This window comes from Carassius auratus, chromosome 5, assembly GCF_003368295.1.
Source record: "Carassius auratus strain Wakin chromosome 5, ASM336829v1, whole genome shotgun sequence".
NCBI lineage: Eukaryota > Metazoa > Chordata > Actinopteri > Cypriniformes > Cyprinidae > Carassius > Carassius auratus.
This window is the reverse complement of record NC_039247.1, coordinates 13,902,764-14,035,789: the sequence shown is the minus strand read 5'-3', so window position 1 is coordinate 14,035,789 and position 133,026 is coordinate 13,902,764. Positions and strand designations below refer to the sequence as shown.

The window sequence follows — 133,026 nt, the reverse complement described above, 5'->3', positions numbered from 1 at the left end:
TAGCTATTGACAAAATTTATAGTCACATTAGAAGTACTAAAATTAGTACTATTATTAAAAATGTAATAATTACTGAAAATTCAAAACAGTACTAGTCACTTGGATAACTAGGTATTAATTACAAAAAAAACAAAACAACAACAACACCGTTAAATTGGCTTGCCATAGCTGACTGCAGAGAGCTAGCCAGTGAAAAAGATGCTCAGAGCTCAGATAAGAGTTTAATGACCTACCACACAGAAGAAATATAAAACACAAGTATGATTCTCCTGAACTTTAAAGAATATCACTTCTGTTCCTCAGTATTGTATAATGGTGAAGAATTCCCCACTGATGTCCATTATGAGAGACAGGTCTTTTCAAAACATCTCTAGCTAGGCGGCGCAAGCAGGGCACAAACTCCACCGCAGGGCTCTTTACCCACTGCCGTGACAGCACATGTCAAAGAGGAGACAGAGAGGAAAAGAAAGAGCTACCACATTCATTCCTGTGATTATGTCCATCTTCATTTAAAGCGCTGACAAAAAAGTCAGAGTAGATGTCCTTTAACTTATTCAATCGTGTTCTGGATGTGATACAGTTTTTTAAAACATGACCAAGTGCGCCTCACTCAGTTTTTTTTCAACCCCTCCACCATGTATCTCTCCTTACCCCTCTCTCTCTCTCTCTCTCTCTGTCTCTCTCTCCCTGTCTGTGAGATGTGTCTGGCATGTGGTGGATTTATTAAGTGTGGTACCTCAGTCCCCTTGTGTTTTCTTTTGGGGCCAATTTAAATTGATTTTCCATTTAAATAAGATGCTATCAACAAGCAATAAATATTATAATAAACTATCATTCAAAAATGTGTGGTCATTAATTTTTTTAAGAAACTATAACTTTTATTCAGCAAGGATGCATTAAATTATTAGATATGACAGGTGGTTAACATGCGCGATAAGTAATATCATCCAGCCATAATTTATGTAACTGAAGACAGAGTCATCAGCCTTTATAAATATCTATCTGCTCAAAACTGATCTGTGACCATATTTTGATCGGTTTAAGAATGAGTCTGGCACTTATCTATACTCATGCTACAATACAAACTGGATTATGTATATGATAACACAGGGGATAACAACAAACATACACAGCAAACTGTTTAAATGTTTACACAAGGCCTGCTATGGATCCTGTTATAATAGAAATCGAGAGATCATCAGAGGCCATCTGTGAGTTAATTCTAGTTTCTCCATCTTTTGTTCATGTGTATATAACCAGACAGCAGATGTAATGCGTTTAGCCAAAGTAAATCACACCACAATGATCAAACGGCAAGAGAGATAAAACGCATTTTAAAAGGACATACAGCACCTCTAGCTGTAAGCCTGCAGCCCAGAACAGATGCGTCACTGTCTGAAATGATAAACTACACAGTGAATTTGTTAACAGAAGCCTTCATTAGGAGTTAATCAGCGAAGGAACACTAACAGATACAACAGCAAATTATCCACTCACTAAAATAAAAATCAATGTTTTTCTTAAGCTTACTTCTGACTCACCCACACCATCCTCTCCAGCTACTATGGATTCTCCATTAAGGTATTACAGATAATGGCGACCGATTAGCAAGGGTAAACGACACAGAGAAGCTAAGCATAATATCCCAGTGTGTCTTCATGTGCTTCTTATTTAGAACTGGTTCTAGAAAATATGGTATCTGCATTGTGACCTCATCAAAAGTCACTCAAATCCGAGTGTCACACCGAGAGTCAAAAAAAGCATAAACAGACAAATCAATATTCCTCCTGACTATATATCGTGGTTGTAGGAACATATATGCCGGTATATTATAGTCGCTGTCAGGAATGTCCTGTTGTGCTTGTAGACCTCGAGCAGCGAACTCTTTGATTTTGGTTCATCTAGATCACTAAAAAGAACCAGTACAAAAGAATTATTCATTTGCAAACCGGACATCACTCCTGACTGTTTGCCTGAGGCTATGAGTTACAGATAATATTGTTGTAAATACAGTTTGTTTTCTTGTAGACCGATCATTCACTTCATAAGACCTTAATATTTAGATTTACATTTATGCATTTAGCAGACGCTTCTATCCAACATCTTGGATGGCCTGAGGGTGAGTAAATTAACAGCAAAATATTTTTTGGGGGGTTAACTATCCATTTAAGCAGTCCTGTGTATGATAGTTTGAGACAGATGTGAAGTTCTAGAGTTGAAAATGTACCGAGAGGTTCAGAGAGTAGCAAACAGACAAACACACACACACACACACACCAGTAATAACATTTACTGGGCACAGATGGTGCTTGATGAACTGAACAATCAGCGTGACATTCTGTAATAGTCACACCTCAGACTACCTTCATTTCTGCTTTTCCTTATACTTCACTCATCATTTTCTCATGTGAAAATGCTAATGTTCTTCATCCTATTACATTCAACACTCTCACTGCCCTCCTTACCCCTTAATCACTCTATTAATACGTTTCTATGAATAGCCACGGCTCACCCTCACCACACATTTAGCACTTAATTAAGTGGGTGAGGACAGAGGGGTGTGTGTATTTAAGAGAGACAGAGAGCGATGCTAAACTTCACCGTCTCTGCCATTGTGTCGTTCGTGTACTCAAATGACAGCATTGTACAGTGGTAAATGTGGCACTAATGCAGCACACCCTCTCTGTTGTGTAAAGCTGTTCCTGTTCTGCAGCTCTCGTAGCTCACCTGCACAGCCTGAAGCCAAACATTATAATGAATTTAGCAGGTGCATCGCTCAATATGTCATGTGTGGCAAGCAGCTGTGTAAATACGTGGAAAAACTTGCTTGGAAATAAAGATGATCATTTAAAAAATTATTGCACAATCAGTCCAGGATCTATGAAAAAAGACTGCACGATTACTTGAATACTAAAGGAAATATTTTTAAATTTATAAATTAAATTAATTAATGCATTTAGCAGGCGCTTTTATCCAAAGCGACTTACAATGCATTCAGGCTAACTTTTTTTACCTAACGTGTTCCCTGGGAATATGAAATATTATATATATATATATATATATATATATATATATATATATATATATATATATATATATATATATATATATATATATATATTAGTGGTGGGCATAGATTAATTTTTTTAATCTAGATTAATCTCACTGTGATCTTGAAATTAATCTAGATTAAAATGGCTCATTCGAATTCTGCCGAAGTCATTCAGAATATGTGTGTTACCCAATATGTGTGTAAGTCTTTGAGAAGGGATTTATCAAGCTAGGTGGCGCATTAAAAAAGGGGCTCATCTCCTGTTTCCAAAATGCAACACAAAGTGCTTGAAAAAGTGGGCCCTGTTTTAAATTGTTTAATTTGTATGTTCGTTTATTTATTTTATTTGTGCTATTTACACAAATTATGTTTACGTTTTTTTCAAGTTTGTAGGTGTCAAGGTTTTTTTTTTACATTTTAATCTGGACTACATCATGCTCTAGATATTGTTTGAAGTGTTTTTATTCTTTATTGTTTGCTCACACTTTACATTAGGGCTTCATTAGTTAAAATTAGTAAATTAATCAGTTAAATTACCAATGAAAAATTCTTCTGAACATTCATTACTTAGGTATTCCAATATTTAATAACATGTTGTTAAATTCTAAAGATGAAATTGTGTTATTTAATGAGCTAACATGAAATAAGACTTATTTTTTTTAACAAGAATTAATAACTTCTGTAGCAAATGTAGCTATTGCTCATTGTGAATTCTAACGCATTAATTAAGGTTACCTAATGAGGTCTTATTGTAAAGTGATACCTATTGGTTTTTATAGATCTTTTGCAATTTAATTTGTGTACACCTTTTAACTTTATATATTTTTCTGTATTTCTTAATTGTATTTAAATGTTCAGTTATTTTTGTTATAAGAAAACTTACCGTGATAAAAAACACGAGCAATTAATCACAACATGAAAATTGGATACTGGCATATCCCTAATCAGGACAATGACCCAAATCACTCAAGGACTTTATCAGGGCAAATAAATGTAAAGTCTTCCCAAATCAATCTCCAGATTTAAATCTGATTGAACATTAATTTCACCAGCTGAAGTGGAGACTAAAAGACAGATCCTCACCAAAAAAGCAACAGTTGAAATTGGCTGCATTAAAGGCTGGGCCAAAGTATTTCAAAGCATAAGACCAAGAGTCTGGAGATGTCTATGGGTTGCAGACTCACTGCTCTTTTTATTTGGTAAAACATGTATGTGTCGAAAGACCTAATAATAAAATGTTACATTCTGTAGTTTTGTTGCATATCCATCTTTTAATCATACTTGCAAATGTCTTGACTCCGCAGCAGAGAAAGCAATTTTGTCTTTACGGTTCCAATACGTGTGGAGGGCACTATGTATTTTAATAATATATATATTATCATACAAACATATTTCCCTGGAAAAAGAGCAGGGCTTCCTTGACAGCTTGAATTGGCAAAGCAGAGGTAATTGCCACGAAAGTGCTTTTAAATGTTGAATCACAAATCATACTGGTCACTCTGAACAGATATGTGCTACACACTCAGTGAGTTTCAATAACCGTGTGGGCTCAAACAGCGAACATTTCAAAGAACATGCTGCTCTCAGTGAGAACAAGAGGCTGAATAAAAACAAGGGCAACATTTCTACTGAAGCTCGACATACATCACAATAGGTAGCCAGCGTCTATCCAAGCTAATAGAAAATGGGTTTTTGACATAACATGGACATCAACCTTTATATTCAACAAACATTTAAGGATAAAATTGAAATTTAATGTTAAGAAAAGGTCTACACTTTAAGTGCTGGTCTCTGCAGCCATAAACACTTATATTTACACATAATACTATTTAAAATGTAAGGGTCAATAATATTTTAAGACCTACTAGAGCTACGGAGTCTTTTTGGCAAATCTTAAAAAAAAAAAATTACACAATTAATCCGCATTTGTCATTTTCAAAGCATTTTAGGAGTAGCAGCACAGAGACAGAGTGAGAGAGAGGAAAGAGTGAAGATGATAATTGGCCATTGCATTCATGTGTTCAACAAACTTGACTCTGATTGGGTACAGTGCTCACCAGGGCAAAGAGACTCACTTGATTAAGCATTTGAGAAAGGGCAGGAGGGACAAAAAAAAACAAGGAAGACGAAAAATAATGAGTGATGGGTGAAATAAGTTAATGGATGAAAAGTGTCAGCAAGTGATGACATGGCTTAAGATGGAAGAGGGTGAAAAAATTATGGAAAGCTCACAGATAATATTCTTATGTGAATCCCCATGATCGTACTGAACTTTAAGATCCTAAAATAGTCTTTAAACCACTACACCCTTTAAAAATAAAGGTTCCAGTAAATGGCATAGAATAACCATTTTTGGTTCCATTTAGCTCAGTTTGAAGAACATTTTAAAAATGTAATGAACCTTATTTCGCTATTAAGAACCTTTTGTGGAATGAGGTTCCATGGAAAATAAAAGTACTTCTTGGAACAATAGATGCCAATGATGAATCTTTATTTTTAAGAGTGTAAGGGATAAATGGGTAAATCAAGCAACAACCAATTACTTGGCATAGTTTTTAGGACTGAAAGTGTTGAAGCTACTTGAAATCAGCTTTAACAGAAACTACAGGAAACTGTTGCTATGGCAACCTCGACACTTACGCAACAGATGGTTGAGGGTCCAAAACAGCATAAAGACAAGATCAGAGCAACAGCAGTGTGTGTGTGAAACAGTTACAAAACCGTTTTGGGGAAAGTTTTTTTTTTTAAGTAATGCATTACAACATTGGTTTAAGCCTGATTTATATTTCTGCATAGAACCTACGCCATACCTATGCCGAAGGCTATGTGTAGTACGCCGTAGCCTAATGTGCACCTCTCCAAAAATCTAACAGAACCTCAATTCTACGCGGATGGCAAGCACCGAGATTGGTCTGCTAGATTCCCTCCCTCGTATGTACTTAAGTTTTGTGTATGTTTATGTGCACTTAAATGTATTTTAATGTTACACCTTCTTATATAAAATAAAACAAATGAAAAGAACAAGTGTCTTATTTATTACACTACACAGCATTATACATCATTAGTTGTCCGTGACAAACAATGTTGATCTGCCGTGATAAAAGTCTTTGTGAAGATCTTCTCTTCTTCTTCTTCAGCTTTTGACGTGGTACTGCAGGTCACACCAGCGACATGTCCGTGGACTCTGCAGACTAATGGTTTGAGTGTGTTCTGCACTTCGACGCGGACAACGATCCATTAGTATAAATGAAAACTGACACTTAAGCTACGGCGTCAAGGCTACGGCATAGGTCAAATGCAGAAATATAAATCAGCCTTTACTCCCTAAAAAAGTAACTAATTACATTACTTTGTTACTTTTTATGGAAAGTAATGTGTCACGTTACTTTGGCATTACTTTTTTAAATATGAGCAGGGCTTTGTTTTTAATATGAGAAGTTCTATTTATAGCAAATGTAAAAGCCCTTTCACACCAAAAAGTGTAACGAATAAATCTCAGGCTGATAGAAAAGTAAATTCACGTCTGTACAGTAGAAAGCAGGAGAACATATATAACATAATATATTTGTGGAAACCTTGGCGCATTTTTTCAAGATTCTTTGATTAATAGATGGTTTGAAATAAACCGCATTTCTTTTAAAACAATTCTTTTGTAACAATGTAAATATATTTACTGTTACTTTAGATCAATATAATGCATCCTTGATGAATGAAAACAACTGATACTAAATGCTACTTTAATATTTTGTTCTATAATTTCAGACTGTAATGTCTGAAATGTGGCTTAAGTGACCAAATACTTTTGGGGCCACTGTATATACACCTTAAAAAGAACCATAAGAGAGCCTGTTAGCTGGCTAAAGGTCATCCAGATCATTCCTCAAACAGAACACAGAAATAGCCCTGTCAGTACTGTCCTACACACCAGCTGACTGAATCTTAGTCCGATGATCTCAAGGGTCTGAGTCATCACAAACCCACATGCCCACACGCTCAGCCCTTATGTGCCAACTTGGCATGTAAAGACAAAACGAGAGTAGTGCGTCTAACATTTCAGCAAGTCGACTCCGATCGAATGGAATTCACAGTCGCCTTTGTTTTTCTGCTGAACAATATAAAAGAAGCCCTCAGCCAACATGCTGCACTCACCTCAGGGCCTTTGCTGTTTAATAGAGTGTTTAGTGTTTATAGTTATCTGAGCTCATGCTGTAATTCTGCTGTGATTTACACACCACAGGAATGACTGTAGAGTGCAGAGAACACAAATCTCAATCATCTGCCTGTCGCGACACACACTTATATCATCTGTGTGAGCAAGAAGCAGGTGTGTATGACAGCATGGCGTTAGTGAGAGAGTGCAAAAAATATAGGGGGAAAAAAAAAATCCACCACACCCACATTTCACTTTGTACGGGAGTTTCTCTCTTGTCCTGAAGTGTCCATTTTCAAGAGCGTTTATGGCAATCATTTTCTATAGCTGTTAGCCACAGAGAAAATCTGATTGCAAATGGGTGTAACAACACATTAAACAACAAAGACACAGTACAGTATCCATAATACAACAAAAAAGTGTACACTGAAAGCAGCAGCTTGAGCATATTTGCCCTCTCTCAGCCTCACTCATCACAACACTAGTCTGTGACAAACCCATTAGATATGTGTCCCAATAACATTACGGTAATAAAAGACAAATCAACTGCAGAGATACATCCAAAAACAAGATACTGTGCATTTGCTGAAGCATGTGGCTTTTGCTGAAGCATATGGCTTTCTGAAGGCCATATTGATGTTTTACTAACATCAAAATTCCAAATACATGTCAGAAAATGGTGCAGGGATAATGTATTTTTATAGGTTATATGGTCAACCCATAAGTTTAGCATCACCATGGTTCCATTGATAAAAATGCATTAGCTTTTTGGATTATTGCAGAAAATAAGTTCCGTGACCAGCAAGATATTTAGATTTTTACATGCTTTAGAAGCCCAAAAATTCTAAATCATTTACTCCTGCTGCACTCTACGGAATATAAAAAAAAAACTGAATATGCAAAATGAATCATAGGCAGAGAGTGTTTCTGATTTATGGAAACCTGTTTTTGCCTCAGAATAAAAGTGTTATATTAAAATTACAATAAGTAATAGTAATCAAACCAACTGAAGAGCAGAGTGATGTATAATTGATGAATATGGTAGCGTTTAAAAAAAAAATTCCAGTCATCAGTCATCTGTGATGACTGTATAATGTAAACACACACAGCCGGACAAATGTCCCATTTTTAATGATGTCCTCCATGATGTCAGCTCACATGAGACGGAGGTGTATGTGTGAGAGAGTGAAGCTTCAGAGCATGTGTGTGTAACCTGTTCATGACAGAAACAGATGCACAAAGCAAACCAAGAGGACGGTGTCCAGACAGGGGAGAAGGTAAATGAGAATGCATGTGTCTCTGCACATGGACAACGTACAGAGAATGTGTAGTATATGTATATGTGTGCAGAAAAAAAAGAGATGACATACATTGCACAGTACCTGTCGTGTAGTCCCATGGACATGGTGTCTCCTCTATGCACAGGGTGGTCCATGCCCAGGCACAAATCCCCAGAACACCTTCAAATATCAGCAGAAAGACAGAAGCATCATGAGTCCTGGAAATAATCAAGGTAAGTCTAAAATCTCATTTAATCTATTTATTTTCAGTGGGTTAAATCCAGTGGTTGACCAAGGCCGATATCGCAAAGGCAAATGTTTACTGTCGTCGTTAACAGTTCTATCTAATACGGATAGAAGTCTGTCTAATAATAATATAGAACAGTTAAACAAAGGAATTAATGTATACAGAAAGTATTATAGCGATTGCTTCTAGAATATTGGTAGTTCTTGGAAAATATTCTAATACTTTCTCATTTGCAGTCAGCATTAAGCAAATCCATATTTATATAATTTAAACTAATCTTTGAATAACTAATGCACATTTAATATCACAAATCTTGCAAACTTAGTGGAATCCAGCGGTGAGATCTTGTGAAGTGTGTATCCAGCGTGATCGCGTGTTCTCTGTGTGACGGTCGGTCCGTGCGAATTGAATGCTTTAAACTTTAAACTTATGATTTCAAATTATGCTGTGCATTATGCATTTGCCCACTGCCATATTCATGTCATTTTTTTCTCTTTGTGCTGAATGTAAAATGAGTGTTACTCTGGCTGTATTTGAAAAATATGATTCCCAATGTGCACAAACTTCCCAGAAAACAGTGTCGTGTTGGTTACAGAGTTTACTTCCTTTTTAATTATATTTTTTATTAAATATATATTTATTTGTGAAAAATACTTTGTCATCTAAAGTATGGTTTTTTTTTTACACATTTGTTTTTTAATGCAATGTCAAATTATTTCAAATTTCTTAAATATGAATTAAAATGTTTAAAAAATGTAATCTGCTGCTTAAGACACTCGTACACAGCTGTCAGTGCGAAAAAAATGTAAAAGTATAAAAATTTCATTATCCTTGCTGAATAAAAGTAATAATTTCCTTTAAAAATGTTAATATTACTGACCCTTGCTTTTGCTAGTAGGCAGCACGGCTAACCAAATTCACTTTTAGCTGCAATAAGCATTTCATATTTACAGTATGACAAAAAAAATTAAAAATACAAATATCACATCCTGCAAGACACAGATTTTTGTCCACTCAAAATGAGTCAGAACAAACAGTCAGAAAGCAAGCAGTCAGATCGGCCGATCGTCATGCGCATCTCGTCAGCATGGAATTTACCGCTGATTAGAGAACCGGCTTTACTGATGAAATGCGCATGACAATCGGCTGATCGTGATTGGAGAACCCTACATTTTTCCTAGAGATGCACAATATATCGGCTGATATTAGAGATTTTATGAGTATTTAATTATTCATGCTCATTTCCTCTATTTTTACATACAGGTTACCTGTGGCATCATCTTATGATCACTTAAACAATAAAATACTAATCATTTAACACTGATAAATGCAATCTTTTTTTTTTTTTTCAGCAAACATTAACATTATTTTTTTTTACATGATAGCCATTCACCACTGCCTCTGTCCCTAAATATTTACAACAGTACAGCTTATGGCATTTCTATTAATATTTAGCTGCTCATATTTTGGGGCGTTGTCTACCCCCCTCCCTTCCTCTCTCCGATCTGATCAGGAGGCAGAAAAGAAAATCATCACAGGATATACATCATCATCGGTTACTTTACATAGCCCTCTCTCACAGATAAAGAAAAAAAGCAGAGCAGCAGACACTGAATGTCACCTCTGTACAGACAATCTCACTAAAACTGTGACCATCACAATGACCAGCTGGAGAGTTTAACAGCTTCTTCTACAAGAGGGTGCAGCTCAAAGATTAAAAACGCTAACTGCTGTAAGAATTATGTGTGGTCAGACTAAATGCAGCAGAAGAGCGAACATGGGCTCATCCTTGCTATGCTTCTGAATGGCCATCACAAAGAATGAATGAACAACTCCAATCAAGAAGTCAAAACCAATTAAATACACTTTTTGAACATGCAATACTCTTCCAAAAAACAAAAAAAACAAACAACAACAGCCTGTAACCGCTAAAATACTGATGACAACCTGTAGCCTACCTAGGAAATACACAGCTATACAACACCGCTCACAGAAGGGTAACAAATCACTTTCTATATGCCAGACTAGCTCTACAAACCTCAAAAGTCGAGAGCTTGAAAAATAAACACTAAAGAACAAAAGAAGCAGCAAAACCATGTCTTGCTTTTTTTCACTTGACTCTGGTAGTGTTTGCTCAATTCATGTTTTGAGTTCCTGATTGCATGAAGACGACTCGGTCCAGGACATGAAGTGGGGCACTTCTGAAAGCATGGCACCATGGGAAGAGTTTCAGCACTTCAGTGGCTTGTACAATTCTTCCCCATTGCCGTGGCAACCACTGTGTCTTAGCAACAGACAAGAGGTCAGAAAAGAAGCTAAACAACCCCAACCTCACTACATCACAAGAGGTTCAGGTTTAGTCTCCTCATAGACTTGATGCCACACGCATGCTTTTAAAACAGCCAGAGCTGGACAGAATAGAACCGCCAATGTCAATTAAGTCCACAGTCACTCTGTCTATTTAATAAACCTTTTCTAACATTCTAAATATGAAACATTCTGTCTATTGAAAAATAGACACAGCTGTCAAAATCACAGTCATTATAATTTTGCTTATATATATATATATATATATATATATATATATATATATATATATATATATATATATATATATATATTAGTCTGTTTTACATTTTAAGTTTGGTCAAAGTTTTAGTAATTTAGTTGTGTGTCCTCTCTCCCCATTTTTTTGTTTTTAAGTATGTCTATATAATCAGTTTAAGCTTTAGTATTTTTAGTACTTAAAATGAGAAATGATGCCTTGGCAACTAGTGAAAATAACGTTTCTAATAAGGCGTTTAAGATCAGTACATTTTATTTCAATTAAAGTTCATTTTAATTCAAGTCACTTTGGTTTTCATTTTAGTTAACAAGCCTGCTGTGCGTTTCATTATCCCTTCTCTCTGATTAGAGGCTATTCTTCATCTGAAACGTGATACAGTGTTGTTCATGCCATCACTCAGAACTGAATGTGAGGTTGGAAATAAATGCTGGATTAAACACAGCAACGGCAGCATCAAACCCCTTATAACCCCTGTCAAACTCAATATGTACGATCTATACCAGTCAGTGCATAACAAGCTGTCGTTTTAGCCATTGACCAAGTTTTCACATGACTGAACTATTCCTATAAATGAAGCATACAACCTTGAATAGGTCATACAACTATTGAAACAGGACAAATGTATGGTGAATCATCTTGTAAAGCACTATAAGAGTGTGTGTCACCAAAATGTGTGTTTCGGACACATTCCTACACTATATGAGTGCTAAACCACATATCAGTGTCATCTTAAGACAGACAAGAGATTTCAGGTATAATCTTCTTGGTGAACAATAAAAAATAGACATCCAAGTATCATTTCAGTAACAAAAAGGCAGCATGGTGGTTTAATAAATGTAATAAATAAATAAATAAAAATAGTAATTATATCAAGGAATTTGTGTTGCAACTTTATCTTCTCCCCCTTCAAGCAAAGAGGAACTGTAGTCACAGGACCCATAAAAGAGTATTCATAGCTCTGTTACTGGCTATATGTTCTCGTCTAAGGCAAATATAAACAACATACCCCATTGAATCGCTTTAGTTTAAGAAAAACAAATCCCAAGTGCTTTTAGTCATGTGTTTGCTTAATAAAAAACATAGGCGTAGCAACAAATGACATGATCAGGACAACACAGGACTAAATTAAGGTTTTAGCCAGAAGCCCCTGGTAGAAGAGCTTGTTTTTAGCCATTAGTGTTATGTTACTGTTGTCATGGCATATGAGCACATGGTGGCCCTTACAGCTCCCAGCTGCTCTGAATCATGCTCTTAATAATGGAGCTCTGCTTCTGTCACACTCTGACAGCCGGAGCAAGTGCCCGATGTCTGGAGCTCCTAAAATGTATTTAGAAATGATCAAAAGCTGTTTGATAACATGTTCAACAGCTAAGTACTAACTGGTTTAGTAACCGGACATTCCTCAAGTTTTAGGTTGACTAATCTGATGCAGACACCAAAAATATATCAAACTGAGTGACCAATAATTTACTGAATCAATCAGATCCTATCTAAAGCAAAGTGACAATTCTGAACCAACATTTTCCTTTACTTTTACCGAGTTAATTTATTACAACAGCACAATGAAAACTGATATGCATCTTGGAAAGTGAAGCCAAACACAAACAAAAGGAAACAGCTCTCAATCACTAACAGAACAGCAGGGGTCCGGCTAAAGCAACTTAAGAGCTAATCAGAGTAGCCTTAAATTAACAGAAACAAGGCATCTTTTTGTTAGTTGCACTTCTTTGTTTTTGTAGTACTCGTTGTTAGTTCAGACACAGAGTTTGGGGTTGTGGAAGAGACTCTTGGCGAAATGTCTGCTCCTCTTTATGTGTGAACAAACACCGTAAGTACACACGGAGCCCGCGCGGACACCGGTGTAACGCCAGAACCGGGGCTGTGATTACAGCCGTGCTCCTGGATATGTCCGTTCTTGAAAGCTCAGCTCTACTCGCTTGAAGAAAGGACCAAACCTGAAGCATGGCTCCCCATTTGCAGCTCTGCTTCAGCTGCTGCTACATTTAGCTTCAGCTGACAACAAGCTACTTTTCGTACTGAATGATGTGTATCTTTACGTATGTGCCACTGATATGTCAGTTTGCCAGATAGAATAATAAACAAATAAACTTTTAAAAGCCGTTTCGACTTACCACAGCCTCTGGAAATTACCCTTGTTTTCTTCTTAAACCCCCAAATCCTCTCTACTCATGGACCTCACAAAGCCCCTCCTTTCTTGTTTTTCATTGGCTGTAACCTCAAGGGAATACGTGCCGTACGTCTTGCTGATTGGTCTACGATCATGTCAATCCATTCCTGACACTAAAAACTTCCGTTACCAAAAGAAGTTCATGGCGCGGGATACGCGCAGCGATTGGTTGATTCGTCCTTAGTTAGGATGTAATTGGACGGTACTGTATAAATATCAGTGTATATGAAGCGCTGTTCGGGATAACATTACTGTATTGTTTACTAATATACTCTGAATAGTAGATGGTACTACAGTTGGACTGAGGGATCTATAAAAGCATTATCATCATACACTTGCTATTAGCAATTCAAGATGTGATAATGTCACAATTAAGGCAACATTATAGCAAATTTGCTGACTGTAGTTAGGTGTATTTGTCCAAATTGTGATAATTTAAATGAATTGTGCACTGCAAGCTATTATAATGTGATAAATGAAAATACAATAAAAGTAATGGACTATATATATATATATATATATATATACACACACACACACACACACACACACACACACACACACACACACACACACACACATATATATATATATATATATATATATATATATATATATATATATATATATATATATATATATATATATATATTGGTTTTTTTTATTCGTTTTTATCCCAAAGAGTTACAAATGTAACATAGTGGTAAGAAATGCATAGCCTGAATGCACTGTAAGTCGCTTAACCCCTCTTTCTCTGATCAAGGATTCATAGGAACAACCTCAGATCGGGCGTTTATGCTTCACAAAAATAGATAGCACAGATCAGCTGTGCCTCCAAACACCGCGAGATGTTGCGAGATTTTGGTGGACGCGAGAAGACCTGTCGCCGTTTCTCTTCCTCCTCTCGGTTTGTTTTCGATCATAAATCCCGGGAGAGGATCTTCCCGATATGCAAGGGTCACTGACAGTCCGCATGGAAAGCTTCGGGCGCATCTTCACATTGCACTACCGCCTGATCAGATCGACATAACCGGGTGATTTTGCTTTAACATAAATAAATAAATAAACAAAGCTCAGCCCCGCTGTCAGGTCTTGTAGTCTAGGCCGTGTGTCTGCGTGCGTTATCGTGCATTCAGGTGAGCGGAGCGGCCTCCCAGCACTCATGCCACAGACGCGCGGGAGACCTTAAATACACATTCATACGTGTATTTTCTCGTTTTCTGGTTCACAAGATCTGGGACTTTTTCATCGTTTGCTGGAACCTCAACAGTGGCGGCGGCCTTTGTATGCAGCCCGGGCTCAATGGCGTCGGACACCAGCGACACGGAGGAGTTTTACGATGCGGCGGAGGATGTCAACTTCACTCCCTCACCTCATGCGTGAGTCTCATATTCAATTTAACAAAATACAGATTACTTTTATTACGCCAGTTTGATGTCTGATGTCCGTTATGAGACTGGAGAATAGAATCTGCACCTGTCAAAGCTGTCAACAGTTGCCCCGTTTCTAGATTATAGATTTACTGCTTCTGTACAGCCATATGACGTTTATTATGTGGATATATAAAGTCATATGACTCTTACAGTAGTGAGCTGTCTACCTAGACAGTATTTTTTGGACGTTCGAGTCAGCTGAGTGGTTTTGAACAGCCTCAATCTCGCTTTGACACGTAGCGTTCAGCTGATGTTGCCATTATGTTGTCATTATGTTGTTTTGGAGTTATGACTCGAGCCAAAGATTTTAAATGCATTGAAATCCCAAAAATTTTCATTTCAGCTTGCCAAACCTTTCTTAGTGTGTTCCATTGATGATGGAAAGTCATTCAGATTGAGGTTTGGAATAATATGAGGATATGTAATGTTACCTGATCTTATGAGAACTGTCCCTTCAGAAATGCAGTCCAGTTTGCATTGTCCCACTGTATCCATGTATCGTTCACTACTAATTTAGACATTTTATAAAATTACAGTATGTCCTTTGGTAAATCATGTATTTAGACTGAGGCTTTAGGTTTTAGTCACAAACATGACTGCTATTTTCAGAAAAGGAGCCGAATGACTCAGAGACCCAGTGATTCTCAATGTGAACAAAGATTTGAGGTTCAGAAAAATAATTGCTCTTTTGTGAAGAACGAGTCTCCATGTTGTCAAGTATAGAAAAGCATGGCTGGGGCCAAAGGTGTGTGTGAGAAGAGCTGTGATGTGTTGGAGGAATGTTTTGACAATGTCATCATCAGAGATTGCTGAAGGCTTATTTAAAGGTTTGTGCTCATGTTAAAAGATTAGTTCGCTTTCAGAATATATATTTCCTGATAATTTACTCACCCCCCGTCATCCAAGATGTTCATGTCTTTCTTTCTTCAGTGAAAAAGAAATGAAGGATTATGATGAAAAAATTCCAGGATTTTTCTCCATATAACGGATTTCAATGGCAGCCAAAGTGCTGAAGGTCCAAACTGCAGTTTCAATGCAGCTTCAAAGAGCTCTACACAAACCCAAACGAGGAATAAGGGTCTTATCTAGCAAAACGATCGGTCAGTTAAAAAAAAAAAAAAAGAAAGAAATGGAAAATTATACACTTTTTAACCACAAATGCTCATCTAGCACTAGCTGGAAAGGTCAGGTACAGTTTGTTCTTCGTCTGTCTGTGTACTCCGGTTCAAAAAAGGTAGAGTAGGGCGTAAAACTCCATCTCATTTTCTCCTCCAATTTCAAAATTATTCGACATCCTTGTTATACCTTTTTTGTAAAGGTTATTTGACTTTCTTTGCATGCTCGCTTTGTAAACACTGGGTTGGAACTTCTGCCTACATCATACGTGACCTTTCCAATGTGACTACGTTACATTATCGGTGAAGTTGAGCTAGTGCTAGACGAGCCTTTGTGGTATATGGAGAAAATACAAGGAGAAAAATCCTGGAATGTTTTCCTTAAAAAAAACAATTTCTTTGTAACTGAAGACAAAAAGGCATGAGCATCAGTACATTTTCAGGACATTTCTATTCCTTTTCGAGTAGCTGGTTAAAGGGTGTGTTATGAATGAGACTGAGGGGCTTGTCTGTTCATGAAAGCTGGCTCAGCTAGGCCACACTAGCTAGTTTTAATTAGGCTCAGACCTCTTTATGTGAACTCAGTGCTGGGAGGAGCCCTCACACCCGCTCTCTGTTTGTGTACACACACAACTTGATTGACGTTTACTAATTAGTCTTATCTTGACCTAATACAGTGCTGAAGCAAATGAAGGCTTTCCTTACATGAAATTCCTTACATGTTTTGAACAAGTATGTGAGCACAAGTGTCAAACTGGAGCTGTGTGTGATTCATGATATGAGTATATTAATCTTGGCACTGTTGACCTGTGTTATTAATTATTTGTTCTTTGACTCTTTATAGGTCCCCTGCAAAGTTTGAACTTCCTCCACTTGGGGTAAGCGTTTGCTTTAATTTTCACAAACGTTCTTTTTGGTGAAAATGTTATTAAAGAGAATTTACTGAGAATTTACTGAGCAAATAGAAAGGAATTTAGCAGCATTTGCCTTCGGGTGCTACCAGACAGAATCTGCAGACCTTGATTACATTGATAAATTGTGTTAAGTGGAACTGAAGGCACATCACCCTTATTTTATAGCTGAAGATAATAACGTTAGCAAAAACATATCATTAAATGAACATGCGAGGGGCAGGGGTATCGTAGAGTCAGATTGTGTGTTGGCCAGTGTATGGGTTTGTTGGAGTCATAAGTCTTAGTCGAGTGATGTTCTAACCTGTTAGTGAAGTGCATTAGTCACATGAGTGCAGGATGGAAAGATGATCTGAGGTTTATAGTAGAGTTTGAGGCTCTGCTCTAGTTCTGTTTAATCATTTAAATAAAACCGATCCTGCCTAACAAGTATTTTCAAATAACTTTTTGAGAATTCTGGAACTCTGTTTGAATCTGTAAGGACCTTTTACATTTGACATTTTTTAGAAAATATAAATTCTGTAAAAAAAAAAAAAAAAAAAACCTGACATGAAGGATTTGTATTTGAGAATTGGGTGGTTTTTCATTTGTTGCTTTTGATTGCCTGTAGGGTCCTGCAGAGAATGTGGTCCAGGTAGTCGCCGCTGGATTGGCTCAGCCTGAATCCCGCCATGATGATTCTCTTCAGGTTTGGCCATGATAAAGCTTCGCAGTTCTTACATGCCACTATTTATACCTTATATCTTTATTATTTATTGTTTCATTTTCTCTTTGTTTCACTTATAAGTAATTATAACAGAAGGAGGCTGTGTTCTCTAGTGTATGTTTGCTATTGGATGTCTGCACAAAAAGCAAGTCATTTCTCTTAAGTGGTCTATGTAAACAAAAATCAGATGCTGGGTATATGTGTTTGAAACTCTCTTGATAATTCTGCTCCTCCGGGGTATGTATTGCAAGTGGGCTGGATGCCAAACTCTTCTTGATCAATAAATGTGGACCCTGAGCCCTCTTTAGACAGAAGTCATTATTGATGTTGTAGGTAGTGGTCGACCGATATTGTTTTTTTGACTGCCGATGCTGATATCTTGAAAGCAGGGGGGCCAATAGCTGATATAAAGCCAATGTAAAATGTTTTTTATTATTATTTAAGAAATGTTTAATCATTTGACAATGGATTAAAAAAAAAAGTATTCTGGGAAGTTTGTGCACATTGGGAATCATATTTTTTTAAAATAAAGACAGGGTAACACTCATTTTACATACAGCACAAAGAGAAAAAAATGACGTGAATATGGCAGTGGGCAAATGCATAAAGCACAGCATAATTTGAAATCAAAAGTTTAAAGTTTAAAGCATTCAATTCACACGGACCGGCCGTGTTTAAATTATATAAATATGGATTTGCTTAATGCTGATGGCAAATGAGAAAGTATTTATATATTTGTAAAATCAATCGTTATAATACTTTCTGTATACATTAATTCCTTTGTTTAACAGTTCTATCTGATTATTAGACAGACTTCTATCCGTATTAGACAGAACTGTTAACGATGACAGTAAACAAGAGGGAGAGTGTGAGCACTGTGTGTTCAGGTGCTGCCGCTCTCAGAGACGTCAAAATAAAAGTCCCACCTGCCAAGCCGAAAAAAGTATCGGCCGATTCCAATATTTGAAAAATTGCAAATATCGTCTGATATATCGGACAACCGCTTGTTGTAGGGAAACACTATGAGATTAGATGCCTAGTGTAAACAAAGCTTTATTCATGAATAAAGCACAATTCTCTGACTGTCCCTCTTTCTGATTGTTCTTTTCAGATCATTGATAGTATTATAGAGGAGAGTCAGAAAAGTGGAGTGGAAGATGAGTTGTTGAGAGGAGAGGAGGCCTGTCCAGCCACATCTGAAGGGGAGAAGGCAGGAGCAGAAGGCTGCAGTGTTAAAGAAAACCTGGTTCTTGAAGGCGGCCTGGTGCCTCCAGAGGATCCTGATGTGATGCCACATGACTCTGGTCGCTCTGAGCAGCTGCCTGACGTTAGGCCGAAGGAAGTGAGATCACAGGACTTTCAGGACAGAGCACCGGATGTGGCTGGTCCCGCCCAAGCAGGTCAGGACCAGGCTATGCCACCCCCTCCTGACATCACAAGCACTTTGGGTCAGCCATCACAACCTGCCTCCCTGCCGTGTTCAGAAACAGCTGATATTCTAGAGCAAGTCCCTATGACTGATGCAGATGGCCCTGGCCCTTCCAAACCCCCCAGACAGTTTACAGTGGAGCCAGACATTGTAGCTAGCACCAAGAAGCAGCCGCCTTCAAGGCCACCTCCGCCCACTGGGGCTCCACCTCCAAGACCACCTCCCCCCTCACGCCCCAGCTTTTCAGCTAAAAAATCCCAGGAAGTGATGCTACCAGCAGGGCTAGAAGGTAAGTTTATTATTAAAGTTCTATTATTAAAATATTGCTGGCTTAACAAGTAAAAATGCAACTCTATCTATTGTGATGGACATTTATTATTGGTATAATATGAAATATGACCTAATTAACGGCTATAGCGATAATATTGTGTATGATTGGTCAGTCTCTGTAGAGCCAGCAGACGAGCCGTGTGGATTGGTCAGCCCAAACGCCACAGTCCAATGTATTACTAAAGAAATCCAGCACTCACTGGACCTCGCTAGCGCCACTAGCGGTGATAAAGTGGTCACTGCACAGGTTTGAATTTAATTACAGCCATTTCAAATAATAGAAATATTCAGATTTCACACTGAATATTGGACATCATACATTTATATCTGGTCTTTTGTATAAGCAGGAAAACGATGAGCAGACATCAAGTTCTAGTGGAAGCGAGACCGCTGGACCGCAAAGACCAAGATCTAACTCAGGCAGAGAGCTAACAGATGAGGTAGTGTGTGTGTGTGTGTGTGTGCGCATACTTGCATTCATATGAACCTATATTGTTGCAGGGTTGATGTAATTTTGTGGGCCAACCTGGAGGTTAGCATCACACTGGTTCCCTCAATAAAAACCCAATAGGATTTTTGCATTAGCTTTCGGATTGTTGCAGAAAATAAGCTCTGTGACTAGCAAAGGGTTAACATTCTAGTAAGTTTTGTTCATCAAGATAATCTTCACCAGTGAAAACAGCTTTTCTCAATTTTAAAGTCTAAATTCATTCGTCAGCAGTGAGACGTTTTAAATGAATTGCACAACAGTCAAATAACAGCACCACTAAGTTTCCAACAGCTCTTTCAGTCTTTATTTAAAATCTGCATGTTGGACAGTATGAGTTATGATAGTTTGCATTTGCAAGAGTGTAGATATAAATAAAACAAGAAAAGACTGTAAAAGACTGTAATGACATTTAATGTTCCATTTAGCCACTTGTTAGTAACCAGTAAGATTCATAAGTAAAAAAAAATCTCAAGTGTGATTGTAACGGATATATTTTACGTTGTAGAATAAACTTTTTTCATTTTTATATGGGGATGATGGATCCAGGACTTGCTTCCAGGTTTAGAACACATTCCTGCAGCACTCACAAGTGTGAGGGACACATTCTAAACTTTATTAGCATGACTGTATCAATACGGTTAGTTCACACAGTAATCGTAACTGATTAGCTGAAACGCAGCTACGTGGGTGAGAACCAGATTAGGAGGGGGGCTGTGTCCTCATTCGTTCATTTGGGGATGGCTTTTGATTGGTTGTATTTTACACGGCCTGGTGTAATGCATCTCTTATAATGATTATTACTCAAGCCGGTAATCTGAGTGGTGTTGTTGTTGTTGTGCAGGAGATTCTTGCGAGTGTGATGATCAAGAATCTGGACACTGGTGAGGAGATCCCGTTGATTCAGGCAGAAGAGAAACTACCGAATGGAATCAACCCACTCACACTGCACATCATGAGGAGAACCAAAGAGTATATCTCGTAAGAGAGCTGCATTTCCCATAATGCACCACCAACAGTTATCTTAAATCTAAGTTATTTAGTTGGGCTCCATGGAAAAATGTGACAAATTTTCAAGATGCCTCAAATGCCCTACTGTATCCTATAATACACAATCCATCACATAGTTTTGGAAATCTTCTGAGCTGATTTTACATTTCATGTGTACTTTCAAAGATCATTTTCCTTCTTTGACACTCTGCTTGTGCTGATGTAGTGGTGCCCTCAGGAAGTAGAATCGAATCCTTTCAGTAATCCGATTTGCTACACCCTCATCTGCCCTCGTTTTATCAGCCAGAATGAAACCTACAGACTTTTTGAAGGGAGACGGCATGTAATCCCTGTTTCTCTTCTGATTTGAAAGCACTTAAACACAAGTGGAACATTTTGGCAAGAAGTGTTTCATAATGCTGAGCTGATATCAGTTTTGTAGTTTCTGTTAGTGTTTTTAATCTGAAACAGTTGGGTAGTTGGATCTGGTCCTGGATCAGTGTTTCTTCTCATCTTCTCATTTTACATCAGGATTATATGCAACCTAATTTAAAAAAAGCCAGCAGCTCTGAACACTTTAGGTTGGGATCTCACACTTTCTTTTTTTTTTTTCTTGGCAGAAATGATGCAGCACAGTCGGATGATGATGAAAAGTCCCAGCCTGCACTAACAGACACCGATGGAGGGAAATTGAAACAGAGAACGTAAGAGATGGATGTCGATTTAAAACTGTAGTCACAGTCTTGAGTAAAAATACACAATGCACATGTACTTAAACCTTTAAAAGTTTAAGTACATGTGTGCGGACGATAAGATTTTTGTTTTTGAAAGAAGTTTCTTCTTATGCTCACCAAGGTTGCATTTATATGATAAAAAAAGTTATTCATTTCAGTATATTTTATAATGCTATTTATTACTGTAATGGCAAAAGTACATTTTCAGCACCATTACTCCAGTCTTCAGTGTAACATGATCCTTCAGAAATCATTCTCATATGCTGCTTTTTGTGCTAGAGCAACATTTTATTATTATCAATGTTACCTACAGTTGTGCTGTTTAATATGTTCATGGAAACCATGATACGTTTATTTCCAGGATTCTTTGATGAATAGAAAGTTCAAAAGAACAGCATTGATTTGAAATAAAAATCTGTGTAACTTTATAATTGTCTTTACAGTCACTTTTGATCAATTAAATGCATTGATTTGTTTTTAAAACCCTCAAACGTTAGAATAGTAGTTTAATTCTAACCAAATAAAAAAACCTATATCTTGAAGGACCGCTGAGGATGATTCTGTCTGTTCTTCTTCTTTCACTCAGTACACAGCTGAAGAAGTTTCTGGGTAAGTCTGTGAAGAGAGCCAAGCACTTGGCGGAGGAATATGGGGAGAAAGCCGTCAATAAAGTCAAAAGCGTTCGGGATGAGGTGTTCCACACAGACCAGGACGACCCATCCTCCAGTGATGATGAGGGGATGCCGTACACCCGGCCGGTCAAGTTTAAAGCTGCTCACAGCTTCAAAGGGCCCTTTGACTTTGACCAAATCAAAGTAGTGCAGGACCTGAGTGGAGAACACATGGTGAGGAGAGCGTGTGGGACCTTTAATGTCAAATTTAGCACATTTTGTGATCTGTAATGTGGATAGTTAATTATTTAGTGATGTGACCACTCCTCCTTCCCCTCTTTCTTTCTCAGGGTGCCGTCTGGACAATGAAATTCTCTCATTGTGGCCGGCTGTTGGCTACAGCAGGGCAGGATAATGTGGTTCGTATCTGGGTCCTTAAAAACGCCTATGACTATTTCAACAACATGAGAATAAAATACAACACAGAAGGTAACCACACACACACGGTCTTGTATGTAAAGACTGTTATTTCTATTTAAAACATCTTGTACATAGTTCATATACAGTGGCCCCAAAACGTATTTGAACACTTTCTGGTTGTCAAATGAAAGGACCTGGCATAATGAAGTGAATTTCTAGATCTAGATTTAGGTTTAAAAGATGAATCCCCACTTACTGTGTAGTTTAGCCAGAGGTTAAGCGAAGTACACAGGGAAATCAGTGAAAGCCACTGACATGCAAAACAGCGCTATTGCGTTGCTGCCCATGTAGAGTTTATGCAGAACAGTTAGCTGTTGTATGCAAAAAAACAACAACTAGTGAACTGTTAGGCTTCTTAGCCATCTCAAGCTTCCTACGTGGGCAGCTTGCCACACAAGTAGATCTTTGCGTGCATGGACGACAGAGTTAGGTGTTAGCTTGTTGCTAAGCTAAAGAAGTGAATCTTTAATAATCACACACAAATATTGTGTAAAATATCTGAAATTGCTTCTTTTTTTTTTTTTAAAGCCTCTTTGGTCTCTCTTATTCTCTCTCAGGACGTGTGTCCCCATCTCCCTCTCAGGAGAGTCTGTGTTCCTCGAAATCGGATACTGAAGGAGGGGTAAGGCAACCCACCCCCCAGCTCTTTTTGTATTTCACGCTGATGAATGACTATTTAAAACTCTAAGATAACCGCTTTTCTTCCTTTCGCTTGCTCAGTTTGGTGCTGCAGTGGAAGATGCAGACACTGAGGACAGAAACCTGCCATTCCGCCAAGTTCCCTTCTGCAAGTATAAGGGTCACACTGCTGACCTGCTGGATCTGTCCTGGTCGAAGGTGAGCGATTACCATCGTCATTGCACCGCTGAACCACTTACGTCTGGAAAACGTTCGAAATTCGAAAGAGCAATTGGACATAATTATGTGGCTTCTTTTCTGAGTAGAACTACTTCCTGCTGTCATCATCGATGGATAAGACGGTTCGTTTGTGGCACATCTCCAGGAGGGAGTGTCTCTGCTGTTTTCAGCACATAGACTTCGTTACAGCCATTGCATTTCATCCCAGGGTACGTATGCCTCTTGTGTACTCTAGTATACACTAGTTTCTAATGCTCGCCAAGGCTGCATATATTTAATTATAAATACAGAAAAAAAAGACTTATAGTTAAATATGATTCAAAAAAGGATTTTAAAATGTTATTTATTCCTGTGATGCAAAGCTGAATTTTCAGCATCATTACTCCAGTCTTTAGTTTCACATGATCCTTCAGAATTCATTTGATTTGGTGCTCAGGAAACATTTCTTATTCTTATCAATGTTGAAAATCATGTATTTCTTCAGGATTCTTTGATAAATAGACAGTTCAGAAAGATTTGAAACATTATAAATGTCTTTTACTTTCACTTTGAAGTGGCCTTGCTTTGATGGCTGTGTTTTTCTCTCAGGACGACAGGTATTTTTTGAGCGGTTCTTTGGACGGGAAGCTGCGGTTATGGAATATCCCAGATAAGAAAGTGGCACTGTGGAATGAGGTGGACGGACAGACGCGCCTGATAACAGCAGCTAACTTCTGCCAGAATGGAAAATATGCAGTTATTGGGACCTACGATGGACGCTGCATCTTCTACGACACGGAGGTGAGTGTTCTTTCTTATAAGCTTTAGATAGAAACCATGATTTTCATCTAAGAGAGAGGAGTCCCAAAAACAGAATGGACATCACATTGATTAAGGAATTGTTGATTATTAATCACTTACTGCTTCTTTCACCATATTCTGCTCAGCGCCTTAAATATCACACCCAAATCCATGTTCGCTCCACGAGAGGCAGGAACCGTGTGGGCCGCAAAATCACAGGCATTGAGCCTCTGCCAGGAGAGAACAAGGTAACACAGATGTGTTAGACTGCAAAGAGAAAAAGCCTGCAGTTAGACTTAAAACTCTTCTTGTTTACTGAAGTATAACACAAATAATGATGCTTTTATTCAAATCAAGGTGAAAAAACTTGACGTCTCCGTTAATGCGTGTCTCCTCTTCCTCTGCAGATCTTGGTGACGTCGAACGACTCTCGCATTCGTCTGTATGACCTCAGAGATTTGTCTCTGTCTATGAAGTACAAAGGCTACGTGAACAGCAGCAGTCAGATCAAAGCCAGCTTCAGGTGAGAGGACGAGTCTGACAGACATGTCCATCTCTGATCCTACACTTCTACGGAGAGTTGAAGTCAATCTCAAGGATCTCATCTTGTTCTTGCAGTCACGACTACTCTTTCATTGTGAGCGGCTCAGAGGACAAGTATGTGTACATCTGGAGCACATACCATGACCTGAGCAAATTCACCTCTGTACGGAGAGACCGCAATGACTTCTGGGAAGGGATCAAAGGTAATACGAAGGAACAAAAATGAATCGGATTCTGAGAGCAGAAGCAGTTACACAGATATTCCAGGAAGAAAACTATAATACTAATATTTCTTACTTTTTATCATTTGAATTTCTTTCATTTTATTTAATTATTATTAGTGCTGATGTTACTAGTATTATTTTACAGTCATATTGATAAATCATCACACATTTTTTGGCCCTTCCAACAAGCACAGCAAACCTGTAGGTTTTTAATTTTTTTAAATAACAATTAAAAAAAATTTCCCCAGTAGTGCAGTTCTAACAACAATTATTGTATGTACTTTAAGGGCCTTAAATGACATGTGCCTTCTGCTTTGTAGCCCATAATGCCGTAGTTACTTCAGCCATTTTTGCTCCGCATCCGGATCTCATCGTGCCTCAGGAGCCAGGGACAGAGAAGCCCGACTCGGACCGTAAGAGTGATAGCACGGACGACTCTGAGACCATCCCATCAGGTACTGACTGGAACCTTGCCAAATAGCATTGTGAGATCACACCAGTGCACGGAACAAAAGTAACCCATTCTTCTTCTTTTCCTCAGGGGCCCTGAAAACAGACCACACTGAAGTGTTGCTCTCTGCGGATTTCACTGGAGCCATTAAAGTTTTTGTCAATGTTAAAAAATACTGAGTTCTTGTGCTGAAAATGACACCCAGCAAGTATATAGAATTAATTTAAAGGCTCCTAAAACAAAATCAGTGTCACTTTACACCTAACTGAGCCCCCATTCATTGACCAATCAGCTGCTGGTGAGTGCTCTGAAAGGTGGAGATTATAAGCCCCGCCTTATTTGCAGAGAACAGGGACCCAGGAAGTTGGAAGGCGGGGACAGTTGAGGAGCAGGACAGATGTCATTACAGCTAACAGCATCTTTCTTTACCTTCCTTTCTTTTAAATTTGATATTGTTTGGAGAGGTATTATTGTATTGTTACTGTGTGTACTAAAAGGGCTTTAATTTGCATAGAGCAATGATGCCATTTTAATGGATGAGTGAAACTGCAAGCCTGTATGGAGGCAGAATGGATGTGAGAGACACAGGTAGTCAGCCCTTCAAACACACACACACACACAGACTTGAATTCCCCCCTGCGTACTTCACCCCCAAAATCAGTGTTTCTGAAAAACACAAGCTCTCACATTTCCAACATGAGCACTAACTAAACTCATTTCAATTTAAGAATCTTTGTCGGTGTTATTTTATGTTGTGAGAATAAATGAACCTGATTTTTTTATGTGTATGATTCCAGAAATAATAACAATAAAAAAAAATCTATAAAGGTTGTTTTTTTTCTGTATGTATGCAATAAAATGCACATGCACTGGTGGAACAGTCTTTTAGACACTGTTCTGCCATCGCTTAAACAAGTGTAATCTATCACAAGTTCCAGTAACTTTAACATTAAAGGGACCTTTCTACTGACCAGAAGGAAGATGCCCAGGGTTCCTGCTCAGCTGTGTGAACATGCCGTAGTCCTGCTGCAGAAAGGTATAGGAGCGATAAATAAGGCATATAATTTTTACCTGGAACTTTATTTAGTTCCTGCGGTGGAAACGCGGCTTTGTAGTGGCAAACCATGTGTTCCCAAAAATATTCACAAATGTTAATAAATTGGTTAAAACAAAAGCAGTTGAGGTTTTAGTTTGAGTTTAATTTATTATATCACTCTTACACTGTGTAAATAGGTCTTTGTGAAAATATATAACTTCCTTTATATTTGAAGAATGTATTTGCTGCTCTCCGTTACGAGTTTGATTTTGTGTTGTTGCGCATTTCAGTGTAAAACAAGCGAGGTTTTCTAAATGAATGAGCACATTTATAAACACGGACATGGACAATTTGTTTTCTTTTTGTAAACCTGCAGAAGACTTGTCATTTTTAATTGCCCTATATCAAATTAATTCTGGTCTGGCCTAACATTTGATATAGCAATGTTACACAAATGTAAAAAAAAAAAAAAAGCAAACTTTTAAATAGTATTCCATCTTTCGTTTTATTAAAACTGAATTAGAAGCACTAGTTAAATCACAATGATTTATAAAGAACCAAAAACCCTGAGATTTGTTTTTCCATATTATGAAATATTTAAAGCGAATCCCAGTAATGATGTTTATATTATATTTCCTTGACATATCCCTTTGCAATTTAAGTTGTTTATTGTATATATTTTATATAATGTAACATAATAGCAATTGTTATTTTTTTTTTTCTCCTTTCTTATCGTCATTATTCCAATCTAATTTCTTTTGGTAGTAACTATTCTTGAAGTAATTGTAAAAGATGTTGAATGTGAAAACCATTCATAGTGAAAACCATTCATAGAAATCACTAGAAAGCATTCAAATATATTCAACATTTGCTTTATGAAAATCACTAAGCCCGTACATAATATTCAAAGAGACACAGATTTCCTTCCACAATAGTTTTTATTGTAAAGTTTAGAGGCGGTTTGGAGGGTTAATCTTGCAGCATTTTTTGAACACTCGATTTAAAACAAGAGGAAAACAAAACTGTTTACAAAACAAAAAGATCTGTACAAGTTCACGGTTCATCTTAGAAAAACTCAGCCAAGCCCAGGGTTGTGATCGCAGCAGCCACACTGAGGACCGTTCCGGAAACAAATGAGCAGCTGGAAGTCTATAATCAAAGAACTGTGGAACAGAGACATGTTGATGTGCATGACAAAAGCAGTCCATCCACAGGCTCCATCAGGCTGTGTTACGAGATGACTGTGGAGGTAACAGGGATCCAAGGGTCACAGTTCAATGTTTGCTCTTCTTGGTCTTTTTGTGCGAGCGATGTGGTGATCGGGACGATGACCTCCAGGATTTGTGCTGCGGTGATGGTGATTTAGAGCGTTTTGACTTCCGTGGTGATCGAGATCTTGTTCTTCAGGGAATAAATAGTGACAGTGGACAAATCGAGAGGTAAATGGTGGGTCAAATCCACACAAATACTTCATATGGTAACATGACCGAGAACAACAAGTTGATTTGTAGTCAGATGTTTTTCTCTTTCTATAGTGCTGGGTAACCTCACAAACAGTGAAGTCTCACTTATCCTACAGCCCACTTGTATACTGTTTGTCAAAAACAACCATTCAAAAGTTTGAAGGCAGTAATATATATAGATAATAATAAATCAATACTTTTTATTCAGCAAGGACGCATTAGTCAACGATGACTAAGAATGATGGAAAAGACATTTCGAATGTTACAAAAGATTTCAATGAAATGCTGTTTCTTAACTTTCTATTCATCAAAGAATTCAGAAACCTTACCAACCTCAAACTTTTGCACTGTTTTGAAACAAATGACTTGTCACTTAAATCTTGTGCCGGGTCAGGATATTGTGAATACATGTTTTTGAATAATAATAAATAGCTAATCATCATAATTAGACCCAGGGTCTGGAGAGGCGGTGTCCTGCAGAGTTTAATTCCAACTTGCCTTAACCCATCTCTCCCTGGAAATTGCTAGTATGCCTAGTAAGAGCTTAATTAACTTGTTCAGGTGTGTTTAATTAGGGTTGGAGCTAAACCAGAGATTCACTGTGTCCGAAACAGCTCCCTATCCACTATATAGTGCACTATATGGGGTGTCAGACATTTTGTAGTGCTGTCCGAATTCCGAGTGAACTACTTCATTCCCTACATTTGTCCACTACTTTTTACCCACAATTCATTCTGATTTCGAGTGTACAACCGATGTACACTCACTGAAGCATATTTCCCACAATCCAATGCGGAGTAGCGTCGAGCTGGAAGCGGCAGCGGGAGCGAGCGAGTCTGACTGAGAGATGAAGTTTACATCTTTATTATTTCTGTTTTAACGTTTTTCCTACATTATATCAAAATATGTTATGTAGGCAATAACCCAGTTTAATATTTGACTAATTTACTGAGGTGGCATCGTTAACTTACAAAAATGATGATAATTTGGTGGATAATTTAATTTTTGTTCGTTAATAACAGGTAGTGTACTCTAACGTTACAACGATCTCATCTGAGCTCAAAACGCTGCTTGAGCAAGTGTCAAGATACTAAAAATAATAAATACATAATAATGAACGTGTTTATGTGTGTTTGTTTTTGTTCTCAGTAACTTTACGTTATTTTAATAGCATTTAATGATTATGAACATAAAAGCATTACAAAAAAATAAAATAATTATATTACGTTACCATCGATGAAACCACAAAGCTGACGCGGACGTATGTATAACTGCAATATAAAGTAATTTTGAGTATTATTGCTATTAGTATTATTTTCTAAAATTAGGTACATGTAATATAAAAGTACACAGGGCAATGTTTTTGCAAAAGCTCCAAGTCTCACGCGCAGTGTAGGCTATACATCACTGTCCGAATCCGTTCACTTATTTTTTTGTTCACTCCTTCCTGATACAGTGAACTCAACTGCCATATACTATATAGGGATTAGTGAATGAGTGAGCGATTTCAGACACAGCAATTGTCTTACTACTGGGAGATGAGAGGGTCTGTATAACTTACTATTGGAGAAGACATAACGGTCAACTTGGATCACGTGTGCCTTAATAACCAATCACATTACAGCCGTGAGTTGTGCGAGACTTAGAGGGCTTTTACACTGGGCTCGTTTGCTGCAGTCCGAGCGCCGCCCGAAGCGCTATTCTGCTTTCACACTCAGTAATTGTATCAAACACAGGTGCGTTTGCAGTCACCTTACATCATTGCAAACGCACGGAGAACACAACGCGACTGAGCATAGTTTTAATTTTTATTTTGGTGCTATTATGCACAGTATTAATAATTAATTTCATTTAATTAATTTCATTTTGACTTTTAGGAGTGTGTGGAATCAACCTCGGCTCTCTCGTGTGTTGAGGAAACAATGATATCAACAGTGTTACGCATGCGCGGGATACTTTACTTCCTGAACAAGTGCACACCCGAGTTTTGCTTGCACATTCACGCGAACCGCACCACAGTTCGGGAGCAACACGGGTTCGGTACCCCAGTGCACACCAGGGTCCGATGACAGCATTCACATCAGCGATTTTTCATGCGAACCATGCCCCATTTCGCACTAAACTTCCAGTGTGAAAGCCCCCTTAATTGTCGTTTACGAATACCATAGGAATAAATTAGTGCCGTAAGATGAATCCCACCCGTCACAAAAAGTCAGTGACTTCTCTTACAAAATGTCATTTTTTACAGCATACACTCTAAAAATTGTTTAATCCAAAAGTATTGTTCAGTGTAAAGCGTAGAAAATTAGCCAATAGGCACTCGATTAATTAAATGATAAGCTGTTTATTAATTGTTGTAAAGCCTCTGCTCCATCGAAATCCATAAAAAATAAAAAAACAGCCTCTGGTCTCCTTTCCCACGTGCTGCCAAAGTGTTAGCATTAACTGTTATGCTTTTTTGGCTAAAGGTTGAAAGCTTGCCTTCTAGTGGCTTTGGCTAAACACTGCAGAACAACAGCACTCCAGGACTGAGTTTGGAGAACCCTGAATTAGACAAAAACTGTGTGGTGTGTGTGTGTGTGAGATGAGTGCATACCTCTCTCTCCTCTCTTCTTTGTCTCGACTCCGTCCTCTACTCTTTTCTCTGTCCTCACTCTTTCTATTTTTTTCTTTATCCCTTGTTTTACTCCTATCCTCCCCTTTATCTCTCCGCTCATCTTTTTTGGACCGGTCTTTCTGTTTTTGTGAATATTTATCTTTCTTCTCCTGGTCGTCCTTGTCAAACTCCTAAAGAAGTCACAGAAAGCAAATTAAAGAAATGTGTTTATTGATTTGCCAGACGTTACAAATTTTGTATCAGAATTCTGTGATTATGCAGACACCAGACATCCACAATATATTATAAATACTGTATATATACTTTGCTGATACCAAGGTAAAATGAGAAAATGTACCAGTGAAAACAATTTTTTTTTAAATTTGTATCATTTAGCAAAACTGGAACGCTTCATCAGCATCCAGAACCACCATTATCGGTAATAAAATTCTTGAATAAAACCTAGTATTATGCAGAATTGGTGTTTACCTTCTGTAGCAGTCGGTTTCTGTAGTGCTGAACTTGCTGTTGAAGAGTCATACTAGACTTCATCTGTCTCTTACCTGACTCCAACTCATCCTGGAAATTCATCACCTTCACCTGCAATATGCATAAGCACACTTTTATGGTGCCTGCCTGGCAACACAGTCCGCTTCAGTGCTATAGTGAGACATAAAATACTGAGTGAGTGACTAACCTCCAGTTCTCGGAGGCGTGTTCTTTTGCTTTCGGACAGCTCAAAGTTCCTCAGAGAACTCTTAAACTCCGCCCCCTCATACCTGCTGGGGCTGTCAGCTTCTTCACTGCTCGTACCAGAGTCACCATCATTTACCTTCAGGCCACTGCATGACAAAGACAGGGCAGGAAACAATGAGGTAACCAAAACTAAAGAGTGGTGTATTTTCTATTCTGGTTTTTTTATATATATATACAATTTCCCCTGCTCATAATTTCATGTTTTCCATTGTAATCCAACTTTGCCAACAAACAATACAAAATGTTTAGTGGAAGTTTAGTGGACAGTCCTCATAAAGAAGGTAATAAAAGAAAGCATGTGACTTGATGAGGCTGTTGAAATGCTCCAGTGATATATCATGTGATTAAACTGAATCATCCACTCATCGCAGAGAACAATAAATAAAATGAACCTTACCTTGAATTCACCTCAGTGTCAGAGTCATTCTTGGCTGAAAGGATAATGAGAACAGGTTAAGGTTTAAAAGGATGCATATATATATATATATATATATATATGAGTGAGTGAGTGAGTGAGTGAGTGAGTGAGTGAGTGAGAGAGAGAGAGAGAGAGAGAGAGAGAGAGAGAGAGAGAGAGAGAGAGAGAGAAAGGTGGACTGGATAGTCTAGGAAAAGCAAATAGCCATGTATTCCTACTAGTGTTGTGACTGTACCTGAGGATTCTGAATCGTCCACCTTCTCCCATTTAGACAGTGCAATAGTGGGTAAAGTTTTATCTGAGCCTTCATCAACTGGGTCAGACACACCAAAATAAGTACAAAGAGAAATATGGGTAACTTAAATAAAAATCATTATAACACAATCAATGTTGTATGTGTCTTAACTCTCACACTGTGTTCAGATTAGGAAATAGGCTACAACTAGCAGTACCATTACAGAAAAAAAACAGTTAGTAAATCACTGAATTGTAATGAACAAGATACACTCCCAATAACTGCAATGTCCTTCTACCTACATGGCACACCATCAATATCATCTATTGAGTTTCCTAGGGGGACACCGTCTAGGTCATCAACCGGTACACCATCTATAGAGGATGGATCCCAGGTCAAAGGTGATCCATCAAGGTCATCAAGGGGTGTACCGTCAATTTCACCTCTCTCCAGAGGAATGCCATCCAATGGCACCCCATCCAGATCAGGAGATTTGGGCTAGAGAACAGGTAGGCAAATTAATATTACACATATAAATCATATGCATTTTATTTCGTTTTTATCTTTTTTCCAAAGCTCACCTCTTCTCTTTCAATGACTTCCTCTCCAGGTTTAATAAGCCCCAGGAATATATTCTGCAGTTGGATCAGGAAGGAGTCTGGATAAACTGCCCAGTCTTCCCACGCACGAAAACATCCCATGACTCTTTGCTGCAGAAAGGGAGAGATGAAAGAGAGAAATGTAGAGGGGGAGTGGAATCACAGATCTCTGCAGGGGAGGAGCTTGAGGCAGATGACACGCTGGAGCAAACTTTTCCCACCTTAAACTGCTCTGCCTGGAGTCGGGCTTGGATGTTCCGATACGCTTCACTAATGTCTCCAAATATCTGCGGCAGCTTTGTTTCAAAACTATTAGACAGCAAGACAGAAAGAAAACTCTTAAGAAGTCAGAGACAACATTGAAGTTTTTGGAGTTTTGATGTAACTGCAGTAACGACAGATCTTTTTTTCTGTATTGTGGTATACATCAGAGTGAAAAAGATTATTTATTTACGGTTATTGATTGGATAGAGACAGATCTGAATGCAAGCTTGCAGTTGATCATTTATATATATAAAAAAAAAATTGAACATTTGAACCTGCATGGATGAATCATTCAAAATTAGATCAATATCATGCATTTTGAATTTCCATTACATTTTTTTTTTTTCAGAATAATAATAAAAAAAATGAATCATTTAAATGCTGTAGGTTTGAAACAAATTACCTGGAAAAAAATTCAAAGACACTGGAAAAAAATGAAAGAAATGCAATCAAGAAAAATATGTTGCACAAGAAACTCACAATTTGCGGTAATAAGACGCATTGGCCACTTTGGCGCAGGAGTTGTAGAGGATGTCGGATATCAGGTAAAGTCTGGCAATCTGCAGTATACACACACAAGACATCAGACAAAAATCGCCAAAAGAGTGAAGAAGGGCTAGGCAACTGTACTACTGTAAATGTGTGGGTACCTTCTTCTGCAGTGGTGTGTGTGCGATAGACAGAGATTCAGTGATGCAGGAGACGACCTCCTCAGCAGCCTCCGCTCTCTCCAGGCAGAACAGCATTGCATCTCCAATCTCATCCCTGCAAGGAGTCAGCCCTCTCAGCAAGGCCTCCAGCTTCTCTCTGTGCCTGAGACACAACAAACATTCAATATGCACATGCATTATGGAACCAAAGGGACGTGGGCACCTATACATCACAGGCCTGTGTGCAGTTTATTTCTAAGAAACAGGCGGCCTACAACATCTATTTGTGTTGGAGAGGAACACGTGTTTACTCTGCCTTCAGGTGCCCTTTCTTTGGCTCTTCCTCTTGAGAAGGGAAGGAGCTCTCTTCTGGTTCCTCATCACCATGGAGATACGGGTTAAGGAGAGGTGGCTTCCACAGAGAACCGCCCCTAAACATTCTGAAAGGTGACGTCCTCCATTTATTTGGGTTCTCTCCCTGAGAGGAGGACACAGACACAGGGAAATGTTTACCACCTTTCACTCAGATATGAAGATGTGACATCTATTTCTGAGAGTAGGACTGTGACTAGCCATGAAAGGCAGTGGCTCATTTACCTGTAGAATGGAGTAGAGTTTCCATCTGTAGTACACATGCTCCTGACTCTTATTATCAAACAAAAACCTGCAACATTAACCAGACATCAAATACATAACGAGTTACATATGACATGCAGAATTCTTAAGAAAAAAATTTGGCCAAATATTTCCTCACCCCCATGTTCTAAACCCGTTTAATTGTCTTTCTTCCGTGAAACACAAAAAGTGAAATTTAGCAGCATGCTGACTTTTTTATTTACATACCACAGACTGGTGGGTGACATCAATGATGCCAAATGCCATTGGTTCTCATAAAAGTGAAATGTGTTTGTTCCTGAGCCTTGATATCATGTGGTTTTGGAAGACTTGAATATATAGGGAAAATGTGTTATCTCGGTGACCATTCACATTGTATGAATAAAAGAGAAATGTGAACAAACTGCCTAATGTCTCCTTTTGTGATGTACAGTCAAAAGAAAACCACACTGGAATAGAAATGAGGGTGAGTAAAGGACAGAAGTTTCATTTTTAGGTGACCTTTTAAAGTTGGTATGCGATGAAACATTTCCCTTCTTTTTATCGAGAGTAAATTTTTTTTAAACATTGTTTGGTGCTTATAAAGTCACAATGTAACAATTGTGAAGTACAGTATTGTGTATACATTTTGGGTTTTTTTCCATACTGTACAGCACTCTGGGTTGTTTCACAAGAATGTTACGACATCAATCATAAGAAAAAAAAAAAAAAACCATGAATTATTCACAACATAACCAATAACACGATTTTAGAATTTTCATTTGATGTTGAGCAAGCGATCTAAGAATATTAATGGTTCAAATATCCTGTAAGTCTCACACACCTGAAGTCAGGGTTGTCCTTTTCCCGGCTCATGATGATGGCCTCAAACATGGGACCCTCTCTCACCACAAACTCAATCATTCTGTGTATCAAGCCCAGCAGGTTCCTATCAGCCACAAAAGAGATGGATGAGAGAATGAACAAGGGCCCTCTTTTCTTCTCTCATCACTCCATACTGTCCTTACAGCCTTACCATGTCAGTTCTATCTTTTTCTTCTTTCATTTTCACTGTCTTTTGCTCTGAATTTTCTGTCCACTCCAAATAAGATTGCTTTCTGAAGTTACCGTGGCCCTATGAGACCGTTAAGGGAGTGTGTTTTAGTACAATGTTAGCTCCTAACGTTCAGAAAAGGGCCACTGTGTGGTGTTTTACACATTTTCACAGTACCAATTACTGGGTATGAAATGGTTTATATCATTTAATACGCAATTGTATTAACAGACAAGAGAAGTTGCTGATGTTGCTAAAGATCTGAGATGTGTCTGTGAGCGTGTGAGTGATTGTCTAGGCTCCGATCTAAGATCAATGACGTCTTACAGTATCTTTGTGATGAACTAACCACTGTGCTTTAGGCGTCAGACTACAGGTGAGTGTGTTTGTGTGTGTGATTCAGTGGCAATGGTGTTTTAATAAATGGACAGAGAATGTGTACCTTTCTGGGGGGATTACCACTGTCACTACGGCCTCGGACAGAGTCTGTTCGTGACGTCAAACCAAATGATGAAGATACAAAAATACAGTGAGTTTATATTTAAACAAACTGCAGAATATTCATGATTAATATCAGCAGCTAAACCTCTGGAAACATGCTCGCAAACAGACAAGTTCATCTCACCGCTGCTGCTTGCTCTGTCTGAGGGACATTCTGTGGATTCAGACACTTTGCTTTCTCCAACCTGTCTGGCTTCAGTAAGGCCATGGGCTCTTTTTAACTCCAGCTTAAAGTTTATCAAGCTAAACCACAAAACAGCTTACATAAACATGAATGACTTCTCTTAGACATACCAATCAAAAAGTGATATGTTGAGACCAGCCAATTACTCTTTACAGAACAGGTTGGTGGGAATGAAATGTCTCATTACACAGGATGCCCCCCAGGCTAATAAACATTACTGAAGGTTACTGCAGCGTTTTTGTACAGTTCCCTGGTTTAATCTGCTTGTGATTCTTTATCTAGTACAACATGCACATATAAGTTGAATCAACTGACTCAATAGTTTCATGTGTTCTCACGACAAAGTGAGTTCTCACGGAGTTGATTTTGAAACTTCTCAAACAATGAAATAATAAAATCATTTCTCAAAGAGTGCAGCTAAAGGTTGGCTTCATCACATTTCTTAACATTTAATATACACTATCATTCAAAAGGCTGGGGTTTTTTAAGAGAAACTGACTATTTTGTTCAGCAAGGAAGCATTCAATTGACCAGATGAGATACTAGAATACATTTATAATATTACAAAAGATTTCCATTTTAAATAAATTTGTTCTTTTTATACTGTATATTTATCAAAGAATGCTAAAAATGAAGAATCCGAGAAATGCTGGTAACATTTTATTTTAAGGACCAATCCTCACTGTTAACTAGTTGCTTATTTGCATGCATATTAATAGCATATTGACATTTTAATAGTATTAGCATATTAATGCCTTATTTCTGGATGACCATATTTTAGATTCCTTAATCCTACCCCATTCCTAAAATTAACAACTTATTAACTATTAATAAGCAGCAATTTCCAAGTTTGTTCAGGGAATATACTTAGTTAACAGTGAATGTGTGTTCCCTATTCTAATGTGTTACCAAAATGCTTTTTATTATGCCATTACAGCAATTAAATTATATTTTGAAATAGAAAATATTTAAACTGTAATAATATTGTTTTTACTGTATTTTTTATCAAATAAATGCAACCTTACTGAGTATAAAAGACTTCTCTCAAAAACATTTAAAAACCTTGCCAACCCTAAACTTTTGAGGTGTAAAGAAAAGGAAAATATTTGATCTAAAATGAAAAACTTTGATTCCATTCCGATTCCAAAACCTTAATTCTCAGCCATGATCTTTTGTATCAACCTAAAACCACCTAGCAGTAATCTTTATTCCTTTAATTTTCCTACTTTTTATTTATTAGGGGGAAAAAAGTCACCTTTTGTTTCCTCAGTGATGCTTCATGCTCACAGAACGCCTTGGCAGCAGAAAATCTTTTAGAAATACCTTGACTTCAGCATACCACACTCTACAACAAGCATGTGGTTACCTTGTAAATGTCCTCCTGTGAGCGGCTGCGCGGTTTGGTGAAGTCATTTCTGAAGCGGTCTCTGGGTTGGGCGTTGAATGGCAGTCCAGAAGGTGGAGGAGGGGCAGTGGTCTTCAGAACCCCGATGGGGGTGTACAGAGGTTGCGGAGGAATACGTACTGCCTTCCCCCAACCTAGCTTCATCTCAAAACCCATTACTGTTTTACCTGCAAAACACAGACACCAGAGCTCAAAAGTCAAAACTGTCCAACTAACAAGTGCGTCTTTTGACAGACAGCAGTCTAAGGTTTCATTTCCACGGGTTTGAAGATTGAGGACGCCTCACCGTCCAGCGCAGCCAGAGCACGCTCTGCATCTTTCCGCGTCATGAAAGCAACAAAACCGCGGTTGGTGACTCTTGTTCGCTCTTCTTCAGTGCGAGGCCACATGATCTTCACACTGGCCAGAGGGCCGTATTTCCCAAACTCCTTACACAGCATCTCCTCTGTCATCTAACGAGGCAGACGAAGCTTCATAAATAAGAGTCTAAACATACTGTGTAGCACACCTCTGTAATACTAATAGTGCAACATGGTCACTATTACGCAGTGTGTTAAAGAAAAACCACATGACTTTTTGGGTTGGCCAGATCTTTCCAGATACCATGTTCCCTTCTCACCTTGGGGTTGATGCAGCCGATGTACAGGTTTGTTGTGTTTGGCACTGCAGGATCATCATCAAATACTACAAACACAAAACATAAAAAGATTTTTAAGGCTTCCACCTGGTTTCCAAAGTGAAATGTGTGGCACAGGTTTGTCAGCGTTACTTGATCGCCGTGTCAGGGGTAAATCCGGATCTGGGTGTACTCCTCCAGAGTCACCTTTCTTCCTTTTGTATCGTTCCTCTCTTTCCTCCTGGATTCTGAATGACAGATTCAATAAAGACAGAACACTTTTTTAGCTACCCTTTTGTAACACTTGTTAAAGTCGTGATGAAATGGAGAGCAGATCTTTTTTTTTCTGTATTGTGACAAACATCTGACTGAAACATATTAACAAAAAACTACATATATAGGCTGGGGAGTTGTTGACTGCTGAACATAGGGAGGAATCGATCACAATAAAATCACTAACATGCATTTAGAAAATAAGATGAATAGAATGAATTTTGAGAGGAACACTGACTGTTTTAATTCCTCTTTAAAAAGCTCCAGATTACTCTTCTTCTTCTTCTCCTCCACTTTCTTTTTAATGACCTAGAATGGAAAAACGACAAAAATGTTAGACTAATTATTGTATTTTGTGATTCACAGCAAAATGGATTGCGCCACCTATGCTGATTACAGTGCTCATCACATTCCTTCTGACCCGGTCTTACCTCTTCAGAGCATATTAAGCTCATCTGACTACAGAAGACAGAAGGTCACTTACAGTTTTCTTAACTTCTGCAGGTTGAACAGGCGAGGCATTCTGAGGTGGAGAAGTGAATTTAGAGGCGGGTCTGTAGAGTTTGCTCTTCTTCACTTCGGCGGCTTCTTCCTCTGAAAAATGAACAATGAAAACATAACTCGCCCCTTCTTTTATTTGAACTTACAGCTTGGATTTAGAGTTTTAGTAGCCCACAATTCAAATTCTAAGCTTTGTAATGGAAGCAACATATAAGCATTCCAGTAAAACACAAAGTCCGTTTGAGAGCGATTCGACAAATCAGTTGATCAGAGTTACAGAGATCTAGAGAGACACATGCTTAAAAACCCAAACAAGCAACATTGAGTAGGGAACATATTTTATAATTCACTTTTGTTATTGTAACTGAAACTACAACTGAAACCATTTAAAAAAAATTATTTAATTGAAATAAGGTGACAATACAATATTAAAATTAGATAAAAATGGCATTGCAAGTTACAAAATTGCTGAAAACTAAAATTAAAACTTGATACAATAAAGGCTAATTCAAAATATTAATATATACACTATAATAATAATATATAAATAATACTAAAGAGGAAGCCTGTATAAGAAATGCACTACATCTCACCTTTAGTTGCATTTACAATGCCTCCTCGTACAAATGTCTTCACTCCAGTTTTTTCATTAGTGTCAAAAGAAGCTACAAATTCCTCAAAGACTTCAGCGGCTTTCTCCTGCTCCTGTAAACACCGAGACATAGAAATGCTGTACAAGTCAACAATATAAAAATGGGTATATTTTTGAATAAAAATACCTTATATCCCCCCCGTCCTTATCTTAAAAGTTGTGGAAAGTCACTCTTAATTTGCAGCCACACTATCTATTATTTCTTCTGCATGTGCTGAATGTTCATTGAATCTATCAAACACACTTTGCAGACAAAAACGTACCTTTTTCTTCATTTCCTCTTGCTCTTTTTTTGTTAGTGTCCTCTTCACCGCCACAGATTTCCCTTTTTTGTCTGCCATATCAACTTTCTAAAACACAACAGAAATGTACTGTAACTTAGTTTATCCAATTATGTAAGCATATAATTCAGGACTGGGGAACTACATATAAATTTAAGAAACAACTAACGTTACTCAAAACCCTGCATACCTGATAAATATCTCAAAGTACTTCACTTAATGACAAGACTTCTGAGAATAAGAGTGCAAATAACAACGCAAATTTCCCAGCACAATGTGACAGTCATACAAAAGCCATGTTGCACTCCGACCTCTCGATTGAGGACAGCAGGACGAGGGACTCTGAAGATGCTGGATTACAACACCAGCCCTGTTATAAGTTATAAAATTATCTTCCAATAGTCATATTTCTGCTGCTCGTGGTTTCTCTACAATTCAATCTCAGACTGTTTTCCAACCTAGTGAGCTGCCTACCTAGAAAGCTTTGGTGGGCATCAGGGTCGCCGACAGACCCCCAGAAAGCTGTTTTGTATGTGTTTGCAGCTCACCAGGTTGAGACAGACAGCCTACGTGTGTACGTTAGCGTGCAGGCTAACTGCTCTAGATCTCCTGGCCTCGTTCAAACCTCAGACAACCTTCTGCTGCCAACTGCTTCAACGCCACTGGAGGACGCAAGGAAAACATATCTGATGCTTAACCAGCTGTACATCTGTAGACAATCTATACAGCGACTTACAGGTCTTGCGTTGCAAAAAACGAAACCGTGCGTTTGTTGCTAATCCGCCATTTTGGAATGACTAGAAATGGAAATAGCGGAAAAGTGACGTCACGTGACAAACACCAATCAGAACTCAAAACGCCTCGCTCTGCGACTGCAGCAGATGTTTGAGAGAGGCTCCAGACTCGCGTCTTTAACATTACGATCGCTTCTGTACGTTTTAAAAAAATGTATAAGCCTGAGTAATTAAATAAAGCATTGATATAAAAATATACTAGCGTTATACAGTTACGGTTGTATTAATTATGAATTGATTATTTATTTATACAATGGCAATAAAATGAACAGTATTCAAGAACTCTCACCTGAGCTTCTGCAAGGCTGTCAACCAACCAGATGTTCCTTTTAATAACATCATACATCTTTTTCTATATTTTCATTACATATGAATGATTCTCGCTGTATTGTTCTGATGTCTGACATGATAATATTATTAATAATAATAATAATAATATTATTATTATTGATAATATTATTAATAATAATTATTATTATTATTATTATTATTATTTACTAATTTATACATTTTTGGATAACATAATGTAAAACAACTATTATGACAGAACACAAAATTAATCCATTCCACAATTGCTCATGTTCGCAAAAAAACTTAGTATTTTGTCTTGTTTCTAGTCAAAATATCTAAACATTTTTAAATCAAGATACATTTACAAGATAAACAAAAAGGCATGAGATATTTAGTAATGTTTCCTGGGGGACGAAATCTACATGAGGTGAATTTTGCTTAAAACAAGTAGAATCCTCTTAAAACAAGATTATTTTTCTCACCCCTGGCAGATAATTTTACTTATTTTAAGCAACATGCACTTAATTTAGATTCATTAAATTATTACTTTTTTTAGACTATACTAGACAAGACTAAATATGTTTTGCTTATTTAATAAATGCATCTTGATTTAAGAATTTGTAGATATTTTAACTAGGAACAAGACAAAAAAATTAAGATCATGCTTTTTTGCTGTTGTATTTTTATTTTTTTTTTGCAGTGCAGCTGGTAAGTCATTTGAAATGTAGCTATATTGTCAAACCATGCGTTTTCAAAGAGCGCACTGATCTGCTTAGTGAGAGCACAGAATGGCTTCTTCTCAGTCTGTACCCCATGTGATTCGGTGTGGACATTATACATTCACTTGATTTCTAAAGGGCGGTGTTGTCACTGCATATGGTTTATTGGAGGTGTTTTTGAATGCAAATGACCATGAACATGAACGAGCATGGTGCATTAAGAACATGTGGGATCTATTGTGCGTATAGTGTGCGTAAGAACCACGTATGCACGTTTGATAAATATTGACTTTTTTTGTACTTACATTCCAAATTTCATTCGTAGGACAAAATATAGAAATTTTTCTACCCATTTTTCATAAATGAGGCCCCTGGACTGTGTGTTTTAAAATAAATGGCCATTTTTTATATATAAAAAAAATTGTGAATAGTATTTGGATTTACGGCATAAAATGTCTTAATATCCACTCAAATAGCCAAAGAACCAAACTCTCAGTGATGTTTGCATAAAGAGATGCATAAAAATGAAAATCTGGACATCGTTTACTCACTCACAGACGCTGTGCTTTTTGAATTTAATTGAATTTGTCCATACAATGTAAATCGTTGTCAACCAGAATTGTTCACAGAAGAAAATAAAAAAAATCATAGAGATTTGGATCCATCATCCCCTTCTATTTTCCATATACATGTTGACCCTTGGTAATATTATTATAAAATACGGGATTAGTTTCCACTTTTATGCTGATGATACTCAGCTATATATCTCAACGAGACCAGATTAAACTTCTAAATTATCTAAGCTAACAGAGTGTGTTAAAAATTTTAATGATTGGATGACCAATCATTTTGTCTTCAGATTAATTCAGATAAGACAGAGATATTAATTATTGGACCAAAAAAACGGTACAGAGAATCTTGTAGATTACAATTTGCAACTAGACGGATATACCTTTACTTCCTCTACAGGCAAAAATCTGGGTGTTATATTAGACAGCAACTTTTGAAAACCGTATTTCCCATGTTACAAAAACTGCATTCTTCCATCTTAGAAACATTGCCAAGCTACGAAACAGGTTATGTTTTTCTGATGCAGAAAAGCTAGTTCATGCATTCATGACCTCTAGACTGAACTATTGTAATGCACTTCTAGGTGGTTGTCCTGCTTCGTCAATAAACAAGCTACAGGTAGTCCAAAATACAGCAGCTAGAGTCCTTACGAGGTCAAGAAAATATGATCATATTACCCCAATTTTACAGTCTCTGCACTGGCTACCTATTAAAGGGACACTAAGCAGGAATTACTCCCATCTAGTGGTGAAATTGTATTTTGCATTCAAACTAATTTTGCTCGCCAGCGCCTCGCTTTTTCAAATGCGCGTTGCATCTACGGTAGGCGATATGTACCAAAAAGCTTTGACAGGATGTCTTCTAATAGCACTTCGTCGAGTTTTCCTTCAGGTGAACAGGTGTGTTATTTCAAACAAACTGCAACATGACAACTAACAAACGAATGTTACAGTATGAATTACTGACTGTGGAAAACATGAAATATTGTAATTAGTAGTTATGTCTAATTTATTCGTTATATTTTCTGAATTATATGCATTGTTAGATATAAAAAAAATATTATAATATAGACTGTAACACTGACTTACCTGTCGAGAAGAAAACTGGCCACTTCAGCGTCTCTTTTGAAATCTTTATCAAGCATTAGCTCTTTCCACCTAGAAAAAGCTTCCCCGACATTAACTCTTGTTTTCTGTAATCTACGGTCACGTTTCCTTTTACGTTCTATTTTTGACTGTTTTGGCGACGATGTTTTCTTCTCCTGTGGCGTGGCATATGTATGGTCCATAATAAGAATGCAATCCAGACTTTTAAACTTGCCGGTGCAGTTTCAAGCGCCTCTCACTGCTCTGCACCTGCGTTTCTGGCTCTGACCGAAAACGTGCTGTGGAAACGCGTTGGCTTAGTACTTTTTGTCCCTCTCTGCTATTATAGTTTTGCAAGATGGCGGAACTACATGGAAGCCTCCGTCGACCTACCCGTCCCATGTATATAAAATAATAAATTCTTCATTTACAAGGATTAGTTTAAACATTGGCATAGGTATTTGTACACCATTGAGGGCATATTTATTAGTGATGTGTCGTTCTTGAACGATTCGTTCATTTTGAACGAATCTTTAATGTGACTCGGGAAGAACGAGTCGTCTCGGGGAGTGATTCGTTCAGTCGCGCATGCGCATTATTCTATGGGTTCTGTTCTAGTAGTAGTAATTCACCTGTCAGTCAATGCAGTCTTGAGCCGGAAAGAGAATTGATTAGTTCATCTCATGAGTCTTCGGGTCGAGTCGTTCCTCGATCACGTGACAGCCCAATACGTTAAACCCAATGCAGCATGAGCCGGAAAGAGAATTGATTAGTTCATCTCATGAGTCTTCGGGTCGAGTCGTTCCTCAATCACGTGACAGCCCAATACGTTAAACCCAATGCAGCATGAGCCGGAAAGAGAATTGATTAGTTCATAGTTCGAGTCTATCGGGTTTTTGACTCGTTCCTCAATCACGTGACAGCCCAATACGTTAAACCCAATGCAATATGAGCCGGAAAGAGAATTGATTAGTTCATCTCATGAGTCTTCGGGTCGAGTCGTTCCTTAATCACGTGACAGACCCATACGCTAAAACCATAGACACTGACAGTAAAAGAATGCAGAGAATTGAATAGTTCATCTTTCGGTTCTTCGGGTTTTTCGTTCTTTTGTACTGTGATGTGACAATATTGGCTAGAGTAATTCGTTAATTTACAACTTTCCTTACAAAATGGGTGCGTACTTATTTATTATTAGTATTACTTACTCTTACAGTAACGTGATGCATTTCTGGTTTCAAATTGTTGTTTTTAATTTCTGTCATGGTGGTACTTTTCCATAACACTGAATCTGGAAATAAAGAGTTGGTTATGCTTAAAATGTTGATCTTTTTTTCTGTCTGTTTGTTTGTTTTTGTTTAGTTGTGCAGTTATTAAATCAGATTGTCTGTGTAAACCATACTTTTGTAACATATGACACTTTATAAACATTAAAAACGCTACATACTTTTGAATAGTTGTTTATTGTTTATTACAGAAAAGCTTTGTAACAAAGAGGACAACTATTCCAAAATAAATTAAAATAATAAAAATGTAAATAACTAAAAATGAAATTAAAATTAAAAGATAATAAAGCCACAGGGTCTAATAACCTTAACAAATGAACTTTAAAAGTACAATATAAAAAAAAAGAAAAACTAAATATTGCACAACAAGCTATTCCCAAAATAATTTTAAACCATTTGAATAAAAAATAAATGAAAATTAAGAGATACTAAAGCTACGGAGCCTTATAACAATAACAAATTACCTTTTAAAACCACAACAACAAAAATATTGCACAACAAGCTGGTCTTTTTCTAAATAAATAAAAATAAATAAGCTTTAAAATAAATAACACACTATGGCTATATTTTTAGGACTTGCTTTAAGGCATGTTTACATTATTAAAAAAAAACAAGCTCCCTGACCTTGGATGGGCTGAGTCTGTGAGTTCTTCTGTCTGAGATAATCTGCCCAGTTTTAGAAAAAAAAAATTCAGATGGCACGGATGTGGCCACAATGCAAAGTCTTGTCTTTGTGATTTCAGAAAGGCTTGTGTATACTGGTGAACATCTCCTCCACCAGGCCAGAGGGTCTGATGTGCGGGGTAAGAGTGGCTCTGCAAGGTTGGCCATCATAGCATCTGAGGTCTTAGAAGAGGTAGCAGAAGGCCTCAAACTTGCTACCCTCTCGTCAAAGTCTTCCCAAAACATGGCCCCTGCATTGGCAGCGCACCAGGATCTAAAACTCCTCACTCTGAGCTGGGTTAAAACTGTTAAAGCTGAACTTATCATAACCTTAATGTCTTTAACATTAATCATTCAAATTCAAAATGTTATTTGCTTTTAATGTATGTCATTATGTCCTTTTTTGAGCAATCTTCTTATACATATATTACACCAATATGTCAAGTCTGCCTAGGAAAAGCAATTATTATACCAGCAAACTCAAAATTGGAGTAAAAATGAACAAACTAGTCTATAAATACTTTTTATTGTAAGCTTGGATCATTATATTATTATATAGCCTAGTGTTTATTTACCGATAGAAAGTCAAGAAGACAAATTAATCAAAATTTTATTTATACCAGGGTTTTATTTATTTATAAAATAATAACAAACCACAGATCCTCAACAAACAGTAACAAAAACACAGTGACAGAAATGTCAGAAATAGCGTATGGGGCTGTCACGTGATTAAGGAACGAGTCAAACTCGACCCGAAAGACTCATGAGATGAACTAATCAATTCTCTTTCCGGCTCGAGACCGCGTTAGTTTTGCGTATGGGGCTGTCACGCGATTAAGGAATGACTTAGACCCGAAGACTTCTTGTCAGATAAGAGGTGAGATGAGCTAATCACAGACTGAAGACCCAGGTAAAGAATGAGTATTTTTTTCTTTATCTCATAGCATTTTAGTTTTGTATTGTTTTTAGTGTGATCAACGTTTGCGTAAGTACTAGATGTGTTGGGGAGGTAGCACTTAATATTTTAATAACATTTTGCTAAAATGAACGAAATGAACGAAATGACTCGAAAAAAGATTCGTTCATTTTGCTGAACGAGACTCAAAAGTCCGAGTCGGTAAAATGATCCGAACTTCCCATCACTAATATTTATGAATAAAAACATTGATTTTAGATAATAAAATACCTAAAAAGTTACTTATTGTCCCTTTAAGTTCCGTATCAGTTACAAATTATCATTACTTACCTATAAGGCCCTAAATAGTTTAGCTCCAGCGTACCTAACTAGCCTTCTACCACGCTACAACCCATCACGCACCCTAAGGTCACAAAACGCTGGACTTTTGGTAGTCCCTAGGATAGCAAAGTCCACTAAAGGAGGTAGAGCTTTCTCACATTTGGCTCCCAAACTCTGGAATAGCCTTCCTGATAATGTTCGGGGTTCAGACACACTCTCTCTGTTTAAATCTAGATTAAAAACACATCTCTTTCGCCAAGCATACAAATAATGTATCTCTTAAATTGTGAGTGTAGTTGCATCTGATCAAATGTGCATTTTTATTCATTAGCTTGGGTTGAACTAATTAATTTTACTTTGTTGGAACAGCAGCTATGCTAATGATGTCTCTATTTGTTTCTCTGTTTTGTAACTAGGATTTACACAAGCTCCAGTCTGGATCCAGAACACCTGAGAAGAGATGATGCTGACCCTCAGAGGACCCCAGGTGATGATAACCCTGAATCAACAACAGAACTAACAAATATTGCTACAAGTGTGACTGCATCATATAATAATTTGCGGTTAATAATGTTCATCGTCTGGCTGACTACGTCTTGTATTATTTTTTTCTGGAAAATCCTGTCATACGTGCACAAACTGACAGTCACCACTTATAAGCTACTACTAAATATTGTAGAAACTTAATTTTCAGTAAAGTTGCTTTGTAAGGATTTGTTTTGTAAAAAGCGCTATACAAATAAACTTGAATTGAATATATTTGGAATGACATGGAGTTCATTGTTTGGTGTTTATTGACATGATGATATAAAATGTAAACAACTTTCATTTTATTACCCTCTGAGGTACCATTCATAATTATATTTTTCCATAACCTAAAACTATAAAAACCTTCATCATATAACAATCAAATAATTTACTTCAAAAAGGAAAATTTTTGTTTGTACACTGACAGAAATCTTTTAAATATTTAGTTGAACGACATCATTACAGCAAAAAGAGATGCACCCAAATTATATATATATATATATATATATATATATATATATATATATATATTTTTTTTTTATTATTAGCAAAACTAAACAATTACCTGAAAACTGAAGCTTAAAAAAAGTTGTGTCAGTTAAATTTTGGTAAATGGACTGTTACCAGCTGTAGTTAAACGTCACTGATTTCGGGCCTCCAAAACTATTTCAGATTAAACTGATTTCTTTTTTTCTGTTTCGCCCCAATATTATTGGTTGTGGAAATTTCAGTGCAGCACAAACAGTAAACACTACTACTTCATAAAACTGAATGGTTGTAATTGTAATCACTGAAGAGTTACTGTTCGATCGCCTCCTCTTGATCCTCCCCTCCCTCTTCTCAAGCCTCTTCCTCCTCTTGTCACACCAAACCCACCCCTTCCTCTGCCTCTGCCACCACCCATAATGTTTCCTTGTCCTCTTCCTCGTCCACCACCAACGATATTTCCTCTTCCGCTGCCTCGTCCACCACCTATAATGTTTCCTTGTCCTCTACCTCGTCCACCACCAATGATATTTCCTCTTCCTCTGCCTCTTCCACCTCCTCCAAGAGCTCCTCTTCCTCTTCCCCAGCCCCGTCCTCGCCCTCTTAACCTCAGGTCAGTGAAACGGTCATTAAGGTATACGGCAGTCTGCAAAACAAGATAAAAACAGAGGCTCTACAAGCTGAAAAACAGTTTAATCATGCATTTTTTATAAAATGTATTGTCTTTACACTAGTGTTGTCATGGTACCAAAATTTCAGTATTCGGTACCAATACCATTGAAAATCCATGGTTCTCTGTACCAATTTCGGTACCAAAGCAAAACACAAAAATAGGCTAATTAAAAAAAACTAAAAAACTTTTATCACTAAAAATAAAACCAGTGGCATTCTTTATACTTATTTACAATTGTGCTTAGCAAGTTTTTCTACAAGTACTATAATTATGAAAAACAGTAAACAAATTTAATTTGTCTTTTAATTAATGAAATTGAAACATATTTATTTTATGGTAAATAAAGAGGATTTGCTATTAAAATTAAAACATGGAAGAAATATTGTGTGATTTGTTTCTTTAAAAAATAAAGTTTTATTAATTTTTTCAACAGTAGTAGAAGTATCACATACTTTCCACTAAATAATAGTAATATTTCTAGCACAATGCCTTTATGTAAAAATGAACTTATTTTGACTGGTTGCCGTGAATACATTTAAATTGACACTGGTTTTACTCAAATTAAATGGTAAAATGCTTGTGAAGTGACTCAGAACAGTTCTGGTGATGTTGTTTATGTATTTATGTCCTCATTGAGACAGCTGATGCTGAAATGACTGCAAGTGTCACGCGCTTCAGTCTATGTAGTAAACAAACCATTCATTCATTCATTCAGACAGAGACATCCAAAACATGCAGGATTCAGATTTCAACCTACTTTTGCAGCTTAACATTTACAGATACTAGTCCATATGGATATATACTTTGATTAATTAACTTTGACAAATTCAATGACTGTCCATATTAATATGTTAGTTTAATTTTCATGACCGGATTCTGAGATTCCGTCTGCGTTTTCTGCTTTGCAGAATTCATAGCTCTGTATGAGTCCTCGGTACCACCGGTACTTAAATAAACCTGCTACCGTCACATTTTTTTTTTTTTTGGTACAGAAGTACCGGGTCTTTTGAAAACACTACTTTACAAAGATAATAAAATGCAATAAATGTCTGACCCTCCCACTTAACTGGGTATACAGGCTGTGCCGGACTGTTAAACTCACCTGGTTAGTGGCTGCTTTGTAGTTAAACTGCAGAGGAATCCCCTTAGGTGAAGAAGTACCAGCACCTCCAGATGATCTGCCCCTTAACACTGCCCCACCCCTCCTAGCCTGATTAGATGTATTCCTGATGGAGTGAAAAGAGTGTGAGAGAGACAAAGAAAAGATAAACAAAGAGAAATGTACAACCAGTGAATGAGACAGAAGTGAGAAGGTCATTTACTCGACAGGTGCAGATTTAGCATTTGGCAGAGAAACTGTGAGCATGGAGCCAGATGGTGCTGTTCTTCGACTTCAGTGTGTGTGTGTGCATGTGGGTGTGACAGACACAGAGAGAGAAAAAAAGAGCAGAGACAATTAGTTTACACGCCTTGAGAATAGTTTTTGGAATATAGAGTCATATTCTCATTTAATTCAAACTCACCTTCTTATCGTCTGATACCTTTGTAATTTCTCAGCTCTGTTTGTAGCAGTAAACTGAAGTAACAAAGACAGAAATGTAGGTCTAAAATATATTAACACGAAGGTCAATCCATGTATAAGTTGTGTATAATGTGAATGTTTTTTTAATTGTCCTTCTTACCCCTCTGTCTAATAGAAATGGTCTTCCACCCCTCTGTCCTCTTGCTGACAATGCACCCCTACAACAACAACAGCAATCAAACACTATATATATTAAACTGCAGACTGTTCTAAGGTGAGTTTATAGCTCTTTTTTCTTAAAGTTAATTGCTACTTCTAAAAAGATTTCCATATTTTTTGCCACAACCCATAAAATACTGAGAGTTTACCAGATGTCACCCAATACATCTTTCTCCCCATTTATTGTTGTTGTATTTTACCTATATACGTATTAAAAGTCTCATGCTCACTAAGGCTGCATTAATTTGCTCAAAAATACAGTAAAAGCAGTAATATTATCAAAAATTATATGATTTAAAATATCAGTTTTCTATTTTATTACATTTTAAAAATTTATTTATTCCTATGATGCCAAATCTGAAATAAAGCAGTTATTAATCCAGTCTTAAGTGTCAAATTATCCTTTAGAAATCATTCTAATATGCTGATTTGGAGCATAATAAAGCAATAAGCCCCAAGAAGCTGTGGTGAATTTAGAAAAGCTAAGTGGCGTTGTTAGGCATGATGATAAATTCACTGTAAGCCACTGCTTCTTGGGGCTTATTGCTTTTATAGAACAGTTATTCCATAAACGTAGTAAGGTTTCACAGAATAAAACAGAGCAAATAAAGTGCAATGATATACGTAAATAAAAACAGTTTTCTTCCACCAAACAATGTAGTTCCTCAGAAACAGTTGTGGTTGCCAATCAATGCACAGAAGCAAACAAAGGTGTATGTTTGTAGTGTCATTTACAAAAGCTTTGAACACGGCTCAACCAATCAGAATCAAGGAATGAACCTTTTTGTTTGTGGATTTGTTTTTTTCAGGATTCTTTAATGAATAGAAATCCTTTGTAAAATGTGACCCTGGACCACAAAACTTGAGATTTCAGAAATCAGCTTTCAATTGATGTATGGTTTGTTATGATCGGACAATATCTGGCCGAGATACAGCTATTTGAACATCTGGAATCTGATGGTGCAAATAAATCGAAATACTGATACATTTTTTCCAAATGAATTCTAAGCAATGCATGTTACTAATCAAAAATTAAGTTTTAATATATTTACAGTAGGAAATTTACAAAATATCTTCATGGAACATGATCTGTACTTAATATCTTAATGATTTTTGGCATAAAAGAAAAATAGATAATTTTGACCCCTACAATGTATTTATTTATTTTTTTGGCTATTGCTCAAATATACCCCAGCGACATAAGACTGGTTTTGTGCTCCAGGGTCACATATTATAAATCTTTACTATGACTTTGATCAAGCATATTTGCTCCTTGCCGAACAGAACTAATAATTTCATAATACTTAATTTAAAAAACTCTACTGTCTCCAAACTCTTGAACGGTAGTGTATATCTCTGCCTTTGTGTGTCTTCAAGGTTAGAATTCTTAGAGATGATAAAGTGCAGCTGCATCATCATAAGCTTCTCTCTGAAGCAACACTGACCATTTCAGGCTGGGCTGCATGGAAATATTGTCTATTACTTTTCTTTCTGCAACTGTGACTTTCAGTGTTTATGTTTATGCAGACATTATGGCTTCAAACAGAAACTTCAAATAGATTTGGCTATACATTGGAAGACTACTTCCCATGAAAACCAGTTCTCATGAGTTCCTGTGTCAACCTTCACCTCTTCTGTTGACACATATATCATAATATCATATTGTCCTGCTCACAGTTCAGTTGTTGAGTATATAATAAATGCTTAATAATATAACAATAGGTACTTTAGACTGAGATTCTTGAATTTTACTGGTGAGTAAAGTTTGTTTGTATAAAAAATATCTATATTCATATGTTGTTCCATCTTTAATAATTAAGCATGATAACGTAATATTAGTATTATAGTATATTTTATCATTCAAATTTTGTTTAGATATTAAAGGAAAAAAACAAAACATAACATCATATTCCAGTTTTATGAGTGATCATGTTTGAATGAATGAAGAGTGTAGAACCTGCTCAGTCCGCCTCCTCTTCCTCTCCCTCTTCCTCTTCCTCTGAATGTCCCCCTTGATGTGAATGTGGTCTGATCAAACAGTTCACCACTCTATGATACACAGTTAAAAAAAAAATTGAAAAAAAAGTTAGCGTATTAACATAGGACACAGGGTATTCGATTGAAAACGACCGGTGTCAATTATTTAACCTTATTTTAGGACCAGAAACAATACAATGACTTATACCGTGACAGTGGCAGCAGCTATATTTAATGAACCCCTTCTTGACATCATGTCCCTCCCGGATCCCATTTGTCTCCTCAAACCTCTCGCCCTGCCATGCCCTGTGAGACAAACCTCTGTGAGAAACTTACAAGTGCTTATACAGGTCACCTGAAGCATTTTTAAAACAGATCAGGCCAGGCAAAAGTCCAAGCAGTCCAAATGTGTCAGCTGTCATAAACGTAAGAGATAAGAGAGTCTTAAATATCAGATGCTTGCCTCGGTACTGCTGTGCTCCTCGTCTGAGTCCCCTCTGCTGCTGGGGAACCTGGTTGAGTTTCTTCAAGACGTTGTTCCTGTTAGCAGCTCGTTTAGTTTTAGCTCGGCTCGCATTCAGTTCCTTCTTATTCAACTTTATAATGTCATCTGTGAAATCAAAATGAACAAAGGGTTTCACCTCTGTGTTATTTTTAAAAGAGGGTCTAAAATAGAAAACTATTTCAATTGAAAGATTAATCATATGAATTACATATCGGATAATATTTGTGTAGCCTATATATCTTGTTTGAGCTAAATACTGTGGCTACTGTACAGATGGATGAGGTTTTTATTATACATTTACTATAACTTGCTTCACTGTAGTCATTAACAATCCCACATCTTTTCGTTCATTTATTATCACGCTAAACTCAAGGTAAATGACGTGTGTGCGCGAGCAGGATGGTGTGACAGCTGTTGAATGTATGTGACAGCTGACTGCTGTTGCTCTCTCTCCACGTCAACACAGAAGCGAAACCATGAGCGAAACCTACGGATCCTGCCAACTCACCCAAATCACAAACACTTTAAGTTAATGTCTCGCCTCACAGTTACCAACCTAATGACAAGTCGATTTTGTTGTCCGAGCTTGAAGCGTGAGGCTCCTGCATTTGCTCAGTACTCTCCATCTGAACATCAGTATCCCCCATTTCGTCCCCAAATGTCGTTAGGCAGGCAAAAGTTTCAAAAGCGTCGCGTGAATCGAAAAAGCCAAAGTATTTACACTCGATAGCTTCCGAAGGTGTCCAAACAGAAACGCTAATGACGAGACGAACTATGAAAACGTTTTAAATCGAGCCGGTTTTAAGGCGCTTTTCTTTGTGTCGATCAGGTGAATGGTGAGTGCTAGCAGTGTGACCCGCCCAACGGCGATGAGTCGAGTAACCCCAGAGTGCAGTCTGGACGATGGGGCGGGGCGACACTTCGAGGCGGAGCGACACGTGTCGCCCCGCCCATATTTGTTTTCCCCGCCTTTGACATGTTCCTCCGAGCCAGCAGGGGGCAGTTTGCGTTGAAACAAACAGAACGGTGGCAACTACAGCAGCAGAGTAATAACGCTATTCCGTTGATTGCTTGAGGTGAGTAAAAGCATAGACATCATGTCTATGAGTAAAAGTGGTTGTGTAAACATCTTATAATATGAAACGTGATGTTCGATCATTTATTTATCCATGGTACGTTCAATTTGAATAGTTATTGTTAATAATTGTTATAAATTGCTCATTTTATTGTTCTTTGTGGATAGTAACAGTACACTCTGTACATGGCTTTAGTTCATAGGTTCGATTTTACAGAGGTATGGCATCACATTTGTCAAGTTATTTGAACAGACATGCATGATTTTTGTGTGTATACTATTATTCTTATTATTTTTCAGGATGACAGGATCAGGAGGTGGTGGTGTTCTGTTCTCCTGGACAGCTTTACTCTGCAAATGTATGTAGCTGTTTGAATGTTGCTACATGAAACATTACTCTGTACTATATCTAGCAATATACCTACCTCTTGACATTTGTTCTTTTAGAGCTCAACCTCTGAGGGGAGGAACTTCACCATTCACCATGTCTTCAGGCAGAGTCCAGCAAAGCAGGTTATTTGTGCACATACATTCATTAAGAACTAATAATTACAAATGTGTGTACATGCAGAGGTATTTTAGTTATTACAGCTACATAGTTGTTCAGATGTGAAATTGGTATTATGTACAAGTACTATATTGGTCAGCACTGTGGATTATTTCATATATAGCTATCAGTTAACATCAGCATCAAATTCATTTAAAAACATTTCAGCTTAATTCATTTTCAGCAAGTTTTTTAAATAACTTCTGTTTGCGATCTAATGTGGTTTTGTTCACCATATAAGACAGAAATATTTATATTCAATGTAAAAGATCTTCATGTGGATCATGCATACAAATATATCTCACTGGATTATTACAATTAATGGCAAAATGAATGTGTGGAAATGTAAACTAATATATCCTACTGACACACAACAGCAAAATATATAAATAATTGTCTTAAAACAGTTTTTTTTTCAATGTGAAAATACTAACATGCCTAATACTTCTGCACAGTACTGTATATATTAACATTTTATTAGTGTTATTATAAAAGAATGAGTATGCAGTTGTGACAACAATCTATAGAGTTTTTAATGAGAGTTTTAAAGCAAGGTTGTCTGTATTCAGTGTTTATATAATGTTTAATAACTTTTATATACATGTATAAATAAACCTATGTATGTTTTTGATTCAACAGCTTCCACTGGAAATCCTCAGGGAAGTTATTTTGTCGGCGGGTGACTCTGCATATTTGACACTTACTCTGGTTTGCAGATGGTTTAGGGATGTGCTCCGAAGTTTTTCGGAAAGCGGCACAGTTTGCCTGGCTAGACAGTAAGATTTCCCCGTTTAATTTTGTAGTAGAAGGCTGTTAAACTTTTTTTGTATTATTATTATTATCTTTCATGTATTTTGTCTTTACACTATAAGTTGTGGCCAACTGGAAGAATTGTCCTCCTGTCTCCTGACCGGAACGAGTTCAGACGGATGTACAGCATCAGGGAACGCTTGCAGTGCAGAGCGTTTTTCAAGTTTAACCCACCAGGGTACAGAGAAGAGGCCGGCTTGGTGATCTTCTGGGCTTTTGTTTACACAGGATTTTGTTCCAAGGACTGTTTTTTTTTTTTTTTTTAGTTTTTTTTTTAGTTTTTTGTGGCATGAAACACATTTGTGTGTTAAGTTCATTGAAGGGAAATAGAGAATGGACTGAGATCAACTGGTTTTGATGTATTAATTGATGTCATTTAAAGTTAAACTTTGCAATGTATAATGTTTTAATAAAAAAGCTATGGAAAACACGTGCATGACAACAGATTTCAGTCATTTACATCAGTCTATCATTCTTTAAGGTTTCTCATATTTGATGATAACATCATTTGCTATGCATTGCTCATAATGGATTCTTAATTTAGTTGTGACAGGATTGTGAGGATTAATGAGGTTTTCAGTAGTGCAGTTCAGAAAACAAATAACAGAAAGTAACAAGTGTTTTTGGGCAAGTTCTTTAGAACCTGTATAGTTCCTATAGTTCCTAACCATGGATGTATTGTAGTAAAAATATTTGTTGGCATATTAATTACTGTGAGCTGTAATTATAAAAACACCATAGTTTTACTATAGTTACTGTAGCAGAACCATGGTAAATTTTCGTAGGGGCCAAGGGAATGTTCAGAATATTATTGGTGACGTTCAGAGACTGGTGACAATTTGTTACACACACACACACACACACACACACACACACATATATATATATATATATATATATATATATATATATATATATAGATATATATGTATGTATGTATATATAATTTGAATATATAAATCAAGGTACTCCATGACTATCTACATAATCATACTTCGCATAATATTGCCGTGTCATTTTCAAACCAGCGAGTAATGCCGAGGTAGCGTCTACACTACAGCCATTGAGGGAGTAGACCATTTATTTTTATTCTGTTCGTCGTAATCCAAAACACTTTGTATTTATAAGGGATGTTGTGGAAATGCAACAATAAATGCAAAAACACAACATTTATATTCACTTTTTAACTTATATTAAAAGTTTATTCATCTGAGTGTCTACTTCCGCATTCCAATCCTGCTAATAGCGTCATAATTCTCTATACCAATAAGCTGTAAAATCGTCACTCATCTGTACACCAATAAGCTCATCTTAATCATAAACCAATAACCGCTGAGGTGGGCGGGGTGACACGTGTCGCTCCGCCCCAACGTGTCGCCCCGCCCCATCGTCCAGACTGCACTCTGGGATACTTGGATGAGTCTGACGAGAGCCCGATATAGCGCTGTCTAATCCGGCTGGGCAGGTCTTTCAAGGCGCTTTACAACACAACTAGCGGCAGGAATTCAGTTCTTAACTTTCCCTCAGTTATTTTGTTATCATAATCATAGACAAAACATGTTTTTTAGGGTTAATCCAACCTGTTAATGGACTTTGTATTAAAACACTTTTGAAATGAATAATACAACTGTAGAAAAGCCGTTGTTTTGTTTACATTTAAAGATGGGGGGGGGGTTAAATGTAAATAAAACAACGACTTTTCCTCAGTTGTATTCATTTCAAAAGTGTTTTAATAACATAATGTATGTCCATTAACATAGTTTTTTCGTACAATACCCAAATTCTAAACACAATTCTAAAACCTACTCAGAGTTTATTTAGTATTTATTGCTGATTTGTATTATTAGTGGCGAGTATTTTCTCCATTCAGCCGCCAGGGCTCGCCTCTGAGCTCAGTGCACACGGCCAGGTTTTCTGTGCCACACTAACCACAACTGAAACACCCGCCGGGCACCAGACGAAAGAAGATAAGACACGCCCTAAAATGAAAGTAAGTCAACCACCTTTCAACCTCATTTCACTCAACAGTCACCTCAAAGACTTTTAAAAAGCGCCTGAAGTATGACTAAACTTAACTATAACTCTAGCTTTTGAAAGTACTTCAATCACTATCCATTCTTCGCGCATCACATAAATATTCCCGATGACAAATAACATCATACAACTTCACTTAAAATAAAAAGCAAAACATTAATTAATTTTCTTGGTTTAACGCTAAACCTGCCGTCAGAGCTGAGCTAATCCCCGCCCCTTTCCAGTGGTAGCCCATCCCCTCCCCACCTCGGTCTGCGCATGCGCGGCGAGCCAGGCAGCCCCCTATTATTATTGTAAGAATAATTGCACTTATGAAAATGGCGGCGAATCAGGGAGCTGTGGGACCTGCTGTGGCTCTCCAGAGCCAGCATTATCCCAACGTCGCGCACTGGAACCCGGGCGTGATGCAACAGCAGCAGCACCCGCTACACACCGCGCGTAGTCTGGAACGCGCGCTGGAAGACGCCGTCTGCTCCGGGATGCTCAACATCAGCGGGAGAAAACTGCGCGACTACCCGGGGCTCAACTACGACCTGACCGATACTACACAAGCAGGTGGGTCCGGCAGATGTGGGCTAATCTCCCTGCGTGCTCCACTGACCCGCTTCTCGCGACTCTTGGTCTGAGAGGACAACAAAAGACAAGCAGCGAGGAGCGTGGGTGCCTATTTGGTGCATTTGCGCGGTGTGTCAGTGGGTGTTTGTGTATTGGCTACAATAGCCAGGGCACATGGTGCTTGTATCTCGCTTTCTGTCGTGTTTATCATATCCAGCGTGGAGTGGCAAACCCAATTATAGCTGGCATTAGAAATACTGTCTAAAGGCATCAGCTTCCCTGGTTGTTTTAGTTTCACATTTCACTTTCTCACCAAACCATATTTCATGTATGAATAAAACTAGAGAAAGCTCTTCAGCTGGAAGAGCCGATCTTCATTAACCTTTGCTCCAGTAATTCGGCTGCTTTTCACATGCAGACACGTATAAATAACATTACACCTTATCGGTGAGCACGCGACAACACTAGAATGCTCCTTTTATTTTTGACAAAGCAGTTTTACTTATCATTATGGGAACAGTTTGTGGATAGGGTGTTGAACGGTGGTGAATGTCATTATTTAAATGGACCATAAGTGCAGATAGAGACTGTAGTGCCAGACAAAAGATGCTGTCTTGATAATCTATCACGCGCCTTTCTTCATGCTCTCAGTGGAAATCAATGCGCAAGCAACCCTGGATAAAATACAAGCACGCATTTGACTACTGTTTTAGCATTCCGATTTAGATGTATTAAACGATATTGTTAATCTAAATAATGTTTGGTCTGGCAAAACACAGTTTGTACAAGTGGGCTGGACTATTATTTATAGGCTACTGCAGCATAATGTGGATTAGCTATATTTCAGTTATTTCTGGAGATGTGGTTCGAAATGGAATGGCTGGTTGTCTTTCAGAAGTGTCTGTGGTCTGTACTGCTAGTCTTGCTGCAGCAAACAGCCATTGAGATGTGAAGCAGACAGTGGGAGGAGTGACACTAACCCATTCATTCACAGCATCGTGTCTACACTCCCATTCAACTGTATTGAGTTACACTTGGAAATAGGACTTTTGTGTATATTTGGCTGGCGTGCATCCATTTAAACTGTATGAAGGGTGTTTTTTTTATATTGAGCCTTGTTTTGATTCTCTCCGATGGCTTGTGTGCTTAAAGAAGCCGGTGTTGTAGATAACGCTGGACATTCATACATTAGTATCGCTGTTTCTTTCAGGGTCGTTGGCATACAGATGACATTCGTTGATAGCTTGAGTGCGCTTTTGTTTGTGTGCATGTGTATGCATCTATTTGAAAGAGGAAATATTTGTATTTGTGCCAGATTGTGACCTATACAAGGAAGCTCAACTGAATAAAGAGAAGAAAGCCCTCAACTTGCAATCTGTGTTCACATTTGTATTTTGTAAGATTGTTTGTTTGCTTGTTAGTTTTTGTGTGTGTTTGACAGTTTGACAAGGCTTGAGTATAGGGTAAGCTTGTGTGTGTGGTGTGGGTCTGTTCCAATGGCTCAAGTGACCCACTTGGCAGTCCTTGCTATGATTGAGTACGAAGACATCCCAGAGTCTCTGATGTTAAATTGTGGCAAAGTTGAACAATTTCCTTTCGTTGTCTTTCTTGCTTTCTTTTTCGCCACCACTTTTCACTGTTTTGATCATTTATGATGTGAGTAAACAACAACAGTCAGCGGTTTGCTGTGTGTAGCGTTGTCATTATATGTGTCTTCATTGATAAACTAGATCCCATTTCTGTGAATTGTCTTTGTTTAAAAAATAATATGCATTTTAGGACTGGGTATCGGTTGCTAGTTGCTACCTCACAATATGATACCCATACATTGTCCTAATTCAGTACATTGTAATGCAGCAGTATCATTTTGTTTTTGGATCAGTTTGGATCTTAAACAGTTTGGTTTAATATTGTCCAGTACTGAGTTTATCATGCTACATATGTACAAGGTTTTGGTGTTTACACTTATTTAGATGACCTGCTTCCTCATTATTTAGGAATTTGTATGAATTAAATTATAATCTGCAATAAAAAATAATGACAATTTAAAAAAAGTTATTTTAGTAAATATGGTAATATTTATATACCATTATAGTATTTGTTAATATTTTGAATGAGCTTTTTATATTTTTACTTTATGTGCTTTTGTCATTTTTGATTATTATTATTCCTAGATTGCTTATTTAATATTTATTTTTTTTAGTTCAGATTACTTTGATTACTGAAAAGATTTGTAATAGTTTAGTTGGTAACTTTTCTGAACACACAATGCAAGTGTTTAAATGTACAATATCCCACTATTGGCCTGCTTGTCTTGCAAAGACCATGTGTGCAACAAATACTTTAAATGCTGTAAAAGTGAGATTTACATGAACCGTGATGGTTAAAGGCTGTTTCAAGGTCTATTTCTGTCACTGCAGAAGTGAGGTTTAAAAGAGCTAGCTGAAGTCAATGTTCACTCGTTTCTAAACACAGATTTCTGAACAAGATGATTTTTGTGACAAAGTTTGATCTGAGGTGAGATGGTTGGGTTTGTTAAATATCCCCAACTTTTCTCACGACCAGGGGTGTCAACTCATTTCAGGTTGAGGGCCAGATCTGAGAAAATGTCCCCTTGTGCGGGCCGAATAACCTTTTGTTAAACCCTAGTTTGCTTACACTTACATTAATATTAACCATACAAACTACAATATAAATTTACAAAAAAAATCTAGTATAATTTTTTTTTTAAAGCTGCTGCTAGGTTATTTTAGGGATGTGCAATATTCACACGTCTTATATAATATATATAGTGATTACCATATTTTGCAGAGTGTGTTTTTGAGATAGCACCTTGGTTGGTTTGAGGTCTGTCAAGGATCAATAAATATGACCCTAAAGCCACCAGTAGTTTCGTTTAGAAACGAAGCTAGTTAAATGCTGCATCTCAATGTGCTTGCTTAAACTACTTATAAGAGTATGTACTCTTTTGGTGAAGAAAAATTATACACTTTTGAGTATGTAGTAGAAGAGGAGGCAAGCTTTGGGACATTCTATAACGTCATACAATTGCATCTTTAAAGGGCCACTCTGTCGCACCTGTTACATGCACCCGGTCACTGTAAACTGGCCTGTCAATCATCTTGTCACAGTTAACTTCCTCCACATTTCATTTAATTTACTTCCTACGGTACTGGAGAATAAAGAAGTAGCTTGTTGATCTGCCATTCGTGGGTCTTTCGCACGGAGAACTCTGCTCATTTTCTTTGCTTCATTTCCTAAAAGTTCACAACATTGCTGTTGCAGATGAAATATAACATGGATAACAATAAATAAATAGTTTTTACCAGGGTGAATGTTGATTATTAGTAACTCAAACCCCTTAAAAACTCTACCTAACTGTAGAGTGTAAAACGTGTAAACTCTACATGTTTTATTCATGTTTGTAGTTCTGGAATGAATCCTTCACCAAAGGTCAATGGATTGTGGGCAGTTTTAGTAATTAGAGTGTGCATGGATCCACACTTCAAAAATCAACCTGAATTAGTAGACAATCCAGGGACTTTTGGCATGCTCTTTTCAACATACTATGATTTGGGACTTACTTATTCTAATCTCACATACTATTAAGGATGGATAGTATGAACACTGAAATGCAGGGATAGTCTTTATGAATGGGCCACTGAATCACTGACTCGGAGATGCACAATTGGTCTTACTTTGGCTTTGTTAAAAACTTTTTCTTTCCGAAACAGAGATAGACAGCATTGTGACTAATGTAACACTTAATACTAGCATCTTTTTTGTTAAGCTATTGTATAAAATCAATTAATTTTGCTTGCGCTGACATTCTAGAATATTCTCTTGTTATAGTTAGACTACTTAACTATCATGACATAAATATAAAAAACTACAGGGCATTTTTTGCCTCTATCTTGAATTATATTTTAATCTGATAGCCTTCATCTGGCACTGAAAAAATCTCATGATGTGTTTGTTTGTTTTTTGCAAAGTTTCAAAATATCAGTTCAACAACACTTAGGATATTAGTACGTGATATATATCGCACACTCCTTGCTCATTTACTTTCTACATGCAAAGCTGTCCTGTCCAGTGCATCACAGTGTCATTTAATATTAGCCACGAGTTGTGATTAAACATATGGCCTACCTGTCGGCATTGAGATTACAAAACCTTTTTTTCCATTTCTCCTTAAATAGCCTGTCCACCCTTCCAGGTCAAATGTCTTCTTTTGGACATGTTTAAAATCACCAGAAAATTGCCACACAAGCATCAGTTACAACGCAGCTATCGTCATATCCTCATGCTGCTTAAGATTCTGGCGTCGCTTTAAAAGGCCCCTGTTAGGTGTCCCGACTCCCGAGGCATAATATCAGCATAAATAAATGAGCATTTTTTTTCCTTGCATTCGAAATAAAATATTGTAGCAAATACACTTTATTTAATTTTCAAAATTGTTTTATATATTATTTTATATTATTGTTTAAATCATTCTGCAGGGTGGATTGGATACCTCTGTGGGCCATATTTGACCTGTGGACCGTATGTATTACACCCCTGCTCTAGAATAAAAAAGATGTTTGTCAAATTTACCAATAAAAATGTGTTTTTAGATATAAAGAACAAATTACATTTCTTAACAATAATGGAGATAAAATGATTTTTTGTCTCTTAATGTCAGTGCAGTAGACTTACCTAGCTGTAGTATGCACTATAGAATATCCAAGTGCAAAGTTGTCTTTCATGAAAATCTCTTGCATTAATGCAGTTTGTGGTCATGTATGAAATATTCATGTATCTAATGTGCTTTTAGGATGCCTGCATTAAAAGCTGATGCAGATGTATGACTAATGCCAGTCATAACTCTGTTTTAACAGCTAAGTGATATTTTGGCTTAAAGGCACAATATTTCACCTACCAGTGAGGCAAGGTTGTCAAGGATGTTATACCATGTGGAATTAATCACAGGCCTTATTTAGATTTTAGATAAAACAAAAGTTCATACAGATTCCTGAATATTAATGTCAAAATCAGAAAGGTTGTACTATAATATAGAACTGAAAATGCTGCTCAGCCCAAATGTTCATGGAAACCATAGTTTAGGGTAGTGATTATATACGTGATCCAAAAATCTAAATTCTGTCATAATTTACTCCTTTATGGCCCTCATGTTGTTCCACACCAGTATGCATTTCTTTGATTAAGATTTTTTTGAAGAACGTTCGACTTCCATTCAATAGACATTAAACACTGAAGCATTTCTCAAAACATCTTCTTTTAAATTCCACCGAATGATGACAGAATTTCAATTTTGGGTGTAACATTACTTTAAATATTGTCAATTGTGAAGTAAGTTTAATGTCTTTTGCTCTATTGAAAGAGACAGAATTTAGAGGAAGTGGTTTCACATTTCTGGATTTAGAATGTGGAAGTGAAGAATACCAGATTAAACTCTACAGCTGACCCGTGAGGGTAAAATAGGAGACTGTTATTGTAGCATTCACTTTTGCTTAGGGATGCAACGATACAATTTTTTCAGAACCGATCCGATCCCGAAAATTCTGAATATCTGTCGATACCCATCCAATCCGATACCAACACAGTATTTTTTAATTAATGTAGAATTTCTATACTTCTGTGTTGACCTGATCATCATTCTTTTGTGTGTTAATCACAATATATTTAATATAAACAACTTCATTTTAATGAAAAATACAAATTAAAAAATTATATATATATATAATCATAATCTATGACAAAAATACTATTATAAACTAGGTTAGTGGATAATTCAGCAGCAAAAGATACTCTAGATTCTTGAAATATCACAGTAATTTTATAAAATCTAATGAAAAACTTTATTTACAAATAAAAGTGAATTAGTCCTAAAATCTGTAAAAATAAAATACAAATTGCTCTTTGTATTGTTGTAAAATACGTTTCATGAAAAAAAAACAAGTAAATACATTTTAAAAATGTTTATTTTAAATGTATACCACAGTAATAAAGGCAGCAACATGTGATAGATAGGAAAGAACAAGACTGTTAATAATCTTTGCGCAGAAAAGTATTATAATACGAAAGGCGCCAATACAGAGCGACACAAAGTGATTATTCGCATCCCGTTCGCAGAATGATGAGCTTGAAACAATACGAAGTCACAGTGTGCAAGCTGCGCACTCCTGCGAGTCCACATAGAAAAGTTAGTACCACACACAAACTGCTCAATGTGTTCATCTTCTTTTCTCTATTCCTATCAGTTCAGTCAGTGTACTGTTTGAGTAAATGAATTACTCCGGGATATTGGTTTATTTAGACTCAGAGGGAGTGTTAGGCATGTTAAAAATGTAAATAAGTATTTTGTGGATTAATGCTTACTGGAGACGCGAACGGTTTCAAATGATTCGGTCCGATTTGGTGAACTGGTTCAACCGGTTCACTAAGAAGAACCAGTTAAATCAAATGTTTTGTTTGCGAACCGGACATCACTAGTACAAAGGAAAGAGATATTGATACACGGTGTATTAGATCTGTGCGTTAGTTTAAAGGTCCCATGACATGGATTATTTCCTTTTCTTTAAATGCTTTTTAATGTTTCCTTAGGTGTATTTATATTGTTAGTATGATTTTTAAATTTGTGTATGTATATATGTATATATGTATATGTGTATATGTATATGTGTATATGTATATGTGTATATATATATATGTGTGTATATATATGTGTGTATATATATGTGTGTATATATATGTGTGTATATATATGTGTGTATATATATATATATATATATATATATATATATATATATATATATATATATATATATATATATATATATATATATATATAATATTACAGCTGTCGAGATTAACGAAGTGTTGATTATATAGCCTAATTATTTTTTCGATCTTTTCCCCATCACATGAAAGGCTGCAGTGATGAGCATTGAGTAGACAGAGTCTGTTTATCACCTGGATGCAGTGATCTCGTCATTATTGCAACACGTTTTCTCTCACAAAATGCTTTCACCACAGCTAACAGCAAACACATGAATACAGTAAGAGCTCCGTTGTGCAGCATAACAGCGTCATTCATTGTAACGGCAGTTTGGGCAAGTGTGCAGATATACTCGCGATGTGTAACAGCTCCGGAAAAAAGCGAGCGTTCTTTGATCGCTCTCTGTAGTTAAATCACAATTTAAATAACAGATTTGTTTCATGCTACTAAGAGAATCAATGTGAAGTTGATCGTTTAGTCACTGGCTTGATTCACTGATGCATAAACAGTATTAAACAATTTAGAAAGAAAGTCTGTGTGAACTTGAATGATTAGCTACACATCAGAAATCACTGATCACAGATCAGGCATTAATGAACACTGTTACTCACTGTTTGTGCCAGTGCTGTCAAATCCATATCATAAAAGTCTGTTTGAAACGCCTGTGCTGACATTGCGACTGAATTATATGTAAATATTTGGGCGGGCAAAGCAGAGAAAGGGGAGGTAACAATTCTCGTTACAACGTCACAACGAGGAGATTCAAGATCAGCCCGTTTGAGCTTCCATTTTCTCAAAGGCAGAGAAAGATAGAAAAATCTCAATTTACACCGATTCAAATTTCTAGAAACGTGGGGAGCATATACAGGCTAGGGGAACTCATATTAATGTAAAAAAACCTCAGAAAGTGACATTTTCATGTCATAGGACCTTTAATAAACCTATTTTTTGAACCATTTTAAACCTCAGTTACTGTGCGCTCTTGAAGAGAGTTTCATTTTGACTGTAACAGAACGCAACACGCAGTTTAACTGCTGAATGGAGGATGACGGACAGCCGCAGCGGAAAGAAGAGTTTACGTGAACTTGAATTTAATGGCTTCAATAATAATTGTACCCCACATGGAACTATGGAACAGTTTCAGAACACAGGAAATATGTCCACAAAAATGTTTTGGTGCTTTATAATGTGTTTGTGCCTTTTGTGGAGCTCAACAATAACACAGAATAGTATATGTACAATATTGGATTTGGATTGGACTCGTCTGACCAGTGATGCGTGGATCAGTGTATTAATAACCCGCACACGACCGACGTTTTCAAATAACCCGCCCACAACTCGGACCGCAAAAAAAGGAAAATGAAATATTGTACCCGACCTGCTTCCTGACCCGCATTTTTTAAAAGAAGTAAATGCTCAACATAGCATCATTTGGCCATAGACATAGGAACTAGGCAAAAAATAAATAAATAAATAACAAACAAAAAACAAATCCTTAATATATTTAAATTTAGTCAAGATTTATACAAAAAATTGTCAATAAGCTAATAAATTTTTACTAAAATAGTCTAGTCTGGCTATGTCTATTTTGATGTTTCTGTTCAGCAGACAGACAGTGAGGCTCGGGTTTGTTCCGATCAGAGCTCATGAGCAGAGAACGCATTTCTCCATATATTACGCTCCACTCGCTCATTCCATGGGGTCTCACTCAACCCAGAATGGCCTGCTGGTTCAAAAATATGCAAGGAGACATTTAATTGTTTAGTAATAAACTGGTGTTTTCTGTGTCGCTACGAAGATGAAGTTGACGATGCGGACTCTCCATGAATGCCAGAGAGAAATGCACATTTCATATGTATTACATAACCAGAGAGTAGCCTATTTATTTTGGTTTTAATGTTTTTGTTTAAAAGTAGCTTGTAATATATAGCCTATATTTCTCAAATATGTGAGGCACAAGCTGAGTTTCGGCTCCCTCCAGTTCACATGCAATGCAAGTGATCGTGCCGGCGCCTCATTACATTGTCTGCTATATATTTGCTTCATATTTATAAAATAAGGGCAACTGATCGATAAAACATTTATCAAAATTAAGATACAATTTTTACAAAACGAAAATCTTTTAAAAAGAGTTTTCTATAAAACAGATCTTAATGAAGTCTTCAAAATCATGTTTTACCAAAAAACAGCGTCTTCACCTTTTCTCTTGCCGCCTCCATCTCTACTTGCAGGCTGAGCTTGTGCCTCATCTTCACGCCAGTTATTCAGCCAATAAAGTGTAGGCCTATGTATTTCAAAATTGTGTCTAGAACTATATAAATTAGAAAGGTTTAATTGGCATCTTTATTTCAAACGACCTGACAGATCACGATCCGAATATCATTAAAAATATTTTTGGATGACTCGTAACCGTGGGCAACCACAGGTGACCGCAGGCACTCGCTTATTTTGGATCAACCCGCGCATCACTGCGTCTGACGGATACTCGATATGGTTGGACAGTGTTAGTCAGCGTCTGAAGTGGTACATGTCGTAGAGAGCAATGCTCATGGATGTTCCAGAGTTCGTTTCCACCTTTTTGCCAAACTTGCTCTTCTTCCTTTTTCATTACATATCACATCGAAAGTGAAAGTAGATGCCATTTAAAGTAAGTGAGAACAGTAATATATTTTTTTACACTGTGACAACAGCAGCATTTTTAACTGTGCTATTTACACTAAGTGAAAATAGCGATTCTATTTAAGCTTTGTAAAAGTAGCAGATCTTTGCAATGTGTAAATAGTAATTAGATTTTATTTATACTTCTAAACAGTGATCGATATTATTTGCACCTTAGTGTTGTACATTAACAGGATGCAGTAATAACATATAGAGTGTAAATTATTTTATTACAATTATTTAATAGACACTGTCTTATTGGTACATCAAAGCCCTCCCTACCTACATATGACTTTCCCAATTGATACATCATTATTAAACACTTGTTAGGAAATTGATTTTCACTTTTCTGATGTGATATTATGTGTGACGTCTCAAAACACAATGACTTTACTCTCTAAATTTAATAATTTAATTCTCAACATTAGTAACAGGAAGTTCCGGGGCTTTTTGTTCCTGTGGCAGTGTGATAAGTGAATGTCTCCTTAATTTCTCTCTCTTTAGGCTAACCATGAACACTGTGTGACTTTCTCAAGTTCTCATTAGTTCAGTAGCTATTAAAATCAAAGGTCCATCTCCGCTCTCAGACACATGAGCAGATTTCAATAGATAGTGACTATGACTCATGTAATTCCATTGCACACACTGTGAGGATTTTAGAAGTTCAGATTGTGTTCACAACTCTAAGGTTAAGTTGTATGAACAGAGGTCAATGTGGAAACCTTAAATGGATTTATTTTGAAGTGAGACAGATAAAAGGGGTTTCCAGGAACTACAATTTTTAAATAGCTTGTCATTGGGCTTGAATAAATGACATTTGTTGTAGAATTATCCTGGGTAAAAACTATAGATTTTATTACACTTTAAGGGCTGTACACCCTGAAGGGGATAGACACAGCTTGACCTTTTTTTTTTTTCTCTCTCTTGGCCTAGGTTGGTCAGTAGATACCATATTTTCCAGACTATAAGTCGCACTTTTTTTCATAGTTTGGCTGGTCCTGTGACTTATAGTCAGGTGCGACTTATTTATCAAAATTAATTTGACATGAACCGAGAGAAATGAACTAACAGAAAACATTACCGTCTCCAGCCGCGAGAGAGCGCTCTATGCTACCAGAGATGCTGCTCAGTGTTCCTGTAGTCTACACTGAAGACCTAGAGCGCCCACTCGCGGCTGTAGACGGTAATGTTTTCTCTTGGTTCTTGGTTCTAAATAAATGCGACTTACTGTTTATTCACACCGCCGGCGCCGAGAGCGTCAAAGTGGCCGGAAAGTCATTCATTTTCAATGTAAGTCGGTGTCGAGCAGCGGCGAGGCACGGCGCGGCGCGACTTGGCCGTTGAGAGCGTCGAGGAGAGTTGAAATCAAGGCAACTTTATGGTAATGAGCTATGACGCGGTTGGGCAGCAACCAGTCGCAACGTAGAAGTCCACCGCTTGACAGGATTCCAGAGAACGCAGCTCCGACCACATTAGTTCCCAAGCACAATATAGGACAGGTTGATTATTGCTATTTCACGTTTGCAATAATCTATGTGTCCCTGTTTGCATACAGGGACATAAAAAATCAATTAACCTGTTAAATGTCACCCCGTCCCGTATACGGGACACCTACGTTGACTATACTATATTACAATCAAATTTAATCTAATCTTGACAAACTATATATCGTTGGAAAGGTCTAAGACTCCCAAATATATATTATACCAATATTTTTTGTTAAAAATTATGTAGGAAAAGTAATAGATCAATTTATGACAAGAGTGCACCCTCAGAAATCTACATTACAAAAGGAGCTTTGACCTTTGTTTAAAAAATAGACTACCTCGTTGCCTTTTTCTCTATCACATTTTAGAAATCATCGGAAGTTATATATCACTTGAAAACATAAAATCTCAAAATTCATCCTTCAAAACCCATTTTAAAATCAGACATTACATTACCATGTAAATGGCACATCAAAATCATGTTACAAAATGTTTTCAGTCATGAAATATAAAAATTTTGGTTTGTATCATGCACGTTCAAGTCTATCTTCAAAAACGTGAGTGACAGTTATCAGGTTAAAAGTGATACGTGGACCAAGGTGTCTGATATTGTTAATTTTAAGTAAAGGATCTTAATATTTCGTCCACAACAATATTTAATGAGGTTAACTTATGACGTTACCCTCCTTGTGTTTAGTCTGCACGAGATCAAGAAGCTTGTTTGCTTTGCGGCCACTTTAAATACAAAATAAGCATTCGATATACGTCAGAGCGTCTTAACGCTCACAAATCTTTCTGCAGCGTCGTGAGCAGAGCGGCAATAGCGATTTTTGACGCTCTCTACGCCGGCAGTGTGAACGCACAGTTATAGTCCAGTGCGACTTATAGTCCAAAAAAAAAAAAGGTAATCGCTGCTTTTCATGTGCCATCACAAAACGAACGCGAACATCGGCCTTTTGTTTGCATGCTTTGTTAAATATTTAAATTCAAAGCATCTATGTTTTACTATAAGTGATACATCAAGCATTATTAATTAATTTATCAGACTTGATAATATGTCACAGAAATAAATGTAGGCTATTTCTATTTTATTTATTTATATTTATATTTATAGCATTATTATATTTTTATGACATAGGCTACGTGGAGCTAAACTCTCGAGACGAGACTTATGACAGATAAAATATGTTACTAAATAAATTCACGATTGTTATGGAGAATAAGAAGCTGACGTCTGATTTGCATTTATCATCTTTACTATGGTTACGTTAAGGTCTAGCATGCATGGTCTTTTACATCGCTTATAAATATTTCTGCCTTGTTTAGTGATAATAATCCACATCGGATCGAGTTATTTCAAACATTCGCTGATGACTGAAAGTGAGTTTTGAGCTCAACTTATTTTAAAAAGTCTTTAATGCTGGGGTTATAGCTGTTATCTTTCTGAAATGAACGGCGCTGATGCTCTCCAGACGCAGAGAAACTCCGCCTTTGTTCATAACCACTCCTCTAGCCCCAAATTGCCCACTTTGGTCCAAGGTTTTTGTCAGGCCAAAAACCCCTGTCCATTGGCCCCGAGGAAGCCCCGACGAGGCATGATCAAGCCCTGGAAGTGACCGTGGCCCTGGCAGGCACTAGCACGCTCGCTTTTAGCCCGACAGTGGAAACATGGCTGTTGTCAGCTTTGTGACATTTAAATCAGAAGAATTACTAAAAACAATGTTCAAAGGCAAGTGACAGTGCGTCACACTGGCCTTAGGCCATCAGGCCACCCATTTTGTGAGCCTGCCTATAAACATAATTAGATTTTAAGAGGAACTACGTAACTTAATTTAGCTGGTGTTGTTTGAGTTCCTTGCTTGTCCTCCTGTGATGCACGCTCTGGTCTTGAGATCTTGTGACAGCCAGACAGGCCTCAGCTGTCTTGAGACCTCTCTGCCCTTCACAGATGAACACACACACACATTAACACACACACATACACACACAGCACTCTCCAGGGATTGAGTTAATTACACATGATCTGAGATGCTGGTCCCATCTGTAAGGTGTCAACTTCACACCCTGGTGCTCAGCATCATGGTCTTTGTAGTTCAGGTTGCACATCACTGTATAGTGATGCTTTGCATCACTAAGAAAAAAGACGTTTGGGGGATATGGATTAAAATGTTAATAATCTATCCAATAGATCAATAAAGAGTGATGATGCAGTCAAATGTTTGACATGGCCAATACATCTAAAACTATCATTAGGCTAATTCAGGGTTAAAAATAAAATCGATGAAGTATGAGTCGGCTCTTCTCATTTTCTGAAGTATCTGATATCTTAATTATCAATCATTCTGAGCTCTAGGGCTAAGCTTTTTATAATCTTAAAGGGGTCATGACATGAGAAAGCACATTTGCTTCGATCTTTTGACATATAAGAGGTCTTTGTAGCTTTGAAACATCCTGCAATTTTCATAGCTTAAAACATCCTCCTAATTATAAACAAAGCATTTATTTAAATCCAGCTCCACAAATGGCTCATTTAAATATTAGGTGGCATGTGACGTCACAAGGGTACAAACATTTTCATATGCAGTGCCTCCAGAGCAATACATAGATGAATAGATGTACATTGATATTGATCTATTGAAAAGATGTGCAATAATTTTCTGGGAAACGCAAGGCGAACGTAGTTCCAGGCATCTCTCTTGACTGCATTACAATTCAATATCACTTCGCATAGTTAACTGTACCTTTTTGTGCAAACTGTGCGAATGTTATTACTGTCAGCACTGCCCTGGGGATTTTATCAGTTAGCCTATAGTGTAGCAACTTACAGGCTACACGTGACATTTCTCACTAGTGAGGTAATAACAGCGCTATTTAGAGATGCTGCAGCAGAACAGTGTTTAGAGACGCACAGAGGTACGTTAGCCTAATTCACACATGCTCTCTCTCTCTCTCTCTCTCTTTGTGTGTCTCTGTCACTCTCGCTCTATTTCTAATAACTTCATTAACCACCTCAGGGTTGCATTATTTTTCTAATAATTCAAGAGCCCGTTGTCAATTATTCCTTACTTATTTTATTTTGGCATCCCGGATCACATCGTAGGATAATCAGGGCTTGCAAATTCGCTAGCCTGACATCCCATGCCTAATGTGTTTTCCAGTCGGGCTACCAAAATGTATCCCCACCCTTGCAGATTGTAGGTGGTTATTTGAATGTGTTTCTAAGTCTTGCCAATTTAAACATTCAAGCATTTTAAACCATTGACGCGCAATAACAGACAAAGAGGCAAAACAGAACTCAATTTGGTCCTTGCGTGCTGTTATTTGTGTGCACCCTCAAAGCACGCACACAGAGAGCCGCATTTCAGACAGAACGGGAACACATAATTGATTCCTCTTTTGTTGTCTCCTTCCTCTTTCTCAAAATGCCTGTATTGGCAAGTATTCTCTTAAACAGTCAGTTATGTCTTAAGTGAAGGAAAACAGCTGAGAAACAAATTGTATGTGTCTCAATATATAGGAGCTGTGCTGTTGGTCTTAAAGGTACAGCAGCCAAATACCTGCTGCTGTCTGTGTCGTCAGTGTTAATTGAACAACAAAACACAACTGTAAATAAGATTCATCCATATTTAATTTATACAGTGAACACTATGCAGTGTTATTTTACACCTATTAAATTTCTGCGCCTGCAAACTAATGTTAGAACTTCCTTTATTTGTAGTTTAGTTGTATTTAGTTGAAATTTTGTGAGCCCTGGTATTATATGCCTTGAAGCTGGAGTGTCCAACCCTGCTCCTGGCGATCCACTGTCCTGGAAAGTTTAGCTCCAACCCTAATCAAACACACCTGCCTTTAATTTTTAAGTGATCCTGAAGACCTTAATTAGTTGCTTCAGGTGTATTTGATTAGGATTGGAGCTGAAATTTGCAGGACCGTTTTTTATTAAAATATCCCAAAACCACTTAAACATTGTTATATATTTTGCTGACTTGTGTACTTACATTATCACAAATGTTTCGAAGAATGTTTAAATCCAGAGACCATGTCCATAGTGTCATTGTGTCACCTCGACCTCGCCCCTCGATTTCCGAGGTTTTGTTTTGGTCTTGCTCTCCTCTGGTCAACGTGTGCGTGGGCGCGCTTTTCAGAGACAAATGCTCATATAAGGAGTTCCACCATCGTCTATGTCATAAGATTGAAACAAACTTTTTTTTTTTTTAACTTTGGCCATGGAAAATTGATAACCATGTTTGAATGCTTATTAGTCTTTTTAACTGGACTGGTGGTGGTGCTTTTTTGGTCATTCAGTGTTTCTGTTAAAAAAAAAACCTTGGGGAAAAAAAACTTACAAAAATACTGATAGGATAATAATAATATGATTCCTACTAATAAAACTATAAACACACTAAGGATTACTAAGGATTACTGAGCTGCTGGATTCATGAATATTAACAGAGACAATTTGATATTAATCAGGTTTTGTGGACATGGACGATAATAGGTGAGCGCCAGCCAATAAGATTGTCATTTGCTCATTAAATCCACCCACTACCGGAAAACCAGCTGTTCTTAAAAGCTGAAGTCTTCCAAATGAACGCCATTATTTTGACAGGAAAATACAGCAAAGAATATTGTTTAAATGTAGCGAGTCAATGTGAGTGTGAGAGAAAGCGACGGCGATTTGTGTGCCTTAACACTAGAGTTTACGGTACATTATACAGGTGCATGTATGAATGTCATTGTTTTCTTCATTGAAATTCATTGGCAGCAGCAGTAGTCAAACAAACTAGTTTTAAATGTATGTGTTTCCACTGGATGTCTTTAAGAATCTTGTTTTAGTTTTAGTATAATGACATGGTTATGACACAGGTATTACAAGGAGAGGGTGACTTATGAGGACATAACCCATGTCCCCATTTTTCAAAATGCTTATAAACCATACAGAATGAGTTTTTTTTTTTTTTTTGAGAAATTAAAAATGCACAAAGTTTCCTGTGAGAATTAAGGTTTGGTGTAGGATAGAATATACAGTTTCTACAGTATAAAAACATTACGCCTATGGGATGTGCCCACTTTCCACACAAACAAACTTGTGTGTGTGTGTGTGTGTGTGTGTGTGTGTGTGTGTGTGTATGTATGTGTATGGGGGGGGTCTGGTCCCCTCTGCTAAGCAGCTGTGCCTCAGTCTAAGTATTGAGTGTAAAATAGGTAGAGAAGACAATGAAAGGAGAGACAAAGAAAATAAATGAAGTCATAACTCAAACTCAAAAAAGTATCAGTATGATACTATATGAGGATCATAGACCATAGAGAAAAAAAAAACGAAAAGAGAATCATTTCCCTTCAGTCAGCTCTTATGAAGGTAAAATAATGCCTAAAAGATTTGCAAATGCAGGGTAAGAGTTGTAGAAGTGTAAAGTAAATTTGCAAGTACAAGAGAAGCTTTGTAAAGGTGTAAATCTAGTTTCAAGCTTAAGGAAAAAATAAACTTCAGCTTCATGCTAACGCAAAATAAATATGATCTGCATTCAACTGACTTCCATTTTTCCACGCTTACACTTAGGACTGCATGATAATGGTTAAACTGATAATCACGGTTATTTTGATTAAAATTATAATCAACTTTATTAATAATGATTATTCTATCCTGCTGGAAAAAAAACTGCTAAAACCAGCCTAAACTCTTCCAGCTTGGTCAAGCTGGTTTTAGCTGGTTGTTCCAGCTGGTCTCCCAGCCTGACCAGCTAAGGAAGTGGTCAAAACCAGCAAAGACCAACTAAAAATGACCAACTAAAATCAGTCAACCAGCTTAGGCTGGTTTTAGCTATTTATTTTTTTCAGCAGGGAAATGAAATAAGATTTCATGTGTCCTTTAGCCAACCTCCACTGACTATACACTGACTTCATTTAACCAACTATGATAATAGAAAACTCCTGATTTTGGTTAGTGTTTTGTCATCTGTATTCACATCACATTACAGTATTCTAAGTGACACTTTAATCGCAAATGGGGAAAATTAGCTCAAAGATCGTGAATACACACTGAAAACTAACATAGCCATGCCATTTTCAGCACGAAAACTGGTTAAAAAAAAACAAAACAAAAAAAACTAAAACTAAACTTTCTAAAACTCTTAATAAAATTTTTTTAATTTTCCACCATTGCATTGTAACGGGTAGGGAAAGCGCATTTATTCCTCAAACACAATAGATCCATTATTGAAACTCAGTGAAAGTTCGATCGTGGCACATATGTTAACACAAACAGTACAAATGACTTGTGAAAAAAAACTCATTCTCTATATGACACTTTCATTTAAGCAGAATATCACTGTGGAGAGATTGCTAAACTTATATGTTTTCATCATCAGCAATTGTTCCACCATCAGTGAGCATGCAGAGGGTTGCCAGGTTGCACAAATTAAATAAAACACCGGGAAGAAAGTGTATCCTTAAAGGAGAAAAGAAAAGTTTTGGGGCTTAAGGCCCTGTGTCCACCAAAGTGTTTTTAGCCAGCTGAAAACGGCAGGCGCTCTGCTGAAAACAGCCACCTGTGAGTGCTTGAGAACGCTTTTTGTGGTGCAGTGGTTTTTTTTTATTTATTTGAGATGCTTTGCTTGCTATGGTACTGGATTTTGCGCTTGTTATCATGTTGGTGTAACAAAATGGAATTTGCCCCGCCCCTCCGGCACTATGATTGGTTAGCTGACTAAAAAGTGACAGTGAACATTGTTGAACATTCTACAATAATGAGCCGGCCAATATCGTGATAATTATTTTTAATTAATCGAGAAAGGTGGATATCATTATCGAGATTAAAATACGATTAATCATGCAGCGCTACTTACACTTTTGGCACGTTGTTTTCACTAAAATACAGTCAAAAGCACTGCAAGCCTGTGGACAGGGATAATAACAGTTTAAAGAGCTGCAAAATGGATCGACTGCATAGAAAAAATTGTTGCAAACATCTGAATGACTTATGCATGTGGTGCAAAAGGTCCCAAAATAAACCAGTATGTTCAGCTCCATCTTTCTTTTATCTGCGCTTACAATTTTGGCCCGACTCTCTCACTCACTGGAAACCCCTTTCACACTGAGATTCCAGATAACACACGGGTATAGTGTCCTGGCAATGTGTCCCGGATCATTAGATTTTGGTTCATTCATACTGCCGGTGATTTCCCAGAATATGTGCGTGCGTTCACACACAACCCGTAAAGGTCTTGTAATGACACGTGAAATCAGGATGTTACGTGTAATGTATGAAATGAAAGCTTGGCATGTTAACTTTCACTTAAGCTGGCGAACGATTTCAGCTTTAGTGCGAGTAGTGAGGAGCTAACTGATCTCTGGTTCATTAAAGTTTGTGTAAATGTTTTCAGGGCGAATGTTGATCTGCCTTCAAAACACCCGGTAAAAGAGTCACACGATAATATGCGTACTCATTTTGACACAACGTTTACGGCATTGGTTCTGGCTTTTGTTCACACAGAGTTCGTTCTGGGAATGAATCCGGACATGTTACTAGGTCCCCAACCTGGGATCGATCCTGGAATCAATCTCAGGATTGGTTTGCGTTCACACAGAAGGCAATCTGGCAATTTTCCAGGACCAACGTGCAGTGTCAAAGGGGCTTGAGTTTTGCAAGTTTGAATGGGAGGTAAGGTCCATCAGCTTCTTCTAGCCAATCAAATGAGGCTCTTGCTGACTCTCCATTTACTCTTATCAGATTGGTTTAAAGCTGCAGTTGGTAACTTTTGATGCTCTAGTGATTAATAAACAGAACTGCTTGCGTGTTGTAGCCGGAGCTACTTCTCTCTGTTTATGTCTATGAAGAATCACAAAGGTACTGGGTTACTCCACCGGGGTACCCCCGAAGCAATCTAAAATAGTCAGAATATAAACACTTATTATAGGTGCACCCTAGTGATTCAGGACAAGCCAAAAACACGGTTTGGAAAATGGATTCATGGTGTACTCACTTATTATATACATTTTGTATACTTTGAACACAAAAAAAAGTTACGGACCGCAGCTCTGAGTGGTTGTTTCTTACCGGGAGCGATGTATTTCTGCAAATGGCAATAGGACCACTGGGAGGAGCAAGAGGAGCTTGATTTTTTCACAGATTATCTGTCTCATATTCTACTGTCAGGACATAACGACAGGTTTCACAAATATGTAAAAAATAAATTTTTACAAAAGTTACCTACTGCAGCTTTAATAAACACATCACACGCCAAAACAATAATCTTCATTTAGTTCAGGATTGTTCTCATTGCCAGAACGGTACTTTTAAAGTGCACATACATTTAAAAAGAAATATATAATAACTTAAAACATGATACTTCATAAGTTATATGAGTGTACCATTAGGGTATATGTTCATACTGAATTTCAAGTGGTTCAATAGTAATTGAACCAAAAAAAAAAAAAAAAAAAAAAAAAAAAATATATATATATATATATATATATATATATATATATATATAAGAAAGCATTTTGTTGCTCAGACTTGATTTATATAATAGCTTGATCAGTTACATGAAAGTAATCAGATTCCAAACTGAAATTTCAAAATATACAGTTGAGTGTTAAATACCGTAAACAGAGACATTGTCTGAAAAACTGACACGTCCAGATTTACGTAGCCTTATTGGTATAGAAAAAATGTTTTACAAAGTATAGCACTCTTATACTGTAGTGCTGAGCATCGTCACATTTAATGTTTAACATCCGCTCAATGGTGTATGCAGATTATATGATATATGAAATTTCAATGTAAAGCCAAACCAATCCAATAATGTTAACACCAACTCACAATTCAGTACGAACACATGGGAGTCTAGCCTAATGGTACACAACTTATAAAGTGTCATGTTTTAAGTTGTTGTATATTTATTTATCTTTAATGTATGTGTACTTTAAAAGTGCCGTTCTGGCAGAAAGAATGATCCTGAACTAAATAAAGATAAAGGTTGTGCTGCCAATGCAAAAATCGGATAAGAGTAAATGCAGAGTGAGCGAGAGCCTCATTTGATTGGCTACAAGAAGGATGTGGACCCGCCCTCTCCCTCACGCTTGCAAAACTGTGTGAGAGATTTGGTACAAATTGTAAGTGCAGAGAAAAGAAAGACAGAGCTATACATTGGTTTATTTCGGGAATTTTTTGCCCCACATGCACAAGTAATTTAGATGTTTGCACCTTTTTTTTCACACATACAGATAGGTTCATTGCAGTGAATCCGTTTTGCAGTTCTTTAAACTGTTGTTTTCAGTTGGAAATCACTGTTCACAGGCTTGCAGTGCTTTTGACCATATTTTAGTGAAAACAACGTTCCAAAAGTGTAAGCGTGGAAAAATGGAAGTCAGAAGAAAGCATATCATATTTATTTTGCGTTAACTTGAAGCTGCAGTTTCACAATATATGAATTAGACTTAGGAGTAACAATAAAATGCTACCAATAATTTTTTCTTACACTTGAAACGCAATTTTTTTTTTCACCTTTACAAAGCTTATCTTGTGCATGCAAATTTAATTCATGCTTAAATTCTCATGTACACTTCCACAATTCATACCCTGTGTTTGCAAATCTTTTAGGCATTATTTTACGTTCATAGCTTTCTTTCACTGGTTTCGTGCCAAAAGATGGACACACACACATGCACACACACGCACACACACGCACTACTACTGGAGATGCGGAGATGAAATATTAGAAGTGTCATTGTCTCAAGGAATTCCCATCAGTTCATCCCTCACCACCTCCATTCTCACACACCTCTTCTTTCTGTCCACAGTCATGCGCACACACACACACACACACACACACACACACACACACACAAATTTACTGAATTTTCATTTTTAGGTGAAGCATCTCTTTAAAGAGCCAGAATGTTATGATAGTTTTAAGTTTAGTTCCCAGTCCCCATGCATTTTTTTATGTAACTGAAAATGAATTTTTATTTAATATTTTAATAGCCCCAATTCTGATACAAGTCCTTTAAAGAACCCCCCCCCCCCCCCCCAATAAAAAAACCCTGGCAAAACTTTGATTGTAATCAATTTAATGGGGTAATTTGATGCGGTTTAAATTTTTGCTTTTCAATCTTTGGAGTGTTACAAGCTGCATGAAAAAGGTCCTGAAAGTTGCAAAAGTCTGAAACAAAAAGAGATATTCTTTATGAAAGTTAAGAGTCCACCATGGGAATATTTGCATAACACCGCCCAAATGTTCATGCAAAGAAAGAAGGTGTATCTTTTATTGTTGCTCTTGCTGCCATCGCCATGTTGTGAAGAAAACTAAACTACTTTGTTTGGCCTTCCAAAAGATGACAACTAAAAATCAGTGGTCTTATATGGTAGTTTTATTTAAAAGATTGTTCCAGAACAGTTCAACCCAAATATTCATGTGTGAAGCACATTTTACAGATTATGAGGACTGATTCTTGGGAGAGTACCCTACAATACGTTGTCTGTTTCTATAAAGTGGGGCAATTCCAACATTGCAAGGACAGTTTGGCACTTCTGACTCATAGTCTGTAAGTACGTTTCAAAGATTTTGTTACAGCTAAGTGGCCCATGCTAATCAGCCAAAACATGACTTATTGGACCCGGATTGTAAAATTGACATTATCCACAAACAGTGACAGAGAATCAGAAACTCATGTAATCTGTGCACAAAAGTTTTATTAACTAAACACTATCAAAAAACTAGTCTAACAAACATGCATAAATACAAAGGGGAGTTAAACCATGAATTAAACCATTTAATGCAGCTATGGAAAATGTGTCAGTTACCAAACTGAGTGAAACTATCAGTGCCATTTTAAAATGGGGTCCACAGCTTATACTAAACCTCTGTTTTGTTTAGTTAAATGTACGATACTTGCATTACCTTCGATCAAGAACGCTGCCTGCAAAGTCAGCTGCCTATAGAATTTCGGACGCAGCTATGAGCATGCTCCGCTCTCTTATCAGCCTACTGAAGGTTGTTCAAGAGAAATGTCAGTACAGTTTGGGTTGGTAACAGTTGCTAGGCAACACCGCTTCAGTCTGTAATAGTTGTCAGCATAGATATTCAGGTAGAGTCCACATTTGACCCCTCCTGACACATCTAAATGTCCGCCATCTTTGAACTGTCTTCATGTCGTCACTTACAATAAAAATCAATGAGTTTCAAGATGCATTGTGCAGCATCTGGTTGTAAAAAAACACCTAAATTTAAATTCCTGAAGTAACTGGATCAACTTTAACAGGTAAGAATGAGCTGGTTTATTAACTCAATATTACAGGTTTTTAAACTAAAGTACCTTTTAAATGCCTTGTTATTAAGAGTGCAACTTCATCTAGTTGTAGTTCAACAAAAGCATCTTGTGAAGTCTACCGAAGCTATAGATAATAATGTGTGTATAACAACAGTTGCAGTGCAGATGCTCTCGAGTGCTCATGGACTGTCTTTCATCTTCTAATATGGCGGATGGCTTGCGTATAGCGGCCCATAGAAACAGCTGCTAATAGTCTAATCTAGCTATACTGTACATATCTATGGTTGCCAGTCAGCACAGCTTCAGGTTGGAAACCTTAGCTGCACAGTCAATAAATGACAGAGGAAGTTGACATGACTTCTCTTCTGTATGCATGTCTGTTCCCATGGCAACACTATGGTAATGCTAACTCAGTTCTGATTGGTTGAAGATTGAGATTGATGTCCGTTTGGGGATGAAGGCTGATATTTCATTCAAAGTTCTTTTCTTCTTCCAGTCAAAATGGTCCAAATTTGAAGCCAAAACAAGATCAACCACAAAGTAACACACATTGGTTTGTGAATGAAACAGTGGTTTTGAACAAATCAGTGGAGAATAATTCAAGTCACTTGGTGCCACCTACTGGCAAAACAAAGGCAGAAAGATTCCCTGAAAAACCCAAGAATGACTCTCTGTCTTGAACATGCAAACACAGTCCAGTACAGTGACACAGACAAAGAAACCTCCCAGTGCTGCTGGACTGTATATCAGCTCGACCAATCAGATTCAAGGACTAGAACTAACTGTGGTGTAGTTGCATTTAAGTACACATTTGCTCAATGTAAACACAACATGTGGTTGTGTGGTCACATTCCCCACATTTTTATGTCATTTCATTGTGCATACCGTCTCTGTATCTTTCTGTTGATCTCATTTGACTTATCTGATTTTTTTTTTTTTCTTTTATAGACTTGTCGAAAAACCGTTTTGGTGAAATCCCTCCAGAGGTTTGTATGTTTGCACCGCTGGAGTTATTAAACCTCTACCACAACTGCATAAAGGTGGTTCCAGAGGCCATTATCAACCTACAGATGCTCACCTACCTGAACATCAGGTAACACCCACACTATGATGTCTGTTAACTCACTTTGACATCTCATTATACTGATCTATCTCTAAAGCTACAACTATCATTGTTCAAGCTGTTAAAAAAAAAAAAGTATTTTAAATGATACTGGATTGAAATTTATGGTGGACCTATAGTAATGGATTCGGTTCAAGTAGGTTTGAACCCTGTTTGAATCTGGAAATTTGGTTAAAAAAAATACACTATTGTTCTGTTTTATTTGATAAAAAAAATACAGTAAAAACTATAACACTGTCAAACATTATTACAATTGAAATATGATTACATTTTAAGGATTTTTTACTTCAATGTTTTTTGAAGACAATAAATACATTACTTAATTTTACAAAAGATTTCGATTTAAAATAGATGCAGTTTTTTGGAACGTTCTATTCATAACAGAATTCTGAAAAGTTTCCACAAAAATGTTAAGCAGCACAATTGTTTTCAACATTAAGCAGCACAATTGTTTTCAACATTGATAATTATAGTAAATATTTCTTGAGCAGCATCTTGTGACACTGAAGAAGACTGAAGTAATGATGCTGAAAATTCAGTTTTGATCACAGGAATACATTTTTAAATTGAAAACAGTTATTTTAATATTGTAATCATATTTCACAATATTACAGTTTTACTATATTTATGATTGGTCAACATGTGAGACACAAGTCCTTTGCAGAATAGTAGTTTCTATCTTCCAGCAACTGAATGGGGTTCCATTGATTTCAGTTGTTCTGTGGGTTTACATCATTAGAGAAAGTGATGGAGGATAAAATGTGTATTTATTGAATCCAATCCTTGTGTTTTCAGTCGAAATCAGCTGTCCGTTCTCCCCAAGTTTCTCTTCAGTCTTCCTCTGAAAGTACTGGTGGTCAGCAACAATAAACTCCTGTCTATTCCTGAAGAGATCGGAAAGGCCAAAGACCTCATGGAATTGGTCAGTGTGTGGAAATGCATGCGTGATTGTATTGTGTATAATAATGGCTTTACAGTACATGTGTTTCCTATGTTCAGGACATCAGCTGTAATGAGATCCAGGTGCTTCCTGCTCAAATGGGGAAACTCCTCACGTTACGAGAACTTAACATACGAAGGAACTGTCTACAAGTGTTACCAGATGGTATGGACACATACACAACACATGTGCTTCTGATCAACCAATGCATCAGTCAGATAAAACGTCAAAATCTTTGCTGTATATATACCGACAATAAGCACGTTTAGTGTATACTATTTATGTTAATACCATGAGTTAAGACAGAAGTTCTCATATCTTTTTTTCTTTTTCAGAGTTGTCCGATCTGCCGTTGATCAGGTTGGATTTCTCCTGTAATAAAATCACTGAGATTCCCATATCTTACCGCAAACTTAAACAGTTACAGCACATCATTCTTGACAACAACCCCATGCAGTCTCCTCCTGCACAGGTGTGTCTGTACTCCTCTGTTACTGTCCATCTCTTCACATTTTTCATTGTTGTTACTGTCTGTTTATTTCTTTTCTGTTGACGCCATCCAGTGGCTGACAATGGAAAATCCCTAAAATATCAGTCGTATTGATGCAATAATGATGATAGTGTTTTTCTTTGGTCATATCTAACCTAAGATGCTACATGAGCCAAGAATAATCCTCTAAAAAAACCCTGTTGCATAACACCTGTGGTCAAATGAATTGCAGTGGAAAAAGTTTGAAGTGGGACATAGAGTTTCCTGTTTTCCTGTTTGTGCAACTTATAATTTATTTGTAAGATTAATTTAAGTCCGTATCATAGTATGGCTTAGTTTGATTATTAAATAACAAAGGCTGCAACTGAATTAAATAAATGTGCTGCAGGCTTGAGGTGGTTCTTTTAAAGAACATAACCAAGTGTGAACATCTAATTTTCCTCCACAAGATAGTTCACACTCAAAGAAGAAGAAGAAAATTCTATGAAGATTCACTATCTACAGAATAACCCCAGAATGATTTCACAAATGTTTCTGTATTTTTTTTACTTATCACAGTATCCTGAGGACTACTTAAGAATTTTCACCATGTAGTTATGTCTGTTTTTTTCTGTATAAAATTGATCACAAATTGGCAATGTGCTGTGTTCAAAACCACTGAGACATCACATTGTGCCCTTGAGCAATGTACTTATACCTAAAAATGTGCAGATGTGATAATAGCCAAGCACAGTGGTTTAAATCTACAGATTTAAGCTCATCAGAATGTTGTCCTCACATTTGAGGAAACAATAGCTCAGATGCGAGATGTTGAAAAGGTTATTTTCCTTCCTACTTTTAATTTTAGTTAAATGTTTTTGACAGAAAATTACGCAAAACACTGATAAAGATGTTGTTTCGGTCTGTTGATAACAAAATCACTTTTATGACATCTCGTCTTGCTGCGACACGCAGATTTGGAGGACTGCCAGTTCTTCCTGCGACTGAAATTATCTACAGAATGTGTAGTTTTTCCTTGGAAATTACTTGGCAATTACCCCAGAGAGAAAGTGTGTGCACGTACAGGTAGACACCAGTCTGCCAGTTTGTTGACTTTTAAAGAAGACAGCTTGTTATGCTAAGATAAGTAGATAGATGTATATCTTATTATTATATTTTTACATTTACATTTAATCATTTAGCAGACACTTTTATCCAAAGTGGCTTAGAAATGAGAAACAATAAAAGCAATCAGACCAATGAGAGAAAAACAGTATACAAGTGCCATGACGTGTCTCAGTCTAATGCAGTACATGTAGCTAGGGTTTTATTCTTCAAAGAATAGAATAGAATAGAATAGAAAAGGTAAGTGCTAGTTTTAGTTGGTCAAGTGCGGGTGAAAAAAAGATCTTTTAAAAGTGTCTTTTTAGATGTTTTTTTTTTAAAACGATAATAAATTAATGAAATGCAAACAGATTTCTGTGTGAAGTAAACATAAATTAAATCTTGCATAAATATTGCATTGCACTGAATGTAAATATTTCCATGAGAATGAGAATTGGCTTAATAATGAATGCTTGTTTATGTATACAATACTGTTCCAAAGTTTGGGGTTGGTGATATATTGTGGAATATAATTACAGTTCCAAATAAATGTTTTATACTGTTTGACAGCAAAAAACAACTCTTTGCTGTCACTTTTGATCAATTTAAAAGATTAGTTCACTTCCAGAATAAACATTTCCTCATAATTGACTCACCCCCATGTCATCCAAGATATTCATGTCTTTCTGTCTTCATTCATAAAGAAATGAAGGTTTTTAAGGGAAACATTCCAGGATCTCCATATAAAGGACTTCAGTGGTGGCCAACAGGCTAAAGGTCCGAATCACCGTTTCAGTGCAGCTTCAAAGAGCTCTACACAAACCCAACCAAGGAGTAAGGGTCTTGTCTAGTGAAACAATCGGACATTTTCTAAAAATCCTAACATTTATATACTTTTATACAGTATATGGAGAAAAATTCTGGAATGTTTTTTCGCTCTCAAAACCTTAATTTCTTTGCGCTTAAAGAAAGACAATGAACATTCTGGATGACATGAGGTTGAATAAATTATTAGAGTTTGTTTCTTCCAGAAGTGAACTAATTCTTTAATGCCTCCTTGCTGAATCAAAATATAAAGTTATTAAAAAAAATTCCAGCTAATGGTAGTGTGTCTCTGTATAAATGGTCTGAAGGCTGTACTTTCTCTGCTGTTTTGTATTCTCCCACCTTGTCAGTTTTTGAGATTTTATTTTTCTAATTTGCTTTCAGATCTGCCTGAAGGGAAAGATCCACATCTTTAAGTATTTAAACCTGCAGGCATGTCAGCTGGATAAAAAACCAGACACACTTGACCTACCTTCTCTGGGAAAACGCTGCTTGCCTCAGCAGCTGACAGACAGGTACCTACACCGCTGCCTTTCATTCTCATGTCTATGCCACTTCATAAGCCCACATATATTTTAACAAGTATGCGTAACAGCTCTTTCAGAGCCTCATCAATCATACTGTCAAAAGCTGTACTTTGAACTAGTGTTTTCTGCTGCGCTGATGATTCACATAAAACAAGCAAACACATTTTTATCTACCATTCATGGGTAACTGCAGACTGACCTCATTACCGTACTTTGTATTTCTCCAGCTTTTCTTAATATTTCCTAGGCTAAGGGCTTTCACAGTTGTTTAAGGTCATTAGTTATTTGTACAGAATCTTTTTTTATGCAAAACATTGTATTGAATTATAAGGGTTGCTGACCCAGACAGGAATAAAAACTCTTGTATACAACAGTTGCTTCCAGTCTTCAAATTTGATTGGTCGAGCAGCATTTAAGGTCATGCAAAAATTCAGTCTATCAGCACCATTTCTGTCACTCCTCTTGTTTTGCATGATTTTACAGCGACTCTTTCTGCAGGTTTTATTGATTTGCCAGTAGGTGGTGAAAGTTTTCGTTTTAGCTGAGCACCCTCAGAAGAGGGTCTTCAGGACACATTGACATATTTATTTACATAATTACCCACTGACTGTTGTACAAAAGGGTTGAATCCTCCGAGTGTGATATTGCTTTATCGTTTCATTGAATAGATCCTCGTCTAATGCTATAGTGAAGGGAAATGATGTTGTGTGTCACTTTGTGTCTTTGTTAAATGTTTATATGTTTGTTTGTTTAGTATGGAAGATTTCTATCCAAGTAAAAACCATGGCCCTGACTCGGGTATTGGCAGTGATAATGGTGACAAAAGACTGTCGGCTACAGAGGTAAACACACATATACATACATCTGTCATGCACACTCAAATAGGCTGTTTCACATGATAAAATGGGGGAAATGTTTTGCCCGTTCTACGAGGCAACCAAACAAGAAATTGGGGTGGGGTGTGCTAAGCTCATAATTTGGTGGGTTGGGCCCACTTGTGGAAACTGGCCTAACCTGGATGTTAAAGAAAAGTGATCTTATAGATGAATTATATTAGGTGGGAGTTACAGAAGTAGCAGTTAAATTACTAGAAGTAAATCTCTTTTAGTCAGTTTGCCAGAGGTCATCTCTCTCTCTTCTGTTTTGATCCACAGCCATCTGATGATGACACCATGAGTCTCCATTCTCAAGTGTCTGAGACGGCGCGGGCTGACGCACACATACTTCTCACAAAGCTGGACTCAAACAAAGGTGTGTTTCACCATTAGTAATATTAGCTATGATTTATTAGATACATAAATATTGACTAAACACTACTCACTGTTTTACTGAGGATGTAAAACTACAGTAAATTAACTGTTAACTAGGCCAAGACCAAATAAATTAGAATTGTCATTTCCATTGCCTTGATAAAACCTTTTGGAGTGTTGTAATGGTACAAATAAAAAATGAGTGTAATTTTAACTGTAAAATATTGTACAAAATGCTACATAAAACAAAAAAAACTTAATAGGTTAACAACAGTAAGTTCCCATACTATATACAGGGTAAAACTGTAAAAGATCTAACCAGACATTTCACGTCATTTAACAGGAAAATGCTGTTAATTGTCAAATATTTTAGAAGTAAAAAATAACAAATCAATGTATAATTTACGTTCTAAAAAACTATAAACTGATATTCACGGAATTCCCTGCTTGACATTCCACATTTTAACGTATTTTGTTTAAATAATTATGTTTCTTAGTAGTCATGTTTTTTGTCATGTTTGTTATCAGTTATGTTCATGTGGGTTTATGTTCCATCTTCTGTTGTTGAATGAAGGTTTGCATTATTTAAGTGTCCGGTGTGTTACCATGATGGTGTTTAGTGTTTGCGTTTTCGACTCTGTGCACCTTCTATATATTAGTATATACTTTAACTATTGCTGTCTCTTTTACCACCTGCATTATTATGGTGGTTTTCAGTTTATGCTAAAGATACAACACAGATTTTAGCAGCTCAAATATTCTTGTTTGTAAATTAGTTTTATACTGTAAAATTTACAGTTTTTCAGGATTTTTTTTACAAAATTATTCTGGCAACCTGCAACCACAACTGGCAAAATTATTTTGTAAAAAGTACAGATTTTTTTTGGTTTGTTTATTTTTTACATTGTGCATAGATTGTGTCTGCAACCACCGGCCACTTCAATCATTATTAATGTTACCATAAATAAGTAGTAGCTTCTTTTGAAAACATACCATCTTGCAGACCACAGTTTTGGAACAGTAATGTGCATATCAGATTGAATTTTAAGATCAGTGTATAAACAGCGAGTGACTTTTTAGGAAAAATCTAATTTTAATCTGCATTACAAACCACATAGTTATGACAGGTTAGGTTTACAGTATGTTGTTAAAAACTGTGGTTTTAGGTATATTTTTCAAGCAACAGATTTTTGCCATCTGTCTGTACAAAGGCTTTGTGATCCATGACATTCTATCCACTGTTATCAGACACAACTATTACACTTGCAACGTGAAGACAATTTCCTGCTCTTTCGTTGTCATTACATAATGTTATAAAAGACAGTTATTGTCAGTTATTAAGTGAACAGTTCAACGAAATCAGAAATGTATTTATTTATTTATATACTACCCAAAGCCAGGATTTTTTTCAGAGAGGCTTGATGTGTGTCATGTGTCTCTTTAATTATGTTGCATAATTGTGACTTGATATTGACACCACGACTTGATAACAGTCAAAACAAAGCATCTATATGCAAATCACATGCCCTAGTAATTTAATAAGGCTTCTTTGTGTTTGTGAGAAGTATAGCATGTTATATTGTCAGTGTGTCTAGCTCAAGTACAAAATCATTTTATATATAAAAAAATAATAATAATATTTTTTCATCCTAATTATGTGCAGATCAGGACCAATATGACTTTATTGACCCAAACCCAGATGAAGAGGGCATTCTGTCTGAGGGAGATCTGCAGCACAATGCACCCTATGTGTCATGTTTAAAGGTACAGTCCCGTATACATGCACATGCTCCGTTAAAGGGACACTAAGTAGGAATTACTCCCATCTAGTGGTGAAATTGTATTTTGCATTCAAACTAATTTTGCTCTCCAGCGCCTCGCTTTTTCAAATGCGCGTTGCATCTACGGTAGGCGATATGTACCAAAAAGCTTTGACAGGATGTCTTCTAATAGCACTTCGTCGAGTTTTCCTTCAGGTGAACAGGTGTGTTATTTCAAACGAACTGCAACATGACAACTAACAAACGAATGTTACAGTATGAATTACTGACTGTGGAAAACATGAAATATTGTAATTAGTAGTTATGTCTAATTTATTCGTTATATTTTCTGAATTATATGCATTGTTAGATATAAAAAAAATATTATAATATAGATTGTAACACTGACTTACCTGTCGAGAAGAAAACTGGCCACTTCAGCGTCTCTTTTGAAATCTTTATCAAGCATTAGCTCTTTCCACCTAGAAAAAGCTTCCCCCACATTAACTCGTTTTCTGTAATCTACGGTCACGTTTCCTTTTACGTTCTATTTTTGACTGTTTTGGCGACTATGTTTTCTTCTCCTGTGGCGCGGCATATGTATGGTCCATAATAAGAATGCAATCCAGACTTTTAAACTTGCTGGTGCAGTTTCAAGCGCCTCTCACTGCTCTGCACCTGCGTTTCTGGCTCTGACCGAAAACGTGCTGTGGAAACGCGTTGGCTTAGTACTTTTTGTCCCTCTCTGCTATTATAGTTTTGCAAGATGGCGGAACTACATGGAAGCCTCCGTCGACCTACCCGTCCCATGTATATAAAGATAATAAATTCTTCATTTACAAGGATTAGTTTAAACATTGGCATAGGTATTTGTACACCATTGAGGGCATATTTATGAATAAAAATATTGATTTTAGATAATAAAATACCTAAAAAGTTACTTATTGTCCCTTTAACTCTTACCTATTATACAAAGACATGACGCACCGGAGTACATGTATACAAAAAGACACTCACTAAACCAGACACTGTAAAGGAGCTTCCCCTCTCTTGTCCTCAGGAGCTGGAGCGTGTTCTGAAAACACACCAAAGCAAAGACAAAGAGAACTGGAAAGAAGAGTCTGGGTGAGTCTCCTGGTGTTTTATGGGAGATAGTATGCAGCAACATTCCCATGCAAAAAAACAGTATTTGTAGTTCCAAGTAATTTTCCTGCCCAGACGTAAGCTCCCATTCATTGGCACGAATAGCTTCTTTGATATACGTATTTCCTGTGCATAGTGCAAAAAAAAAAAACAGTGGAAAAGTAGTGCTTTGGAATGCAAAAATTAATTCTTTGTGGACAAACAGGAGTCTAAATGTCATTGTGGTTTTGCGTTTTGGTTTCAGTATGTTGCAGACATCTTTGACCTTTAAAACATTAAGTTGTGCAGTTTGACAGGTAGGTGTGTGTGTCAGAGAAATGGAGGGAAAGCAAAAGTGACAAACACGAATGCATGAATCTTTTTTTATTTTTTGTTAGATTACTTAGAATAGGTGTGGCACAGTTTTCTTTGGCTTGCATCACCGTATCTTTTATAGCCATAGTCAACAAACCACTACCGCGTCTCTGATTATGCAATGCACTATGACATGGCATTATATTGTGGTGTAATTCGGGTTTTTGTGTTGTATTTGTTGTCAGTATTCCGTACCAACATCAGTTAAAGTTAACCAACTTTATTCAGTAATTCCTTTGTCAGCGGTCTCCTCTGTGTCACTCCATATCACTGTATGCTGCGTATGCTCTTCTGTGTCTTAAGCGCATCCTTGTGGAGCGGAAGACACAGAAGAGTGTCATATTAGTTTAACAAATTAGTATACGATATGAACAGTGGTAAATGTTTAAAGTTCAAGTGTGCAGTATGAATGCCATCTTCATATTTGTACATTGACAGCTGTTTTTTTTCTATATATGGTGTAGCAATGATGTTGTGTCACCTTACGAGCACTGTATCACTGTTACGAGCTTTGGTTGTTTTTTTTTTACCTTGGTATTCCTAAGAAATTAACAAAAGAAGGAAGTAATGCAGTTTTATTAACCAGAAAATTCCCTTGCATTCTATTGAATTGAGTTCAGAAACACAGCAAAAACAAAACTACAATCTTTTGACATACCTCACCCAAAACCAAACCACCCATGCAGTCTAGATCATATCTAATTTAGATCCAGACTAGCAATGTAATACGCTGAGTCAGGGCAGAGCCGGCCCAAGACATACAGTAAGTGAACTAAGTGGCTGCTTAGGGCCCCCAGGGCATGTGAAATGACAGCTTGATTTTATTTATTTATTAGTTGATATATATTATGTCAGTGGACTATGGTAATAATTAAAAAATACAATATTAAATAATCTATGCCTACCATCGTATTCTTTCCATAGCAGCACAATAGCACTGTATGACAGATACAAATATTTTTTCAACAGACTTAGAATATCCATAGACTTGTTAACTATATCGTAAACTATATGATACAGCCTGATTCTGATTGTCAGAAATGTGTAAATTAATTTGTTTTGTCATTTAAACAACATTAATGTGGATTAGACGCTGTCGTGTGGGTTTGTCAGATTAACATATATTAACACATAAATTCACCCATTTCTCCCAAAATACATGAAAGTATGTGTCCAGAGAACTGGGAGGAAAACAGAGTAAACTGACTAATTTGATAGCAATAAAACATCATCAATTTTTTATTGAAATAATTATTATTGCCGCTTTCCATGGAAATTTGTGTATTTAACAAACTATAAATGGCTTTTTTTTTGCTAGTATTGGAATGTTAATTTAAATGTCTGAAACCTTAAATAAACTTTGGGTGTGAAAACACTGAACAGTTGTGATTTAAAACACTGAGCACGTCTTTCTGTGGCTCAGCACCAGCCAAAGCGTTAAAGCAGTCAAATCGATTATAATATAACATTTTAGTCAGCTAGTTTTAGTTTTGTCATCTGTGTAAAACTTTCCTGGGTGTATATTTTTGTAATAAAAATAAGCTTCCAATATTATTGTGCCTCAGTTGGCTAGTTATAGATTTAGAGTTGTTGTTTTTTATAAGATATGTTGTTAAAATGACATTCTGTTCTGTAAATGCATTGTCTGCTGGTTTATTTAGCTACTTTTCAGCACACCACAGTGTTAAGTATTCCCAGTGGCGTAGCAAGTCAGCCCCGGGACCATATCCAAAAACATCCAGTTCGGTTCAATTCATCTAGGGCCTTATTGTTGATTTTTGTGAGGTAAATAAAGTTACGTGGATCGTGCTTCACAAGGTGCTTTATTTATGGTATAAATGCTGCCCACTTTCAATTTTATTATAAAATATATAGAATAAAAGTTTTTTTACCCTTTTTGCGCCAGTTGTGGCATATGAATCACTGATATTTTAAAAGTAAAAGTAACCTCATAATGAAATCTAACCCTGCATAAAAAACCTGTCTGTTTACTGATTCGTACACACATTTGCACTTTGTTGTTTCTGATGAGAGAATTTGCCAGAAAGAGGTATTCAGAAAGCGAGAGAGTGAAGGAAACACCGGCATTTTAGCGATGTCTCATCTGGACACTTATGATTTGTCATTACATTCATAAGCTCAACAGTATCGTGTGTGATTGATTATAATGCAAGAGCTTTAAAAACGCATCTTTCTCTGTCTCAGTGCCAGCCAGCAAACACAAATTTGAATTAAGCAGCTGATGATATGACGTGCTGAAGATTGTAATCACATTGTAGAAAATATTTATCGGCTATTCATTTTTTATTTTTGGACTTTTGTAAGCTGCATTCAAAATCCACTTGGCTCAAAAATCTGAGGGTGCCCCCTCACTTTGAAAGAGCGTGATTCCTCTGATTGTAATTGTCTGCTACAGCAGCTGTTAATTGGGTAGAGAGAGAGAGAAAAAGACACTGCTCAAGTCTGTCAAATTCTGACTCAGGGCAAGAATTTTGATGAGCTGTCGGAAAACGGCCGGCCCCATGGGCTCGGCGGGCCCCCAAACTACAAGGCAATGTGCACCTGCATCAGAGAGCTGCACGGGTCCGATTTTGTAAATCCGCAGTGCTTAAAACCGCATCCGACCCGTTTTACGACATAAGCACTAATTAAAATCCGCACCCGACCTGACCCGCTTAAAATAGAACCGACACCCAACCTGCACCCAAAATCAAATCTGTTAATCACATTTTTATTGCCAGGTCATACAGAAGTTATTTCTTTTTCAAAAGATATTTGTTTTTTATAAATTTTATCTTAATTTTTTGATCAATGTTTTATCAATCAATTGCCCGTATTTAATAAATAAAAGCAAATATATAGCAGACAATGTAGCTAATAACCTTAGTGTAATTGACAGAATTACTAAAAAGTATTTTGCTACCTAAAAGTTAAAGATTTTTTGTGTCACGCATGCATGCATTTCTATTTCCCTCATATTAAATATAAAACGCATGTGGACTGATATTTTTTCACTCCTTTATTAATGGAGTATAAAAACAGACGTTTCAATATATTGGTATTAAAAGCATTTTCTGAGAATTTATATTTCACGTTTTTACTGCAAATGTCGAAATATGTGCTCTTTGGTCCATCAGTGCTTGAGTCACTGATAACATTAGAATAAAATATCTCATAATAAAAAACAAAACAGCAATAAAAATAACACCATCTGAGGTTGTGCTTCAAGTCAAACGCACCCATTTTTAAATCGTTCACTGCTGAGCATCGCGACAGGCGGATCTGCGCCAGAGTGCGCATGTGAATGAGCTGCACAAAGTCATTTTCAGATGCAATAAAAAAAAAAAAAAAACAACCCTGGATAGCCTAACGTAATGAACCCATGTTTAGACCCGTGTTTCCCCTGTGTCCGACCCGCACGCGTATCCGACAGAGTTTAATATTTTTCACCCGTTTCAGCAAAATTTGCGGGCCCGTGCAGGACTCTAACCTGCATGCCCAGATGCTACGCCACTGAGTCTGCCACTTAGTACTGTTAAGAGTTTGAATGTTAAAGTGCAAATAAACTAGGGTAGATAAGCAATTAAAATTTTTAATCTAATCAATTACATGATGTGGTGATTAATCGCACATCAAATTTGGAAAAATTACTCTGAAAAGATCATTTAAAGTCGTTGTGCAAAGCATATAACAGAGATTTCAAGAAGTAGGTTCAACAAGAAATATTTTGTTTAGTATAATTTATTACATATACTCTTTTGGACCATGTGAGTAAATGAAGACTGAATTGTCATTTTTGGTTGGGTGAACTATAACTTTAATAATTTATTATTATTACTTTGAAAATATTCAATTATGTCTTAAATGAAATTATACTCTAAATAATAAACTAAAACTGACATTAGGTGGTGGTAAATGTCTTAATGATTAAGTCATCGAGTCATTTATTCATTCATTTGATTCGTTCAAATGGCTTATTCATTCCGGAGTGAAGTAAATGGTTCTTTATGAATGGTTCATCAAATCATTAGGCTTGTTCGACTTGAAGCAGATCATCACCATTGGACCGATCGGTGTGTGACATCAAAGTACCTCAAGAGCTTTGAGAGCAGATGACTCCTTGTGCTTTTGAATTGCTCTTGCTGTAATTTCATGTCATACAACAAGCAGTTGGCGGTTCGGTGCCTTGCTCAAGGGCACCTCAGTCGTGGTATTGCTGGCCCGACACTCGAACCCACAACCCTAGGGTTAGGAGTCAAACTCTCTAACCACTTGGCCATGACTTCCCTGTTATTCTCTAGGCTCTATCCGCAGTAAGTTGTTGCCCTGCCTCATATTAGTCATCAATCGACTATGAAACGTCAGATGATCCACATAGGTCTGGGGCAGGGCAAGTGCGTTAATAATTTTAACACGTTATTTTTCTCCATAATTCATCTAATTAACGCATTAAATTACCAGCCCTAAAATTAACACCTGACCACACTTGTGGATTTGCTACTGTTACAATTAAAAAACGTAGAGGGGTGAAAACATGCCAGGTGGAGGCATGAGGCAAGCAACACAGCTACTAGTCTCAACCTCAGACGTCACACCCACGGACTGTTGGCAACACATCTGATACATATGGGACACAAAAGTGGAAACACTTCAGGAGTGTCGAAGTCGTCATTGGATTGGTTGAATTCTAAAGGATTTCTGCGAGACGTATTTGTCGTGTTGTTTAACGTTCTGCCTGGAAACAAAGATTCCATGGCGCCAGACCCCTTCAAGAAAGAAGAAAGCTGTGTGATGAGCGATTATCAGAATCAAGTAAAGACTGGATTTTCAAAAGTATGTGAAATATTTAAAGTCCGTGGCATAGAATCTTTAAAATACGTCCAAGAGTTTTACACACCGGTCTGTTATTGTGGCGACATTTGCACTGACTAACTAACTGTGATTGGTTGTTTGACATGTCGGTCAAATAGCCTCATGGGTGGACTTTGGCCAATGAAAGCCAATGAAAGCAATGAAAGTCTGAAGGCCTGGCTATGCAAGACTAAACAGCTTTAACAAATAAAATTGATAATGGTTGTGTTAGATTTATAGTGTGCGAATAATCAAGCACTGGTAATAATCAGTCATATTGGTGGCACTGAGGGGCCCCCAAATAAAATTCTGCTGAGGGCTGCATAAAGGCTTGGGCTAGAGTCAGGGAATGGATGTTTGTTTGTCATTTTTATTATGATAATGTCTAATGTGTTGCATTAAATGCATTCAGTAGTTATTTATTCATTTGATCATAGGTAAGCAGTAATCATATACACGTTTTATGGTAAGTGTCTAAATAATAAAGGAGGGGGAAAAGTTCACAGAAGAATGGGATGCTTTTCATCATAATAGACTCCGCACAGCAACACACATAGATGAATTCAGTATGTGACTTGTTTTTGGCTGCTACATCTGTAGGGATGTCATGATGCCAGCACACACTCCCCTCTCTAAAAACTGGCACCGGTTCACTGTAGAAGCCTTGAAAGCAGGGCTGTGCCAGTGCAAACAGAGTGTTTTGTCTATGGAATTTTTTTATTATTTTTTTTTTATTTCACCTTAGATGATACACCAATGACTTGCATGCTATAAGACAAGCTTTATGCGTTTGCTTTATTTTACCTTGGTGTTCCATGAGTGTTAACATGAGAAGGACCATATCTATAATAAACTGACTTAAAGTTTGTTTAGAGGTTAAAGGTTCTGCAGGAGTTTTACATTATAGTCGTCTTCAACCTGTTAAGCTCACAGAGTCATAATTTTATTTCCAGAGAATTCCCAGATTCTTTAGTATCCAAGCGTGAATAAGAAACAACAAATACTTGTGCCATCTTGTAAATTCTGATGTAGTAGCCATACTTTCCAGTTGTGCTGTGTTCCAACAGTGTATCTTGTGGGTGCACGTGTACGATAGGTTACTAAATGAGAAGAATTCCTTGTATGGTTAAAAAGAAAGGGGTGCAGTCAAACTAGTTTTTTTTGGGGACAGATTCGCAGTCAATAAATTTACTTTTTTTTTTTTTTTTTTCTTATTAGTTAAAAGAAAAATCTTTAAGACTTTTAACAAAAACTCTGAAAGCATTTACATCACTGTTGAAAATTGCTTTAAAATTTTTTGATTTCCTTTCAACATTTAATTTCAGAGAGCAAATACCACTTGTCATAGGGGCTCTATAATGTCTTTGGAGTTCTTTGGGGCATCGGAGTCAATGTGTGTCAATTTATTGTAAAGAGGAAAACCCCTTGAGATGTAACATCTCGTTTTCGAGGGGACCTCAAAAAACAAAACAAAAACAAAATATACTTCACATACATACATAGCCTACATACTAACAAAACAAAGACAAAAGCTCTCCATCACATCAAAACCACCCATTTCATTTCCAATTCATCCTGCAAAACAGTTGCAACTGGTATCCAAATGATTAAGAAGAGACATATTAAACTGGTAGAAGGAGGAAATTGATCTAAAAGACCTAGGTAAAGCATTCCAATCAGAAGGGGCTTTAAATTTAAATGCTCTCCTCCCACTTTCCTTGGATATCTTTGGTACAGAAAAGAAAAGATGGTCCGTGTCTCTTAGGCTATAAGATGTTTGGTATGGAATCAAATATTGTTTCAAATAAGATGGATAGTTTGAAAAAATGCATTTGTAAACAAACTGCAACCAGTGAAACTGCTGTCTAGAATTTAGTGAAGGAAGATTCAATGACTGATACATTTGGCAGTGATGTGTTCTAAATAGACACCTCAAAACAAATCTGCAGATACTATTATAAATCACATTCAAAGGTTTAAGATTGATATCAGCTGTGTTCTGATAAACAACATCCGCATAATCAATTATGGGCAATAATAGTTGAGTAATAATTTTTAATCTAACCTGTTTTGTAAAACAATTAATTGAGCGATATAATATTCTTAAACTACAATTTATGTTTTTTACAATAGAATCTCGGGAGTCGAGCCAAATTTAACATGAAGAGAATTATTTTGCTTATGGAGTGCAGTTCTAGTTGCAAAAAGCATACTATAAGACTTGTTTTTATACAGCAGAAGTAAATTAGAAGAAAACCATGTTTGAATAAGATTAAAATCAAATTGAATCTGACATTCTGAGCATAATTGTGGAAGATCATTTATGAAAATGGAAAATAAAAGAGGCCCTAGGGAAGAACCTTGAGGGACACCTGTTTCAATTATTTTAGTCTGGGAGAGAACATCATTAAAAGACACACTTTGACATCTGTAATGCAGATGTGAATTAAACCAGAGAACAGCTGATTTGGAAAGACCAATAGCATATAGTTTGTTGAGAAGAATATAATGATTGACCATGTCAAATGCCTTAATGAGGTCAATAAAGATTGCACCAGTAGATGTTTTGATTGTCAACAGTTAAGAGTGCTCTTGATACACATTTAGATGTTCTTTAAAACGTGTTAATTTTTTTATGCAGTTTTTGTTTATTTTATAAAACCTTTAAGGCTGGAATTGGGCTACAAAATATAAGAATCTGAACAGATTTTAAAATAGGCATCATATAACAGGAAAAACTGATCATACACTAAATGACTGAGGATCACGTATTATCAGACTTCCAAGTCAGTATGAATGCAACAAACCAATGCAGAAACATCCCTTGTTGCTTGGAGATGTGTGACAAATGGAAACAATATGTATTTTAATGAAAATATGGGCATAAGTTGTGTTATGTGTTCCAGCCTTTAGTCTAACTTCTAGCTAAAATACCTTGAGATTTTTTTCACAGTTAATTGAAAGGAGATGTGCTTTGGTGTTCTCACTGACTGTGAAGTTATGGTGTTTTAAATATGGCTGGGTGACAATATATTCCAGGAAAGATGACCAAACATGCTCTGCTGCCAAAGCCGTGATAAAGTAACAGACGAAAAAGGAAGAACTCCCCCATTCTAATGACCAGGTTTGGCAATTCCAGTAATTGCAGTAAAAACAAATCTTGTCATACAGTGAGTAGAATAGTGTTCTGTCAGCTTTTTATGCAGCAGTTTTTGGAGTGTCCTTTTTTGTTCCAAAATCACAATACAATACAGATTGATTTCTTGCCCTGCACAAAGCCCAGATGTTAACCCAGTCAAAAACCTTTTTAATGAATTGGAGCAGCTGTTGAATAGATTGCTCCATCCAATGCTGCAGTGTTTGTCTCCTTCCAGTGTTTAGTTTGTCTGATGTTGTCACCACCAGGACAATTTAAGCTACCTTGGGTTGTCCAAGCAAGGGCTTCTATTGTCTGGGGTCCCTCTTGTCTAGAGGAGAAGTAGTGCCAGCACATCTGAGAGAAACCGAGAACAGCGGAGTGCCAAAGGAGTTAGCAATGCTAGGTCTCAAACGCCTTAATGGGGCCCCAAAATCCACTGAACGACTGTTGACCTTCGTCAAGTCGGATTGTCATAAAAAAGGTTCCTTCGCCCATACAATGATGATTGGAAACCATCAACCAATGGTAGAAACTAGAAAAATATCCCATCGAGACACCAGCGTTTACACAAAAATGCACATGCCATATCTGCTCAAAGGCTTTATGGTCCTGTACCATCACTCCCTGTATCATGCTAACATATGTGCCTGAACGCAGCCACTACAAGACTGCTAGCCATTAGTAAATCCGATAATAGTCCACCATAAATCAATTAAACAAATGAATGCATGCATTCATAGCCACATTCCTTTCTGTTATGATATTTCTAAACCGTCTGTTCTTCTATGAATTCCTTTAACTCCACATGGACATCATCTTCACTGATGAATGAAATGATATAATAGCATCTTAATTGTGCAAGTAACACGATGTAAGAATTTGACTGATGGACTAAGTTGTTTTTAAGAATTCAGCAACAACATTTTTGTCTCTCTCTCTTGGCTACTTCAGCTCCGAGAAAGAGCAGTTAACTGAAGAAGATGAGGATGACTTAAAGGAAGTGTTGGATCTGAGGAAGATTGCAGTACAGCTGCTACAACAAGAGCAACAGAACAGGTGATCTTTCATGCTAAATCACACATGGTCAACGTGTACACAGTATCTCCATCAGATTCCCTGTCGTAATATGATTAAAATGACATCTTTAATGCAAAAGTACAAAAAATAAGTGTTTTACTTGCTTGCCAAAAGTCTTTGAATTGGCTATATGGTATAAAAATGTGTTTATATAATGGGGTTGATCAAGGGTTATTGGATATTCAGGAAACCATACATTCATTAAATACTGGGATATTATATACTTCATGTAATATTATTTACTAGTTTACAGAAGATTTTATGTGTTCAAATTGCAGCTCTGAATAAGTTGTGACAAAAAAATACACAAAAACTTAAAAGAGACAATGTTACAAAAACATTCAGGGCTTTACTAAAAGCAATCAATGCTTGATGGGATAGTTCACCCAAAAGTGAAAATTCTCTCATCATTTACTCACCCTCATGCTGTTCCAAACCCATTAGATTTAGTTAGTCTTCAAAACACCAATTCAGATATTTTTAATGAAACACGAGTCAGGGCTGTACGCAGTGTTACATAAATACTGAGGTCCCAAAATTGATCTTTTTAGGGGGGTCTAGGGACATGTTGATTTCTCTGATCTACAGATATGCATTTTAGTATGTCTTAAGGCCCCAAAAACTGCATTACAGTAGCTTTGAAAACATGATATTGGACAAGTAGTGTAAGTTACTTGTCGAGCTGATTCGTAAGAAACTTAAGAGTGTTGCAACAGATGAGCCGCAAGAGAAGGAACAGGAATGGTTTTAAATAAGAAATGAATGAGAAATTTAGTAAAATAATATTCTTTATTTCATCCTTGTTCATCATTTTAGATTTTAATTATAGATATCTCAAATAGTAAATAAACATAAGCAGCATGTGGTCTATATGAGTAATTTAGTAGTTTAGTAAGTAGTTTCAGCGACTTATTTCTTTTTATTGAGAATGAGGAGATGTGTCACGGTAGCTTGCTGTCACGTGACGAATTAAGCCCGCCCACCATTTTGGGAGGATATGCTATCGGTTGCCAGGGGTAACAGTGTAAGAGCGATACAGAGACGGATACAAATTGTAACGGATTTACGGATAGAAATTACGAGAAATTATATAAATAAATACACATATATAATATAGAAATTTATAAGAAATGGAGAAGAATGCGGCAAAAGAAAAGGGTCCTTACAGGGAGAAACTTTAGAGAAACTGGCTAATATTAAAAACGTCGACCCATACGAGCTGCCTGCAGCTGAATGGAAACGAAGACCTAACGTAGACTCTTTACCACCTTGCACTTACATGGAAATAGTTAATTACTTGGTTTTTGGCATCAGTTATTACACTATGCTAGAATTCAAAAGCCTGAAATCCTTGAAAAGTTACAAGACATTCTGCTGCGGCTGGGTGCACGACTTGGTCATCTACAAGCCCCCAAACTGTGAAAACACCGTTGTACTGGCAAAGGTAAGTTGCTTCACCTTTTGTCAAGTCAAGTCACTTTTAATTATATAGTGCTTTTTACAATCCAGATTGTATCAAAGCAGATTAATAATATAATAATAATAATAACAGTAAAATAACAAAGTTTGTTTCTGCTGTAACTTACAGCAGCTCTGGATCAAACAGTGATGGCATTTAGTTCAAATGAAATGCTTTTTCCACGTAGGGAAACAAAAAAACTGTAACAAATGGTTCCTATGGTTTCCACGACAATCGTGTGAGACACTGGAGCAGTTTTTTACACAGCAGTGTTTTCCAGGCATTCTAGAATAGTGTGACAACCTCCTCTACTACCAATGTAAACAATGAAATGTGCTGGCGGGTATCCTCCCAAAATGGCGGAAAGGGGAGGAGACTCGGTCTCTGGGGGCGGGGCGCTGTGTCGTGACGACATCTCCTCATTCACAATACTGTCAGTCTGTATGGAACTTGCAAACACAGACATGGTTGTGAAATATCATCAGTCTTTTTCATCTGTGTAAATAAAGGAAGGACACATAAGGTCACAAGATTAATTAACCGAAGGCTAGCAAGAAAAATAGGTAACTGAGTTTATTAAATTAATTCACAATTTGTTAATAATTGATCTTAGGCCTTACTGTTTTATCCCTCTTCACATTGATAATTTACATGAATCATGCAAATTTTAGTTTGAAGTGGCATAATTAAACAAAAGTTTATTCAGTTTGCATCCTTGGTTATTTCTGTTGATCGTTTAACTGTTTTTCTATCATAAAACTTTAAATTTAAAATATGCAGTTTTGATACTTAAATATTCCACAACTAATATTTCACTTTATGAATGACAAATGAATCATCACTCTGGAATTTGTGCTCAGCAGCCTCTGTTAATTGTAAAGCCCACCTACTTTGATTTGATTGGTCATCTCAAACATTAAGACACTGATGAGCTTTATTAAAGTTCATGAGGAAGGCAGTAATCTTAGTGCAACATCTTTGCAGCACCAAAGCAGAGGTAATTTTTGGCAATTATTATACAACTATTATTATATAAGTTTTGGGAAAAATACACTGGACCAGACCTCTAGGACTTCAGTGGTGGGTGTGGCCAAAGCCACTTGAAGGCAAGCCTGCAACCTTTAGCCAAAAAAAGCATAACGGCTAATGCTAGCGCTTCCGGTTTGGAGTTCACACTGAATTTAAAAAAGAAAAAAGTTTTATAAGAGAAGTCACAGACCTTTTGCAGCAGGTAGAATACAGCTTACAGTACTTCTTATTTATTCCTGTGGTATCTGTTAACGGCGATAAAGTGTCGCACAACTCAGAAATACAGTGACTTCAAGGCTTCAATAAGTAATACAGACCTCCCAATAGTAATACAGTCCTCCCAATAGTAAGACAATCTCTGGTATGGCCATGCTGCGAGGTTCTGTCCCTCTATTGAAAGTCCAGGTAACCAAAACTTGAAGATTAACCTTATCTTATGGTTTGGAACCGACATGAGGTTGAGTAAATGAAGACCGCATTTTAAAGTTAAGTTAAACTCCTCTCTTCTGCACTCACTTTTTCAGTGTCTTTCTTTCTCTTAGGCCTTATTCTGATATCACAGCTGACTCTCATTATAATTTTTTTTCATTAAGTTACAGTGCCTATAAAAAGTATTCATACCCCTTTTTTCACTTTTTATTTTTTTTTGTCGCAGCCTAATTTTAAACTGATTTAAATAACTTTTTTTCTACATCAATCTACATTCCATACACCATAATGACTAAGCAAAGAGAGAGAATGTGTATTCCTGTACCATGGCGCTGTAAGTTTTTCCCTAACCTTTTTCAATTTGATGGGGGTAACCGCTTCTAATGTATTAGAGAAGATAGTGCCCATATTGCTAGTCATTTCATCTAGTTCATGTGGTGTGTATTTATGGGTATGCAAATCAGTTGAGATAAATCAGGTAGGTTATTTCTGAATCTAGCTTTAGTGGTTGAACAATAGTTCTTCCTGGACTATAACGTGGAGCCATATAGGTAATATCATTAATACACAGAATGCATGATACATGGCTATGGTCAGTAACATTTGTCACTTTGAGGTATGATATCTATATCAGTAAGATTGATTCCATGTGATATAATTAAAATGATGAGTGGGCCCGTTGACATTTTGCTTGACTCCAAAAGAGTATATTAGGTCAGTTAACGCAAGTCCTAATGCATCATTTGTATTATCAACGTGAATGTTAAAGGGGTCATATGCGATTTAAAAAAATTTCAGGAAGTGATGTCACATAGCAGGGGGTCCTCTCTATTAGATCCTGGTCTCATGAAACGAATCTCCAGAAATATTTGATTGCGCTCTGGCTGGGCCACTCAAGAACATTCACAGAGTTGCTGTGTGCTTAGGGTCATTGTCCTCTTGGGAGGGTGAACGTTTTGTCCAGTCTAAGGTTTTGAATGCTCTGGACTGGGTTTTCATTAAGACCATCTCTGCATTTTGCTGTGTTGAGCTTTCCTTGTAACTCTGATGAGTCCCCCAGTTTTTCAGACCAGAGTGTTTTGTTTCTCACAATCTGAGAGTCCTTTGGGTGATTTGTTGCAAATTCCAAGTGGGTTTTCACTGAGGAGAGGATTGAGTTTGGCCACACCGCCATAAACACCAGACCGGTGGAGTGTTGCAGTGAAGTTTGTCCTTCTGTAGGTTTCTCCCATTTCCACATATGATCATAGAGCTCAACTAGAGTGACCATCAGGTTCTTGTTCGCCAGTCTAACCAAAGCCCTTATCCATCGATTGCTCAGTTTGGCCAGGTGGCCTGCTGTAGGAAGAGTCCTGTTTTTTTTTTCTGACTTATTCCACTAAGAGTAATAGAGACTACAAGCTTCTTGTGACCCTTCAACGCAGCAGAATTTTTTCTGAACACTTCACCAGATGTGTGGCTTCATGCAGTCATGTCTCTGAGCTGTACAGGCAGTTCTTTTGACCTCAGGGCTTGGTTTTTACTCTGATATGCATTTTCAGCTGTTAGACCTTTTACTGAGAGGTGTGTACCTTTCTGAATCATATCCATTAAATTGAATTAGCCCCAGGATAACACCACTGGAAGTGTTGTAACAGCTACAAGTTATATGAATGCTCCTGAGTGAAAGTTCAGCTGTCCCAGAAAAGGATTATGAATACTTTTGCAAAGTTGTTTCAAATCTCTTTTCGGCTTTGCCATTATGGTTTATGGAGTGTAGATTCATGTGTGAAAAGTTATTTAAAGCAGTTTACCATTAAACAAAAAAACAATATATAGGGGTATGAATACTTTTTAAAGGCACTGTACGACTATGAGAGCTTTACAAATAAAAGCAAGTTTAATCAGTTCCTTTTCAGTAAACTCATCCATGTAGTCTGCTGCTTCTGAATGAGAGGTCTGCTGTCAGGTGTTTTGAATTAATGGGATCAGACCCCTCTGCTTACTAACAAATGAATCACCATATTCCTCCTCTTTCTCCTTCCATCTTCTTTTTTCCTTTTTTTCTACATCACTTCCTGCATCTCCTCCTAATCCTGGGATCTGACTGGTGCACACATGACATTTGACTCTCAGGAGGCGATCCCTAATATGTAGGGCAGAGAGTCTAATACACCGTAGAAGAGCCCCAGGGAGAGCTCACAGGTAGAAGAGATGTGTGTGTTTCTATGTGTGTGTTTATTTCAAATGATGGATGGGTGTAATTAGAAGAGGGTGTATAGCACACATCTAGTACATCTGCTCATGTGTTTACGTGTGTGTTGTTTATTACTAGTATGTTCTTGTCCAGGTTTAATAACGATGTCAAGAAGTCAAGTGTTGTAATTTCAAGGGTGTTGCAATTTTGTATTAATTTTCAAAAAGAAATGCTGATAACAGTGTGTTGCATGCGTGCATATTTCAAAATCGTTTCCCACATATCCTTTTGGCCAAAATTGTAGACGTGCAAATGAGCAGGACACCTTTCTTTTGAATTTCTTGGTTCGGTTCACATGTAAAAAAAGAAATTGCATTCGTTTTGAAATATTGTTTTGAATTCTAAGCCAAGTTGCGTTACAGGTCACTAGGCAGATGTCATGACTTCAGAATGCTCAGAAGCATCAGTTTCCTAGCCAATTGTTGCACACAGTTTTGTTTTTCAAACCCCATCTTTACTACTGACTGTACACATACAGTAGTCATTACGTAAGCTTTAAAATGTTTTGCATTTTCAAATTCAAGGTGCGTTCTCATATGGTTTCCGATCAGATCTTTTCTTTTTTTCAGCAGCTTTAGTCAAGCATTTTGCAATGGTAAATGTATGCACAACGGATTCATGTCAAACAAAGACATAATGGATTTTCTGATCTTTCAGGTTTCTCAGCCACTCAGGGAGTAGCACCAAACAAAGAACCCCATCTCAGACTGTTAGAAGGTATTATGATGCACACACAAACACCTCCACACACATTCCCATTTCTTGTAGTAATTTGATGTATTTACAAATAACCAACCATTCATTATGTATTCCCTAAAAGAAAAATTGGTTGTATAGAAATAAAATAACACCGAACACTTTTTTTTTACAACTTTACAAAAAGCTTCCTTTGACATTAGTTTGGTGGAAATCACAGACATGTGCTTGTTCTCGTGTGTTACAATAGTGTATTGTGTGTTATCAAAGACTCTGTCTGAGAGAGACACCTGTGAGAGATTTGATAAGCTTGATAACTGGATCTGTCTGCGATTCACAGGCCTGTCATATGGAATGTGTTTTAACTGGAAATGTCATCAGATAGTGAGAGAGTATGATAAAGAGTCATTATAGACGTGCAACAAAGCATCAGCAAGCAACCAATTTCACCTACAAGTTATTATAAACGCTGAATTAAAACTTTGCATTTGCACATTTCTTTTAAACCCTGAGCATTTGTAGGGTGGAGATTGATCGGTAGTTTGATCTCTGAGATCTCTTTGTTGATTGTGGGAACTCCCTTTTTTTTTCTTCATAAAATACAAAGACTGGGAGGAGATGACAGGGTGGAGAAGGTTTATATTTTGACAGTTAAACGGGTAGAGACAGGTATATACAGTACACACCTGGAAACACTGTTTTTTCCCCAAACTTGTGGGGAACTTGTGCTACGATATTTTCAGATGTGATCCTTGGAATTAATTTATTAATTAATTAATTTAGTTTGTTTTATTCAGAACTTCATTAAGGCCATGACGTACCTAATCAGTGTTGATTGAACATGCTTAATCAGCCAAGAAGCCTCAGACAGGGTTTGACTAGTGGCGTAGCCAGACCTTCAGACTAGAAGGTGACATGGGAGTGGATTTTCAAATCTCTCCCGTCCCAATCCCACGAAAAAACTGGGGGAAAATCCCATCCCATTTCAATCCCGGAAGAATGAGTCCCGTTCCCTCCCACTCTCGTCTTGTATTTTTTCTCTTTTGGCCGTAATCTGTCAGTTACAGTAAAATTAAAAGTAAATAGTTAAATAAAAATTCAAAATTGAACTGAAAACAATCTTAAACAATGCAAATTGTGCATTTGCACACATTACATTTCATGTATATCATCCATGCTAACACACACGTTTTCTATTTATTTATTTTTTTATTTGAACATGGACATTTCACTCTCTATAGATTCATTTCCGATACACTGAGTTTCGAAGTTTCTCGCTCAAGTTCATTTGTCTGAGACGGCAGAAACCACATCCTGTTTGCTTTAATTATTTTACAGAAGCACTACGTTTCGTTATTCCTGCTAATGTGCCAGAAACTGTTTCCAATTTTTTTCTGCAAAACTGATCGCATATTTTGCAGTTCTGTTAGCACGAATCATTTTCTAGCACATTCTGATTCAAATTCCGATCTAAAACTTGACCATTGACTAATAGCTAATCAAGAAAAACAGGTCTCACCAGAATTTAAGTCAGCAATTTCTATTTTTTCTCAATTGAAATATCAATCTGTTAAACAAAATCAGAAAGAGGAAGGCAAAATATATCAATATATCTTGCCCTTAGTCGGGAAAAGGTCATTCACTACCATCTTACTGTACCACACAATACACCACTGATTTTGAATCCCTCATTACCTTTTTTTTTTTCTAAAAAAACACTGTTCTTTTGAACTTTATATTCACTGAAGACTGCAATAATGACTGCTGAAAACCATCTACTTTGGTGCTTCATGTGTGAATGTAGCTGTTGATGGGTCTTCCATGTGGGTTTGTTTGATTTTGGGAACATGGGATTTGATAATGAACTTTGTGTACATAGTTTTAGTAAAGTCAAATGATTTGTTCATTCTTTGATGTGTTGAAGTTGACAGATACTGCAAGGCACATTGTATCTTCAACAGGCCGACCATTGTCTCCAGAAAGCAATCACACCCTTACAGTTACAACTCCAGACATGCCTCTCACTGGCTAAAACATTTATGCTACATCAAACCCGTTAAGGCTAATGTAAACCATTAGCCTGCTGGAATTACGATCTGTCACTGTAGGTCTTTATTCATGTGTGCTTGGCCATGTGTTGAGAAATAGTATAAAGCCTTTCAGCACTCCATGGTCAGATATGATAACAAGCTGATAACACATCAGGCCTTATACACTTAAGCGTGCACACACATGCCCATGTCTGTACACATAAGCACACGTTATTATCTTAGTGCAGGCACCCATAAGCCCCCATTTGTATGTTTTGGAGGTGCATGTCTGCATATCAGTGAGTGTTTCTGGTTTTCTCTACAGTGCATCTCTAGATGAAGGAAGCAGCTCAGCCTCCGCCTTGAGTGGACAGGTACCAATATATATACACGCGTCATGCACAGTTGCACACAAAGCTATAAACATACCTGCATTGTATGCAGCAATTCAGCTGTTCACTTATCTTCCCACACCTGATAAGAAATGCAGGTAGGATTTGCATTGAAAATAATTATTAACTGTGAATGAATGAATTATTACAACATGGTTTTATTACAACTTGGGTTTATTTGTTGGTTGTGGGATTGGCATCTTCAAGATTTTGTTGCTAATTGACTTTCTAAACTTTTCTTTTCTTTTATACTTTAAACTTTTGTTTATTGTTGGTCCATTTATCAGTGTGTTGACTGTTGTCTAATTTTTTACACCACATGAAGTCTGCACCCAGAATTTGAACTTGCATCATACATCAGCATTTTTTTAACCTGTTTTTTCGTACTCCTTAATCAAAATATCTCACCCTTGCAACGACATCTCTTCTCTCCTCTGATGATGTGTTCACTGACCTGAGGGCGGAAAAATAACCTCTTCCTTCCAGCAACCTCTGATGTTCATCACAACCCGGGAAGAAACTTTCCCTGTTGTGAAACAAATGCAACTTTATTTTATGGCAACTTTAAAGGGAAAGTTCAATCAAAAATGTATTTTATTATCAAAATTGTTATCAATTACTCACCCTCAAGTTGTTTCAAAACTAATTGCATTTCTTCTGCTGAACGTAAGACTTTTGAAAAGTCCATGGGTACCAGCAGATGTTTTACAGATTTGATCTGGATCTGCTTTATCATTGTGTTTGTAAATTCCATTCTCCCTCATTCTGTGTTTTGTGTTTGCGTGTGTGTTTTTAAGGAGACTGATCTCACTGATGAAGATGCAGCTTTCTCTGAGGTCACTCTTCAGTTCATCACAGTCCTCCTCCTCATTCATTTCTATCTTTCCAGTAAAGCTTCCAAAATCCAATGCTCTATCCAATGTATTTTTTCTCACTCACAACATTTTCACCAGCTCAATCAATTCTTACACCACCTCTCAAAAGTTAGGGTTAATAAGGGTAATTTTTTTTTTGAAAGAAATTAAGTTTGAAAGAATTGCTTTTTATTTAGCAAAGATGCATTACATTTATTCAAAGTGACAGTAAACACCGTAAAGAAAGAATCATCATCAATATTTATCACATTGTTAATTTACCACTAATGTGGTGGGAAATGCTTTCCACGTTATACCATGAGAATGAATATAATAACATAACTTGTTTGTTTACGACTCCACAGAGTTTCTACCTTTTAATTTAGGGCCTTGTGAAATCCATTTTGAGCTCTGTGATTCACCGTAATTTTGTGGTTTGTACCCTCAGCCTTCTTCCTCTTGCTCGTTTGATGGAAGTTTGAAATCAGAGAGCAGTGACTCAGAGCCAAGATGGCCAGAGGTTCCTCCTGTGCTCAACCAGAATGAGGATCGGAGGAGAAACAAGTACCTGAGAAAAGACTACCTGAAGGTACACAGCCAAGCACGCACAAGTTCTCTGTTTTTCTCACCCTCACTTATTTTGTTTGCTCGTCTACACTCACGTATCCCTCTCTTTTTCACTGGTTTTGTCAAAGACACACACACACACACACACACACACACAGACAGATATGCAATTACTTCATGCCACTTTAGACTTGCATATGTCACAGGGCAACTTGTGTTGTACTTCAGTATGTTAAAACAGTTATCTCTAGTCTCAGCCTGTGATATTTTGTTTACAGCCTCAGATATGGCAGCCCCAAACTGATTACTCATTGTGCTTCAGTCCTTACCTATGTAAACCTTGGAAAATCAAGATGTGAGGAGTTTATTCTTATTGAGGTGCTTTTAAAGGACTCTGCATGGCGAGATTAGCATTGGTTCTTAGTCTTGTGGATATGATCTTCAAATAATGGCTTGTGATCTTCCACACAGTTGGCTGTAATTGTTATATATTGAAGAGGAGAAATCCCAGACCCGACCAGAGTTTTTACACGTGAAGAAAATTACGTGAGGTCTTTTTTCAAGTACCTTGCCGTTTTCACTTTGTTTTTGTTGCTTAGAGAATGGCAGGATTTGTCTGGATTTCTGCATAAATTGGTCTTAAATTGCAAAAATTACAGCACAATAGATGGATAAACACACTCTGCTTAAACAAATAACACACCAACAAACACGTTTTCATGTAATTTTTAAACTCATTTTAAAAATATTCAGTTCAAGGTGAAAAAAATTAATCTCTAGGCTAGTGACCTCAACAAAAACATGGATGCTTGTCACTGAGACAAGATTCGCAGTGTGGCTCTGAGCCCTATAATGCACTATAACAGAAAGTGTGAGTGAGTGTCAGCTGATTCACAGAAACCCCTGAAGAATGTTAACATATATGTTGAAGTGTCAATGATGGATTAAACACTATGTAAACAGATGAAATCAAAGTTCTTAAAACACACAACACCACGTGTGGAATCAAAAGACAGAACTACAACATTAAAGCCAAATCCTAGTGGTAAAGTAGGTTTGGGGCATGCTTGTTGCCTCAGGGCCTGGACCGCTTTCTGTAATGACAGATAAACAGAAGTTTATTGGGATAGGCTGCAGGAGTATTGAAAATGACAATGACTTAAACCACATTTGTAGAGTAACAACAGAATGACAGGAAATTACACATTCTAGAATGTCCCGATCTGACCTCATTTTGACTGAGATGCTTTGGCACAACCTCAAGAGAGTGATTCACAGCAGAAAGACATCTGATATTTTACCTAGCTTTAAGAGTTTAGTGAAAAGGAATTGTTCTAAGCTCCTGTCCTGAAAGCTAGTGTGATCCACAGTCACAGGAAACATTTGGTGGAAGATGTTTCTGCCAAAATGACGATTATTAAATGCAGGGTTCACAGATTTTTTCCATCCTGCACAGTGACTGTTTACACAGTGTGTTCAATAAAAATATGAACATGTTATCCTAGTTTGTGAGCGATTTATAAAAAAAAAAAAAAAGAAAGAAAAGAAAAGTGAACTGCGTTTTTATATTCTTTTTACTATTGAGTCCAATGAAATCCAGGTAAATGCATTACATTTGACTTTTTTTTATTTTTTGCATCGTATTTGTCTTTTTTCTTTCCTTTTTTGTCTTTTGTTATTTTTTTAAACCAATGTCCTTTTAACATTTTTAAGACAATAATTTATTTATTTATTGTTTTATTGTGTATTAACTTTGAAATGTTCAATGTCAAGGAAAGAAAATATGGGTTTAAAATGGGCGACATTTTGCCTTTAGGCTTTCTTGGCAGAACACACAGAAACACACATCCATAATACCTAAGATAATTTCCCTTATCAGTCTCTTTCAAATGTGCATTTGTTTTGCACTTCCATGGAACTGTCAAAAGAATAAAATAGAGGACAAGCCCAGTCTGAGCCCAGATTTCTTAGCAATAAAACTTAGTTGACCTGCAACTGAGAGGAAGAATGTTGAGACCTTGGATAAAAGAACATTTGAATTTTGAAGAACAATTGAATACACAATAAAATTCCTGTACACACTCCGTGTAATGAATCTACTGAGGCATGTTGAAGTAGAACCTATGTGCAGTTTCAATTAAGTCCTTAAATGGAAGATGAACAGAGACTAGACCTGGCATGAGCAAACATGAACTTAAGCGTGAACATAAACTCACCAACAGTGGACAATAACATGAACAAAGCTAGACAATGGACAAAGAAACATGAGGGCTATATATATCAAATAATGGGGTCACATGACACTCCTCTGAACAATAAATACAATAAACCAATGCGAAATCATTGATAGAAAACCGCACAATAAAAAATAACCAATGAGAATAAGACACATGGCCAAGGATAGCACATGGCAGGAACACATGAGAGAACACGGAATCACATGACAAACCAGGAAACTAGACTAAGAGGTGGGCCTGGGCTGTGGAGCAGCGATGGAGCTGATATACCTACCATGGTGGATTTGACGGGGCAGAAGACCACCAGGGTGGAGCAGACAGGACCAAAGATAACACTGGCGTAGCAGATGACCACCACAACAGAGCAGATGAGACAAAAGACCACCATGGCAGATCAGATGGTGCTGGAGACCATGATGGAGCCAGTGGAGAAGACTACAACAGATCAGAAGGCCTTGGGGGAGCAGAGACATGGATGGACCACCAGGCTGTGATCTTAGAAATGTCCTCCTTGGCCATGATAGGGCAGACTGTGAGTTCAGGAATCCTTGGCAGTGACATGACTGGCAGAGGGTTTACGTGTGCCCACTGTGGTCAAAACAGTACAGGCAGAAAACTCACAGACTAGTGCCAACACAGGACTGAGCTCTGGGCCTTAAGCAGGCTCTGGAGTGGATTCATTGCTGGAGCAGAGGCTCTGGTGTGGCGGCTGTGGCATGACAAGGCTCTGGTGTAGTGGCTGTGCCGTGACGAGGCTCTCATGTGGCAACTATCTTGTCTGAATACTCCGGCATGGCAGCTATAACATGAACAGGGTCTCTGGCTTGGAAGGCATGACGTGATAGGCTCTGTAGACTTTGGCGTGGCAGTTGAAGTTCCTAGCTTGGTGGTTGTGGTGTGAATAAATCCTGACATGATGGTTCGGGTGTGACAAAACTCCAGTGTAGCAGCCAAGACATGATAAGACTTTGGCGTGACAGACATGATGGCTGAAGATTCTCCCATGGTAGGTAGTGGAGAATCGTGGGGTTTCCTTATCCATAGTCCCACCAATAAATGAAGAACCACTCAGCAAAAAGGCATGATCTGTGTATTTTGCCAGGGATCAGTGTATATCTCCGCCTGGAAACCATGAACATATGGGTTCATTTAACCCATTAAAAAAAAATTATAATTAAAATTAACTAGGTGACAGTCCACAGAATTCCTCCTCTATTCATCGATTACCTTGACAGAGGCAAAGCAAGGAAACTGCTGGGTTCACTGTGACAGGTCTAGCTTTCTGTAAAGAATCCACTGAGGCACTTTGAAGTAAAACCAATGTGCATTTTTAATGAAGTCCAAACCATAAACAAATGCAAAATGAACAGAGACCAAACTTGGCATGAACAAACTGGTGCTGAAAGCATCCTTTAGAAATGTTGGCTCATATTGATAGGATAGCATCTTGCAGTTGATGGAGATTTGTGGGATGCACATCCAGGGCATGAAGCTCCTGTTCCACCCCATCCCAAAGATGCTCTATTGGATTGAGATCTGGTGACTGTGGGGATCATTTTAGTACAGTGAACTCATTGTCATGTTCAAGAAACCATTTTGAAATGATTCGAGCTTTGTGACATGGTGCATTATCCTACTGGAAGTAGCCATCAGAGGATGGGTACATGGTGGTCATAAAGGGATGGACATGGCCAGAAACAATGCTCAGGTAGGCCGTGGCATTTAAACAATGCCCAATTGGGCAACTAAGGGGCATCCCCCACACCATTACACCACCACCAGCAGCCTGCACAGTGGTCACAAGGCGTGATGGATCCATGTTCTCATTCTGTTTACGCCAAATTCTGACTCTACCATCTGAATTTCTCAACAGAAATCGAGACTCATCAGACCAGGCAACATTTTTCCAGTCTTCAACTGTCCAATTTTGGAGAGCTCGTGCAAATTGTAGCCTCTTTTTCCTATTTGTAGTTGGACCATCATTTATTTTTCAACAGGACAATGACCCCAAGCACACCTCCAGGCTGTGTAAGGGCTATCTGACCAAGAAAGAGAGTGATTGGGTGCTGCGCCAGATGACCTGGCCTCCACAGTCACTGGACCTGAACCCAATCGAGATGGTTTGGGGTGAGATGGACCACAGACTGAAGAGTAAAGATGAAAACGGTTCTAAAATAGGCCATTCATTGAAGGTGCGCCTTATAAAGCGGAAAATACGGTGTGTGTGTGTGTGTGTGTGTGTGTGTATGTGTGTATATATATATATATATATATATATATATATATATATATATATATATATATATATTTATATATATATATATATATATATATATATATATATATATATATATATATATATATATATATATAATAGCTCTCAAACAATGGGGTCGCATAATCATGTATACAATAAACCAATAAGAAAACAGAACAAATTCAAGTTTATTTGTATAGCACTTTTTACAAAGCAATTAATCGTTATAAAGCAACTTTACAGAAAATTATGTTTCTACAATATTTAGTAGTGGCTTATACAGTAAGTGGTGACTGTCAGTTTGTGCACGTATGACAGGATTTTCCAGAAAAAAATAATACAAGACGTAGTCAGCCAGACGATAAACATTATTAACAGCAATTATTATATGATGCAGTCACACTTGTAGCAATATTTGTTAGTTCTGTTGTTGATTCAGGGTTAGCATCATCTGGGGTCCTCTGAGGGTCAGCATCATCTCTTCTCAGGTGTTCTGGATCCAGACTGGAGCTTGTGTAAATCCTAGTTACAAAACAGAGAAACAAATAGATACGTATCAATAGCATAGCTGCTGTTCCAACAAAGATGCGCATTTGATCAGATACAACTGCAGTCACAATTTAACAAAGATCTTTAATACAACCATTTATTCCATGCTTATCTTTCCTCAATGGGGCAATTGAATACCTATGTCTGTGTGATTTCACCAAAGAGAAAGATACAGAAATGTGTAATGGATTATTAGTCATCAGCCCCTGATGCGTGAGATCTTGTGTATGAAGTTCATCTGTTTCTGGAGAACGTGCTCTCCCTACTATCCCACGGAAAATACAACACACCAGCTATCATCCCAAATTTGTAATGAATCATATATAAACAAAAGAGAAGCTGTAAGGTCTGTTTTCCACAAAATAAAAGTGTTTGAAACATTTGAAAGCAATTAATGTAAAACAGCCATGAGTATTAGTACTAATTGATTGATAGATGTATTATTATTATTAAATACATTATTATTAAATACACAGGTTTTTTAAAACGAAATAGCATTAATAATACAGTAATATACTACTTTATTGGTTTATAATTCAATAGAAAGTATTTTAATAATAATAATTAATAATGTGTCAGTGTGGTTTGAGACAACTACAACCCTGTCTTTGGTCAGACAAACAAACTTTATCAGATGTGAAAGAGAATCTGGTTGGATGAGGCAAATTTGTTTAAAATATTTAACTAAGATTAATTGATTAAAAATAATGAGGAATGTTTTGTGAAAGAGGAAAGTGAGCTATTCCAAATATAATGAAATATAAATTATTCTGGCCAATAACTGCCTAATTAGAGAGTAAGAGACTTTCTGATTTTGTAAATCTGAAATGGATTTCACCAAAACAATAAAACTGTGAAGAATTATTATTCTTATTTTATTTATTTTGTGGCAAAATACATGCAAAACAAGAAATACATTACTTACTAGACATTGTTTGAGAAAATAGTGGACAGCGTATAAGTGGCTGAGGGCTGGAATATGCTAATATGGGACAGTCTGCCAACAGTTGTGGGTGGGGCCTGAGCAGTATGATGTCATATTGCTCAGAAAATAAAAACAGCTTGATGATTGAGACTATTTAGGGTTTTTAGCTATTAAAAAATGGAGTGAAAGTATTTCTATCATTGTAGGGTGGTTTTGTCCACACACTGCTAAAACACATTTATGCAAACACCATGTAATAGTGAATTTTGTGATAAGAATTTCAGTACAAAAGTACTGGTTATTTTATATAAAACAGAAATAAATCAGATAAACACATCTGCTCCTCAATGTAAGTTTATCGAGAGTTATGACTAGACTGGTTTTAGTCAGATTTAAAGTGGTGATAGAGTCAGCATTCTATTCTTTTATCTCTAGACCAGTGGTTCTAAACCAAATTCCTAGATCCCCTTCAACACACTTGGCATTAACATACGATCGCCATTATCTGTTTAAGCAGATCAGATTGGATCATCAGTCAATCAGAACACGGCACGTTTACACTTGTCAACATCAAGTGATTTCTTTATCTGGATGACCGATTGGATCTATCCTTCCTGTGCAATATTTAAATAAGTCTTCTGTTCAGTTCTTCTGACAGTTGTGGGGGGTGGGGGGTGGGGGGTTACATCACGTTGACCTGCGGATGCAGACATGATGGCTGCATTGTGTTTACATTACGTTGAGATCCGATTAAATTGCATCCTCGACTACCTCTGGACCAAGACATCATGATCAGATAACATTCATTCAGAATCGCATTTACACTTGTATTTTCAATGTGTACATCTGGATACAGGTCGCATTTTAATTCCAAGTGTAAACGCAGCCTTTGTATGTCTCCTTAATCAAACACACCTGATTCAGATTATCAGTTCATTAGCAGAGACTCCAAGACCTACATGCAAAATACGCAGTTTTTGGGGGGCTCGGGTATATGGTTGAGAACCATTACCCTGTTTAATGCATTTCTGATGTTAAAGGCTGATAATGTAATGAATATAAGGAATCTGATCCTCTGTCTCTGTCTCCCTGTGTTTCCCACTCTAGTATAAGTGCCAAAGTGCTCGAAGAAACTCCAGTGGCAACGACAATGATTGTGAGGTGAGACTTTGTGTCGACTCGTGACCGTCTACATGTCACTCTGCTCAGAACACAGTGTCATGAAAAATGGAGAAACTGTGATGTTACCTCTTGCAGAAACTAAAGTAAACACCCACCATTACACAATTGCAACAGTCCGTTTCAGCGTGGTAATTGCGTTTGCTAGCTTATTTGCTTCATTTTCAGTAGCTGGTTTTAAAAGTACTACTGTTACTTGTATCATAAAAGACAATGCATGTGCTTGGGTATGTATTAATTGTATTGGCAACACTCAGTGATACTCTTGGTGTCTTAATAGCATTAAATGCTGGCTTAACATTTATTACAACAGATTTAGATTTTACATTTCATGACCCCCCCCTTTTTTAATGACATATTTATGTGTTAACAAGTGCATAAATAAATAGTATGTTGCCTGTTTCCTTCACTTCCCTGATAAGTATTCCTATTTTCACTTCTTGTCTAGACTTCTATATCATTGTATTAGCTACCCACTAAGACCATGTGCAACATAACCATACAATTTTCATATTCCTTAACCACTTTCAGTTCTTATTTCATGATTTATCAAAGATTTCAACCAAAGAAATTTGTATAGTCTCTATCTATCTATCTATCTATCTATCTATCTATCTATCTATCTATCTATCTATCTATCTATCTATCTATCTATCTATCTATCTATCTATCTATCTATCTATCTATCTATATATATATATATATATATATATATATATATATATATATATATATATATATATATATAATTTTTTTTTTTTTTTTTTTTTTTTCTATATAAGTTTTATGCTCAGCTTTAAATATTTAATCAGCTACAAATTGGCTCTTTGTGAATGCAATCTGCAAAATGTTTTGGAAATGTATGGTGATTCAATGGTCAAAAGTTGTGGGAAGCCTTGTTTTTGTAGCCTTGTCTCATTCTGTTAAAGATAAATACTACATTTACAAAGTTAATTAACAACAGACCATCTTAGTCAGAAGAATCTGGATCCATTACAAAATCCATCAGAATTGTTTGCAGTGATTCCATATTTGTGTTGTTACAGGAGGGGATGCGATCTAATGAGTTCACCACAACTCTGACTGTTTTTGGTCTGAAACCCAGATCAGGTAGTGTTGTCCTCTTCTCTTTCCCTCATCACAAGTTGTCTTTTTCTTGAAAATTTGTGATGGTATTGCCAAGGCTTGGCAGGCTGGCAAAGCATTTTCTTTTCAGTGTAACTGAGCAAATTCAAGTATTTGTTTTTTCCACAGACATCATATTTTGAGACTGTACTCAGATCTCATGATGTCTGTCATTTCTAAAAAAAAAAAAACTTTTCCTCACCTTTGTTTAAGAGGACTTTGGAGGTCAAGAAAATGTATTCTGTGGAAACATATTGTCTTGAACTAGTTGTATTTCTTTATCATTTCTTTTTGATTTTTTTCATGTCATTGCAGTTCAGTGGAAAGCACAAGGAAGGCCAGTACTTCCTGTCTCATAGAAATACAATAAGAATTATGCTGCATGCAACAGAAAAACAGCTTGTTTTGCAATGTTATCATTCTCACAAATGCTTTCCGTTTTATCATTTATGCCAATTATATTTTTCAAATATTTAGATAGCTGCAGTAAGGACAACAGCAAGACAAAAACATGCTTCTGTATTTTTGGTTCATGTAAATTTGGCCTCATGACAATATGAAATACGTTATTCAGTGTTCTGGAAGTACTATGAAAAGTCTATATCGGAGTGTATTTACACTTTCTTTTTTTATTCCACATGCAAGAATGTTTATGCACATTTTAACTAGGGCAGCAACAACAAATCGATGAAAAAATATTGATAATGGAGCTATTCTAAAGTAAGTTTATTTATTATTAATTAGTCAGGACTATTGCTGATCTATTGTTGGCAACAATGGGAGACCCCAAATCTAATGAACAGAAAGAAGACACTTAGTAACCACATTTACACCATGTAAAAATTCAAAGATTTACCAGACTCTGAGATCAAACAGCTTCGTTTCTTAGGGCAAGCTTGCAATGAAGAGCAGCATGATAATGATATTGACTGTGTGTGTACTACTCAGCCTTCTCCCGTGGAAATCGTCAAGACTCTAGCTCCACAGAGCCAAGCTTCACCATGAGGAGAAAAATGGAGCACCTCAGAGAGGAGATGGAGCAGATCCGACTCTTGCAGCAGGTCAGAATTGCACTGTAACCCCTCTGGCATATTTGCCGAAGTATAATGAAAAATGATTGCTTCATATCTCCAGGGTAAGCCAAGTGAAGTTAATTAAACACACAGACAAACAAGTTCTCTTTAACAGCGTGCTATTAATGTTGTCAGAGCTCACGTGTGATAACAGTGCTTTCTTTCATCGGTTTTCTATATTAGTTGCTCTGTGTTTCTACTTGCCACTGGGAGCTATTACCAACAGGGTTATTTCTACTTGTTGAGTCATGATGCCAGAAAGGGAACATATATTTCAGACAATAGTCAGTACCATGTAATCAAGGAATTCTAAGGAAAGGGATGATGATTAGGTGTTGAAGTCATTATATATGGATTGAAACCACTTTTCATGTGCGCTTCACATGCGGAATGCTATTTTATATGGCACACTATTTGAGTTGCGGCCTGTGTAGAGCTTTCAGTTCATTACTTACTGTATAGACCCCTTAAAAGTTTGTAAACATTGCAACGTCTCCGGGTGGGCGGGGTTGACAATGTTGACAAGCGTAAACTAGCACGTTTTAGGAGAGCTTTATTAAACGTGGATGCAGAAGAAGGTTCGTAACTGTCCAAATATGTACAGTCACTGACTCTGTGGGACCGTGACAACTATTTTTGTAAATTAACCCTCGCGGATGGAAGCAGGCTACCTGACCCGTATGCCATACGGCCATATGAATGACTTCTGGGTGGTTTGGGGAATTTTGTCAAGGCTTATTTTCTAATGTAACCTATCGCTGGGCTAACTATGATTAGCAATGTGTATTATTTTAAGAGACCATTGAAAAGATGGCACACACATCTATCGCTGTATGTTTGTTTAACATTTAAACTAGCTAGTGCGCTGAAGGTTGGCGACTTTTCACCTATAAAACAGAAACTTGCTGATTTACTAGATAAAACCAACACACCAGTTCTTGCCCTTGCTAATGATTTCCTATCATGTCCAATGTCTTAACCTCCACCTCAGTCATATGCTGTCCTTGGTGCTGAAGGGCACCCATGTGACAGCCGGAATGACTGAAAAGAGCAAAGACATCTTATCTTGACATTTATCAAATGGATGATTCTTGGTTCTCATGATACACTTGTCCTTTATTTTTGAAATCAAATGAAGTAAACTGAGTGTTTGTATGTGTTTGCAGAACCTCGAGTCTAGGCTGAAGGTTTTGCTGCCAGATGATGTGGGTGCTGCTTTGATGGATGGTGTAGTTTTGTGCCATCTGGCTAATCACATTCGTCCTCGTTCTGTAGCTAGCATTCATGTACCTTCCCCTGCTGTGGTAAGTTTCACTGAATGTTCCATACAGACCTTCTTGGATCTCCACTTTAATTGACATTCATTAGTAAATATTCAGCATTTGAAACTAGCACATACATTGCTTGTTGTTTCATGATTCTGTTTGGTGTTAAACTTTGTGTCCACGATCCCTCTCCCAGCCAAAGCTGAGTATGGCCAAGTGTCGGAGGAATGTTGAGAATTTCTTGGATGCATGTAAAAAGCTTGGAGTGCCACAGGTAGGATCGAGCGTTTCTTCTTCTTACAAATGCTATATCAGTTATCAGCTTGTATCTCCTTTTTTAAATCAGTATCAAATTCATATTTTACAAGTACAATATCATCTAAAGAAATATTGATAGTTTATGAGATATAACCCTGCAAGATTTAACATTCTGCATTTAACTAAGTTAATTGGAGTTGCTGTGCACTTGTAAGCGGTGTATTTATGCATAAAACATTTTTTTTCATTCAGAAAGGATACATTAAATTGATCAAGTGAGAGTAAAGACATTTATAATGTTATAAAATAACCTAAAGACCAAAAAAGAATCATGGTTTCAACAAAAATATTAAGCTGTACAACTGTTTTCAACATTTGTAATAATATTAAATGTTTCTTAAGCAGCAAATCAGTATATTAGAATGATTTCTGAAGCTTCATGTGACACTGAATATACAGAGTAATGACTAAATATATTTTAAAATGCCTTTTTTTATTTTTACAATTATTAGAATTTGAAATCTGCAATAGATCTATATTTATTTCCTTGTGTTTCTGAACAGGACAAGTTGTGTTTGCCGCATCACATCCTGGAGGAGCGAGGTCTGGTAAAGGTCGGTGTCACTGTCCAGGCACTGCTGGATCTTCCATCCTCAAAACCCAACCAACTTTCTACCATGTAGCATCGCTGGATCATGGGACGTCCACTAGCATCCCTTTATCCTGCCTTACCACCTCATCCTCACTCCTCACTCTCAGTGCTGATCTTTGACTTACTATGGGGAAGTCATGACCCTTCACAGCTGTGGGGAACAGGCCAGCTTCCGCCTACCTCTTATAAGCCTCTATCAAGGGGTCTAGACATTTTAAAGCTCCAGTATTGTGCCCTATATGAGGGAAAATGTACACATTTCATTCGTAGGGGAAATACCTGTTTCTATTCCACAGCTGGCAATGCCGTCTGTCCCCTCTTAATGCTGGACACCTCTGTCTCCTTTCTTTTGTATCTTCTTCTCATCTCTCATGTTCACTCTTCTCTTGGACGGTGAACCCCCAACGGGTGAGGAAAGGAGAAAAGCCCGCAGCTATCTGACTGAATCTGGAGCAGAGGGAAGATGATATTTCAATGTCACTCCACCCCTCTCCTGTATGAAGTCTCTAAGAGCTGTCAGACATCTTGTTACATTCTGACTGTTTCCTGTCTGCTTGAAGAAATAAGTGGGACAGAGACATGTATTGATGTGTGTGTAATAACCAGATCTGCAGCGAGGACACCTGGAAAGGACAGACAAAGGCATTGCCATAAAATTGGTCTTTGCTGTCAGGTGAGTCACTGGCAGTGCATTAGAGAGTATTTCTTTCTTTCGGCATGCCTGGAAGGTTTTAACACTGAAGACACTGCTCACGTGCCTGCACAGGACAAAGGCTTTTTTTGTGTTCTTTTACGTACGTGCCAGCGTTTGCCAAATGTTTGTTTTTCCATGACTGTTTTTCTCACAGGTTTTATTAAGTGCTTTACGTGTGCCAAGAATTCACCACATGATAACGTTTCGCAAGTACCAGTGTAAATGCATTGTGCTACATTTTAGACTGTTGTGCAGGTTTGGGCACGTATGTGAAGTTTTTGCCCTAAAAATAGGCCAATTAAAAACATTTGCAAAACCTACATTAGCAAAGCCTAATTATAATTACAGAGTAAGAACAATCCATTAATGATAGATGTGCATTTTATTAAACGATTAAATTTGTTCACATTAGTTTTTTTTTTGTTTTGTTTTTCAAATCTCTCATGTAAGAACACAGAGACTTTGATACTTGGAAAATTGAGTGAAGTCAATTAAAGGGTTCGATGTGCCGCCGTTCATTCACCACAGTGTAAACTGAAGGTTTATAGAAATTGTTCAAATATGTGTAAATAGTTTGCATTTAATTTATCATGGACTTTATTTATTTACCTTTATGTACTTTTGTATGTTTTATTTATTTCTTTATCAACCTCAAAAATCAGCAATCTGATTCTTGAGTGTAATATATGAATTTCCATACATGGAAATTGGAGCAGCCCTCTTAACGGGTTGTTGCTCTGGAAGTTGCTTGCAGTCAGTTTCTGTATGACTCTTCGTTAACATGCACAACAGAAAGCCAGTTATGTGAGGAAGTCATTTGTAGAAGATCAGATGCAGAATCAGCATTCACATTTTTGATTTTTTTTTTTATAATAATACTTGACAGGAGTGTAAACAAGGCTGTGAGGGATAGGAGTTCAAGGGATTGTTTAACAACTCTTCAGCTGATGAAAAGTTTTTCTGATAAAAAAGCTTAGTAAACAAACTCCATAAAACAGTTTTAAAGGTTTTAAGTTCTGAAAACTATGTGAGCTTGGGTAATTCTACAGTGTACCGTTGTAAAGTAAGTCTGTCTCTCACAGCCTCATTTTTATCCACTTTAAATTCAATCTGTCATCTAATTTGACTTACGGTAAATGTCCATTACAGCAGCAGAATCCGCTCCAAACACTACAATATCTCCACTTCGGGGTGTGTCTGTAGAAAGTATGTCTGAACTGTTTATTTCAGTGCATGACCAATTTAATTGTCATCATAAGTGTTTTTTACTTGATCTTTCTACACATTTTTTTTTTTTTTTAATGCTCTCGGCACTCTTAATGCTGTCTGCCAATCCCACAATTCATCAGGTGATCGTGCAGCTTTACTCCCATAAGAAAAATTGAAAATGCTTGCTCTGCTCTGCACAAGTGGATGGTGCATGTAAACGTGAATGCTGTTATGATGTCTTAAAGGGACGGTTCACCTAAAAATGAAAATTACCCCATCGTTTACTCACCCTCACGCCATCCTATGTGTTCTTCTTTCAGACAAGTACAATAAGAAGATTTAAAAAAAAATGTCCTGGCTCTTCCCAGCTTTATAATGGCAGTGAAAGGTGGCCGAGATTTTGAGGCAAAATAAAGTTCATCCATAAAAAGTGCTCCCTTACAGCTCTGGGGGTTAATAAAGGCCTTCTGAAGTGAAGCGATGCATTTGTGTAAGAAAAAGATTACGCCATTCCAGACGGAGGATGCGTCCAAAGTTAATTAACTGCTTCCAGCATATTGTGATAGGGTTTTGAAGAGAAAATGTTCATTGATTTATTCCTCTCAAAACGTCATTTTATACTCTGCTGGCAGCAGGAGCAGCTGTTGACACCTTTTCTTTGGAAAGTAGTTTTAGGACCCAGATTTTGTTGAGATGAGTAATGTCTCGCTCCCCTATCATGCTACACACACCATGGCAGATACATCTGGTTCGGTTCCACAGCTTTGTGATGGATGAATAGGTGACAGCATTTCCTCAGGCTTTATTGCCTCCTCGACAGAATCTCAGCCAAGAATGTAGGTTTTCTAAAGGTTACAGGTCCCGTTAAAAAAAAAAGAAAATGTTTTTCTTTTAGTTTCACTCAGTTGCACCCTCTAATTTAGCTGTTTCTGTTTGCTTGCCTTTATATTTATGACACAATTTCCCAATAAGCCATTTGTCATTCATACGCTTCCCCTGCCATCACTTCTGAAATAGGTCACCTGCTTGAAGGTATAGACTGCATACTGCATGCTAGTGTTTTAATAATATGCTTTAGTACTCGGTATGCAAGAATAATGATTGAACTGTAGCAGAGATAATCATTGTCACATGACCTCAGATTGACAAAAGAAATGCTGAATCAGGGTTCATGACACTTACTGCATTGTGGGGGGAAAGTAGACCGCTTGTACGGAGTATGCACATTTACACTTCAATGAGAGGAGTATCCTATTTTAATGAAGTCATGTTCCCTTTTTTTCCTCAATTAAACTCCATCGTGACCAAGCTTTGAAATAATCACTCTTCAGCTCTGATTCACATTCCTTTTTGTGAGAAGCTGTTCAGTTTGTAAAAAGACGTTTTGATTAAAAAGTAATAGACAGGTTTGAGATCCCTCCTGCGCAGTGCGTACTGTATGTATATGTTTTTGTATATGACAACTTGATTGCATGTTTGGATCATAGCATCATTCATGTACATAACCGGTTTCAACACATTAGGATGTTTCCTAAAAAGGCAACCAAATGAAACCAAGGTCAAAATACTGGAATAAATTGATAATTTACAGTGTTTCATCGTGTCCTTTGTCATTTCCTTTGTGCTTCTTCACGGCAGGAACACAATTCTTCATGACACTCTCTTAAGTGTCAAACTAAAAAAAAGCATTGTTTACAATTATTAGTATGAGATGTGACTGTATGTCCGCTACATTGTTATTGAAGTATAAATCCTTTTCCAAGGAAAGCAATTATCTCTTTTCCAGAGAATCAACCAAAGCAGGGGGTCAGGAAGGAAGGGCTGTGCTCTCTCAAGCTACACTTGTGAACAAAAATTAGCAGACTATTAATTTGATGTTGTTTGCAGCTCTTGTTATTTAAAGCTTTAAATGTCAAATCAGTGTAGCATAACTTAAAAGAGTCATTCAAACACCGTTTGTATTTATCAGATATATTTATGTGATATGAACCTGTGTGTGTGTGTGCGTGTGCGTGCTCTTGTTTTTGTGACATAACAGGACACAACTGTATAATGACATGTGTATGACACAGGTATTAAAAGGAGAGGGTGATTTATGAGGACATAACCCATGTCCCCATTTTTCAAAACGGTTACAAACCATACAGAGTGAGTTTTTCTGAGAAAGTAAAAATGCACAAAGTTTTCCTGTGAGGGTAAGGTGTAGAGTTGGTGAAGGGCAATAGAATATTCAGTTTGTACTGTATAAAAAACATTACGCCTATGGGATGTCCCCACTTTTCACAAAAACAAACGTGTGTGTGAATGTGTGTATGTATATATATATATATATATATATATATATATATATATATGTGTGTGTGTGTGTGTGTGTGTGTGTGTGTGTGTGTGTGTGTGCGCAACTGTTAAATGTACTGCATATTATTTAAAAAATTAAAAAAAATGGATTAAAGAAAGAGCAAAACAGAAATGAGTTCATGCTTCTTGGTATATTGGTTTATAAAAGCTATAAACTTGCTGCATTATATAGCCTGTATCCTATTGAAGGCTACACTGTAAGCTGTAAGTTATTTGTCAATTTTCTGTCACTTTTTATCAAAAAGGTAATTGCCAACATATTTCCCTTCAGCATAAAACCCAGAGGGGACATTTGAAGCTGAAAAAAAGAGAAATGTACTTTCGGGAACTGAAAGACTCATGTTCAACAAACATTCCTCTTGCAAAAAGGTTTGGTTTGTGAAAAGTCTTTGAAAGACGATGTGTTTTTCTTGCTGTCTTAACGTGGCCATATTTCAACAAACAAGGAGAAAGTGAATAAACAGAGGAAGCCAAAGTAAACACAATAGCCTAACAATGCTGATTCACACAGCATGACATAAATGCAGAACACTGGAATAACACGACTGCTTTATAACAAACCTTTACCAACAGGATTATTTAAACAGTTCACACTCAATGACAAAACCATTAAAATGTTCAATGGAACTAGCCTTATTATCTTGACAGTGTGAGGTGTATGCTGTTCAAGAAAAACCCTGTAACTGTGCACTAGGTAGGCAGTGAATTATGCTGAAGTATGCAGTGAGTCACATAAGAGGGTGCTGCTGTATCCAACAAAATCTGAGAACACTGAGAAGTTCATTCAGACCATCCTGAGGCACCTATATGGGCTCATCCTATCAAGATCTTTCTATTACAGAGCAGTGACAGTAAGTGGGCTTGTTTAACCTGTTCTTTGTGCTATAGTAGCATAAAATAAGTTATTTCTTCATCATGTGTGGATATTTTACCCGATTTCTTTCTCAGCACATGTTCAGATCTGCTTTATGTATAGGCTGAATTTAGGTTGACTGAGTGGATAATTTTCCACTCTATAACTATATATAAACTATATTTGTGTTTTGTGTGTGCAGATATCAACATTAATGAATATTTGTGAAAAGTTTATCAAAATAGCAGCTTTTATTATACAATATAATTAATACATTATAAGGCATTTTTTATGTGTGTGTGTGTATATATATATATATATATATATATATATATATATATATATATATATATATACTCAAAACAAGATCTGCTAAAAAGAACAAATCAAACTATAGCTATGACAAAATTGAGTTTGCTTCTTTAATCATTATACTTTGTATATATTAAAACATAATTACAAAATTAAAATGATTCTGAACACCTTGATATTGAATATCTAAAAAATCCTGTATAACGATTTAATCTCGCATTTTAAACGTAATGAAAATTTTATATTTGTGTGTTTTTAATATTATATAAAAATAAAACATATTCTGTTTATGTAACATCATTAGATTCGAACAAGATATTAACTTTTTTGTAATTTTTTTTCATGTATGCTCCATTTATATTTACATAGTAAATACCTTCCTCTCTATTTGTGTATAAAATCAGATTTGGGAATGTGTTTAGGGGACAGTTCACCGAATCATTTACTCACCCTCATGTTATTCCAAACCTGTATTACTTTCTTGCATGCAATATTAAAGTAGCGTAAAGTAAAGTAACCAAACTGTTTGGTTACCAGTATCAAAATCCCTTCTTTCATGGTCTGCAAAAACATTTTTTTTTTATTCATTTTTGAATGAACTGTCTCTTTAAGGCGAGATCGTGTATTCTGTCACATACACCGTGATGCAGAACAGCTGTTTTAAGGTTAGGATGCCAAAGAGCTGATACTAAGCAAGCTCTACCAAACTGTTCTGGGGAAATAAAGGAGCCACACCTAATGCAGTTATTCATTTTCCAACCACATGGGGAAAAAAAAGTCGGCGACAGCGTGGGTGGTCTAAACACCACCCTTTTTAAAGACAATATACTCTTTTATCATGATTGAATATTACATCACCCTAAAGGTAGCAAAAACAAGTGTGAAGAGAGACAACTGATGTAAAGGTTTAATGTTTTTTTTCCTCTCTAGATCCTGATAATTACCTTCAGAAGAACATGTTGCTGCTGAATAAGTTTCCTACATGGCTCTGTGCATTCACTCTGGTTTTGCTGACTCAAGATCCAGTCTCTACATCAGAGGTCACGGCCTGCGGGGTGGCAGGTAAGCTTTCTGGCTAGTTCCACTGAAATTATATATTTAAAAGAAAATAACTAAATAAAAATAAATGGTACCGTTCTAGTCATTCTGACTCAACATGACTTTTATCCGAGCTATTATAGATTCTTAAGTAGAACTGTTAAAAATAATCCTTTTTTATAAGTTTCATATGATGAGCCAAGCTTTGAAAGGGCTATAAAGAATCTTAATTTTATTTTTATTCTTATCAGTTTATATACAATTTATTTATGTTATGTCTTTACCGCTTTTTCTACCTGGTCTTATACTTAATTTTTTACATTAAATAAAAGATCAATTATTTATTTACTTTTTTATTGCCATAAGAAATTGTAGTAAAAATAGCTTACGGTTTAGTTACATTAATAAATTATAATAGACACTTAACATGAATGCATCCATTAAGAAATAAAGCACAATATAAATGTAATGAATGCCATGTTCCAGTGAAATATCTTCCCAGTCGTCTGTGATATCTTTACTTCAATCCTAATGTGTGTATTGTGGTAAGTGCGTGATAGTTCCTCTGCAGTTGATGAGGTTGTGGAATGCAACAGCATCTGTGTGGGTAGAAAGAATGAGTCTAGAGTCACAGCGTGTCTCTTTCATTTGTTTAAGTAAAAGCTATTAAGTTTATGAAGGCTAAAATGGACAGTATGTGAGCCCTTCACAATGCAGAAAGCTAAATCTCTGTCACTTACTTGCTTAGTGGAGAAGAGTGGAGAAATATGCTCAACTAAGCTGGTTACAGTTGATTACACATGTTCTGGTAAATAAAAATAAAAACTGAAAAGAGAAAAACTGGTAGAAAGTCAGTTACAAATTGAAATGTAAAATGTATGGACATTTTAAGAAGAATTTCAAGTACATGTTGAGAGTTGGATGGCTGAGTTCCCAAATCAATAATGATGTGGCTTTGAGAGAATCTTCGGATCGTTACAGGTTTAAAAAAACAAAAAAACAACAACAGCCCTAAACACTTAACAAAAAGAACCATTTTAGCATAAAACGGTTGTTTAGGACGATATGACTATAAATAGAACAATTAGTATGAATAAAGAACCTTTATAGAACCATCTTGTTTAGAGTGTACAGTAGGTAAACTAATAGCAAATAGTTAACCTAATAATGTCTTTAACATTATGACACCATTTCTATTTCCTTTTGACATCATTTCCTTTCTAGCTTTACTGTATGATAAGACACACAGAGGTTTTTAGCATGACTTTGTATCACAGATTACTAAGAATTTTGAGTTGACTGGATTTCACAACGGTTACCCTCATACACGCACAAACATTTTGACTCATGGGATTGGAATTGAGTTTAGAATTAGAGCTGGATGTTTAATGCACGTGCTTTGTCTGTCTGTAAGCTAAGAGTAGTAAGTAGAGTTAACGTTGTTCATAGACATACAGTGTTGATTTCCCACAGTGGATCCACCTGCTAATATTGAGATAACGGACCCTGGCCTCCTGGGTTACCTCAGTATCCACTGGACTCGGCCAGCCAGCCTCCAGAACCTTTCAGGATGCACAGTACGATACCAGCTCAGATACTATGACACCTACGAGGAACGATGGAGGGTAGGAACCCTCGAGAACTCGCAAAACACACACACAGAAGTTTGTTTTTGTGAAAAGTGGGGACATCCCATAGGCGTAATGGTTTTTATACTGTACAAACTGTATATTCTATGGCCCTTCACCAACCCCACACCTTACCCTCACAGGAAACTTTGTGCATTTTTACTTTCTCAGAAAAACTCACTCTGTATGGTTTATTAGCCTTTTGAAAAATGGGGACATGGGTTATGTCCTCATAAGTCCCCCTCTCCTTGTAATACCTGTGTCATACCCATGTCATTATATAGAGTTGTGTCCTGATGTGTCACAAAAACAAGAGCACACACTCACACACACACACAGGCACGCACGCATGCACACAGTCTCATTTATTTTATTTTTAGCACGTAAGCATTCATTTCTCAGGCTCATCTCACAAACTTATTAAACTTAAGTCAGTTCCATGGAACTCCTTGTCAGAGCCAAAATCCGTTTCATTTAATGCAACCCTCCAGAGAGAACAACTCCCTGCGGGTGATGTACTTAGTATTCAGACAGACATATTTGTTTTACAACATCTTCAAAGTTAAGCCGCATTTCATGCCTTATATATATATTTATATCATGCCATTATTCTTACAAACATAGATATTTCTGACTCAAAACTGCCCTGTTTTTTGTGTTGTGCAGAGTGTCCGAACTGTCAAGCTGACTTACTCTGCTCAGTTTGACCTTGAGAAACCAGTCAAGGTGAAAATCCTCACTGTGCTGAAGTGTGCCTGCACCAATGAGACAGAAGTCCAAGGGCAGGAGAGAGAGTGGGTGCACGCACCTGAACCTACAGGTAAAGACTCGAAACCTTTCAATCCCACTGAAGCAAACATGAGCAAAGATCAGCCATATACTGTGACTGTGAGGAATCCAACTGAAGCCCTAATTGTATTCCTTACATTGCTTAGCTGCCTCTCTTAAAAAAATAAAAAATAAAAAATAAAAATAATAGTAATTTTACATCTAAAAATAGTTACTTTTGAAAAATATGTTAAAAACAATCACTCAGGAAATGTCTTTTTTAGACATAGCAGGTCATCTCATTGTGTTCGGAGATCACATGAGCAGTCGAGCTACTAATCTCTGTAATTCCTGTTACTGATACATATGCTGGTGACAATATTCATGGCTGATGGGAAATGGAGAATTTCCACAGTCATGCTGGTAACTGTAAATGTGTGCTTTTTCTGCCGATATCTGATTGTGAGCATCAGATGATGAAAATACAAATTAGGTAGAAAAACATCAGTCAGATAGTAATTGCAGACAAAAAAATTACTGTAAGTGATTGCGTAAATGTGAAAATGTTGGCGCAATTCTTTGGTCTTGTAGACTTATACATTTGTGTAGCCACCTGAATTGACACTTGAATATTTTCTGTTTATCTGTTCCCAGCCTTTTTAATCTGAAGTATATTGCATAACCAAACTACAATAATAAAAAAAAAAAAAAATAGGAACATGCTAGCCTAAACACATCCATCTGGGATCTATTGCACAGATATTTTCATAATAGAATGTCCTGTTTTCAAGGAAATTGCTTTTGAGGAGTGAACCAGCTGATGCACGATTTAGAGTCTTTCTATGAAATTGATCAAATCAATCGCAATGTAGGCCTAACTGTGTGTTGAATTACATTTTACCTTAAATTTGATAATAACTGCATAATTTTAATTGATTAGTTCGAGGAAACCAAGTTGCTTCATTCATTTCTAAGCAGAACTGCATTCTACTGTTATCCATACTGCTAGAATATAGCATATCACAATATTCAATAAAATTACAATTACTATTCTGACTGTTGTCATTTACTAATTATCACTTGTTAAACTAAACATGTTATCACCTGTCTCAGGTGTGGCAGGATCAAGAATAAGAGATTTCCAATGTGTCTTCTATGGTAAGGAGTACATGGAATGCACCTGGAAGCCAGGACCTGTCCAGCCTCCGAACTCACAGCATTACCTCTATTACTGGTGAGCACTTCCATGTGAAATGCTGCTTACAAACATCATTAATGCATTCCAAATGATTTCACAGATGCATTAAGGGCTTCTGCCTTCAGGGGGAGGAGAGGACAGGTTGAAGCACAAATATATTTACTTAAATGAATTGAGAGATCTTCTAGTGTTCACCGTTCAGATGTAAAAGCTTCGGCTGTTTTATCTGTTCTGTGGGGGGAAATGAAAGGCTATGCTCAATAGAGTATGCAGCTCACACAGTTACTTCTGGCAAGGTTTAACATGAGCCACGGTTCTGATCCACTAGGATCTGATAGCTGCATTCCACTGCACTACAAGTCAAGACAGAACTGCTTAGCTGGAATGAGTCAGCGTCTAGTTCTTTCAGTAAATCTATGTAACAGATCACAATAAAACGGAATCTTCAATATGATGTCAAAATACCATTTATAACACAAGCATCTATTCATACTCTGAATACAGGCATAATTTCTTGCAATGGTCAATCGCATGCATCATTTTCTTTCTAATGATGTCTTATGATGCACATAAAAACAAACAAGTTTTATGTTGACATTTCACATTTTGAATGATAAAATAAGTGCACTTAATGACTTAACTTGATGAGTAAATGTATATCTGTTTTTCCAGGCACAGGGAAATGGATGAAACAAAGGAGTGTCCAGAATACATCGTATTACCCGAGGGTCGTAGGGGATGCAGGTTTCCTCGAGAATTGCTCTTGGAGTTCTCCAAGTTTAATTTATGTGTAAATGGATCCTCTCCAGCAGGAAGTCTGAGAACGGCCTACTTTTCTATTGAGGTCCAAAACCATGGTAACTACACGCTGCTTTATACTTGTCTGAGTAAAGCTCACAATAAGTCTAGAATCTGCCAACTTGGCTAACTAGGGACATATACAGAATAAACACCTGGTCTGACTCAATAGTAAAGTGCATTTAAAGAACATATTCCTCCTTTTCTTCTCACTTTCTTTCTCTGGGCAGTAAAACCAGCAGTGGTCTCCACTATGGATGTGTCGGAGACTGATGGAGGTTTGAAGTTAGATTGGTCACCTCCTAGTGGTCAGGTGCCAGAACACTGCTTGGAATATGAGGTGGAAAGCAGCACTGCGATGGAAAATGGCAAAGAGAAGCAGGTATTTTAATCTTTATTTCTTCTGTCCAGTGCAGTTCGATGAAAAAATAAACATTATCCTTGGCTCTGTTCTGCAAACCCTTTTGGTTGCTGCATATTTTAGGTGCCTCACATTTTACACATGTGATTTTAGTTATGGGCTGATAAGAATCAGACATATAAGATAAGGGAAACATCCAAAATGCCTTCGGGAGAAGGGACTGGGGAACACTGATGACAACGTTTTTTATAGCTTTGTAACATCCAGTAATTTGTAAACACCGCTTGTCTTCATGAACAACTGCCATTCACTTTTATTTCATCCTGAATCTTGGCATACACTGTTAAACCAATATTTGCTTTAGGTAGTGTGTGCCAATACAAATATCAAAAAGAGCAGGAATTAAGACTGCCAAAAGCACCCATGTTGTGTCTGTTTGCCCTTTAGGAAAGAGTGGTTATTCAGAATTTAGCGGACACATCGTATGGCCTTCTGAGAGGGGTAGAAAGTCAGACAACTTGCTTCCGAATCAGATCAAAGGTGAACATGTACTGTGCTGATGGAGGAATTTGGAGTGACTGGAGCCAAAAAAAGTGTACAGGTTAGATCTTCTGTATCTTCTGAAACATTTCTAATTGACAAGTGTTCATGAATGTTTGAAGATAGTTGTATTTTAATTCAAAGTGCTCTTGAAAATTCATATAACACAGCCCAGGATGTTAGAACTTCAGAAATGATTAATTAGATTGTAAACAGTCCTTTCCATTTAAATGGTCTAATGTTAGATTGGATCATTTATAACTTTCTCCTCCTGTCACCATCAGAAGATAAGGAAACTCAATACATCCCAGCATGGAAATATCTCACTCTGGTGGGCCTGGTCGTCATTGGCATTGGCATTCTATGTCTTTCATTGTGGATATTACAGAAGATGTAAGTATGTGGCCAATAGATTTAGAAATATACAGATGCATTTACAGATTCTTTGATGTTTATTCTTCACCGATTTTACATTGACTCTTAAACTCATTGCTGTTTCCACAGCTGCATAAAAAAAATCATCAAAAAGGATGCCCTCTATACATTATACAAGGAAAAGGTCAACAAGACCATGCCCACTATCCTCAGCCCTATTTTCAAGTGATGCTCCGTATGACCTGCTACGCTGAACTACTGTTTTAGCAGTCTTAAACTACAGTAAAAGCACTCTACTTGGAGAAAAACAAACCTGAGAACACCCTTAGTGCATTTAAAGTGATAGCTGATAGAACCAGTAATCTTGTGAAATAGATATGTATGGCTGGGTGATATATCTAATGATATGATCATGCACATTTAATCAGTAAATCTGGTTCTGTGATTAGTGCTTAATTGCCATCACCTGCTTTTAAATGGATCGGCACTTAATAGACAGAGCCGTAGATCACTGACAAGCTACGCAATATCATGTTCATTATCGAACACGATTAATCTGCGATAATGAACGTGATATTGTGTAGCTTGTCAGTGATCTATGGCTGTGTCTATTAAGTGCCGCTCCATTTAAAAGCAGGTGATGGCAATTTAGCACTAATCACAGAACCAGATTTACTGATTAAATGTGCATGATCATATCATTAGATATATCGCCCAGCCCTAGCGGAGACCTAAATGAACCACGGCACTGACCTGAATGTATGAACTACTTTGTTTACCAAGCCACTGTACTACTATGTGATGTGTTTACACACACATATAATGTGTTTCACTTAAAGTTACTCATAGATATTTTTTTTTTAAATGCCAATGATTTTTCAAATGCCAGTGATCTTGCCAATTTAATCAATGGGTTTTCAAATGCCAGTGATCTTGTCACATTTATTTTTCTATCAGCTTTTTTGCTGTTTCACTTGGATGTATGACTTTCAGTATTTGAGTTTGTTTTACTTCTGATTACATAATGAAGAAATCAGAAGTAAAGAGCATTCATACACTTTGGGAAAAAAAGTGCTAACTTTTAAATACACTAATAAAATACATTTTTCTTGAATTTATATCCTAATTTGTGTACGTTTTTGCAATAGATACAATCAACAAGAAGTCTGTAAAACACCCACCACTGTGAACAGATATGCAGTTACAAAACATATTAACATTGTTGTTCAGTTCCTTCAGAACAAACATTAAAGCACCCATGGTGGTTATCATCACTTCCTATGCTGACTAGACCTGGTGAATATGTACCGTGACTGGAACGGTGATGTTTGGGTGGACCATCATGACAGTATAGTACCAATGAAGAACTCTGTGAAACAGGGAGTTATTGTATTCAGAGAATTATTGCTAAGGCAACAAGCAGTGTTGTTTTGATAATGTTATACATTCATATCTTATCAAGCCACAGTCCTCCAATAGTAAACCAACTTAATTTTCTGTACCCTACTGATTTGATGTTGATGGATCCTAGTGAGGTATCCAAACCCTGCTCACTTTATGACTTTATGATGTTTGTTGTGCAAACATACACTGTAAAAGGGTTGCTGTAAATTTTACAGTAACTTACTGGCAGCTGGATGCCAGTAACTTACTGTAAAATAGTTTACAGTATCATTACTGTAATTCCATGTACAGTAATAATAATGC

General features: G+C 37.0%; 6 protein-coding genes across 19 annotated transcripts in view; 3 read left to right on the top strand and 3 right to left on the bottom strand.

Annotated features, from left to right (window-relative positions):
• The window catches only part of LOC113076815 (kelch-like protein 13), a 41,946-nt gene extending 28,427 nt beyond the window's left edge, over window positions 1–13,519 (bottom strand). Inside the window, exons 1-2 of one of the 2 annotated variants that reach the window (XM_026249485.1) lie at window positions 13,428–13,519; window positions 8,573–8,662 (exon numbers count right to left, since the gene is read on the bottom strand). In XM_026249485.1, coding sequence (XP_026105270.1) covers window positions 8,573–8,637 — 65 coding nt within the window. In that variant the 5' untranslated portion in view covers window positions 8,638–8,662; window positions 13,428–13,519. The remainder of the gene's footprint in view (window positions 1–8,572; window positions 8,663–13,427) is intronic. The other variant, XM_026249486.1, reaches the window with a different exon arrangement.
• Window positions 13,520–14,334: 815 nt separating this feature from the next.
• On the top strand, window positions 14,335–26,389 carry LOC113076767 (WD repeat-containing protein 44-like). Of its 2 annotated transcripts, none has more exons than XM_026249465.1 (20): window positions 14,335–14,517; window positions 14,716–14,862; window positions 16,876–16,909; window positions 17,553–17,630; window positions 18,760–19,366; window positions 19,521–19,654; window positions 19,755–19,847; window positions 20,739–20,875; window positions 21,505–21,588; window positions 22,205–22,463; window positions 22,580–22,718; window positions 23,267–23,331; window positions 23,430–23,546; window positions 23,654–23,776; window positions 24,156–24,347; window positions 24,494–24,595; window positions 24,755–24,870; window positions 24,966–25,093; window positions 25,435–25,569; window positions 25,656–26,389. In XM_026249465.1, exons 2-20 carry the CDS (start codon window positions 14,786–14,788, stop codon window positions 25,742–25,744), a joined length of 2,709 nt encoding a protein of 902 aa, XP_026105250.1. In that variant the 5' UTR covers window positions 14,335–14,517; window positions 14,716–14,785; the 3' UTR covers window positions 25,745–26,389. The 2 variants fall into 2 exon arrangements, with proteins under 2 accessions (XP_026105250.1, XP_026105248.1); XM_026249463.1 differs by having other exon boundaries at window positions 14,335–14,619.
• A 1,131-nt stretch (window positions 26,390–27,520) lies between these two features.
• On the bottom strand, window positions 27,521–40,469 carry LOC113076776 (U2 snRNP-associated SURP motif-containing protein-like). Of its 4 annotated transcripts, XM_026249476.1 has the most exons (25): window positions 40,118–40,446; window positions 39,834–40,013; window positions 39,626–39,712; window positions 39,304–39,415; window positions 38,694–38,803; window positions 38,448–38,518; window positions 38,090–38,184; window positions 37,940–38,004; window positions 37,607–37,772; window positions 37,282–37,487; window positions 35,673–35,716; window positions 35,021–35,125; window positions 34,180–34,246; window positions 33,894–34,060; window positions 33,583–33,745; window positions 33,413–33,492; window positions 32,890–32,977; window positions 32,651–32,779; window positions 32,372–32,567; window positions 32,070–32,147; window positions 31,814–31,847; window positions 31,358–31,502; window positions 31,150–31,260; window positions 30,661–30,851; window positions 27,521–28,002 (listed from the first exon to the last, which is right to left on the bottom strand). In XM_026249476.1, the coding sequence occupies exons 3-25, from the start codon at window positions 39,701–39,703 to the stop codon at window positions 27,876–27,878; spliced, it is 2,628 nt and encodes an 875-aa protein (XP_026105261.1). In that variant the 5' UTR covers window positions 39,704–39,712; window positions 39,834–40,013; window positions 40,118–40,446; the 3' UTR covers window positions 27,521–27,875. The 4 variants fall into 4 exon arrangements, with proteins under 4 accessions (XP_026105261.1, XP_026105267.1, XP_026105266.1 ...); XM_026249482.1 differs by lacking the exon at window positions 39,834–40,013 and having other exon boundaries at window positions 40,380–40,469; XM_026249481.1 differs by lacking the exon at window positions 39,834–40,013 and having other exon boundaries at window positions 40,118–40,447.
• A 6,877-nt stretch (window positions 40,470–47,346) lies between these two features.
• Window positions 47,347–53,071, bottom strand: LOC113076755 (TATA-binding protein-associated factor 2N-like). Its single transcript, XM_026249454.1, has 9 exons — window positions 52,755–53,071; window positions 52,157–52,303; window positions 51,902–51,999; window positions 51,674–51,765; window positions 49,658–49,715; window positions 49,499–49,551; window positions 49,298–49,366; window positions 49,078–49,201; window positions 47,347–47,948 (listed from the first exon to the last, which is right to left on the bottom strand). The coding sequence occupies exons 1-9, from the start codon at window positions 52,843–52,845 to the stop codon at window positions 47,604–47,606; spliced, it is 1,077 nt and encodes a 358-aa protein (XP_026105239.1). The 5' UTR covers window positions 52,846–53,071; the 3' UTR covers window positions 47,347–47,603.
• Window positions 53,072–56,468: 3,397 nt separating this feature from the next.
• On the top strand, window positions 56,469–122,683 carry LOC113076705 (leucine-rich repeat and calponin homology domain-containing protein 2-like). 8 transcript variants are annotated; one of them, XM_026249436.1, is made up of 23 exons: window positions 56,469–56,620; window positions 80,362–80,506; window positions 81,332–81,458; window positions 81,536–81,641; window positions 81,812–81,948; window positions 84,259–84,389; window positions 85,156–85,243; window positions 85,556–85,652; window positions 87,315–87,415; window positions 88,472–88,536; window positions 97,850–97,954; window positions 103,008–103,076; window positions 103,786–103,845; window positions 106,180–106,228; window positions 107,044–107,082; window positions 107,549–107,689; window positions 111,902–112,096; window positions 114,743–114,796; window positions 115,861–115,924; window positions 116,888–117,000; window positions 118,179–118,316; window positions 118,474–118,551; window positions 119,099–122,683. In XM_026249436.1, exons 2-23 carry the CDS (start codon window positions 80,406–80,408, stop codon window positions 119,216–119,218), a joined length of 2,178 nt encoding a protein of 725 aa, XP_026105221.1. In that variant the 5' UTR covers window positions 56,469–56,620; window positions 80,362–80,405; the 3' UTR covers window positions 119,219–122,683. The 8 variants fall into 8 exon arrangements, with proteins under 8 accessions (XP_026105221.1, XP_026105179.1, XP_026105188.1 ...); XM_026249394.1 differs by lacking the exon at window positions 56,469–56,620 and adding an exon at window positions 56,650–57,219; XM_026249403.1 differs by lacking the exons at window positions 56,469–56,620; window positions 107,044–107,082 and adding an exon at window positions 56,650–57,219.
• A 1,485-nt stretch (window positions 122,684–124,168) lies between these two features.
• LOC113076690 (interleukin-13 receptor subunit alpha-2-like) lies at window positions 124,169–132,593 on the top strand. 2 transcript variants are annotated; one of them, XM_026249382.1, is made up of 10 exons: window positions 124,169–124,299; window positions 125,544–125,675; window positions 127,125–127,276; window positions 127,946–128,099; window positions 129,161–129,281; window positions 129,918–130,102; window positions 130,274–130,425; window positions 130,852–131,005; window positions 131,232–131,337; window positions 131,449–132,593. In XM_026249382.1, exons 2-10 carry the CDS (start codon window positions 125,570–125,572, stop codon window positions 131,546–131,548), a joined length of 1,230 nt encoding a protein of 409 aa, XP_026105167.1. In that variant the 5' UTR covers window positions 124,169–124,299; window positions 125,544–125,569; the 3' UTR covers window positions 131,549–132,593. The 2 variants fall into 2 exon arrangements, with proteins under 2 accessions (XP_026105167.1, XP_026105160.1); XM_026249375.1 differs by having other exon boundaries at window positions 131,229–131,337.
• The last annotated feature ends 433 nt before the right edge of the window (window positions 132,594–133,026 follow it).

Coding starts and splice junctions, on each gene's coding strand:
- LOC113076767 (XM_026249465.1), top strand. CDS start 14,786: ATGGCGTCGGACACCAGCGACACGGAGGAGTTTTACGATGCGGCGGAG. Junction 21,589..22,204: donor GGGAAATTGAAACAGAGAAC/GTAAGAGATGGA, acceptor TCTTTCACTCAG/TACACAGCTGAAGAAGTTTC. Junction 24,348..24,493: donor GCATCTTCTACGACACGGAG/GTGAGTGTTCTT, acceptor TATTCTGCTCAG/CGCCTTAAATATCACACCCA.
- LOC113076776 (XM_026249482.1), bottom strand. CDS start 39,703: ATGGCAGACAAAAAAGGGAAATCTGTGGCGGTGAAGAGGACACTAACA. Junction 38,185..38,447: donor TTTAAAGAGGAATTAAAACA/GTCAGTGTTCCT, acceptor TCTGTCATTCAG/AATCCAGGAGGAAAGAGAGG. Junction 30,852..31,149: donor GAAACCGACTGCTACAGAAG/GTAAACACCAAT, acceptor TGACTTCTTTAG/GAGTTTGACAAGGACGACCA.
- LOC113076755 (XM_026249454.1), bottom strand. CDS start 52,845: ATGGGGGATACTGATGTTCAGATGGAGAGTACTGAGCAAATGCAGGAG. Junction 52,304..52,754: donor CAAAATCGACTTGTCATTAG/GTTGGTAACTGT, acceptor TTGATTTCACAG/ATGACATTATAAAGTTGAAT. Junction 49,367..49,498: donor AGGTATCAGACGATAAGAAG/GTGAGTTTGAAT, acceptor CACACACTGAAG/TCGAAGAACAGCACCATCTG.
- LOC113076705 (XM_026249394.1), top strand. CDS start 56,976: ATGAAAATGGCGGCGAATCAGGGAGCTGTGGGACCTGCTGTGGCTCTC. Junction 84,390..85,155: donor CCTCAGCAGCTGACAGACAG/GTACCTACACCG, acceptor TTGTTTGTTTAG/TATGGAAGATTTCTATCCAA. Junction 117,001..118,178: donor AGATCCGACTCTTGCAGCAG/GTCAGAATTGCA, acceptor ATGTGTTTGCAG/AACCTCGAGTCTAGGCTGAA.
- LOC113076690 (XM_026249375.1), top strand. CDS start 125,570: ATGTTGCTGCTGAATAAGTTTCCTACATGGCTCTGTGCATTCACTCTG. Junction 130,103..130,273: donor TATTGAGGTCCAAAACCATG/GTAACTACACGC, acceptor TTCTCTGGGCAG/TAAAACCAGCAGTGGTCTCC. Junction 131,006..131,228: donor GAGCCAAAAAAAGTGTACAG/GTTAGATCTTCT, acceptor TGTCACCATCAG/AAGATAAGGAAACTCAATAC.